This window comes from Camelus dromedarius, chromosome 1 (assembly GCF_036321535.1).
Source record: "Camelus dromedarius isolate mCamDro1 chromosome 1, mCamDro1.pat, whole genome shotgun sequence".
In the NCBI taxonomy this organism is placed as follows: Eukaryota; Metazoa; Chordata; class Mammalia; order Artiodactyla; family Camelidae; genus Camelus; species Camelus dromedarius.
The window spans coordinates 69337495-69481673 of NC_087436.1; the positions used below are offsets into that span (position 1 = coordinate 69337495).

The 144179-nt window shown below is 35.9% G+C and overlaps 3 protein-coding genes across 8 annotated transcripts; all 3 read right to left on the reverse strand.

Annotated features, from left to right (window-relative positions):
* Window positions 1–3627: 3627 nt before the first annotated feature.
* On the reverse strand, window positions 3628–25749 carry LOC116158186 (UDP-glucuronosyltransferase 2C1-like). Its single transcript, XM_064485123.1, has 6 exons — window positions 24954–25749; window positions 18677–18825; window positions 16771–16902; window positions 10827–10914; window positions 9237–9456; window positions 3628–5636 (listed from the first exon to the last, which is right to left on the reverse strand). Exons 1-6 carry the CDS (start codon window positions 25672–25674, stop codon window positions 5357–5359), a joined length of 1590 nt encoding a protein of 529 aa, XP_064341193.1. The 5' UTR covers window positions 25675–25749; the 3' UTR covers window positions 3628–5356.
* Window positions 25750–40869: 15120 nt separating this feature from the next.
* Window positions 40870–58859, reverse strand: LOC105090960 (UDP-glucuronosyltransferase 2C1). 2 transcript variants are annotated; one of them, XM_010982375.3, is made up of 6 exons: window positions 58120–58859; window positions 54406–54554; window positions 52500–52631; window positions 47368–47455; window positions 45803–46022; window positions 40870–42004 (listed from the first exon to the last, which is right to left on the reverse strand). In XM_010982375.3, the coding sequence occupies exons 1-6, from the start codon at window positions 58838–58840 to the stop codon at window positions 41725–41727; spliced, it is 1590 nt and encodes a 529-aa protein (XP_010980677.3). In that variant the 5' UTR covers window positions 58841–58859; the 3' UTR covers window positions 40870–41724. The 2 variants fall into 2 exon arrangements, with proteins under 2 accessions (XP_010980677.3, XP_031325754.2); XM_031469894.2 differs by lacking the exon at window positions 52500–52631.
* A 28757-nt stretch (window positions 58860–87616) lies between these two features.
* Window positions 87617–130785, reverse strand: LOC105090959 (UDP-glucuronosyltransferase 2A1). 5 transcript variants are annotated; one of them, XM_031469974.2, is made up of 7 exons: window positions 130068–130785; window positions 119547–120176; window positions 97018–97166; window positions 94400–94531; window positions 92790–92877; window positions 92117–92336; window positions 87617–88046 (listed from the first exon to the last, which is right to left on the reverse strand). In XM_031469974.2, the coding sequence occupies exons 1-7, from the start codon at window positions 130783–130785 to the stop codon at window positions 87767–87769; spliced, it is 2217 nt and encodes a 738-aa protein (XP_031325834.1). In that variant the 3' UTR covers window positions 87617–87766. The 5 variants fall into 5 exon arrangements, with proteins under 5 accessions (XP_031325834.1, XP_010980675.2, XP_064341210.1 ...); XM_010982373.3 differs by lacking the exon at window positions 119547–120176; XM_064485140.1 differs by lacking the exon at window positions 94400–94531.
* Between the last annotated feature and the right edge of the window lie 13394 nt (window positions 130786–144179).

The window sequence follows — 144179 nt, forward strand, 5'->3', positions numbered from 1 at the left end:
GTACAAAACAGAAACAGACTCATAGACATAGAATACAATCTTGTGGTTGCCAAAGGGGATTGGGGTGGGAAGGGACAGACTGGGATTTTAAAATGCAGAATAGATAAACATGATTATACTGTATACAACAGGGAAATCTATACAAGATCTTGTGGTAGCACATAGTGAACAAAAAAAGTGTGACAAGGAATATATGTATGTTCATGTATAACTGAAAAATTGTGCTCTCCACTAGAATTTGACACAACATTGTAAAATGACTATTGCTCAATAAAAATTAAAAAAATAAAATAAAGGAGTATGAAAGAAGTGATTCCTGCTCTCAAGGATGACGTTGAAGAGTTCAAGAATTCAGTGGAGGAAGAAATTGCAGATGAGGCAGGAACAGCAGGAGAACTAGAATCAGATGTGGAGCCTGACTATGTGACTAAGTTGCTGCAATTTCATGATAGAAGTAACAGGTGAGGAGTTGCTTCTTATGGATGAGCAAAGTGATTCCTTCTGATGGAAGCGACTCCTGGTACAAATGCTGTGAAGATAGTTAAGTAAAAACATAGGATTTAGAGTATGACATAAACTTAGTTGACAAAGTGACAACAGGGTTTGAGAAGACTGACTCCAATTTTGAAAGAAGTTCTTGTGGGCATAAAATAGCATCAAACAGCATTGCATGCTATAGCGATATCATTCGTGAAAGGTAGAGTCAATTGATGTGGCAAACTTCAATGCTGTCTCATTTAAGAAATGGCTACAGCCCCCTTAGTCTTAAGCACCACCACTCTGATCGGTTGCTAGTTATAAACATTGAGGCAAGACTCTCCACCAGCAAAAATTGTGACTCACTGAAGTCTCGTATGATGATTAGCATTTCAGGGCAAAAATTATTTTTTAAACTAGTGGATGCCCATTGTTTTTTGGCAGAAAGCTTCTGCACCCTTAAGAAACTAAAATGGAGTAATTTTATATGCACTGAGAAACCCCGTAAGTTTCTGTGACTCATTTTATTGTGATGTTTGCTTTGTTGTGGTAGTCCAGAACCAAATCTACAATATCTTCAAGGTATGCCTGTAATTAGTTCAGAATACTAAGATAAATTCATAATAATTTAAGATTGGCTCAAAATCCAATGACAGGTGTCCTTCTGAGAAGGAAGATGGAGGAGGATGAGAGATGCACAAAAGGAAATATGACATGAAGACAGGCACAGAGATTGGAGAGAGCTACAGACAAGGAACACAAGCATTGTCAGCAGCCACCAGAAGCTAAGAGAGTGGTATGGAATGAACACTTTCCCAAACACTCAAGGAGGTCTGGACACTGACGACACTTGATTTCAGACCTCTGTCCTCCAGAACTGTGGAAAAATAAATTTCTGTTGTTGTCAGCTATCAGATTTGAAGTAATTCGATACAGCAGCCCTAGAGACCCGATACACAGTGCATCTACTTGGCTTTTCCCACTGTGACAGCCCTCATCCCACAGGCCAGTGATGCAATTAGTGAGTTGTGCCCTCGACAAAGTGAATGTATTCAAGTATACATTTAGGGACTGAGAACATCATCATTGTTTCAAGATGCTGTTGTCATTTTGGGAAGGATTTGAGGGAATCATTAACGTGTACACTTACGGTGATGGTACAAGTTTCTTTCTCTGACAGTCCCACTCCCTTCATTAGTCAGTGGATCAGGACAATCCTCAGGTCCCAAAACTTCTCAAGTGAATATGATTTTAAGGAAACAATCATCCTCTAACTCTGAGACCTATCTTTCAACCCTTCTGATAGTATAGACACAGCAATTCCTTCTTGGTCGTCTGTCTATTCTGTTTCTAGGGCTGCCTGCTCTATCACCATATCCACAGCTCTTCATGGGTTAAGCCTGCCTGGCTGCCACCCCAACCATATTGTTCACCGTGATCACTGTGACCACCTGACTTCTGATTATTGATGGCTCCTACTGGTCTCTGTTACTTTTGTATTTGATTTTAATTAGCATAATGAGCTAAGTTTTATAATTACCAACAATCCTGCCCCTCAGAGAATAACCACCCTGAACATCTTATAGCTTCAGTAAAGACTCCTTTTGTGGATTTTACTGACATAAAAAGCATATCTATCTTTATATGTCTACTACCCTAAGCCTTTGGGTTCCTTCTTCCACTGTTTGCCATGACATTTCCAGCACATCAGTTTTACTTCCTGAGGACCATCATTGTTGCCAAGTTTCTACAGACATCATGGTAGTCTGTTCCCACCATCTCCTGGAGTCTGAATGCAGGTAGTAATTATACTGTGTCCTGAGAGAGTGCTTGAAAATTTTAAAAATGCTCCCTTATACACCTTTATGTTGACTTTCCTCAAGTCTGTCCCTGAGTGTACAATTCCATATATAATCTCCCAGTTCCTGCTAGTAAATTTTGGATGGGTTCTTCAGTTCTTTTGAGTTATACTGTCTTTCCTTCCTTAGTAGGTCCAGCTTATAGCTGACTGTATTGCAGTGTGACTTTACTCTTGTTATTGGCTTGTGTTCAAGAGGGGAGATAAGAGCAGACCCTGAGAAGGACACATGATGTCCTGTGGGGTAGAGGACGCTCTGTCATCCTCCCACAATGGCGAGGTGCTATCATCCCTTCACAGAGAGGAGTGGGACACTTCTGAGGACTCGAAGGGCTCAGGGGCATCTAGGAATTCAAGATTCTCACTAACTGTTTATCAGATGCCTTGCCATTCTGCCCACCACAAGTAGGGTCCTAATCTTGGAAACATTTCAGACTAGGTCTGACTTTAAGTAGAACAGGAAATGTCTTATTTTAAAATAAAAGAAAAAACTTTTTTGGTGAGGAAATTCTGCAAAGGACGAGAATCTCTTTATATGCTGCCAAGCAGGTCTTCTGCCTTTCTTACTCACCACTCACGTAATACGGTGGTTTAAAGGCTTCACTCTATCATTATATTTTTTCAAAGAACTAATTCTCTAGAGCAAAACTTTATCTCCATTTTCCTCATCATTTTTCTGTATAACAAAAAGCTACTGTGTCACAATAACTAGTACCTGTTCTTCCAACACTATAAAGTCCCAGTTCACCATGAGAAATATCATTAGAAATTTCACGGTTACCAGAGTCCTGGGTTTATCTTAATACAGTAGAGTATTAGGTGTTTCATTGTTTTATCTATTCCATTTTTATTTCAGCATTTGTTAAAAAATCTTACTTCTGTGATTGTAAAATATATACGTATGTATGTGTATATTATATGAAATTAAAATTTAAAAAGATTTTATATTTTGTTAAGAGTAGTGAAGAAAGGGAAGTATGATAATTTCCAAATGAAAATATATCAACCACTCTAGAGAGCTTGTACACATAACCTCGACGTTTGTGATGCTCTAGACTTCCCTCCAACTGACACTTATCCACTATATTAATATTCTTCGGCCTTGTTTATTTAAAGTGCTATGTATGCACTTTGTTCTTCATGAATTATAATGCATCTGTTATTGGTGTAAAGCCAACCATCCTGAACCTTACTCCTTTATGTTACCTCATTTTATAATAATGAAAAAGTTAATGGATATCTTGCCTTTGGTATAAAATGAACAAAGATTCAACTATAATTTTAAACAGTCCTTTAGAAGAGCACAGTATTTTATTGCCAGAATAAATGATTTTGCATTGTGGTAAATTACTGCTTTGACTACATGATTTAGATCTGAAAACAAACAACATTAGTGTTTACAGTTTTGAAAAAATTATACATTAAAGCATTATAATTTTTTAATTATTTCAAAACCTCGTAAAATTAAAAAAATCTTTTTTTCCTATATCTTTTCATAGTTAGTTGCCCATCTAAGAACAAGTTTATATTTAACTTGCTCTTAATTGTGCCATTATTACTGTCAAAACCAGAAAATTGTGGAAATGATTTATATTTGTTCTAAGATAGAGCTGTAATTTTGGTTTTCTTAAGTTTAGGTTATAATTCTCACAGTCCATGGCAATTATTTAATGAACTTGGTTACTATGTAATGCCATCACAGTTAGATTGAATAATTTTTTGACCTCAAGGCCAAAACACTGGCAAACATACTAGAAGACAGATTTTTTAGGAAAGAAATTAAGAGACATCTTCATTTGTATTAAAATACAACTTGTGTCTTCATGTTTACCGCAGATCTCTGGCTGATGCTTTTTAACAGAAGTCTAAGTACTTGTGCTTCATAGAGTGGTCACAATTAAGGTTCCTGAGAGAACCAGGAGAAGTGATAGGGCAAAGTAAAAGGAAGAAATGGGCAATGTCCTGAGTCTGTGATTAGATGGAAAAAATCACCCCTTTAGCAAAGAGCAGTTCTGAGAAATGGACTCTCCCCCTCAAAGTATCTGCAGTGCAGCTGTAACTAGTTTGCTTCTTCTTTACAAATATTTATAAGTATAATTAATATATGAATGAATTAAATAAAATTTCTAGTTACTTTATTTTTTTAATGGAGGTAGTGAGGATTGAACTCAGGACCTTGTATGTGCTAAACACACACACTACCACTGCACTTTACAACCTCTCTTTAGTTACTTCTATAAAGTAGGTATTAAATTCCAGTCATTTACTCCACTGTACCATCAATCATGCTAACTTACAAAGTTCAGCTACTTCTCTGAAGCTACGAAAGTGTTACAATCCAAATGAAGAATTAACATTATTAATTTCCAAATGAAGAGCAATCTACAAATCAAAGGCGAAAAAGCGTGTTTTGTAGTGCAAGGGGGACACAGTCTGACGTGTCAGATGAAAATAAATTGATGGTATCAAGTGTGCTTTACTGCAGAGGAGAAACCCTGACAGCCTCCTGATCTCCCTGACCTGAAGGGAATCTGGCTGAGTGTGCTCTGCACTACTCTTGCCTGGTTCCTTTGGAGAACATGCAAGAACTATAACACACTGGGCCCAGGATGACGTTACGTATTTAGAAAGTGTTCAGTGTGATCAATGCTGAAAACGGAATTAACCATTTTGTTCCTAAGGCCTCAGACAACATTACAATTTGTTGAACTGAAAGCTGTGAATAAAGCACTAAGTCTTTATGGTAGCAACTCCATGTGTGTATTTGTTTATTTTCTCTTCTTAAAGAATAGGTTTTTGGGAAAGAATTTGAAACCTTAATTCTAAATCATGTGGCACATTTCGGGGGTGAGTCTTTGATCTTTGATTTGATAAGCTGAGAAATGGACAAGAACCCTGAAGAGTAGGAGAGGAATCAGTTCAAGTCAGTGGATGGATTGATTTGTATGGGCCCCACCATGGTTTCCACCCAACTTGTTAAAAAAAGAAACAAACAAAAAATATCAACAGAAAAACCAAATCCTATTCTCTCTTTTTCTTCTTTGTGGTTTTACCAAACCTCGAGCAACAAAACAGGCAACATTTAGTGACCAAAAATATAATAGTTGCCACACAGGCCAGCAGGAACCCAATCACATCCAAAGAGTGGTGCTGGTACCAGGAGAGGTTGTGGAGGGCTGGGCGCAGGTGCTTGGCTCCTTTGTGGCGCGTGACAAACTCGATCCAGAAGACTGCTCGGTCCAGGGGCTTCACTGGCTGATCGTGGTGGATTCTTGATAACTTCATAGCATTCTCTTTATAGCTGAAGATTGAATATATGGATAACGACTTGAAAAAACCATTAAGGATGTGGTATACCTAAAATTATGTTATATGTTATTAAAAGTATTTTAAATAGTTGTATAATAAATGATGTCATAAATAACATCTCCAAGAGCACCAAAGCATGTGAGTTTGTTTCCTCTTGAAATATTTCTATATAGTGGTCTATCAGCTGGAATTTTTTGGATGCTTCATACTGTAAATAACAATTGGAGTTAGGGGAGAAAAGAACTTCTATTGGAAATAGCGTTTTCAAAGTTCAGATATAGGAATATGAATACAGCATTTTACCCTCATTTGCTGAGGGGGTGGTATTGAGAACATGATAGTGACAGGAAGCAGCACTGAGGGCAGGTCTGTGAGAGAGGAACCCTTCCCCCACCCCTCCACCTTCCCCAGGTTTGATCTGGAGTGAGGGTGTTAACAAGAAGCTAGTGTTCAACAGCATCAGGTAATGGTTTCCCTCCATGATCTTCATGGCCCTGACATTTCAGATGAAAACAGAAAACTTAATGTCACCCAATGGGCAAGAAGTAGGTCCCTAGAGTGAGTAGATGCTGGAATCTTTGCTTCAGGCTACAGAGGGATGCAAGCGCCAGTGGTGAGATGGGAAATGGCAAGAGCCAGAACACAAACCCTCTGCCTTCTGTCAAGGGACAAAAGACCAGGCCAGGGTTTTGTGTTGAGGTTTTGGATGGCAGACCTAGAAGAAGAATTTCCTTGGATATATGAAGGAGGTGTAGGAGACAGGTGATTCTTCCACACTTCAAGTGCCATGATCATTTAACTTATAAATCATTGAACTGCAGAAAATGGAAAACAGCATGTAGAAAGTTCTGAGGAGAATTGTGATCCAAAAAAACAAAAATCTTATAGAAAGCCCTGTTGCCCTTTGGTTTAAGAAAAATAAGGCAGGGCTTTGTTAATACACAAGAATTTAAGGAATAAGTACGTCTGCATATATCTCAGGGATCAAGGAAACAACAGCAACAGAAGCTCCAAAAATAGAAATAAAGTATTTGTCAGATGAAAAATTAGTACGAACAAAACCTGACAGGTACAGAAAGACTGTACTAAAACAAACGGTGCATCATTAAATCCATATAAATACAAAAGTAGGGCTAAAATGTATTGGGAAGTGTGATCATAGACAATGTTGTATGTTGTAAGCCTTGATAATGTTATAATGATTATACATCAAGCAATAATTGAGCTGTGATATAGAAGAGAGAAATGGAAAGTTGAGAAGCGGCTTCCTAGAGAAAAGTCATTCAGTATTGGCCAAAATTGGAAATAGTTTAAAAATAATTATTTTAGTCTCTAATGTCAATATTTATTCATAGATGTCTATGAAATTTTTAGTAAGAATTTATCTGATATTAAAAGAAGTATTTATCCAAAGCCTGGAAAGTATTATTATTTTGATATAGTTTCTTTTTTTCCTCCAAGATTATATTTATTAGATTTATTTGAAATACAATAACAGAAATGTAACCATTCCATATTGAGAATTTATTTATTTTTGATCACAGCTCATCGCCATGTTGTACAAAGTTCCCTAGAACTTGTTCATTTTATTACTGAAAGTTTGACCCTTTGACCAATATTTCTCTACTCCCTGAACCCCTAGTCCCTGGTAAACACCACTCTACTTTCTGTTTCTATGCATTCGCCCCTTTAGATTATACATAAAAGTGACACACAGTATCTGTCTTTCTTTGTCTGACTTGCTTAGCATAATGCCATGTTGTCACAAATGGCAGGATTTCCCTCATTCCTATAGCTGAATGATATTCCTTGATAAACATACACCACATCTTCTTTACGTATTCATCCATAGACAGACAGGCTATTTTCATATCTTAGTTATTGTGAATAAAGCTGCAGTGATCATGTGAGTGCAGATATCTCCTTCATATTCTATTTTCATTTCCTTGAGTCATAATGCCAGTAGTGGGATTGCTGGGTAATGTAGTAGTTCTATTTTTAATGTTTTGGGGAACGTGCATACTGTTTTCCATAGTGTCTGCAGCAATTTCTATTCCCATCAGCAGTGCCCTAGAATTCCCTTTCTTCACAGACGCACCACCCTGGATATACCTAGTGTTTTGATGCTGGCCTATCTGACAGGTGTGAGGTGATGTCTCACTGTGGTTTTGATTTGCTTTTCCTGATGCTTGGTGATGTCAGGCCCCCTTTCATGTACTTGTGGGCCATTTGTATGTCTTTGGGAAAATATCTATTCAGTAACTCTGGTCTTTTGAGAACATTCTTTTGGCTTAGAGTTATATGAGTTTTTTATATTTTGTGTATGAAGTGCTGATCAGATATGACGTTTGAAAATATTTTCTCTCATTTTGTAGGTTGCCTTTCATTTTTTAGAGAATTTTATTTTCTGTGCAGAAGTGGTAAGTGTGATGTAGACTCATTTGTTGATTTCCACTTTTGTTCTTTGTGCTATTGCTGTCATTTCCAAAATATTGTTGCAAAGACCCTTATTCAAGGAGCCTTTTTCTCTGTTTCCTTCTAGGGCTTTTTATGGTTTCAGGTCTTCTGTTTAAGTCTTTAGTTCATTTCCAGTTAATTTTGGTAAGTGATGTCAGATAGGGGCCCAAATTCATTCTCCTTTATGTGATTATCCAGTTTCCCCAGCACCAGTCATCTGTCAATGGACATTTAGGTTGCTTCTATGTCTTGGCTATTGTCAGTAGTGCTGTTATGAACATCAGGGTGCATGTATCTTTTCAAATTAGAGTTTCCTCCAGGTATATACCTAGAAGTGGAATTGCTGGATCATATGGTAAGTCTATTTATAGTGTTTTAAGGAATCTCCATAGAATTTTCCATAGTGACTTCACCAAATGCATTCCCACCAATAGTGTAGAATGGTTCCCTTTTCTTCACACCCTCTCCAACATTTATAAATTGATTAATTATACATAATCAGCAGTACATAGTTAATATCAAATATGATTGTCTTGTACTTAAATTCTATGAAGGAATTTTGTCATGTACTGTCCCTGAGCAGTAGATTGTAACTTCAAAGAAATATTAAACTTATTTAAAGAAATTAAGCTATTGTTACAGAGACACAATCTTTTCTTATTATTGATAGTTTTTTCTTTTCAAAACAGAAAAATATCATATGATATCACTTATATGTGGAATCAAAAAATGGCAAAACTGAACATATTTTCAAAACAGAAAGAAACTCACAGACATAGAAAACAAACTTATGGTTACCAGGGGGATGATGAGAAGGGGACCAATTGGGAATTTGGGATTTGAAGTCACTAATGGCTATAAACAGATAGAGAAACAGCAAGGTTGTACTGTATAGCACAGTGAACTATATTCAATATCTTATAATACCCTATAATAAAAAAGACTATGAAAAGGAATATATATATATGTATACACATAACTGAACCACTATTGTGTACACCAAAAACTAGAAAACATTGTAAACCAACTATACTTAATAGAAAAATTTAAAAAGTAATTAATTGAATTGAATGAAACAGTTCACTCCTATTAAAAAACAGGATGACTCTCAGAAAAGAATATATTGTATACTCACGAAGGGTTGTTAATAACCTCCTTCAAAGCATGAAGCAGATCAGAACTTGTCATTGTGGGCAAGTCTACTTCAACAGCTGCCCCTTTGGCTTTTACACGAGCAACATTATCATGCTGATCACCAAACATGGGAATTCCCACCATAGGCACCCCATGGTAAATAGCTTCATAGACCCCATTGGTTCCACTGTGAGTGATAAAAGCTCTGGTTTGGGGATGGCCTAAAAAGAAAAAAAAAATCATTATTCTGTGTTGTATGTGTTTCAGAAACAAAAAAACATGACCGCTGTATACGTCACCAATTCAATTAGGCAGTATTTCCTATGCAATTCTGTGCCCTGTGGCTTTGTATATATTCCTGTAGGCTCCAAAGAAAGTGGCAGCTAATGATTCCAGGCTGAGCAGCAATGAATGATTCTAGCAATTAAGTCATTCCACAAAACCCTGAAGGTTTGTGCAGAGGGAACTGATGGGGAGCAGTTGCCATGGACAAGTTGTTGGGAAAATACATCAATCAAAAGGAATGAAGGGATTTCAGAAAACAAATGCTTGTGTGGATGGGGAAGAGGAGCTGAGATGTGCAGAGTTTCAATGTGAGAATGTGGGCATAACAGGCTAGAAAGGTAGACTAGGGCAAGATCCTGAGGTACTGTAAGAACATGGGATTTTGCACATGATGTTACATTAGTATGGAACCATAAATAATATCGCAGATGGTGAACGGAATTGTCAGGTTTTTTTTTTTTCACAAATTTATAGTGGGGAGGAGAGAAAAGAGGTGGGAGGGAATGGATAGAGAGATTCAGGAGGCAGCTGAAATACTCTGCAAAATTTCGTGAGAGACTGTTCGAAAGGGACATTCATTGATTCTGAGGAGGGAGGTTGTATCATCAATGGGGAATTATAAATTCCACATTTATGTCAGACCTTGAGAAAAATTCTGTTCACAACCAAACCCTAGTCAGATTTCTCTGAACTCTCTTCCCCACTGGGTCCTGATATGGAGCTTCTTTGTTTATCTCTGCTTTGCCCAGTTTAGTAAGAATCCTACGAAGCCAGTTTAGCTAGACTCCACCATCCTTGATGTCCAGTCACCCTTTATAGCTGTTGCGTCATTCTTCACAATCCCTCAGATGATGTTTGACCACCCTAGCTTGCCATTGGCAAGAATCAGATTAGGTCAGTTTTGCCGGAGCCCCCTTTGTCCCTGATGTCTCCTCTTAGTAACTTTCCACCCAGTGGTACCCAATTTTGCTCTTTGGCTATAAATTTCCCAATTTTCCTGTTTGTATTCAGAGTTGAGTCCAATCTCTCTGTCTCACTGTCAAAGTCCACTGCAGTAGGATGTAAACTTAACATGATGGTTTTGAATAAACTGTGTCTTCCAGTCTTTAACAAGTGTCTGGAAGATTTTTCCTTAACAAGCCCCAGAAGAAAGGTGATGAAGATATTAAGGGTGGTTTTTTGGGGTTTTTTTTTTTTTTTTCGCTTATTTTGAATTCAAATTTGTTGAATTTTTTTTTTTTAACTGAGAAATCATTTAGCTTATCCCTCATTGAACTCTGTGCAAATTTCTCCTCTGTGGTCTTACCAAGAAGATCATTTTGCGGAATCCATTCATACAGCCGGGTATTGGCTCCGAGTGTATCTGGTTTCTTTCCTGTGTATCTCCACAGAACCTGTTAAGATACATGCCTTTACTCAATTAGAAGACTTTTAGAATCACATCCTGTCAGAAGGAGGCAGTTAACTTAGAATTAATCTAGTTCGATGTCACCAGGTTATAGATGAGAAACTGAGGCCCTAAGTGATTAAGTAATGAATGTTTCTAAACCATGGACGCTACAATCATGTTTTCAAATGCTTGCAATAATCCTAATAGATCGGCTATCAACATGAGATGGATTCTAATTTAGTAGAGGAAGGCAATCTGTATCTGAGACAACTACATATTGGTGTCGCTAGGCCATTGTGGTAGAGGAGATTTTTGAAAGAATGTTTTCAGAGGCAAAAGGGAGGGATGTTACCTACCTCACTAAGAAAGTGTTAGTGCTTTGACCTTTGTAATACATTGGCAGTAACACAGAAGCAAGCATTGCCTTTCTATCTTTGTAAGTATTGTAAGTTTAGAATTTGGTGGCGTTCAATAGATCAACAATGTTGTATAACCATTAGCACTATCTATATCCCAAATGTCTTCTTCATCTGAAGCATAAACTCTGCCATTTAGCAATAACGTCCTGTTCCCTGCCCTCCCTAGTCTGGTAACCTCTTTTCTTCCCGTCTCCATGAACTTGACCGCTCTAGGTACCACATATACTGGAAGCATACAGTAATTGTCCTTTTCTGATTTAGCATTATTTCACTTAGCATTGTCTTCAAGGTTCATGCATGTGTAACATATCAAAATCACCTTTCTTTTTTAGGTGGAAAAATATCCCATTGTGTGTATATATAACACTTCCTTTATCCATTCAGTTTTTGATTGTAGATAATGTTGCTGTGACCATCGGTGTACAAGCATCTGTTGAGGCCCTGATTTCAGTCCCTTTGACAGATAGCCAGGATTAGAGTTATTGGGTCATATGAGAGCTCTATGTTTAACTCTGTGGGGGACCACGGACATGTTTTCCAGAGCAGATACCTCACTGTGCACCCTTACCAGCAATGCGTGAGGCCGCACTTCTCCACATTCTCACCAGTACTTGATAGTTTCCATTTTTTGATAATAGCTATTCTAATGAGTGAAGCAGTATCTCTTTGTGCTTTTGATTTGCATGTCCCTAATGATGAATGATGCTGGACATCTTTTTATGTACTTTTTGACCATTTGTATGCCTCCTCTGGAGAAAAGTCTGTTCAAGTACTTTCCCATTTTTCAACTGGTTTTTTTTGTTGTTGTTGTTGTTGAGTTGTAGGAGTTCTTTATAAACTGTGCACATTCATTCTTTATCATAACCACGATTTGCAAATATTTTCTCCCAATCTGTACATTGTATTTCACTTTCTTGATAGTATCTTTTGATGCAAAATTTCTCTTCCTTTGATGTAATTCAATTTATTTATTTTTTTCTTTTCTTACTTGTGCTTTTTTGTGTCATACTTATTGAAATCATAGCAAAATCCAAAGTGATGAAGTTTTCCTTTAGGGATATTTTGTAAAAGTGTTACTGTTTTAATTCTAAAGTTTCACTCTCTGAACTACCTTGAGTTTATTTTTGTATGTGATATAAGATACATGTCGAGTTTCCTTCTTTATCATGTAGATATCAAGATTTTCTTGGCTAGTCTTTCCTTTTTTTTCTCATAAATGGTTTCTCTGTAAATTGTTGCTATTTTGGTGCCTGAGGGAAGAGGTGAGCTGAGGGTCTTCCTTCTGTGCCATCTTGGCAACATTTCTTTCATATCCTCTCAAATCAATCAAACGAGGACACTTCTTCACATCATACACAAAAATAAACTCAAAATGGCTTAATGGCAAATATCAAGTATGATACCAGAAAACTCCCAGAAGAGAACGTAAGCAAAACATTCTCTGACATAAATCATATCAATACTTTCTTAGATCTGTCTTCCAAGGCAATAGAAATAAAAGCAATAATAATCAAATGAGACGTCATCAACTGTGTAAGCATTTGCACAGCAAAGGAAACCATAAGGAAAACAAAAGGACAAACTAGGAGTGGGAGAAACTACTTGCAAATGACATGACCGACAAAGACTTAACTTCCAAAATACACAAGTAGTTCATAAAACTAAAAACAGAAAAACAAACAAACACAAAAAATCTCAAAAAATAGACAGAAGATCTAAATGGACATTCATTCAAAGAAAACATGTACATGGCCAAAAGTCACACTAAAAGATGCTCAAGATCGAGAAATGCAAATCAGAACCACAATGAGGTATCACCTCACATAGATCAAAATGGCCATCATTGGAAAATCTACAAATAATTGCTGGAGAAGGTGTGGGGAAAAGGGAACCCTCCTACGCTGTTGGATGGAATGACAATTAGTGCAGCCATTATACAGAATGGTATAGATGTTCCCTAAAAAACAAAATAGAGTCATCATATGATCTAAAAATTCCACTGTTGGGCATACATCTGTAGAAGACAAAAATTCTATTTCGAAAACACACATGCACCCCGTTGGTCATCGCAGCACTATTTATAGTAGCCAAGACATGGAAGCAACCTAAGAGTCCATTAACAGACGAAAGGATAAAGAAGATATGGTGTGAATATATACACAATAGAATACAACTCAGCCATGAATAGAATGAAATGATTCCATTTGCAGCAGTATGGATGGACCTAGAGATTGTCACAGAGGGTTAAGTAAGTCAGACAGATAAAGGCAAATACTACATATCAATTATATTTGAAAAAATTTTTAAATTATGTAAATGAACTTATTTATAAAACAGAGGTGGACTTATAGATGTAGAAAACAAACTTCTGGTTACCAAATTGGAAGGCGAATGGGAGAGATAAATTGGGAGTGTGGGTTTAACAGATGCAGACTGCCACATGTAAAACAGATGAATAACCAGGATTTACTCTATAGTACAGGGAACCGTGTATTCAATATTTTGCAGTAAAGAAGAATTGGAAAAGATTATAGATATATACATATGTATGTATAACTGAATCACTTTGCTGTATACCTGAAACTAGCACACTATTATAAATCTACTGTAATAAAAATAATTCCCTGTAAGCCCTAGTTTCTCTGCATCTCTTCTTTGGTTTGTATTTGCATTCATTTAAAAATATTTTTGAATGCTCTTGTGATTTATCTTTGGACCGATTTATTGCTAACTTCAAAGTGAACAGAAACTCTGCTCCTGTATATCGCCATTTCCCTTTCTGTTATTGACGTGTACATACTTATACACTGTGTTCCTAGTTACATGAATTAATAATTTTTATGCATCTTCTTTTAAATGACTGAGAAAATTAAAATAAATCAGAATTATAACCAAAATTACAATAATAGTAGCTTTTATGGTTGCTTTTGTTTTTACCTTTACTGCAGATCTTTATTTCATCGTATGATTTTTTATTAATGTCCAGCAGCCTTTCATTTCAACCAGAAAGGGTCTCTTTTGCATTTTTACAGGAAAAGTCTAGTGCTATTCACACCCTTCGTCTTTTGTTCATCAAGCAGTGTCTTCATTTCTACCTCATTGTTGAAGGAAATTTTGCCTGATAAAACTCTCAGTTAACAATTTTGTCTTTAAGACTTTGAATTTATCAACCCACTGCCTTCTGGCCTCCAAGGTTTCTAATGAGAATTGGCTGATTATTTTACTGAAGTTAACTTTCATGTGATGCTTTTCTTCTTTCTGGCTCCTTTCAAGCTTTTCTCATTGTCTTTGTCATTCAGCAGCTTGATTCGAATATGTCTTTGTGTAGCTCTCTTTGAATTTATCCCACCTGTAGTTCACTAAGCTTCTTGGATTTATGTCTTTCATTAAAAGCAGTATATTTTGAGACATTATTGCTTTAAATATCTTTTCTGCCCATTTCTGTCTCTCTGGGACTCCCAGCATGTGTCTGCTCATGCACAGGATGGTGTCCCACAAGTCCCTTAGGCTTTGCTCATTTAGCTGCATTTGTTTCTCTTTCTGTTCTTTGAATTTGCTAATTTCAGTTACTCTGTTTTCATTTTGCTGGTTCTTTTGCTCGCTCTTGTCTGATTTGGAACCCCTGAGGTAAAATTTTCATTTTAATTCTTGAAATTTTTAGCTGTAGAATTTCTTCTTGACTCTTTTAAAAGAATTTATTTCTCTTTATCAATATTTTATATCTTATCTATATCTTTTGTTCTCTTTATAACTGTCTCCCTGTGGTTCTTTGTGAATTTTTAAGACAGTGCTATTAAAATCTTTTTCTGGTAATTCCAAAATCCACGCTCCTTCACTAATTGTTTCTGTCTATTTTGTTCCTTTGATTGGACCATCTTTTCACCTATGTATGCCTTGTGATATTTTTTTTCACCTATGTATGCCTTGTGATATTTGCTGAGAACTGTACATTTGAGGTTTTTATAAAGTTCTAACTCCAGAAATCAGAATTTCCCCTTCTTAATTTTTTTTTTTTTATATTGTTGAAGGGTTTCTCTTTGCCAGGAATCAGTCTGAGGTAAAAGCTTTAGGTTTTCACAAGTCTTTTGTCAGCCTATGGTTTTCCCTGGACATACACATAGCTTTCTAAATTTCACTGTATGTGAAGTTTTAAAAAAATGGCCCCATTGGTGATTGTCTGACTCCCAGAGAAAAAAAGAAAAAAAAAATAGTGCTCATCCTTTAAAATCCCTGGAAACTTCTGCTAATCGAAGTTGAAACAACTGTGGCCAACTTCTGTGCCTACATGCCAGTGAACAAAGCATCAGTCATCAATCAGAATGCAGAACCAAAATCTGGAGATTAAGGTCATTATTTCCCAGCATAGCTCCAGCAAATCACACCAGGAATAAAACATGTTGGCTGTCATGGGACTGGGTGAGGTAGACTTAGAACTTGCTGCTATGCTAAATGGTTGAATTTGTTTTAAAAAATTAACCACAAATTACTAGTCAGTCTCTCCACTGAAAAATTCAAGTGCTCACATAGAGTCCATATTTCCATCATAGTTACTTCAGACAATTTCTTGGTGCTTCTGAATCTACCTTGATGTGACCCTTAAGCACTGTATTTTAATACAGTTGAAAATTTAATATTTTTCTGAAGATGCCATTTAGATGAGATGTTTAAATGGATATTGCTTCCATAAAATGATTTTTGAAAGTAATTTGGCTATGTGCACAAGACTTGTCATGATGTTTTGGAACTTAAAATTGCATATAAAGTTAGCTATTTTATCTAAAGCTACAAGGTAAAAAGTGTCCCTGGCAAATTAGGAACACCATCACTCAGTTATAACCTAGGATGCTATCAATTAAAAAAATGCATAGTTTGTGGGAATGCCATAGAGTGAACTGCCATTAATCTTTTACAGTATTACTAAAATCTTTAACTGTTTACATAGAAGCATCACATTTAGGAGTATTCCTGGAATCTAAGCTGTCAGTTCCAGGTCCCAAACAATTAATTAAAAGGAGATGTACTCCGAGGCAGCCTGTGAATCAATGGTATAATTTTGAGTGTCTCTTCCTGTATTCTCTGACATGTTAGTTGTACCTTGTGTATATGCCACAGATTTAAAAAACAAATAACACAAAAAGAGGTTAGATTTCATGGAAACCTTAAAACCTAGGCAAACAGCTGACCTATTGTTTAAGATCGAGAGTGACTTAGTTTTATCCCATTACATAAAGAAAATACGGCAATATGTTTTCCTGTCAGTAATGCCACATTTAAAGCAAGTAGCATAAAATATCTTCTTGTAACATTTAATATTTTTTCTTTACACTTTAGTTAAATTGATGCTAATATCAGTAGCTTTTCTTACATTTTTAAAGTGCACATTTAAGGAGATCCTCATAGATTTTAAAACAGCTGCTCTTCCAAAAATAACTTTATCTGACCTTCTGTGGAATCTGGGCAAGGGCTGATGCAATCATCTTGGCCTTTTCTTCCGTGAGGTTTCTGATCATTGACCCCAGAGTAAACACCACAACTCCATCTTCTCCAGAGCTTTGGACAAACTCTTCCAAGTCCTGTGAAGAAAACAATCTTTGTAATATGAAAGTTAACACTTACAAGAATAAGATAGTCACACACTTTTCTCAATGTGTCTGAATTATTAGAAAGTTTCTGCTTTTTCATATGTTAACCATTTCAGAGTATGAAACATATGGCCTGAAATCCTTGGTTATTAGGCAAATTAAGAATAATTTAATTGTAAAACATGGGGGGAGATAGTCAATATATGGTAATAACTGCAAATGGAAAGCAACCTTTAAAAATTATATGAGATAAAAGATTTTAAAAATAATTTAAGCTGGAGGCTCCCTACTAGTATGTTCTAGACATTTCTGAGGTGTGTTTGTATCTCTGTTTACAAATCATTGACTACATGTTATCATTTGCCATGTGTTGAGCTCTTTATATGTGTCATTACACTCAGATATATGGTGATCTTAAGATATATGTATACATTTGCAGATGGGAAAGCTACCTCAGAGAGGTAAAATAATTTGTTGAAGGCTATAAAGCAGTAGCTGGCAGAGTCAGGTTTCTATTTAAGCTTGTTGTTTGTAAAGTGAATGACTATATTAGATACTGTCTATTGCCTTCCAACAGCCTCTCCACAAATCTCCAGATGAAGAATATCTGATTTCTGCTTCATGTTAAATAGTCCTGGTGCTTCATTTCATATTTAGCCTTGGGTGATAATAAGATTATCATTCTTTCTTCTGCTGAATCCTGGTCAGAATAATGACATCCTTTTGGTACAATTTACTTTGTTCTGTTTTCTGAATTTCAATTTGTTTTTAATTTGGCCACATTTATACATTAGATAAGTTTCCACAAACACATTTAGGATTGAGGAAGCCATATAATTTCTGACAGGTAATTAATGCAGGAATTCCTCTAATGCATACTTTGCAAATGACAGTAATAGTATAGAAAAATTAGGCTTGGAATCCAAAATAAAAATAGCATATTTAATCTTCCTGAAGTAAAAAGAAATCTTTTCATCCTATGTTTAGTTACTAACTAAGCTAAGTCAACCAAATAAGATAAGGAAAACATGCATGAGGTTTGAAATTGAAGACAGGGAAGAGATTTATTTTAAGCATTTGACTCACATGATTATGGAGGCCAGCAAGTTTAACATCTACAGAATAGGCCTTCAGACTGAAGACTCAAGGAGCAGTCCCTGTTATAGGTCAAGTCTGAAGGCCCTCTTGGCAGAACTCTTTTCCACATGGGAGAGTTCAGTCTTTTCTATTCAGTTCTTCAACTCATTGGATGAGGCTCACCCACAAATGCAGAGCAGTTTACTTTACTCAAGGTCCACATATTTAATGTTAATGTCAGCCAAATACACCCTCACAGAAACTTCCAGAGTGATGTTTGGCTAAATAGCTGGGTCCCAGGCCCAGGGAAGCTGACACATAAAATTAACCATATACTATTCTGATAGATGGATTGATTTAACATGGAAATTTATTTTCAATGACAGCAGAGTATTCTTGAGATACTGGGAAATATTTTAACATTTCTGCAGAATGTACATGTTCATAAAGACTTAATGAAGTATGAAAAAGGAAAGGAAATACGGGGACTACTTCAACCAGATAATAACACATAATACAAAAGGAAGGCTCCTGACCTGCTGATTGCAGTCTACTAGTGTAAGAGAGTCATGGCCGCTAATTCCTGAGCATGTGTTTTCAGCTGGCAGATCAAATACTATCAATAACAAACTGGAAATCATTTCAGCAGATAAGTTCTCAAACAGGCAAAATCAGCACATTCAAGTACCTTCGGTAGGGGCTTCGCAGGCTTGCAGTGCAGTCCTCCAACAAATTCAACATTAGGTAAATACGGTTGAGGAAATTCAAAATCCCAGTAAGTTCGAATCAACCACATTTCAGCTTTCCCCATAGTCTCACATAATGTGGTAGGTTTTCCTGAATAAAAATGAAGGATGATAGAGAGGAAACAAGCTGACATGTTATAAGGGAACTGTTTCACCATCTACTTTTCTAAGAGAAATCTTTGAAGATACTGGCCCTATGTTATCTCTGTGAAATCCATTGACCTTTTCCCCAAGAGTACAAATAGTGAGATTATCAATAACCAAAGACCAATTTAAGCATGGAACAAAGCCAAAAGCCCGCTGCTTCATCTCTGCCAACAGAGTCTTCTGCTTGAGCTAAGCCTGAGCCCCACTCCACGCTCAGCAAGGACACCTGCTCCGAGCCAGGAACAAGAAACTCAGGCAGTGATCCTCAAACTTCTATGGTCGTGTCTCCTCCTCTTCTCGAGAACCCTCTTCTCCAATTTTTTGCATCCTTGTTGCCCCAAGAACCTCTGGTTTCTTAAAAAAAACAACTTTTTACTGTATCCATCTTTTCCCCTAGTGTTTTCCAGTGTGCTGTCACAACTAATTACATCATATCGGGAATGAATTATTAAAAGGAAACTTTTTTAAGTGATTTTCTCCTTTGCCATACAAAATGGAAGTTCCTGTTGGACAAGCCTTTTGTCCTCTTCGGGGAAGATATAGCAGTGTTTATTAAGCTGGTGGTGAAATATTTAGTATTTTGACACATTTAGCTGACTAACAGTAAAAAGGGGGTCTCTTTCAACTGAATGGCAATGAAGTGGCTATTAACAGCTTAAGAACTGAAAGTAGTGACTGAGAAGTAAATCACTTCTCTTTGTTTGGAGTCCGAGCTGCATTTCTGCATTCTATTCAATTACTGTGGTGTAAGGAACCTTATCCAGGGTTTTGGCGTCCTTTTGAAATACATACTCAGTATCACTAATATGAAGACACTGTAGCTTTATGTTGTCCCATCACATGGCTTTTTGAATATTCTCCTTGATGTTCTGAGTGTGCTTAAGTTCTGATTAGCAAATGTGAGGGATTTTGAACTGACCAGGACGATCTATCTGTGTAAGAGATCACAAGCGAATTTCAGTAATTTAAGCATTTGATTCTGATAATGACAACGGTATTCAAAATCCAGTTTCATACTCAGGTCATATCCCATTTCAGCGGCTTATTGGTGTAGCCTTGGGTATAATCTTCTTCCCTTTGTGTGATGCTTCACTCTCACACCATCTTTTTGACAGGTTTATTAAGATAGAATTTACATATTGTATAATTCTTCCTTTTAAATATACAATTGAGTAGTTTTTAGTATATTCATAAGGTTGTGAAACCATCTCCACTACTGTATTTTACAAATTGTTATTACTCCTGAAAGAGAGCCCATATCCATTGGTAGTCATTCTCCCTTTCTTCCTTTTCCCAGCCCCTGACAACCACTGTTCTACTTCTTTCTTCATTTGACTATTCCAAATAATCTCATTTCATTTAATTTAAATGAAAGTATACACTGCGTGGTCTTTTGTGCTGCCTTCTTCCCCTTAGCATAGTGTTTTCAAGGTTCATCCCTGTGGTACTGTGTATCAGTACTTCCTTACCTTTTATTGCTGAGTAATTCTTTTGTTTGGCTATACTTCATTTTGCTTATCCACTCATAATTGATGACCATTTGGGTTGTTTCCATATTTGGATACTGTGGATAATGCTCTACGAGCAATCATGCATATGTTTTGTGTGGACACGTGCTTATTTTCCTTGGTTATAAACCTAGGAGTAGAATTTGAGGAAAACATGGTTGCTTCACTTTTTTTCATATCAATACCATTTTGCTGTTACGTCTGCACTCCTAGATTAGTAATCTGTTGTGTTTAATGGATTGAAATGAAGAGAATATAGTATGAGAAGTAAAAAATAATGCTTGATCTGCATGAAGAGATTATGAGACAATATCTCAAATTAGGAAAAGCATTTCCCAAATTTCCGAAGGTACGTGCCACATTTGATGTTATGTTGGGGCATTTCTTGAGGAATGGATGATTTGAAGATTTCTTACATATTTAGAACATTATGCATATGTATGTCTTTGTCCTTTATTATCGATTTACTGTGGATTTTTGAGTTCACATACTTTGAAGTTGAATGTGAAGTTGTATAATTCTGCCTGGTCGAAATGAGCATCTCCCCAAAATATGTCTTTATTGCACTATAGGATTTTGACTGTTTTGGGGTCTAACCTAGCACTATTACTCTAATATTCCTCTTTCCCTCAAAATGATTGTAAAGAGTTCCTCAAAAAACTTTTTGAAACAGAATTACTGGTTTCCTCCTGAATTATTTCAACATATCTATGACATGGTTCAATTAATAATTGTATAAGTTATGACTTATGTATTTAGAATTTGAAACACACTTAAAATAGATTTTATAATAAAGATCCTAAATTCCGAGTAGTCAAATAACAATCTGTACCTTACAGCATTTTTAAATGTATGATGAGAGTAAAGAAATTATTTTTCTATTTACAAAGTCTTTATTCTTCTTTCTCAGATTGATATACTGCTCCCCTCCAAACATTCTTAGGTAAAAACAGCTAGGAAAGAATCAAAGACTATGATCACTATGTCCTACCAGTAATCCTTCCCTATGAAAGAGGGTCCACCACTGAGCACCAAACTGCTTGAATCAGAAATAAACAAATAACCTTGATTCAGCTGTAGATCAGTCACTGCTTGATCTACAAGTCAGACAATGTCACCAAGAAGGGATTTCAAATTATCTATCTCAGTTTTGCCTTTTGCATCTTGGACTCTGAACATGAGTGACTGGTGATGGATGGGTAGAGCAGCTTCTGTGCACATTTTCTTTAGGGTCAAGTCTAGAGAAATAAGCATGTTCTTCTCTCACAGAATGCCCAGGAAATGTCTGAACGCAATTTGTCCACTTCGATTATGACACATGCTGTTCTGAACATAAGGCATATTCCTGGGCAGCATAGTTCTTTAGAAGCAGTCATAGTGTTTGTGAGTTGTTTAAAAAAAAATTTTGCAGAGAGAATTTAGAACAGATATCTCAAAAAACAAAAAGGGAAATGGCTATATATAACAATAGTTCACAAGTACAAACAAATTTAAAAAATTTTAGGAATAAACACAATTTTTAGGAATGATAGATTATTAGACATATATAGTGTTAAAATTAGTAATAAGGAAAATAATTGAAAATTTCATACGTAACTGCAAAAGACCTCAAATATCCAGTCATCCTGAGACAGAGAAGAAACCTGGAGGCATCACACTTACTGATTTCAAGCAATATTATAAAGTTATACTAATCCAGGTCTTTTTTGTGGTGGGGCTCTATTATTACGTTTATTTATTTATTTACCAGAGGTACTGGGATTGAAGTGGGACCTCGTTCATGCTAAGCATGTACTCTACTACTGAACTATACCTTGGAGCTATACTAATCCAAACCATATGGTACAGGCATTAAAACAGACACATGGAATCACAGAACAGAATCAAGTGCTCAGAAATAAACCTACGCGTATTTGGCCAACTAATACTTCACAAGAAGGCCAAAAATTATTCCATGAAGGAGGACATTTTTTAAAAAAATTCTTGATGAAAAAATTAGATATTCACATCAAAAGAATGAAACTAGACCTTGAACTTACACCACTATAAAAGTACTCTTAAATGAATGAAAGACTTAAATGTAAGATGTACAACCATGAAATTCCTAGCAGAAAACACAGGGGAAATATTTCTTGACATGGGCCTTGACAGAGATTTTTAAAAATATGAAACTTAATGCATAAACAACAAAGTTCAGAATGAAGAAATGGGACTACTTGAAACTAAAAAGCTTCTGCACAGCAAAAGAAATGATCGACATAATGAGAAGGCAACCTATGAAGTGGGAGAGCATATTTGCAAACCCTATGTCTGACTAGGTGTTGCTGCCTAAAGTACATAAGGAACTCACCTAATTCAATAGCACGAAACCAAACAATTCAATAAGAAAAATTATCAAAGAACCTGAATAGACATTTTTCCAAAGAAAATATTCAAATGGCAACAAATACATGAAAAGGTGCTCAACATTACTAGTTATCAAGGAAATGCAAATCGAAATCAAAATGAGGTATCACCTCTCACCTGTTAGAATGGCTATTATCAAAAAAAAAAAAAAAAAAAATGAGAGACCACAAATGGTAGTGAGGATGTAGAGAAAAAGGAGCCGTGTGCTCTGTTAATGGGAAGGTAAATGGTGCAGGACTATGGAAAACAATATGGAAATAAAAGTACCATATGATCCAGCAAATCCACTTCTAGGTATATATCTGAAGGAAAGGATATCCCTGCATCTGCATGTTCACTGCAGCGTTATTTACAATAGCCCAAACTGGAAACAACCTCAGTGTTTATGGATAGGTAAATGAATAAAGAAAATATGGTTATTATACAATGAGCTGTCTCAATATGGACGGAGATTGGGGAAATTATGTTAAGTGAAGTAAGTCAGAAAGAAAAAGGTATCACTTATACATAGAATCTGAAAAGAAAACAAATCAAAAAAGAAAACGAACTCATAGAAACAGAGAACTGATAACTGATCGCTGGATTTTGGGGTTTGAAGCTGGGAGCAACAGGTAGGTGAGGGTGGACAAATTGTACAGATTTCCCATTCTAAAGTAAGTAATGCAGGAGATGTAATGTCCAGCATGGTGACTATAGTTAATCACACTGCACTGTGTATTTGACAGGTACTAACACGGTAGATCTTAAAAGTTCTATCTCAAGATAAAAAATTTTGTAACTCTGTGTGGTGATGTATGTTATCTAACGTTATTGTGGTGATTATTTCACAACAGATACCAAAAAAAGATCATTATGTTGTATACCTGTGTTGAAACAAAATGATTTTAAGGCAGGAGAAGAAAAGGTTTACAAAAAATTTCTCTGCCATTTGAGTTACTTCCCTGTTGTCCCCTTTTACTGTGCACTGTGCATCTGCATTGTACATTAACTAGATCCCCGTGGAAGACACAGGAAAACATACTCACCAAAAAAAGCAATTTTGTACTGATGCTAGCAAGTAATACCTTTAAAGATAATATTACTCCCTTAATCCCTTAGGGGTTATAGTGACCTACTTCATGCCTTTTTGGACTTGTAAACTGTCAATATATTGCTTTGATGTATAAAATCTTTTGTTGTGTAATCCGTTGTCTCAAAAACTTATATAACTGTGCTGTGGTTCTAATGGGCAGAACATTCCTTAGAGCTTCTTGACAGACTCTCCAGAATTATAATCCTCATGTTGACGCCAATAAAATTTTTCATTTATTTTGTAGGATGACTATTGAATAACTTTTTGTCAATATCAAAAGTAATACAATGTTATATAGCTAAGTATATTTAAAAAAATCTAACTAAATAATGTAAGCAGGGAAGCAGGGTACTGCTTCCTCAGAGATAACTAGCCTCTTAGGCAAAAATTCCTCAACAAAATTTTATAATTAAAAAAGTCAATTATGCAAAAGGGAAAAAGAAGAGTAAATAGAGTTGCTAAAATAGAAAAAAATTTTTTTTGCTCAGGGTCAATGCTCGCTAGTTGAACTCTAATGTAATTTTGCATAGAACAACAAGAAAACAATGAGGTAAGTTAAAAATCTAGAAACATGCTCCTTTTGAGAAAAATCTTCCTTTTCTTGCCCTTTCAAAAGCAAGAACATATGAAACCAAGCTACATTCATTTATTTTCTACTTTCATGCTTACCAGATGCCAAGTCTGGCAACCAATCAACCAAGCCTTGATAGGAGGCAAACAGAAGTCTGAGAAACAGCAAGTTAATCAGAAAGAAAACAAGGTGTATAAAAGTAAACAAGAGAGTAGACTGAAGTTATAGAAATAAAAGACATTGTCATATTTGGTTTTTCCAAATACTCCAAAAATCTTAGCATCAAACAAGACCTATGAATATAGAGAATATTGTCTTCTCTGATATGGTGTCAGTACTCAATTATGAAAAAAATACAATAAGAAAATATTACTATTTTTTCCACTCAAAATAGTTTAGGTACAAGAACTAGGGTCCTCCCTAAAAATCCCTTTTGTAAGTTTTCATACAGTCAGACAAATATTTACATTTAATATATGAAATAAGAATCCTTATTACACGCAAATTTCTCTTACCTAAAACATTGCTGTAATATGCATCCCATTCCGGAAATATATAGTAAGAATACAGCATATCAATTAATGTATACAGTAACCAATTCTCCAGCCTCTGTACAAAAGACATGTTGTCTGTCAGTCTTGATGTACTTCCAGGAACGTAGGAAGAAGGCATCGGAAGCCCAGCACACCATCTCTCAATGACATTTCCGTAGGAGCTCCGGAAAGAGTATATAAATGGAATATTGAGGAGCTCAGCCACTAACTCCCCACAAAAGCTTAAAGGGTCAGCCAAGCAGATATCAAACTTAGCTGCCTGTAGTCTGCTGAGTAAATCCTTATCTGTGATAGCACTGTCACATACTCTTTTCATTGTTCTAAAAAAATTGTGCTCTATTTTTGTCAGTTTTATATGCATTTCCCACCAGGAGAGATTTGACAGTTCAAAAGAAGCTGAATAGAGAATTGTATCGAGTTCTTCCCTGAGAGTTTCTTTAGTTACCGGAAGTTGGAGGATCTCCACATTAAAAGGAATCTTGGTATGATCAAGCAGGAGACTTGGTGAAGGTACCAGGACAGTTATCTCGTGCCCACGATGGCGGAGTTCTTCCAGAATCACATTTAAATTAATCCAATGACTGAAATCCATGGGCCATACAAGTACTTTCCCAGTCCTTCCAGAGTCAAAGAAACCCAGATGCAGCATGAAAAGGACACAGAAGCCTTTCACAGTCTTCATGATTAACTCTCGCTGAAAGGAAATCTGAGCTTAAACCAAGTGCGTGACTCACAATACAAAGACATTTACTTGTCCCGCCCAACCAGTTTATACTAGGTTGGGCTGAACTTTGAAGTGTGTACTTTGTATTACGGATTAAAAAGAAATGAAACTACTTTGATGGAAAAAAAAAAAAGGCTGAAAAGTCAATACACTGAGTTTGGAAACAAATGCTCAGAATGAGAATTTCAAAACTTTTTTTGAGGATATGAAAATAAAGAGCAGCACACCTACAGTGAATTAAACTACAGCAAAGGTGGCAAGAATATACATTGGAAAAAAGACAAACTCTTCTAAACGTGGTGTTGAGAAATCTGGGCAGCTGCATGTAAATCGATGAAGCTGGAACATTCCCTCAAGTCGTACACAAAACTAGAGTAAAAAGTTTGTGGGATCAGGAGAAGGCTCACAAGCACAAGCACTTCAGGCTTCTGCTCTAGGGAAAGCAATGGGGGACCCCAACACTCAGATTGTCAATGTGGACTCAAAAGAAGGCATGCAATCTGAGGATATTCCTGGAGGATTTCTTCTGCTCAAGTGAGAAAAAGAAACGTGGAGGAGGTGTATCCACAGAAACACCTGAGGAAGTCTCAGAATGTCTAGTCAGACTGATGGGTGGAAGTATTTGTATCTCAAAGCCAGTCAGTAAAGACTGGGCTTGGTGACACTGATTCCTTAAATGCAAATTCCAACACAAGCCTATGAAGAACATGAGAAATCAGGGAAATACGACACCACCAAGGGAGCACAAGGATTTTCCAGCAAACAGCTACAAAGAAATACAGATGTATAAGTTGCCTGAAAAGAATTTTAAATAATGTTTTTAGGAAGCTGAGGAAGCTATGGGAAAAAAGAGGCAAGGAAATGACGTTTAATGACAACAAGACATCACTACTGACCTGATCAAAATAGGAGATTGAACACAGAAATCAAGTAAAATTAAAAATTAAGTGGAAAAAATAATAAAAAATGATTAGCTTAATTAAGAATAACAACAAGAAGAAAAAGGACACAAAGCTGCCATAAATCCTGGAGCTAAGGAATCTGCTGAATGAAATGAAAAATGAATACAGGGCCTCAGAAACAGACTCAGTCAAGCAGAGTAAAGAATGTGTGAACACAAAGGCAGGTCATTTGAAGTTATCCAGTCAGAGGAAAGAAAGAAAAAAAAAAAAAACAACTAGAAAAGTGTGAAGTGAAAGAAATGTAGAAGAATACTAAAAGATCTCCATAATATTATAACCCATCACAGCATAGGCCTCCTGTGGAGTTCTTTCCTTGTCGGGTCCCACTCAAAGCTGGCAGTCTTTTGAGTTACGTAGCATATTTGTCCTAGAATGGAATATATATATTCTTCCCCCAATTCTTGAAAGACTTAAAAATCAATGTTTCTTTTTTCTTTGTTAAAAAAAAAAAAGACAAAATGCAAAACTCTATTCTCCTTTGGAAGTAATAACCTCAAATACACCTGACCATTAGACCTCAGTTAATTTTATTGAGATCACACTTGAATATTCATAGGGTTATCTTACACTTTGTACAGCATATGTGTCATATTTAGGTTTCCAATATATTAGACACTAATTTTCCTGTCTCATTTGCAAAATGTCATAAATACAGTCAGTCAGCACAATCTTCTGAAGGATACCCAGGTAATTTATATCTTGTGGGTAATAGTTTATGGAAAAAAAAGCGTTTATAGTACAATCCTGATGTCAAAGAGTAAATGTGTACTGTTTCTTCCAAGTGAATAAGAACCGTTTATAAACATCTTTTCTGGTAGGGATGGTGGAGAACACGCCCATCTAAGCAGTGGCCTCACTCCATTCTGGAGATGTCTGAGTCTAGCAGAGATACCACATCTGGCACAGAGGATGAAATTGGAATCATGTCTTGGATGAGTTTGCACAAGTGTACTATCACTTTGAAGAAAATGGGAGACGGAGAGATGGCGGAGTAGAAGGACGCTCGCAGGTCACCCTCTCCCACAAATACACCAAGACCCACATCTACAGACCCACTCAGCCAACCAGAGCACCTGCGGAACTCCGACAGAACATCGCCCTCTTCAAAAGATAAAGACACCAGAAATCTGGTAGGAGAAAAGGAAAAAAGAAAGAACAAAAGGCAAAGCAGCGAGGGACGGGTCCCGCGGGGAGGGAGTGGCAAAGGAGGACTGGCGCTCGCTCGCGGGGTCTCCCCTCTCCAACTGAGAGGCCAGCGGGACGGAGGGGGAGCCTCCGAGGCTCGGATCTGTACAGAGCAGCCCTTGACTGACAGAACTAAGTTAAACGGGCACACAGCGTCCCCCCGGCACCGAGCCTGAGACGCTGGCCGGCAGGCGCGGGCAGGGCCAGGCTGCACAAGCCGGGCGGAGGACGGGGGCGGCTGCACGGAGGGAGCCCCGGGGGAACACAAGGGGCTGCGCGCCGTGGCTGTGGGTGCACAGGGCAGAACAACCTGGGCCCTCCATAAAACAGCACGGTTGATCTGTTCTCGGGGGAAGGGTGCACACCCCCATCTCTGAAAACCCACGGAAAGTTTTCGGGGGAAGAGAGGCGGGGCTCAGGCACAGCCGCTATATCCTCCGGAGCTGAGCACCCAGGCTGGGGCGGGAGCGAAACCTGCATCCGCACTGAAGGGCTTAGCAGCCTCAAAGGCCAGACTGAGACTGGCCTGCAGCCCGGGGCAGATAGGATCCTCCATCCTGGTCCCTCAGAGAACTTGCTCCACAAAGACAAACAAGGAGCTGGGTTCTGGCTCGGAGAAGGGACAGGGCTGTCCCTCGGTCTTCCCCGAGCCCACCCGCGGAGCGCCGACCAGGGCGGAGCGCGCAGTCACACAGAGCAGCGGAGCTACCGGCAGAGCAGCGGAGCTACCGGCAGTGCAGGTAGAGCGAGAGCGGCCCCCCGCCTTTTGGGCAGGAAAACAGCCCCTGACCGAGGTGCTGGGACGGGGCACGACCCGCCCTCCTACCCGGCCAGTCTGCAACATCTGACTGTGGCATCTGGAGGGGCAGCGACCTGCCCGCCCACAGCAGAGGAGAGCTGCACCTGACCCAGTGTTAGGAGGAGGCGCGATCTGCTTGCGGACAGGTGCTGGGAGCAGCACAGAAGAGGGCGCCAACGGAGGGCCTCTGAAAACAGTAAGCTGAGCTTCCAAAACAGGAGACAAGACAGAAAGACTTCACATTAAAAGCACACAGACTCCAGGAGAACACGGACAAACCCACCCCTCCCCTTTTTTTTTTAAAATCTGTTTTTACCTGTTCTATTTTCTATTACTCTCTTAATTTTTACTTCTTAATTCATTTCTATTTCTCTTGGGTTTTGATGTCCTGTTATTGATTAGACACAGGTTTCAAATACATCGATTCATCTCCCCCCCCCTTTTTTTTGTTAAGGTTTTAAAAGGACATCTCAACCCGATTAATACTCTGCTTCAACTCGCTCTTCTATTATTCATTATACACTGTTTTCAAACCCTCTTTCTCCCTTCTTTTAAAATTCTTTCTCTCTCTCTTATTTTTTTTTTCTTTTCCTAAGTTTTATTCCTAAATAGGTATTAGATAGATAAAATCCTTAAGGACCAAAATAAACAACTGATACTTTATAAACCACAGTGCCAGAGAGGTATGAGCAAGATGAAGAAGCAGAAAAACCTTTCCCAATTAAAAGAAGAAGAGAAATCCCCTGAAAGAAAGATCAACGAAATAGACATCGATAGCCTACTAGATCAATATTTCAAAAAAGGAGTGATCGAATTGCTGAAGGAATTAAAAGAGATAGTGTTTAGAGATATAAAATATGTCAAAAATGAAATTGAAGCTATAAAGAAGAGCCAAGTAGAATGGGTAAACTCATTGACAGAGATTAGGAATGATCTAATAGCTGTGCAAAGCCGACTAGATAATGCAGAGGAACGAATTAGTGATCTAGAAGACAGGGCAATAGAAAGCACCCATTCAGAAGAACTACAAGATAAGCAAGTAAAAAATAATGAAAATAGCATAAGGGACCTATGGGATAATATAAAGCGTCCCAATCTTCGGATAATAGGGGTCACAGAAGGAGAAGAAAGATCAAAGGGGATTGAAAAGGTTTTTGAAGAAATCATGACTGAAAACTTCCCAAACTTAAAGAAGGAATCAGATATCCAAGTACAGGAAGCTCAGAGGGTCCCAAACAGGAAGAACCCAAATAGACCCACACCAAGACATATCATAATCAAGATGGCCAGAGTCAAGGATAAAGAAATGATTCTAAAGGCAGCAAGAGAAAAGCAAAGAGTAAGTTACAAGGGAACCCCCATAAGGCTCTCAGCTGATTTCTCTACACAAACACTATAGGCCAGAAGGGAGTGGCAAGATATATTCAAAGCCCTGAATGAAAAAAAGATGCAGCCTAGGATCCTTTATCCAGCAAGGCTATCCTTTAGGATAGAAGGAGAAATAAAGAGTTTCACAGACAAAAAAAAAAGCTGCAGGAGTTTAGCAACACTAAACCCATGCTAAAAGAAATATTGAAAGGGCTATTCTAAATAGAAAAGCAGCAGGATGCTACAGAAATGAGAAACTCACAACTGGAAAGGTGATAACTCATGAATTACAAATAAAGTAAACATGAAATTATAAAAGAAGACATACAAATCACTGAGAGTGGGAGAGGGAGGCAGGGAAATATAGAATATCTTATTCTTTCATTTTTAAATCTTTTTTAACAGTAGGATGGGTTTGAGAGCATGTTACTATCAGTTTAATAAAAACAGTTATAGTAATGGGTTAATAGATTTACAAAAAAGGGTAACCACAAGCCAGAAATTTACAAAGGAGTCACAAAAATTAAATAAAATCCATGATAATACAAAGGAAAATTACCAAAGCACAATAGGAAGAAGAAAGGAACAAAGAGGATATACCAATTCAACTGCAAAGATAAGTTCAAAATGGCAATAAACACACATCTATCATTAATTACTGTAAATGTTAATGGACTAAATGCTCCAGTCAAAAGACATAGAGTGGCAGACTGGATAATAAAGCAAGAACCTTCAATATGCTGCATACAAGAGACCCACTTTAGGGAGAAGGACACATATAGATTGAGAGTGAAAGGATGGAAAAGGATATTCCATGCAAATGGAAAAGCCAAAAAAGCAGGTGTTGCAGTACTGATTTCAGGCAAAATAGACTTTAAAACAAAGGCCATAAAGAAAGATAAAGAAGGACATTTTGTAATGATTAAAGGAGTGATACAAGATGAGGATATTACACTCGTTAATATATATGCACCCAATATAGGAGCACCTAAGTACATACAAGAATTACTAACAGAGATAAAGGGGGATATTGATGGGAATACAATCATAGTTGGAGATTTTAACACTGCATTAACATCACTAGACAGATCTTCCAGACAGAAAATAAACAAGGCAACAGAGAAATTAAATACTACAATAGAAAAACTAGATTTGGTGGATATTTTCAGAGCATTACACCCCCCAAAAATAGGATATACATTCTTTTCAAGTGCACATGGAACATTTTCCAGGATCGAAAATGTACTTGGGCACAAAAGAAACCTCAACAATTTTAAGAAGATAGAAATTATCTCAAGCGTCTTTACGGACCACAATGCCATGAAACTGGAAATCAAGAACAGAGAAACAAAGGAGAAAAAAAGGAAAGCATGGAGATTAAACAATATGTTATTGAAAAAACAATGGATCAATGAGGAAATCAAAGCTGAAATTAAAAAATACCTTGCGACAAATGATAATGAAAGCACAACCACTCAAAACCTATGGGACACAGCAAAGGCAGTGCTAAGAGGGAAGTTTATAGCGATACAGGCCTTCCTCAAAAAAGAAGAACAATCTCAAATAAACAATTTAACCCACCACCTGAATGAATTAGAAAAAGAAGAACAAAAAGCCCCAAAAAGCAGTAGAAGGAAGGAAATAATAAAGATCAGAGGGGAATTAAATACAATAGAGATTAACAAGACCATAGAAAAAATCAACCAAACCAAAAGCTGGTTTTTTGAAAAAGTAAATAAAATCGACAAACCTCTGGCCGAACTCACAAAGAAGAAAAAAGAGAGAGCACAAATCAGCAAAATAAGAAAGGAAAATGGAGAAATTACAACAAACAAAATAGAAATACAGAATATCATACGAGAATATTATGAAAAACTATATGGAACCAAACTGGATAACTTAGAGGAGATGGACAAGTTTCTGGAAACATACTGTCCACCAAAACTGAATCAAGAAGAATCTGAACACTTGAACAATCCGATCACTAGAAAGGAAATAGAAATAGCAATTAAAAACCTCCCTACAAATAAAAGTCCAGGACCGGACGGCTTCACCGGGGAATTCTACCAAACATACACAGAAGAACTCATACCAGTCCTTCTCAAACTCTTCCAGACGATTGAAAAGGAGGGAATACTCCCAAACTCATTCTATGAAGCCACCATCACCCTAATACCAAAACCAGGCAAAGACACTACAAAAAAGAGAATTATAGGCCAATATCACTGATGAACATAGATGCCAAAATCCTCACCAAAATTTTAGTAAATAGAATCCAACAACACATAAAAAAGATTATACATCATGACCAAGTGGGGTTCATCCCAGGGACACAAGGCTGGTTTAACATATGCAAATCAATCAGTGTAATACATCACATCAACAAGAGAAAGGACAAAAACCACACAATCATCTCAATTGATGCAGAAATAGCATTTGATAAAATTCAACACCCATTTATGATAAAAACTCTCGCCAAAGTGGGTATAGAGGGAACATATCTCAACATAATAAAAGCTATATATGACAAACCTACAGCCAGCATAGTACTCAACGGTGAAAAACTCAAAAGCTTCCCACTAAAATCTGGGACAAGACAAGGATGCCCACTTTCACCACTCCTATTCAACATAGTCCTGGAAGTCCTAGCCACAGCAGTCAGGCAAGAGAAAGAAATAAAAGGGATCCAAATTGGAAAAGAAGAGGTAAAAGTGTCATTATATGCTGATGACATGTTACTATATATAGAAAACCCTAAAAGGTCCACACAAAAGCTACTAGAGCTGATTGAAGAATTCAGCAAGGTAGCAGGTTACAAAATTAACGTTCAAAAATCAGTTGCATTTCTTTACACTAACGATAAATCAACAGAAGAAGAAAGTAAAGAAACAATCCCCTTTAAAATAGCACCCAATGTAATAAAATATCCGGGAATAAATCTAACCAAGGAGGTGAAAGAATTATACACAGAAAACTATAAACCATTGATGAAGGAAATTAAAGAAGACTTTAAAAAATGGAAAGATATTCCATGCTCTTGGATTGGAAGAATCAATATTGTTAAAATGGTCACACTCCCCAAGGCAATCTACAGATTTAATGCAATCCCTATCCAATTACCCAGGACATATTTCACAGAATAGAACAAATCATAATAAAATTCATATGGAACCATCAAAGACCTAGAATTGCCAAAGCATTACTGAAGAGAAAGAAAGAGGCTGGAGGAATAACTCTCCCAGACTTCAGACAATACTATAGAGCTACAGTCATCAAGACAGCATGGTATTGGTACCAAAACAGACATATAGACCAATGGAACAGAATAGAGAGCCCAGAAATGAACCCACAAACTTTTGGTCAACTCATCTTTGACAAAGGAGGCAAGAATATACAATGGAATAAAGACAGTCTCTTCAGCAAATAGTGTTGGGAAAACTGGACAGCAGCATGTAAAACAATGAAGCTAGAACACTCCCTTACACCATATACAAAAATCAACTCAAAATGGATTAAAGACTTAAACATAAGACAAGATACAATAAACCTCCTAGAGGAAAACATAGGCAAAACATTATCTGACATACATTTAAAAAATTTTCTCCTAGAAGAAATAAAAGCAAGAATAAACAAATGGGACCTAATGAAACTTACAAGCTTCTGCACAGCAAAGGTAACCAGAAGTAAAACAAGAAGAAAACCTACGGAATGGGAGAAAATTTTTGCAAGTGAAACCGACAAAGGCTTGAGCTCCAGAATATATAAGCAGCTCATACGACTCAATAAGAAAAAAATAAACAACCCAATCCAAAAATGGGCAGAAGACATAAATAAGCAATTCTCCAAGGAAGACATACAAATGATCAAAAAGCACATGAAAAAATGCTCAATATCACTAATTATCAGAGAAATATCAGAGAAATGCAAATCAAAACTACAATGAGGTATCACCTCACACCAGTCAGAATGGCCGTCATTCAAAAATCCACAAATGACAAATGCTGGAGAGGCTGTGGAGAAAGGGGAACCCTTCTACACTGCTGGTGGGAATGCAGTTTGGTGCAGCCACTATGGAAAACAGTGTGGAGATTCCTCAAAAGACTAGGAATAGACTTACCATATGACCCAGGAATCCCACTCCTGGGCTTGTATCCAGAAGGAAATCTACTTCAGGATGACACCTGCACCCCAATGTTCATAGCAGCACTATTTACAATAGCCAAAACATGGAAACAGCCTAAATGTCCATCAACAGAGACTGGATAAAGAAGAAGTGGTATATTTATACAATGGAATACTACTCAGACATAAAAACTGACAACATAATGCCATTTGCAGCAACATGGATTGTCCTCGAGAATGTCATTCTAAGTGAAGTAAGCCAGAAAGAGAAAGAAAAATACCATATGAGATCGCTCATATGTGGAATCTAAAATCAAAAACAAAAACAAACAAACAAAAACAAAGCGTAAATAAGGACAGAAATAGACTCACAGACAGAGAATACAGACTTGTGGTTACCGGGGGGTGGAGGGTGGGAAGGGATAGCCTGGGATTTCAAAATTGTAGAATAGATAAACAAGATTACACTGTATAGCACAGGGAAATATACACAAAATGTTATGATAACTCACAGAGAGAAAAATGTGACAATGAGTGTGTATATGTCCATGAATGACTGAAAAATTGTGCTGAACACTGGAATTTGACACATTGTAAAATGATTATAAATCAATAAAAAAATGTTTAAAAAAACATAGAAAAAAAAATTTGAAGAAAATGTTGCTTTTGCAGTGGCCAGATATATTGGTGTTAATCATTCTGCCTCCTTGAAATATTTACGAACTTTCATTTCCACCGTCCCCAGAAACATGACATGATTTTCTGTTTCTGTTTTGGCTCGGGTCAGGAGGTTGGTGAGAGGAAGCTGTTGCAAGAGTGGATGGGGTTGAATAGTGGACCCCGAAATATGTCTGCGTGCTACCCCCAGATCCTATGACCTTGACCTTAAATGGAGAGACTTTGCAATGTGCACACATACCTTGTTTTATTGTGCTTTGCTTTATTCTGCTTCACAGATACCGCATGTTTTGCAAACTGAAAGTTTGTGGCAACCTGACTAGAGGAAGTCTATCAGCACCACTTTTCAAATACTATTTGTTCACTTTGTGTCTCTGTTACATTTGGGTAATTCTTGAGATATTTCAAGCTTTTTCTTTATTATTATATGTGTTATGGCGATCTGGGATCAGTGATGTTTGACATTACTATTGTAATTATTTGAGGGCACCGCAAAACCTCCGTCATATTAGATGGCTGACAATTGTTAAATATTATGTGTTCTCATTGCTCCATCAAGGGCTATTCCCCTGTTTCTCTCCATTTCATCAGGGCAACCTGTTTCCTGAGAACAAAAATACTGAAATCAGTCCCATTTATAACCATCATTGGCCTGTAAGTTTTCAAGTGATAGGAAGAGTTGCAAGTCTCTCATTTTAAACCAAAACCTAGAAATAATGAAGCTTAGTGAGTAAGGCATGTGGAAAGTTGAAATAGGCCAAAAGCAAGGCTTATTGCGACAAAGAAAGAATTTTTTTTGGAAAGGAGAAATTTTGGAAGGAAAATTAAAGTGCTACTCTAGTGAACATAGGAAGGATAAGAAAACTAAGAACCTTATTGCTGATATGATGAAAGTATTTTGCGGTCTAGATGGAAGGTCAAAACAGCCACAACATTCCATTAAGCCAGAGCCTAGTCCAGAACAAGGCCTTAACTGTTTTCAATTCTATGTAGGCTGAGAGAGGTGAGGAAGCTGCAGAAGTAAATTTTGAGACTAGCAGTGGTTGATTCATGGGGTTGAAAGAATCAAGTGTCTTCACAACATGAAACTTCAAATGAAGCAGAAAGTGCTGGTGGAGAAGCTGCAGCAAGTTATCCAGAAGGTTTAGCGAAGATAATTCATGAAGGTGTCTGTAATCAACAGCAGATTTTCAATGCAGGTGAAACAGCCCTCTGTTGGAAGAAGATGCCATCGGGGATTTTCATAGCTAAAGGGGAGATGTCAATGTCTGGCTCAAAAGTTCAGAGGACAGGCTGACTCTCCTTTAGGGGTTAATGCAGCTGGTGACTTGAAATTGAAGCCAATGCTCATTTCTCAAGGCTCAAATCCTAGAGGCCTTAAGAATTATGCTAAATCTACTCTGTCAGAGCTCTATAAGTGGGACAACAAAACCTAGATGACACAGCAAATCTGCCTACAACATGGATATTGAATATTTTCAGCCCACTGTTGAGACCTGCTGCTCATTAAAAAAAAAAGTTTATTTCAAATATACTGCTTCTAGGTAATGTACGTGGTCACTCAAGAGCTGTAATGGAAAGGTCTAATGAGGTTAATGTTGTTTTCATGTCTGCTACCCCAATACCCATTCCATAGCTCAGGGACCAAAAAGTAATTTCAACTTTCAAGTCTTATCATTTAAGGCATGCTTTTGTATGGCTGTAGCTGCCATAGGTAGTGATTCCTGTGATGGATGTGGGCAAAGTCAGCTGAAACGTTTCTGGACAGGATTCACCATTCTAGATTCCATTAAGATGATTCATGTTTCATGGGAAGAGGTCAAACTATCAACATTAAAAGGAGTATGGAAGAAGTGATTCCTGCTCTCAAGGATGACGTTGAAGAGTTCAAGAATTCAGTGGAGGAAGAAATTGAGGATGAGGCAGGAACAGCAGGTGAACTAGAATCAGATGTGGAGCCTGACTATGTGACTAAGTTGCTGCAATTTCATGATAGAAGTAACAGGTGAGGAGTTGCTTCTTATGGATGAGCAAAGTGATTCCTTCTGATGGAAGCGACTCCTGGTACAAATGCTGTGAAGATAGTTAAGTAAAAACATAGGATTTAGAGTATGACATAAACTTAGTTGACAAAGTGACAACAGGGTTTGAGAAGACTGACTCCAATTTTGAAAGAAGTTCTTGTGGGCATAAAATAGCATCAAACAGCATTGCATGCTATAGCGATATCATTCGTGAAAGGTAGAGTCAATTGATGTGGCAAACTTCAATGCTGTCTCATTTAAGAAATGGCTACAGCCCCCTTAGTCTTAAGCACCACCACTCTGATCGGTTGCTAGTTATAAACATTGAGGCAAGACTCTCCACCAGCAAAAATTGTGACTCACTGAAGTCTCGTATGATGATTAGCATTTCAGGGCAAAAATTATTTTTTAAACTAGTGGATGCCCATTGTTTTTTGGCAGAAAGCTTCTGCACCCTTAAGAAACTAAAATGGAGTAATTTTATATGCACTGAGAAACCCCGTAAGTTTCTGTGACTCATTTTATTGTGATGTTTGCTTTGTTGTGGTAGTCCAGAACCAAATCTACAATATCTTCAAGGTATGCCTGTAATTAGTTCAGAATACTGAGGTAAATTCATACTAAATTTAGGATTGGCTCTAAATCCAATGACAGGTGTCCTTCTGAGAAGGAAGATGGAGGGGGATGAGAGATGCACAAAAGGAAATGTGACATGAAGACAGGCCCAGAGATTGGAGAGAGCTACAGACAAGGAACACAAGCATTGTCAGCAGCCACCAGAAGCTAAGAGAGTGGTATGGAATGAACACTTTCCCAAACACTCAAGGAGATCTGGACACTGACGACACTTGATTTCAGACCTCTGTCCTCCAGAACTGTGGAAAAATAAATTTCTGTTGTTGTCAGCTATCAGATTTGAGGTATTATGATACAGCAGCTCTAAGGACCCCATATGGAGTGCTTCTACTTGGCTTTTCCCACTGTGACAGCCCTCATCCCACAGGCCAGTTGATGCAATTAGCGGGTTGTGCCCTCGACAAAGTGAATGTATTCAAGTATACATTTAGGGACTGAGAACATCATCATTGTTTCAAGATGCTGTTGTCATTTTGGGAAGGATTTGAGGGAATCATTAACGTGTACACTTACGGTGATGGTACAAGTTTCTTTCTCTGACAGTCCCACTCCCTTCATTAGTCAGTGGATCAGGACAATCCTCAGGTCCCAAAACTTCTCAAGTGAATATGATTTTAAGGAAACAATCATCCTCTAACTCTGAGACCTATCTTTCAACCCTTCTGATAGTATAGACACAGCAATTCCTTCTTGGTCGTCTATCTATTCTGTTTCTAGGGCTGCCTGCTCTATCACCATATCCACAGCTCTTCATGGGTTAAGCCTGCCTGGCTGCCACCCCAACCTTATTGTTCACCGTGATCACTGTGACCACCTGACTTCTGATTATTGATGGCTCCTACTGGTCTCTGTTACTTTTGTATTTGATTTTAATTAACATAATGAGCTAAGTTTTATAATTACCAACAATCCTGCCCCTCAGAGGACAACCATCCTGAACATCCTATAGCTTCAATAAAGACTCATTTCCTAGATTTTACTGACATACAAAGCATATCTATCTTTATATGTCTACTACCCTAAGCCTTTGGGTTCCTTCTTCCACTGTTTGCCATGACATTTCCAGCACATCAGTTTTACTTCCTGAGGACCATCATTGTTGCCAAGTTTCTACAGACGTCATGGTAGTCTGTTCCCACCATCTCCTGGAGTCTGAATGCAGGTAGTAATTATACTGTGTCCTGAGAGAGTGCTTGAAAATTTTAAAAATGCTCCCTTATACACCTTTATGTTGACTTTCCTCAAGTCTGTCCCTGAGTGTACAATTCCATATATAATCTCCCAGTTCCTGCTAGTAAATTTTGGATGGGTTCTTCAGTTCTTTTGAGTTATACTGTCTTTCCTTCCTTAGTAGGTCCAGCTTATAGCTGACTGTATTGCAGTGTGACTTTACTCTTGTTATTGGCTTGTGTTCAAGAGGGGAGATAAGAGCAGCTCCTGAGAAGGACACACGATGTCCTGTGGGGTAGAGGACGCTCTGTCATCCTCCCACAATGGCGAGGTGCTATCATCCCTTCACAGAGAGGAGTGGGACACTTCTGAGGACTCAAAGGGCTCAGGGGCATCTAGGAATTCAAGATTCTCACTAACTGTTTATCAGATGCCTTGCCATTCTGCCCACCACAAGTAGGGTCCTAATCTTGGAAACATTTCAGACTAGGTCTGACTTTAAGTAGAACAGGAAATGTCTTATTTTAAAATTAAAAGAAAAACTTTTTTGGTGAGGAAATTCTGCAAAGGACGAGAATCTCTTTATATGCTGCCAAGCAGGTCTTCTGCCTTTCTTACTCACCACTCACGTAATATGGTGGTTTAAAGGCTTCACTCTATCATTATATTTTTTCCAAAGAACTAATTCTGTAGAGCAAAACTTTATCTCCATTTTCCTCATCATTTTTCCATATAACAAAAAGCTACTGTGTCACAATAACTAGTACCTGTTCTTCCAACACTATAAGGTCCCAGTTCACCATGAGTAATATCATTAGAAATTTCACGGTTACCAGAGTCCTGGGTTTATCTTAATACAGTAGAGTATTAGGTGTTTCATTGTTTTATCTATTACATTTTTCTGTCAGCATTTGTTAAAAAAATCTTACTTTTGTGATTGTAGAATATATATGTATGTATGTGTATATTATATGAAATTAAAATTTAAAAAGATTTTATATTTTGTTAAGAGTAGTGAAGAAATGGAAGTATGATAATTTGCAAATCAAAATATACCAACCTCTCTAGAGAGCTTGTACACATAACCTTGACGTTTGTGATGCTCTAGACCTCCCTCCAACTGACACTTATCCACTATATTAATATTCTTCGGCCTTGTTTATTTAAAGTGCTATGTATGCACTTTGTTCTTCATGAATTATAATGCATCTGTTATTGGTGTAAAGCCAACCATCCTGAACCTTACTCCTTTATGTTACCTCATTTTATAATAATGAAAAAGTTAACGCCTCTCTTACCTTTGGTATAAAAGGACCAAAGTTTCAACTATAATTTTAAACAGTACTTTAGAAAAGAACACTATCTTATTGCCAGAATAAATGATTTAGCATTGTGGTAAATTACTGCTTTGATTATGTGATTTAGATCTGAAAACCAACATTAGTGTTTACAGTTTTGAAAAAATTATACATGAAAGCATTATAATTTTTTAATTATTTCAAAACCTCATAAAATTAAAAAAATCTTTTTTTCCTATATCTTTTCATAGTTAGTTGCCCATCTAAGAACAAGTTTATATTTAACTTGCTCTTAATTGTGCCATTATTACTGTCAAAACCAGAAAATTGCAGAAATGATTTATATTTGTTCTAAGATAGAGCTGTAATTTTGGTTTTCTTAAGTTTAGGTTATAATTCTCAAAGTCCATGGCAATTATTTAATGAATTGGTTTACTGTGTAATGCCATCACAGTTAGATTGAATAATTTTTTGACCTCAAGGCCAAAACACTGGCAAACATACTAGAAGACAGATTTTTTAGGAAAGAAATTAAGAGACATCTTCATTTGTATTAAAATACAACTTGTGTCTTCATGTTTACCGCAGATCTCTGGCTGATACTTTTTAACAGAAGTCTAAGTAGTTGTGATTCATACAGTGGTCACAATAAAGTTCTTGAGAGAACCAGGAGAAGTGATAGGGCAAAGTAAAAGGAAGAAATGGGCAATGTCCTGAGTCTATGATTAGATGGAAAAATCACCCCCTTAGCAAAGAGCAGTTCTCAGAAATGGACTCTCCCCCTCAAAGTATCTGCAGTGCGGCTGTAAGTAGTTTGCTTCTACTATACAAATACTTATAAGTAAAATTAACATAAAAAAGAATTAAATAAAATTACTAGTTACTTTATTTTTTAATGGAGGCACTGAGGATTGAACTCAGGACCTTGTATGTGCTAAACACACACACTACCACTGCACTTTACAACCTCTCTTTAGTTACTTCTATAAAGTAGGTATTAAATTCCAGTCATTTACTCCACTGTACCATCAATCATGCTAACTTATGAAGTTCAGCTACTTCTCTGAAGCTACGAAAGTGTTACAATCCAAATGAAGAATTAACATTATTAATTTCCAAATGAAGAGCAATCTACAAATCAAAGGCGAAAAAGCGTGTTTTGTAGTGCAAGGGGGACACAGTCTGACGTGTCAGATGAAAATAAATTGATGGTATCAAGTGTGCTTTACTGCAGAGGAGAAACCCTGACAGCCTCCTGATCTCCCTGACCTGAAGGGAATCTGGCTGAGTGTGCTCTGCACTACTCTTGCCTGGTTCCTTTGGAGAACATGCAAGAACTATAACACACTGGGCCCAGGATGACGTTACGTATTTAGAAAGTGTTCAGTGTGATCAATGCTGAAAACGGAATTAACCATTTTGTTCCTAAGGCCTCAGACAACATCACAATTTGTTGAACTGAAAGCTGTGAATAAAGCACTAAGTCTTTATGGTAGCAACTCCATGTGTGTATTTATTTTCTCTTCTTAAAGAGTAGGTTTTTGGGAAAGAATTTGAAACCTTAATTCTAAATCTTGTGGCACATTTCGGGGGTGAGTCTTTGATCTTTGATTTGATAAGCTGAGAAATGGACAAGAACCCTGAAGAGTAGGAGAGGAATCAGTTCAAGTCAGTGGATGGATTGATTTGTATGGGCCCCACCATGGTTTCCACCCAACTTGTTAAAAAAAGAAACAAACAAAAAATATCAACAGAAAAACCAAATCCTATTCTCTCTTTTTCTTCTTTGTGGTTTTACCAAACCTCGAGCAACAAAACAGGCAACATTTAGTGACCAAAAATATAATAGTTGCCACACAGGCCAGCAGGAACCCAATCACATCCAAAGAGTGGTGCTGGTACCAGGAGAGGTTGTGGAGGGCTGGGCGCAGGTGCTTGGCTCCTTTGTGGCGCATGACAAACTCGATCCAGAAGACTGCTCGGTCCAGGGGCTTCACTGGCTGATCGTGGTGGATTCTTGATAACTTCATAGCATTCTCTTTATAGCTGAAGATTGAATATATGGATAACGACTTGAAAAAACCATTAAGGATGTGGTATACCTAAAATTATGTTATATGTTATTAAAAGTATTTTAAATAGTTGTATAATAAATGATGTCATAAATAACATCTCCAAGAGCACCAAAGCATGTGGGTTTGTTTCCTCTTGAAATATTTCTATATAGTGGTCTATCAGCTGGAATTTTTTGGATGCTTCATATTGTAAATAACAATTGGAGGTAGGGGAGGAAAGAACTATTGGAAATAGCGTTTTCAAAGTTCAGATATAGGAATATGAATACAGCATTTTACCCTCATTTGCTGAGGGGGTGGTATTGAGAACATGATAGTGACAGGAAGCAGCACTGAGGGCAGGTCTGTGAGAGAGGAACCCTTCCCCCACCCCTCCACCTTCCCCAGGTTTGATCTGGAGTGAGGGTGTTAACAAGAAGCTAGTGTTCAACAGCATCAGGTAATGGTTTCCCTCCATGATCTTCATGGCCCTGGCATTTCATATGAAAATATAAGAAAACTTAATGTCACCCAATGGGCAAGAAGTAGGTCCCTAGAGTGAGTAGATGCTGGAATCTTTGCTTCAGGCTACAGAGGGATGCAAGCGCCAGTGGTGCGATGAGAAGTGACAAGAGCTAGAACACAAACCCTCTGCCTTCTGTCAAGGGACAAAAGACCAGGCCAGGGTTTTGTTTTATGTTTTGGATGGCTGACCTAGAAGAAGCATTTTCTCAAATTTTTGAAGAAGGTAAAGGAGGGAGTTCATTCTCCCACACTAAATTGTAGTCATCGTTAAAGGAAAATACGAAACATTTCATTGTCCTAAACTGTGGAACAGCATAGAGAAAGTCTGAGGAGAAATGTCAGCCAAAAAATTATTGTATAAATCCCTGTTGCCCTTTGTTTTGAAAAAAGCAAGGCAGGCCTTTCTTAATACACAATATTTTAAGGAATAAGTATTCGGGATATATTGCAGGCAAACAAGAATGCAACATCAACAAAAGCTCCACAGATCAAAGTAAAGCATTATCAGGTAAAAAATTAGCAAGAACAAAACCCGTCAGTTACAGAAATACCATTATAGAACACAAAGTGCGTCAATAAATCTACATAAATAGAAAACTAAGGCTAAACAGTATTGGAAATTGTAGTCTAGACAACATGTGTATTATATAAGCCTTTATAATGTTATAATGATAATACATCAAACAAAAATTAAGATATGATATTTAAGAGACATAAATGTGAAGTTGAGAAGGGACTTCATATTGGAGAGTCTTTCAATATTGGCCAAAATTGGAAGTATTTTAAAAATAAATATTTTAACCTATAATGTCAATATTTGCTCAAAGATTTATATGGAATTTTTAGTAAGAATTTATTTGATATTAAAGTAATATATAGCCAAACCTTGCAATTTTTAAAATTTTAATATTTTTTCAACAAATATATTTATTTGCTTTATTTGAACTACAATATCATGATAAATGTAATCATTCATGTTGAGAAGTTATGATCACAGCTAATCACTATGTTGTACAAAGTTCAGCAGAAGGTATTCATTTTGTTATATAAAGTCTGACTCTTTGATCAAATCTCTCCACTCCCTGAACTCCTAGGCCCTGGTATATACCACTCTGCTCTCTAGTTCTTTGAGTTTGTCCCTTTAGATTACATATATAAGTGATATTCAGTATCTGTCTTTCTCTTTCAGGCTGATTTCACTTAGCATAGTTGTCACAAATGGCAGAATTTCCTTCTTTCTCATGACTGAAAAATATTCATTTATATGCATATACCACATTTTCTTTATGTATTCATCCACTGACAGACAGTTAGGCTATTTTCCTATCTTGGCTATTTTGAATAAAGCTGCAATGAACATGTCAGTGCAGATATCTCTTTCATATTCTATTTTCATTTCCTTTAGTCATAATCCCAGAGTGAGATTGCTGGTAGTGTAATTCTGTTTTTAATCTTTTGGGGAAACTCCATATTGTTTTCCATAGTGGCTGAGCCTATTTTTATTCCCATCAACAGTGCCCTAGAATTCCCTTTCTTCACAGACTCACCAACACTTAGATATACCCAGTGTTTTGATGCTGGCCTATCTGACAGGTGTGAGGTGATGTCTCACTGTGGTTTTGATTTGCATTTCCTGATGTTTGGTGATGTCAAGCCCCCTTTCATGTACTTGTGGACTATTTGTATGTCTTCTTGAAAAAATATCTATTCAGTAATTGTAGTCATTTAAAAGTTATTTTGCTATTGAGTTATATGAGTTTTTGTATTTTGTGTATTAACCCCTTACTGGATATGTAATTTGAAAATACTTTCTCTCATTTTGTAGACACCTTTCATTTTGTAGATCACTTCTTTTGCTATGCAGAAGTGGTAAGTTTGATCTAGACTCATTTGTTGATTTTTACTTTTGTTCTCATTTGTTTTACTTGTGCTGTTAGTGTCATTTCCAAATATTATTGCAAAGAGTTCAAGGAGCTTTCCCCCTATGTTTTCTTCTAGGACATTTTTATGGTTTCTGGTCTTACGTCTTCAGTACATATCCAGTTAATTTTTGCAAGTAATGTTAGATAGGAGTCCCATTTCATTTTCCTTTATGTGATTATCCAGTTTCTCCAGCACCATTTATTGAAGAGACTACCCCTTTCCTGTTGAGTGAGTATTCCTGGCTGTTTTGTTAAATATATTTAATCTTATATGCGAGAGATTATTTTTGGCCTCTCAATCCTGTCCATTGCTCTCTGTGTCTATTTTTATGCCAATACCATACTGTTAAAATTAGTATTCTTTATAGTGTAGTTTAAATCAGGAAATGGGATGTCTCAGCTTTGTTCTTCTTTCTTAGGACTGCTTTGGCTATTTGGGATCTTTTGTGGCTTCATTCAAATTTAGGATTGTTTTTTCTATTTCTGTGTCCCAGGCTGCTTTAGAGGCTAGTCCACATTTCTTTCCTGGTAAGAAACTCTTTCTACTTGGAAAGATCTCTCCTGGTCATGAGCTACGATGGCTTGGGGATGGGATGATGCAATCAAACGAAACTGTCTTCATTCTGTCCTTAGGTGACTATTCTCAGGTTTTTCTGTTCCACAGTGTTTTTAAAATCTCTTATATGGAGTTTAGAACTCTCCGAGAGCTGTTTTTGTCCATGGATAGCTGTCTAATGTTGATCTTTGCCAGGGGACAGGGAAGCTGGCATCGTCTATGTCTCCATTTGGATCTCTTAGTTTTAATTCACTGTATTAATCATGCTTTAAATTAAAATATACAAATATTGGATATCTTTAATTAAAAAGTAGCATAATCCAATTTTTATACAATTATTTCTGTCTTTTTTTTCCTATTTATAAATTAGCACAAGGAAATATCTGAAGTAAAATTTCTGAACTGGATTTTGGTTATAACTGCATGAGAGGAGTTAATTTTTTATTTTATTTCTGTATGTTTTGTCATATTGCATAAATCCTTTTAGTGATTATATCTACAATTTTAAGAAATGAGTAATAATATCATTAATAAAAAGACTTGTGTCTCTGTAACAGTAGCTTCTTTTTTTTTAAATACGTTTACTAATTTTTTGAGATTGTAATCCATTGCCCAGTAACAGTAGATATGAAAATTTCTTCATAAAAATTAAGAAGTGTAAAACAATCATACTTGATATTATTTATGTCCTGGTGATTGTGTAAAAGTAATCAATTTAAAAACTGAAACAGTTTACTCCTTTTAAAAAACAAGATGATTCTCAGAAAAGGATATATTCTATACTTACAAAGGGTTGTTAATAACCTCCTTCAAAGCATTCAGCAGATCAGAACTTGTCATTGTGTGCAAATCTACTTCAACAGCTGCCCCTTTGACTTTTACGCGAGCAATATTATCATGCTGATCACCAAACAAGGGGATTCCCACCATAGGCACCCCATGGTAAATAGCTTCATAGATCCCATTGGTTCCACTGTGAGTGATAAAAGCTCTGGTTTTGGGATGGCCTAAAAAGAGAAAATATATAAATATCACTATTCTAAGTTGTAAGAATTTCAGAAACAGAAAATCATGACACCTGTATAAATCACTAATTCAGTTAGGCAGCATTTCCCACACAATTCTGTGCCATGAGGCTTTGTATACATTTCTACAGGCTCTAAAGAAAGTGACAATTATTCCAGGCTGAGCAGCAATGAATGATTCTAGCAATTAAGTCATTCCACAAAACCCTGAAGGTTTGTGCAGAGTCAACTGAAGGAGAGTGGTTGCCATGGACAAGTTGCTGGTGCTGCGAATACAACAGTAGAAAGGAATGAAGGGATTTCAGAAAACAAATGCTCGTGTGGATGGGGAAGAGGAGCTGATATGTGTAGAGTTTCAATGTGAGAATGTTGGCATAAGAGGCTAGAAAGTGTAGATTATGGCAAGTTCTTGAGGTACTCTAAGAACATGGGATTTTGCACCTGATGTTATGGTAATATGGAATCGTGAACAATATCATAGATGGTGAAAGGGATTGTCAGAATTTTTTCAAATAGTTATAGTGGGGAAAAGAGAAGAGAGATGGGAGGGAATGGATACAGAGATTCAGGAGGCTCTACAATATTCTATACAAAAGTTAGTGAGAGTCAAGATCTAAAGCATACTGACTCTGATTCTGAGGCGGGAGAAGTTGTATTATAAATGGGAGAATTATAAATTCCTTACTTATGTTGGAACTTGACAAAAATTCTATTAGTAATCAAAACTCTAGTCAGGTTCCTCAGAATGCTCTTCCCAACCAAGCACTGATTTGGGGGCTTATGTGTTTATCTCTATGTTGCCCAATTTTAGCAAGAACCCTATTGAGTCTATTTTGCTAGACTTCCCCATCCCTGATGTCCAGTCACCCTTACAGCTGTTGCCTCATTCTTCATCATCCCCCAAGTGATGTCTGATCACGCTAGCCTGCCGTCAGCAAGAATCAGATTAGGTCAGTTTTGCCAGAGTTCCCTTTGTCTCTCTTATTTCCTCATAGTAAATTTTCATGCAGTGACATAATATTCAGCATTTTGGCTATTAATTTCCAACTTTTCTCTTTTTCATTCCGAGTCAAGTCCAGTTTCTCTGTCTCACTGTCAAAGTCCATTGCAGTAGGACCTAAACATATCATGATGGTCTTAAATAAAGTGTGCCTTACAATCTTTAACCAGAATCATGAATAATTTTTCTTTAACAGGTTTCAGAAGAAATGTGAAAAAGGCACTAAGGGCTTTGGGTTTTTTCCCTTATTTTGAAGACAAATTTCTTGAATTTATTTGTTAATGAGTAAACTCAACTCTGTTTAATTTTTTTTCTCTCTGGTCTTACCAAGAAGATCATTCTGTGGAATCCATTCATATAGCTGGGTATTGGCTCCAAGTGTATCTGGTTTCTTTCCTGTGTATCTCCACAGAACCTGTTAAGATAAATGCCTTTACTCTATTAGAAAACTTTTAGAATAACATCCTGTCAAAAGGAGGCAGTTAACTTAGAATTAATCTAGTTTGATGTCTCCAGGTAATAGATGAGCACACTGAGGCCTGAAGTGATTATGTAATGAATGTTTCTAAACTGTGGATGCTACAACCATGTTTTCAAGTGCTTGCAATAATCCTAATGTATCTAATATAATTAGATTGATTCTAATTTAGTAGATGAAGACAATCTATATCTGAGACAACTACATATTGTTATTAGTAGACTGTTCTTATAAAGGGGATTTTTGAAACAGTTTTCAGAGGCAAATGGAAAGGATATGACCTTTCTCACTAAGAAATTATTAGTTCTTTCACCTTTGCTGAGCTTTGCTATATATTTGGCAGTAACATAGAAGCAAGCATTGCCTTTTTTATTATAGTAAAATGTACATAAAGATATTTAGCATTTTAAAGTATTGTAAGCATAGAATTTAGTGGCATTAAGAACATCCACAATGTTGTGTAACCATAAGAACTATCTATAGCACAAATGTTTTCACCATCCCAAACATAAATGCTGTATCACTAAGCAATTCCCCTATTCCCCCCAATTCCCCAGTCCCTGTTAATCTCTATTCTTCTTTCTATCTCTATGAGCTTGACTACTCTAGGTACCACATATAAGTGGAATCATACAGAATTTGTCCTTTTCTGACTTAGCATTATTTCACTTCATATTATGTCTTCAAGGTTCTTGTATGTCATAACACATTAGCATTTTCTGTCTTTTTAAGGCTGAGTAATATTTCATTGTGTATATATCACATTATCTTTATCCATTCATTTTTCTTTTGTAAATAATGTTGCTGTGACCTTTGGTGTACAAACATCTGTTTGAGTCCCTGATTTCAATTCCTTTGGATATATAGTCAGGATTGGAATTAATGAGTCATGTGATAGCTCTACGTTTAACTTTCCAATGTATCACAAAAATGTTTTCCACAGCAGATGCATCATTTTGCACTCTGACCAGCAATGCGTGAGGTCACATTCCTCCATATTCTTACTAACACTTGTTAATTTCCTTTAAAAAAATAATAGCTATCCTAAGGACTGAAGTGGTATCTCTTTGTGCTTTTGATTTGCATTTCCCTAATGATCAATGATGTGGAGCATTTTTTATGTATTATTAGCTATTTGCATATCTTTGTTAGAGAAATATTCAAGGACTTTCCCATTTTTTCAGTTGGGATTTTATTGTTGGTGTTGAGTTGTAGGAGTTCTTTATAAATTGAGCACATTAATTCTTTATTATATACATGATTTGCAAAGGTTTTCTCCCAATCTATGTATTATATTTCAAAATGTCTTCTGATGCACAAAATTTCTTCAATTGATGTATTTCAATTGATTTATTTTCTTGCTTGTACTTTTTGTGTCATACCTATTGAAATCATAGCAAAATCCAATGTGATGAAATTTTCCTCTAGAATTTTCTTATAGAAGTGTTGCAGTTGTACCTCTAAAGTTTAAGTCTCTGATCTATTTTGAGTTAATTTTTGAATGTAGTGTAAGATACGGGTCTAATTTCATTCCTTATCATGTGGCTCTCAGCTCTTTTCTGCTAGTTCTCTCATTTTTCTCATAAATAGATGCTCTGGAAATTCTTGATATTTTGATGTGCCTGAGGGAAGAGTTGAGATGAAGGTCTTCCTACTCTGCTATCTTGGTCACACTTCCATCATAACCTTTTACAATCCTATGTAAAACCATTCATCCTCTCCCTAAGTTCATTTCTCATTTTAATTGTTTGCATCTACTCTTTTTTTTCCCTCTTTGCAATTTAGCTAAAGTTTTGATGATTTTGCTGACCTTTTCTAAAAACCAGCTTTTGGTTTTATTGATTTTCTCTGTTTTTTTTTTAAACCTTTTTGTTTTGTTTTGTTTATTTTACTCTAATCTGCATTGCTTCCTTCTGCAAGGTTTGGGTTTCGTTTGCCTTCTTTTTATACTTTTTGAGATATAATATTAGGTTATTGATTTTACAATATCGTTCTTCTTTTTCAATGTAGGCACTTACAGCTATAAATTTCCTTCTGAGCAACAGAAGGTGGCAGAGGAGAGGGATGTGGAACTTACCTCTTTCCACAAATATATCAAAAATACATCTACATGTGGAACAATTCTCACAGAATACCTACTGAAAGCTTGCAAAAGATCTCATACAAACAAAGTTATAAGAATGATCCTCATGTTACCAGGTAGGACAAAGGAAAAATGAAGAAGAATCAGGATGGGACTTGCACCCCTGGGAGGGAGCTCTGAAAGAGGAGGGTTCCCTCACCCTAGAAAACTCCTTCACCAGCTAGGAAGTCTGCCAGGACAAATAATGGGCTTCAGAGGCTGGAGAGGCAATTGTGGGAGCTGGCCTGCAGACCTACAGTACAGAGAATGACCAGTACATATGGTCCTTGCCATGCTACTGCAATTCTCAACCCAAGATACTTGCTTGTTTGTGTCTACAAAACTGGGTGCTAAATCTCCCAATGTGTTTACAAAAATAAACAAATGAGATCTAATCTAACTTAAAGCTTTTTCACAGCAATAGAAACCATAAAAAACAAAAAGCCAACCTAGAGAATGGGAGAAAATATTTGTAAACATTGTGATCAACAAAGACTTAATTTGGAAAATACACAAACAGCTCATACAACTCAATAACAAAAAAACCAACTACCCAATCAAAACTGGGCAGAAGACCTAAATAGACATTTCTCCAAAAAGAACATACAGATGGCCAACAGGCACATGAAAAGACTGCTCAAGATCACTAATTATTAGAGAAATGCAAATCAAAACTACAATGTAGTATCACCTCACCAGAGTCAAAATGACCATTATTAAAATATCTACAAATAAATTCTGGAAATAGTGTGGAGAAAAGGGAACTCTCCTGCACTGTTGGAAGGAATGTAAATTAGTGCAGCCATTATGGAAAACAGTATGAAGGTTCCTTAAAAAACTGAAAACTCTTACCATAAGATCCAATAATCCCACTCCTGGGCATACATACATAGAAAACTAATTTGAAAAGATACATGAATCCAATGAATACAATGTTCATAACAGCACTACTTAACAATAGCTGAGACATGGAAACAACCTAAATGTCCATTGACATGACTGGATAAAGAAGATGTGGTATATCTATACACAATGGAATACCACTCAGCCATAGAAATAATGAAATAATGCCCTTTGCAGCAACATGGATGGATCTAGAGACTATCATAGTAAGTGAAGAAAGTGATACACAGAAAGGCACATATTATACGGTATCACTTATATGTTGAATCTAAAAAAAAGTATATGTGAACTTATTTACAAAATGGAAAGAGACTCAGACACAGAAAGAAACTTATGGATATCAAAGTGGAAAGGGAGTGGTAGGGATAAGTTGGGAGCATGGGATTAAGAGATGCCCACTGCCATATACAAACAGATAAACAGCAAAGATTTATTCTGTAGTGCAAGGAACTCTATTCAATATCTTGTAATAGATTGTAATGGAATAGAATCAAAAGAATATGGATATATATATAACCTAATCATTTTGGTGGATGCCTGAAAATAGCACAGTATTGTTAAATCAACAATAGTTTAATTTAAAAAATACCTCTTAGACTTGCTTTCTCTGCATCTCTTTTTTTTTTTGGTTAATGTTTGCATTTATTTTAAAATATTTTCTAATACTCTTGTGATTTATTTTTTGATCTATTAAAGTTAAAGCATACAAAAACTCTGCTTCTTTATAGCTTAGCTTCATCCACCTCTTTCAGTTATTTATGCCATCAATTCCATGTTTATACACTATGTTCCTAATTACATAACTTAATAATTATTTTTGTGTGTTTTCTTTATATTATTGAGAAAGGCATGTTGGCTGCAGTGGGGCTGGGTGATGGAGACTTCGAAGCTACTGCTATTCTAGGGGGCTGAAATTGACAAAAAAAATTAACCACAATCTACTAGTCAGGCTCTCCCCTGCATATTTCAAGTGCTCAGATAGAGTCCATATTTCCAACATAGTTCAGACAGTTTCTGCTAGGACAGTTGTTGTTGAGGTAGACGGTCAGATCTTGGTGCTTTTGACTCTACCTTGATGTCACCCTTAAGCATTGTATTTTAATACAATTGAAATTTTAATATTTTCATGAAGATGCCATTTAGATGAGATGTTTAAATGGGTATTGTTTCCACAAAACATTTTTTGAAAGTAATTTGGTTATGTGCACAAAAATTGTCATGATCTTTTGGAACTTAAAATCACATATAATTTTAGCTATTTTATCTAAAGCTACAAAATAAAATGTGTCCCTGGTAGTTTAAGAACCACATCACTCAGTTATAACCTAGGATGGTATCAATAAAAAAAAAATGCATAGTTTGTGGGAATGCCATAGAGTGAACTGCATAAATGTTTTACAGTATTACTAAAATCTTTAACTGTTTAGATAGAAGAATCATTATTTAGGAGTATTCATGGAATCTAAGCTGTCAGTTCCAAGTTCAGCCAGGGCCTGGTCCAAAACCATTAATTAAAAGAAAATATACTTCCAAGACAGCCCGTGAATCAATGGTATAATTTTGAGTGTCTCTTCCTGTATTCTCTGACATGTTAGTTGTACCTTGTGTATATGCCTCAGATTTAAAAAATAAATAACGCAAAAAGAAGCTTAGGTTACATGGAAGCGTTAAAACCAGCACATAAAGCTGATCAATTGTTTAATAGGAGTGGCTTGATTTAAGCTTTATCCCATTATTTAAAGAAAATACGGCAATATGTTTTCCTATTAGTAGTACCATGTTTAAAGCAAGGTAGCCATAAAATATCCTCTTTTAACATTTAACACTTCTAATTTACAGTTCAGTTCAGTTGACACTAATAACACCAATACCTTTTCCTACACTTTAAAAGTGCACTTTTAAGGAGATCCTCATAGATTTTAAAATAGCTGCCCCTCAAAAATAAAAGCATCTGACCTTCTGTGGAATCTGGGCAAGGGCTGATGCAATCATATTAGCCTTTTCTTCTGTGATGTTTTTGACCATTGACCCCAGACTAAACACCACAACTCCATCTTCTCCAGAGCTTTGGACAAGCTCCTCTAACTCCTGGGAAGAAAACAGTCTTTATAATATGAAAGTTTCCCCTTACAAAAGTAAGTTAGTCACACAGCTTTCTCAGTGTGTCTGAATTATTAGAATAATTTGTCTTTTCATATGTTAACCATTTCAGAGCATGAAACATAGAAACTGAAATCATTAGTTATTAGGCAAATTAACAATGATTTAATTGTACAACATGGGGGGAAAAGCCAATATCTTGTAATAACTATAAATGGAAAGTAATCTTTAAAAGTTGTATAAAATAAATGATTTTCAAAGATATTTAAATTGGAAGCTCCCTTCTACTATGTTCTAGACATTTCTGAGGTGTGTGCTTTTCTGTTTACAAATCATTGACTACATGTTATCTTCTGCCATGTGTTGAGCTCTTTATATGTATCATTTAACTTAGATATATGGTGATCTTAAGATATATGTATACATTTGCAGATGGAAAAGCTACCTCAGAGAGGTTAAATAATTTGTTGAAAGCTATAAAGTAGTAGCTAAATTAAGCTTGTTGTTTATAAAGTGAATGACTATATTCATTACTCTCTATTGCTTTCCAAGAGTCTCTTCAGAATGCTCATCAAATTAGGCATTTGGTTTCCTCCTTTAAGTTAAATAGTTCTGGTGCTTCATTTCTTATTTAGCCTTGGATGATAATAAGATTATCATTCTTTTTTCTGCTGAATCATGGTCAGTATAATGACATCCTTTCGGTATAATTTACTCTATTCTAAATATGAATTTCAATTTTCTTTAATTTGGATATATTTATACATTATATAAGCTTCCACAAACACATTAAGACATGAAGTAGACATATAACTCCTGACCAGGTAAGTAAAGCAGAAATACTTATAATGCACACTTTGGGGATAATAGTAATATTATAGAAAAATTTGGCTTGGAATCCAAGATAAAAATAGCATATTTAATCATACTGAAGAAAAAAGAAGTCTTTTCCTCTTATGTTTAGCTACTAACTAAGCTAAGTCAACCAAATAAGACAAAAAAAAAAAAAAGTGTGAGACACACTGAAGACAGGGAAGAGATTTATTTTAAGTAATTAATTCACCTAATTATAGAGGCCAGCAAATTATAATCCACAGAATAGGCCATCAGACTGAAGACTCAGAGAAGAGCCCCTGTTGTAGGTCAAGTCTGAAAGCCATCTTCTGGCAGAACTCTGTTTTGCATGGGAGAGTTCAGTCTTTTCTATTCAGTTCTTCAACTCATTGGATGAGGCTCACCCACAAATGCAGAGCAATTTACTTTACTCAAGGTCCACATATTTAAATGTTAAGGTCCTCTAAAAACACCCTCACAGAAACTTCCATAGTGATGTTTGGCTAAATAGCTGAGTCCCAGGCCCAGGGTAGTTGACACATAAAATTAACCATTACAATATGTTTATAGATAGATTGACTTAACACGTGAAGTTATCACTCTCTTTAACCTAAGTTTCAATGGGAGCATGGTATTGTTGAGATACTGGGAAATATTTTAACATTTCTGCAGAATGTACATGTTCATAAAGACTTAATGAAGTATGAAAAAGTAAGGAAATACGGGGACTACTTCAACCAGATAATAACACATAATACAAAAGGAAGGCTCCTGACCTGCTGATTGCAGTCTACTAGTGTAAGAGAGTCATGGCCGCTAATTCCTGAGCATGTGTTTTCAGCTGGCAGATCAAATACTATCAATAACAAACTGGAAATCATTTCAGCAGATAAGTTCTCAAACAGGCAAAATCAGCACATTCAAGTACCTTCGGTAGGGGCTTCGCAGGCTTGCAGTGCAGTCCTCCAACAAATTCAACATTAGGTAAGTACGGTTGAGGAAATTCAAAATCCCAGTAAGTTCGAATCAACCACATTTCAGCTTTCCTCATAGTCTCACATAATGTGGTAGGTTTTCCTGAATAAAAATGAAGGATGATAGAGAGGAAACAAGCTGACATGTTATAAGGGAACTGTTTCACCATCTACTTTTCTAAGAGAAATCTTTAAACATATCGGCCCGATGTTACCTCTGTGAAATCCATTGGCCTTTTCCCCAAGAGTACAAATAGTGAGATTATCAATAACCAAAGACCAATTTAAGCATGGAACAAAGCCAAAAGCCCGCCGCTTCATCTCTGCCAACAGAGTCTTTCTGCTTGAGCTAAGCCTGAGCCCCACTCCACGCTCAGCAAGGACACCTGCTCCGAGCCAGGAACAAGAAACTCAGGCAGTGATCCTCAAACTTCTATGGTCGGGTCGCCTCCTCTTCTCGAGGACCCTCTTCAATTTATCGCATCCTTGTTGCTCCAAGAACCTCTGGTTTCTTAAAAAAACAACTTTTTTTACTGTATCCCTCTTTTTCTCTAGTGTTTTCCAGTGTGCTGTCACAACTAATTACATCTTATTGGGAATGAATTATTAAAAGGAAATTTTTTTAAGTGATTTACTCCTTTGCCATACAAAATGGAAGTTCCTGTTGGACAAGCCTTTTGTCCTCTTCGGGGAAGATATAGCAGTGTTTATTAAGCTGGTGGTGAAATATGTAGTATTTTGATACATTTAAATGACTAACTGACTAACAGGAATAAAAGTGTACCTTTGAACTCAATGGCAACGAAGTGACTATTAACAGCAGAAGAACTGAAATTAGTGACTGAGAAGTAAATAATTTCTCTTTGTTTGGAGTCCAAGCTTCATTTCTGCATTCTATTCAATTACTGTGGAGTAAGGAACCTTATCCAGAGTATTGGCGTCCTTTTGACATACATACTCAGTATCACTAATATGAAGACTCTGTAGCTTTATGTTTTCCCATCACATGGCTTTTTGAATATTCTTGATGTTCTGAGTGTGCTTAAGTTCTGATTAGCAAATGTGAGGGATTTTGAACTGACCAGGACGATCTATCTGTGTAAGAGATCACAAGCAAATCTCAGTAATTTAAGCATTTGATTCTGATAATGACAACGGTATTCAAAATCCAGTTTCATACTCAGTGCATATCCCATTTCAGTGGCTTACTGGTGTCAGCTTTGGGTATAGTCTTATTCCCATTGTGTGATGCTTCACTCTCACACCATCTTTTTGACAGGTTTATTAAGATAGAATTTATAAAAACACACAATTCCTTTAAATACACAACTGAGTAGTTTTTAGTATATTTATAGTTGTGAAACCATGTCCACTAGTATATTTTACAAATTTTTATTACTCCTCATAGAGACCCCATATCCATTGGTAGTCATTCTCCATTTCTCCCTCTTCCCAGCCCCTGGCAACCACTAATCTGCTTCTTTCTTTATTTGACTATTCCAAAGTAACCTTATTTCATTTAATGTAAATGAAAGTATACACTGCGTGGTCTTTTGTGCTGCCTTCTTTCCCTTAACATAGTGTTTTCAAGGTTCATCCCTGTGGTACTGTGTATCAGTACTTCCTTACCTTTTATTGCTGAGTAATACTTTTGTTTGGCTATACTTCATTTTGTTTATCTACACATCAGTTAATGACCATTTGGGTTGTTTCCATATTAGGCTACTGTGGATAATGCTCTACGAGCAATCATGTATATTTTTTGTGTGGACACGTGTTCATTTTTCTTGGTTATAAACCTAGGAGTAGAATTTGAGGAACATATGATTGCTTTGCTTTCTTTCATATCAATATCTTTTTGTTGTTAAATCTGCACTCCTAGGTTAGTAATCTGTTGTGTTTAATGGATTGAAATGAAGAGAATTTAGTATGAGAGTTAAAAAAAAATGCTTAATCTGCATGAAGAGATTGTGAGACAATATCTCAAACTTGGGAAAGCATTTCCCAAATTTCTGAAAACATATGCCATTTTAAATACTATGCTTGGGCATTGTTGAGTAATTAATGATTGGAAGATTATTCACATCGTTAGGAAAATGTGCATATGTTTTACTTTGTCATTTAATCATTCTACTGTGGATGTTGAGTTCAGGTACTTTGAATTTGAATGTAGACTTGTACATTTCTGTGCAGTAGAAAGACAATCTCCCAAATTATGACATTATTGCACTATAGGATTTTGATCATTTTGGGGTCTAACCTAGCACTATTACCCTAACATTTCTTTTTTCTCCAAAATGTTTAGAAATAGTTCCTCAAGTAGTTTTTTGAAAGAAATGCTGTCTTACTGGTTTCCTTCTCAATTATTTAAACATATCTATGACATGGTTCAGTTAATAACTGTATAAACTATGAGTTATATTTTAAAAATTTGAAAAGCTTTAAATACATTTTATAATGAAGATCTTACATTCTGAATAGGCAAATAATGATCTATCTTATAGTATTTTTAAATTTATGAGAGTAAAGAAACATGTTTCTTCTATTTATCAAGCCTTTATTCTTCTTTCTCAGATTATTGATTTACAAACCCCTCCAAATATTCTTAGGTAAAAACAGCTAGGAAAGAATCAGAGACCATGATCACTATGTCCTACCAGTAATTCTTCACTATGAAAGAGGTTCCACAACTGAGTACCAAACTGCTGGAATCAGAAACAAACAAACGACCTTGATCCAGCTATAGATCAGTCACTGCTTGATCTACGACTCAGAAAATGTCACCAGGATGAGATTTTAAATTATCTTTTCTCAGTTTTGCCATTTGCATCTTGGACTCTGAACAAGGGTGACTAGTGGGTACAGCAGTTTTTGCAAATAACTTTCTTTAGGGTCAAGTCTAGAGAAAAAAGCACCTTCTTCTCTTACAGAATGCCCAGGAAATGTCTCAATGCAATTTGTCAACCTTGATTATGACAGATGCCATTCAGAACATAAGGCATATTCCTGGGCAGCATAGTTCATTAGAAGCACTCATATTGTTTGTGAGTTTTGAAAAAATAATTTCACAGAGGGATTTAGAACAGATACCTCAAAAAACAAAAAAGGGAAATGGCTATACAGAACAATACATCAGAAGTACAAACACATTTTAAAAATTTTAGGAATAAACACAATTTTTAGGAATGATAGAGTATAAGAGATATATCTTTTAAAATCAGTAACAAGGAAATTAAATTTTAAACTCTATGGAACTGCAAAAGACTCCAGATAGGATGCAAACAGTAAGTCTGAGAAACAGGAAGTAAATAAAAAAGAAAACAGGGTGTATAAAAGAGGAAGTAAATAAGAGAGTAGTCCAAAGTTATGGGAATTAAACACACTGTCAGATTTGGGTTTTCCAGATACCCCCCAAAACTTAGTAGCATCAAGCAGGACTTATGCATTAATATAGAGAATATTCCTTCTCTGAAATATTTTCAGTACTCAATCTTCTAAAACAAAACAAAAAGAAAAAAAGAATTACCATTTTTTTCATTGAAAACTGTTTAGGAGCAAGAGTTTGAATCCACCCTTAAAAATATCTTTTGTACATTTTCATACAGTCAGAGAAGTATTTCATTTAACATATGAAATAAGAATCCTTATTACATGCAAATTTTTCTTACCTAAAACTTTGCTGTAATATGCATCCCATTCTGGAAATATATAATATAAATTGATTATATCACCCATTGTGTACAATAACCAATTCTTCAGCCTCTGTATAAAAGTCATGTTGTCTGTCAGTCTTGATGCAATGCCTGGAACATATGAAGAAGGCATCGGAAGCCCAGCACACAGTCTCTCAATGGTATTCCCAATGGAACAGCGTAAAGAGTATATAAATGGAATACCGAGGATCTCAGCCACCAACTCCCCACAAAAGTTTAAAGAGTCAGCCAAACAGATATCAAACTTAGCTGCCTGTAGTCTGCTGAGTAAATCCTTATTTGAGATAGCACTATCACATAGTCTTTTGGGTATTGCTAAAAGATTGTTCATCATTTCTCTAGATCTTATTAGCATGTCCCACCAGGAGAGTTTTGGTAGTTCAAAAGAAACTGTATAGATATTGGTATCGAGTTCTTCCCTGAGAGTTTCTTTAGTTACCGGAAGTTGGAAGATCTCCACATTAAAGGGAATCTTGGTATGATCAAGCAGGAGACTTGGTGAAGGTACCAGAACAGTTATCTCGTGCCCACGACGGTGGAGTTCTTCCAGAATCACTTTTATATTAATCCAATGACTAAAATCTGCAGGCCATACAAGTACTTTCCCAGTCCTTCCAGAGTCAAAGAAACCCAGATGCAGCATGAAAAGGACACAGAAGCCTTTCACAGTCTTCATGATTAACTCTCGCTGAAACGAAATCTGAGTTTAAAACAAGTGCATGACTCACAATCCAAACACATTTCCTTGTCCCGCCTAACCAATTTATAGTAGGTTGGGCTGAACTTTGAAGTGTGTACTTTGTATTATGGATTAAAACAAAATGCAGGAAGTCCTGTATTGCTATAAACTGCCCTCTTAACACTACCTTTGCTGTGTCCCATAAATTTTGTGTGGTTGTACTTTCATTTTCACTTATCTCAAGATAGTTTTTAATTTCAACTTTGATTTCATCATTGACCCATTGTTTTTTTTAAATAACGTATTGTTTAATCTCCATGCTTTCTTTTTTTTCTCCTTTGTTTCTCTGTTGTTGATTTCTAGTTTTAGGGCATCTTGGTCAGTAAAGATGCTTGAGATAATTTCTATCTTCTTAAAATTGTTGAGGTTTCTTTTGTTCTCAAGTACATGATCAATCCTAGAAAATGTTCCACGTGCACCTGAAAAGATTGTATATCCTATTTTTGGGGGGTGTAATGCTCTGAAAATATCCATCAACTCTAATTTTTCTATTGCATTATTTAATTTCTCTGTTGCCTTATTTATTTTCTGTCTGGAAGATCTGTCTAGTGATGTTAATGTGGTGTTAAAATCTCCAACTATGATTGTATTCCAATCAATATCCCCCTTTATCTCTGTTAGTAATTGTTTTATGTACTTAGGTGCTCCTATAGTGGGTGCATATATATTAACGAGTGTAATATCCTCATCTTGTATCACTCCTTTAATCATTATAAAATGTAAAATGTCCTTTTTTATATTTCTTTATGGCCTTTGTTTTAAAGTCTATTTTGTCTGAAGGAAATTAAAGAAGACTTTAAAAAATTGGAAAGATATCCCATGTTCTTGCATTGGAAGAATCAATATTGTTAAAATGGTCACACTGCCCAAGGCCATCTACAGATTTAATGCAATCCCTATCCAATTACCCAGGACATATTTCACAGAACTAGAACAAATCATAATAAAATTCATATGGAACCATCAAAGACCTAGAATTGCCAAAGCATTACTGAAGAGAAAGAAAGAGGCTGAAGGAATAACTCTCCAAGACTTCAGACAATACTATAGAGCTACAGTCATCAAGACAGCATGGTATTGGTACAAAAACAGACGTATAGACCAATGGAACAGAATAGAGAGCCCAGAAATGAACCCACAAACTTTTGGTCAACTAACCTTTGACAAAGGAGGCAAGAATATACAATGGAATAAAGACAGTCTCTCCAGGAAATGGTGTTGGGAAAACTGGACAGCAGCATGTAAAACAGTGAAGCTAGAACACTCCCTTACACCATACACAAAAATCAACTCAAAATGGATCACAGAATTCAACATAAGACAAGATACAATAAGCCTCCTAGAGGAAAATATAGGCAAAACATTATCTGACATACATCTCAAAAATGTTCTCCTAGAACAGTCTACTCAAGCAATAGAAATAAAAGCAAGAAGAAACAAATGGACCTAATGAAACTTACAAGCTTCTGCACAGCAAAGGAAACCATAAGTAAAACAAAAAACCTATGGAATGGGAAAAAATTTTTGCAAATGAAATCAACAAAGGCTTGATCTCCAGAATTATAAGCAGCTCATATGACTTAATAAGAAAAAAATAAACAGCCCAATCCAAAAGTGGGCAGAAGACCTAAACAAGCAATTCTCCAAGGAAGACATACACATGATCAACAGGCACATGAAAAAATGCTCAATATAACTAATTATCAGAGAAATGCAAATCAAAACTGCAATGAGGTATCACCTCACACCAGCCAGAATGGCCATCAATCAAAAATCCACAAATGACAAATGCTGGAGAGGCTATGGAGAAAAGGGAACCCTCCTTCACTGCTGGTGGGAATGCAGTTTGGTGCAGCCACTGTGGAAAACAGTATGGAGATTCCTTAAAAGACTAGGAATAGACTGACCATATGACCCAGGAATCCCACTCCTGGGCATATATCCAGAAGGAACCCTACTTCAGGATGATACATGCACCCCAATGTTCATAGCAGCATTATTTACAGTAGCCAAGACATGGAAACAGCCTAAATGTCCATCAACAGATAACTGGATAAAGAAGAGGTGGTATATTTATACAGTGGAATACTACTCAGCCATAAAAACTGACAACATAACACCATTTGCAGCAACATGGATGCTCCTGGAGAATGTCATTCTAAGTGAAGTAAGCCAGAAAGAGAAAGAAAAATACCATATGAGACTGCTCATATGTGGAATCTAAAAAACAAACAAAGAAACAAACAAAGCATAAATACAAAACAGAAACAGATTCATAGACATAGAATACAAACTTGTGGTTGCCAAGGGGGGTGGGGGAGTGGGAAGGGATTTCAAAATTGTAGAATAGATAAACAAGATTATGCTGTATAGCACAGGGAAATATATACAAGATCTTATGGTAGCTCACAGAGAAAAAAAATGTGACAATGAATATATATATGTTCATGTATAACTGAAAAATTTGCTCTACACTGGAATTTGACACAACATGGTAAAATGATTATAAATCAATAAAATGTTAAAAAAATAAAATGAAATTCAACTATTTTGATAGGGAGAAAAAAGGTTGAGAATGTCATACACTGAGATAGGAAAAAAATTACTCAGAATAATCATTTCAAAACTTTTTTAGGAGGATATAAAAATAAAGAACCGCACACCTATCATCAGTTAAGCTTCAAAAAAGTGTCATGAATATACAATAGAGAAAAGACAGACTGTTTAGCAAGTGGTGCTGGGAAAGCTGGACTGCCGCATCGTGAGTGGACTTAAGATGAGTTAAGGCCGTGGGACCCAAGGCCACGATCTCGCAGTATGGCAGCTCCTTGCGCATTGTTTTGGTTGGGCCGCTAACCTCCTCAAATCCCACTTCAGCTCCCTTGGCTGACACTTGGCGCTGTGAGCAGGATTGGGTGAGTGCCCCTTCTGAACACCCTGCCCCTGATGGGGATTCTTAGATGGAAACTATGTGGTCCCCTACCTCTCTATGGTACCTGGTGGCAGCCTATTTGCTGACATGGGCTCAGCCTGAGGATTGGGACACAGAGGCGCCCCTCCAGATGAAGTACGGAGGGCGCTGGAATTGTTAGAAAATAATGTCCCACTAGCCCACTGAGAGGCAGCCAGGAGGGTGGCCTGGGTGTTCTTGTAGGTTTTGCAGTGCGCTAGCCAAGACAGGAGAGAATTGCAGGCACAAGTGGAGCAGTTACAGCGCAGGGAAGAGGAACTTGAGCAGAGACTCGGCACAACAGAAAGATGCCTGCATGGTCCTATCTCTGCTGCCTCCGAGAGTGGTAAAGCCTGTGCGTCTCCTGTCCCACCATCTCCAAGAGAGGTAAGCCTGGCCCCTACCCTTGTTCCACTGCATCTATGGCCCATGGTGAGGCAGCAGGTGGAACTGGAGGAGCCCATGGCTCAGGGGGGAGCTCCTGCAGGACCACAGCAAGTGACATGACAAACCACCTATAAGTCTTACACATCAACGGAATTGAGAGACCTGGCAAAGTAGTGCAAACAATGTACGGGTGAGTCAGTCCCCACATGGCTACTGTGCCTTTGGGATGATGGGGCTGACCAGACTGAGCTGTCTCCGAAGGAGATGGGCCAGCTGGCCAGCATAACAACCATCCCCTCATTGCGGCAACAGCTGCAAACTATTCCCCAGTCTAATGCTGATGCTGGCAACCATAACACTGATAAACTGGTTGGTGGCTGCTGCACGCACTGTGTGGGACAATTTGCCTGAACATGTGAGTAAATGGACTTAGCGCAAGTTGTCTGGGAAATGGGCATGTGCCAGATGATGTTTGCTTTGCATTTCCGTAGTCCAGATGATGAGCTCCTTACAGCTTGGATGAAAGATTTGATTTTGGCTAATGGCCCAGTGGGAACGTTTGGGACCATGGTGGCGCTACTAGCACCATATGTAGACCGCCCCATACATGAAGGCTGAGGCTAGTCTGTGGGACGTAGAGGTGCGCCGAAAGGGGATACATGTTGCCAAGACTCAAGGTGAGTCAAAGACCTCCTCTGGTGCAGTGACTCAGAAAGGGAAATTCAGAGGAGGAAAAAAGGGGAATGCTCCAATTTTGGGAGGGCCCCAAAAGCTAGATTGCCAGTAAGATATGGTGTGATTTACTGGCAGCTGGCTTGAACCATATAAAATTAGATGGCCAGCCTTAGGAGGTGCTAATGGCCTTATGGAAGAAATTATGGCCTGAGCAACAATATACTCCATTGCCAACCTCCCATCAGGCCCGAGAGGTGGCCTTTGCTGATTTCCTCCTAGGCTAGGAGGAAGGCTGAGGTGTTCGGGACATGGGACACCCTGACGACCAGAGGCCACATGTTGAACTGACTAGCCACTGAACCCCTGATGGGGAAGCAAGAGGTCCAAGTGCAGACAACATACCCTATTGCAGGATGGGTACAGACATGGGCAAAGCAACCCCAATTGGGAACTGCCCAGATCCCAACTCTGATGAAGTGGGGTGCTTATTTGGAACAGATAGCTCAGTATACCACTAGCCCCTTGGCTGCAGAGTTGCAGCAGGTGTTATGGCCTGTGAGATTTGCTGTGCCTGCTGTACAGATGCTCCCACAACAAGGGGTGGACCCTGTGCCCAGTCCCTTTTGTGAAGGGAAAGGGCCACCCTCAGGAACTGCTTGGTATACAGATGGATCTTGTAGGGGCAGTCCGCCCACTTGGGTTGCAGTAGCACTGTACCGTGCCACTGAAGCCTTCTGGTATGAGACAGGAGAAGGCCAATCCAGCCAATGGGCTGAATTACAGGCAGTATAGATGGTGTTGATGAATGAACCTAGCCCCTTACAGATTTGCATGGATAATTGGGCTGTGTATTGAGGCCTCACTTTGTGGATACCCCAATTGGCCCTGCAAGACTGGATGATTGGGCACTGACCCCCATGGGGACAACAGATGTGGAAACAATTATAGGGTAAAGGCCAAGAAGGTCAGTATACTATTTACCATGTGCTGGGATACTGCCCAGCCTTGGCACCGAGCAATGATGCTACTGATGCGCTAGCCCAACTTCGCCCTGTACAGGCCATGGTTCCAGGACCCGACATAGGTACCTGGCTTCATAAGAAACCTGGTCATGTAGGTTTGTACACAATGAGGCAGGTAGCTGACCAGTAGGGCCTACATCTGAGTCATAGTGAAGCCAAAGATATCGTGCGGCAGTGCCCATGGTGTGCTAAGAAGCACCCGCACCGGCGGCGATGTCCCCAACAGATGGGGAAGATTGCACGGGGAATTCAGCCACTGCTGGTATGGCAAATAGATTAGATAGGCCCCTTTGCTCCTAGTACGGGGTTGTGGTACCTGCTGACAGTGGTGGACACCGCTACTGGCCTAGGTTTTGCCTACCATGTGCCCTGAGCTACACAAGACGCTATTATTACAGCATTGGAAGTTTTACAGGCCTTTTATGGGACTCCCTTAGAAATACAAAGTGATAGAGGGACCCCTTTTACTGCCCAACAGACCCAAGAATGGGCCAAGGAAAATGATATTAACTGGACATTGCATGTGCCTTACCATCCCCAAGCAGCAGGTATGATTGAATGATATAATGGCATATTAAAGGACAAACTGAGGGCTCTCAAACCACAAGGGAGAGGCTGGAATAGTGTCTTGCTGCAGGCGGTACGTCTTTTGAATGAACAACCTTGCTGTACAGGTATGAGCCCACTGGAAAAGTTATTGCAAGGGACCATTCGGAGGCTCAGAGCTGGGCCCATAAAGGATGCCTCTGATGTCTCAATAGTGGGGCATTAATAATATGCAACACTAGGGTGTTGAACTCAGGACAAAAGGACACCTGGACATGGAAGAATCAGGTCCAGATTGAAGGCCCCTGGCTAGCCCTTTTGGAACCATGGGGCAACAGGCTAAAGAAAGCCCTGCAGGTAACCCCCCAAGTGGGGGAATGGCCTTTTGATATACAGGTTACTCTAGGGAAAACAGGAGTGTCCCTACTTAAAGGAGCAGAAGCCCTACAGCTTTGGGCAATTCCACTGATAGCTCCCGAAGCACTCCCAGAGTGTAACCAACCTACCATGGGCGGGTTGGTATGGTACTACCGCCCAGGTTGAACAGCCCTTCCTGCCACTGTACTCTTACAAGATGAGAAAGTGGCTTGCATCCTCCCAGAAGTGAGAGATTTGCCAAGCATGGTGTTCACCTTTGCTCTGTCCTTCCACCCAGTGTAATAGCAAATACCATGTTTTCCTGGGTGCACACATTTTTGCAAGTACACAGTGTCTCTCACTGTTGGGTCTGTACTGAACTTCCCACAGACGCAGGAGATAGACTGCTGAGGCACCTCCACCCTGCGTCCAGAGCTAATGGAGCACCTTGGTTCGATGGAATGCCAACAGGACAGTGAGATCACCCTGGGACTTGCAGCGACAGACTATTTAAAAGACACTCTGACGTGAGTGGGGCAACCCCCCCCCCCACAATTGGAAGGATTGCATGGAATGGGTGGGGATGGACGAATAGTGTTCATGTAAAAGTGAGAAATTTAAGCCCTCTTTGTATTGAGCAGCAGTTTGAACACAAGGCTCCAAACCGCAGAATGGGGTGGTTTCCAGAAGGGCTATGTGCCAACATTACTTATAATGTAAATGCCTCCACCTGGTAGGATGCTATACTCTGTATTGTTGTTGTCTTTGGGCACAAAGCTCCACCCTATGGGCCAGGGTTCCCACGACCTAGGAGGTGAGTATCAGTGGCCTTGAGATGAGTTAAGGCCGTGGGACCCAAGGCCATGATCACAACATGTTTGTAGTATGAAGTAAATAATGATTGTATGCATGCATCAGTTATATAAGATTTAGAACAAAGCAAATAGATGTATGCATACGCTAGAGATATTCTGTAAGCCTCATGAACAAAGAAAATGACACTGCGCATGTGCTGGCAGAAAATAGGTAAAAGCAGGACAGGTGCACCGTAGAGTGAGCACACTACCTTGTGGCAATAGAATAAAGTGCTGTAAACTCCATGTTCGCTCTGGGTGAAGCCTGTCTCATGGTATGGCAGCTCCTCGTACATTTTTTCGGTTGGGCCGCTCACCTCCTAGAATCCCACTTCAACCTCCCTTGGCTGACACACATGTAAATCAATGATGTTTGAACACTCTCTCAAGTCATACACAGAAATAAAGTAAAAAAGGCTTAAATATAAGACATGATACCACAAAATGCCTAGAAGAGAACATAGGCAAAACATTCTTTGACATAAATTGTAGCAATGTTTTCCTAGTTCAGTCTCCCAAGGCAATAGAAATAAAAGTAAAAATAAACAAATGGGACCTAATCTAATTTATAAGCCTTTGCACAGCAAAGGAAACCTTAAAAAAAAAAAACCCAAAAAGACAACCCATGGACTGAGAAAATATTTGCAAATGAAGCAACTGACAAGGGTTTAATTTCTTGATGGATATCATCTAGTCTCTACTATTTTAGGGTTTGATTGCAATTAACATATTGAGCTCAGTTTTGTAACTACCAACTATCCTTCCCTCAGAGGACAACCACATTGAACATCTTAAAGCTTCAATAAAGACTCATTTGGTAGACTTTACCGACTTACATAGCATATCTATCTTAATATGTCCACTACTCTGATCATTTGGATTCTGTCTTCCACTGTTTGCCATGACACTTCCAGAACATCAGTTTCACTTCCTGTGGGCCATCACTTTTTCCAAGTTTCTACAGGTAGTCTGTTCCCACCATCTCCTGGAGTATGAACACAGGTATTAAATCCTGTATCCTGAGGGACTGTTTCAAAAATTTAAAAATGTTTCCTTGTACAACTTTATGTTCTATTTTCTTTAATCCAGTCCCTTAGCATGCAATTCCATATATAACCTCCCACTTCCTACTGGTAAATATTGAGTAGGTCCTTCAGTTCTTTTGAGTTATACTGTGCCCCTTAGTAGGTCCACCTTGTACCTGACTGTATTACAATGTGACTTGACTCTAGTTATTGGCTTGTGGCCAAGAGGGGAGATAAGAGCAGCTCCTGAGAAGGACACACGATGTCCTGTGGGGTAGAGGACGCTCTGTCATCCTCCCACAATGGCGAGGTGCTATCATCCCTTCACAGAGAGGAGTGGGACACTTCTGAGGACTCAAAGGGCTCAGGGGCGTCTAGGAATTCAAGATTTTCACATGCATTAACCATTTCTCTGATTCTGGACATTCTGCTCTTTCTCAAGTAGGGTCTTGATCTTGGGAAAAGATCAAACTAGGATGGAAAATTAAGCAGTACTGGAAATGTCTTATATTAAAATAATACAAAAAATTTAGGGGGGAGGGTGCCTTCTTCAAGAGATGAGCATCTCTTTATATGCTGCCGAAGAGGCTCCTCTTGCTTCCTCACTTAGCCTTTAATTTGATGGTTTAAAATCCTCGCTTTATTATTATATTTTCCAAAGAACGAATTCTACAGAAACAAGCACCTACATTCATTTTCCTCATAATTCCTACTTTTACCATATTCATCAAATGCCTAGTAGGTCACAACTACTAATCACTGTTCTCCCAACATTATATGGACATATATATTTCTTCGCAATTCACCCTGACTGAAAGTAGTAAAAATGTCATTTACCACAGTCCAGGGTGTACCTGTGTCTCATCTTAATACAGTGGAGTATTAGGCATGTCACTTGTTTATTTGTTACATTTTTCGTCCAGCATTTGTCAAGAAACCTCACTTTCTTTGTGTTTGTAGAATATATACGTGTGTATAGTATAAAAATCAAAAATAAAAAAGATTTATATTTGTTAAGAGTTCTGAGTAAATGAAAGCATGATAGCTTTTAAATCAAAATATATCAACCATTATAGAAAGTTTGTACAAGTGACCTAGAAGCCTGTGACAATCTAGACCTCACTCCAATTTGACAATGATCCACTAATATTTTCAGGGCTTGCTTATTTAAAAAGCTACATATGCACTTTGTTACACATAAATCATAATGCCCCTGTTATGTATTGGTGTGAAACGCACCATACTAAAATGTAGGTTTTAAGATAGCAGCCAGATTTTTCCTCACAGCCCTGTGAATCAGCAGTTTGGGCTGAGCTCCGGGAAGTGTTTCTTCGCTGGGACTTGCCTGGGCTTACTCATTAGGCTGCAGTTAGTGATCAGCTTGGGCAAGGCAGAATGATGCAAGAAGGCTTCAGGCAGATTGACAGGTAGCTTTGATTTTCACTTTCAGGTGGCCTCTCCTACAGACAAGCTTGGATTTATTCGGGTGATAGCAGAATTCCAGAACAGCTTATATCAAAGTTCTAGGCCAAGTTTGGAAGTCACACATGTCACTTCTGCCTTCTGTTGGGTTTTAAAAATAAGTCATGGGTCAAGCCCAGATTCCAAGTGTGGAGAAGTAGCCTCCAACACTTGAAAGGAGGAGTTACAAAAACACATACTCATTTTCAATATACTACAATAAGTAACTTCATCAAATATAAAATTAAGTGAAGGGCAGTCATGAGGGAACACATCTTTCAAACATGGTTCTAGTAAAAAAAAAAAATCTAGTTTACGTATAAGAAACTATGAGTACTTTATGTAAACTTTGCTTGCCTTAAAAATTAAATGTTTCTATGAACTCATAATTAAGGTTCCTTTCAACTTTCAGAATCAAAGTCTCCAATATCTTCTAGATTCAAATTTTTATATTATTATATGTGTGCTATTTCTTAGATCTAATATATCTGCTAGGAGGGAAAATTGGTTATTTGTGAGTGACTTGTCTCTGGACATTAGTATTACTCTTTCCTTCTCAATGGATTACAATTCATTAAAACTAAAACTTTGGGGATTAATATTAGAATTATTACTCTCAGTTATGTGTTTTCTGATTCTATATGTACTGCAAATTGATTTGGCAACGAAGTCAGTTTTCCAGTCTAACTTTTCAAATGTTTTATGTCACTTCTTGAACAGGCATCGTCAACAGCTTTGTTAATTTACTCTACAGACAGAAACTGACAAAGGAGGTCTCTTGGCCAAATTATAATATATAAATGAGAGAAATTTTAGGTTTTTTTGCTGGTGAATTTCCCTTACTACCCAATCCTACGTGCTTAGTAATATTTTTCATTTTTTTCAAATTTTTGTATTTTTTTTTTTCTGAAAACCAGAGACACACACTTAGATACGGAAAAGCACTTGATGAATTAAATCATGGGGTAGCTCCTTGTGGACTTCTTTCCAGGCAGTTATCAAGCAGCCTTCACTGTACATTAAATTGAAATAATCAGTACATGCAAGTGTTTCATGTTACCTAGGGGAGAAAAGGACATGAAGATGGAGGTGAAAGACATCATTTCGTTTATGCATCTCATTCATCACACACTTTCCTGATCATGGGTGGCCTAGGAATTTGGTCCCACAATAATCTCTCTTCTGCAAGATACACAAGAGAGTGTGAGTCTTGAAGCTTTGGAAGGGAAAGCTTGTTGATTCCTGGTGAGATCTGCATCATTAAGGAGGGCTCTTAAGACACTGGGGTTTCTCCACTTGCTTTTCCCTGTATACCTAAAGGAAATTCAGTTTCCCAAGGGTAATCTGTTCATTCTTTCATGGCTGGCTGATTGAGAGAAGTGTGAACAATGCAAACTCTTTATGCTGCAGGTTTATATTTAATATAGAAGATCATTATAATCTTCAGAAAACAATTTCTTATTCAATTATTTACATCAACTTTGGGACATTTCTTTATTCTCAGTGAGCAGCAAAGTGGGTTCTGAGCTGGGCACATGTCCCAGGTGAAGCCCTGTCATATGGGTCTTTCTGGGAGGTTGAGGCTCATCAGTTATTCAAGAAAATAAAACATGTTTAAAATGCCATAGAATTAAAGTAAAAAATGTCACAAATATAAAAGAGACACAACCCTAATGCTGATGGAAGAATTAAGATGAAAAATGAAAAGATGGCCAATTAGAATATAATATTTATCATAAACTTAAGTAATTATACAGAAATATTGGCCTAGAAATGTAATGTATCAGTTCTCTTGAATTTGTGATACATAGAAAGTGGAATGGGAATGAATCTAATGGATCTGCCAACTAAAAACTGGCACTTGCCGTGTGCCTCTACAAGGGTTAGAACACGCTGGCACTTGCCATCTACCTCTTCTTGGATTAAATCACAAGCTGCTGCAGCCGCTGACCTCCAGCACACCCTGAAAAGATTTCAGGGTGGAGGTCAGGAATAAGGCACTCTTTGCTCTGAGAAAAATAACAGAACAGGTCTATCTACAGTTAGTTGGATGTTTTCAGGAGAAGATTTTGTCTGCCCAAATTCTTATGTCTCCTCATATCTAGAAAAGCACTAAAATCATTAACAGTGACATCTGCTCCTCGTGACCAGCAGCAAGTCTCTGCCTAAATGTGTGCTTAACTGCACGTATCCCCTTCATTAACATCATGTATCATACTGATGTTCCCCCATGACTCTTCGGAGCAGTTCCTCAGGCCTATCTGAAATGCTGTCTCATGGGCTATAGTCCTTATTTTGCCCCCAATAAAACTTAACCCACAACTCTCACTTTGTGTGATTTTATTTCAGTTGACAAATCTTTGACACTAGAATGGCTGTAGAGGTGAGAATATTTTATTACATATGTAGCCCTCTCACATGCATGGCTTTTTTGCTTTTTTGTTTTGTTTTGTTTTGTTATATGCCAGTTTCAATTTTGTAACTACTTGCATATATCAAAAGTCTTGACCTCCAGAGACCTGAAGCTTTATTGCTATATCTTCTAAGAAAAAGTGTGTATAGGGGCCAATATTCACAAAGTCATGAATTTTCTTTTCATGTTTTCTTTTTCAGGAAAACCCACTACGTAGTGTGAATTGTTGGGGAAAGCTGGAATGTGTTTGATAAGAAGCTATTGGGATTTTGAATTTCCTCACCCACTCTTACCAAATTTTGAATTTTTTGGAGGACTCTGCTACAAACCTACAAATTTCTTGCCTAAGGTAAAACTTTGGTCTCTTGGAAAGAGTTTTCTATCTCCAATTCAGATGTTGTCTTTTTATGATATAAGGCAATACGTGAAGTTTCTTCACACCATTTCCTCATATGTTATGTGTTTCATGTTTCATTATTACCAAAGATTCTTGGCTACATAACAGATGTAAAAGTAATGAGAGAAATTTAAGATCATGTGGATATAGTCACTATAAAACAGTCTTTCACTGTCCAACACAAAATAAGGGACAATTTTCTCAACAAATATGTATCTTGTGCCTAATAGATTCCAGATTCTACACTCTGTACTGAAGAAGGATAGGTGAATAAGATAGACACAGTTGAAATCTTTATAGACTAGTCAGCCAGAAAAACTATAAATATTAATCAAATGCATGTAATTATACACAATAAAGTACTAATAATAAAAGTGAGATTGAAGTGATATGGGAGCTTTTGTATTCTCTTCAAGTAATTTGCAATGAGGTATTTAAAATAATCAAATTCTGATCATATTATATTAAAAGTGGAAATATATGAGCATATTCAAAGGCTCAGGAATCTGGTGATTTACTATATAGTACTATGATACCTAGGAAATATACAAAGACCACAAACATGCCCATAGTACCTTTCCTATAAAATATAGATGTGTAAGAAAAAAGAAGCAACATGGGGGAGAGTGGGGAGGAGGTTTAGTCACCTATCTCATTAGATTGCGTGAGAATAAAATGGTTTAGTACAGCCATTTCTCATTATATACAGATTCTGTATTTTCAAATTTGCCAACTCACTAAAATTTATTTCTAACCCCAAAATCAGTGCTTGCGGTGCTTTCATGGTCATTCATGGACACACACAGAGAACAATAAAAACATACTCACAACAGGCACATTCCCAGGTGAGTCTTGAACAAGGCAACACTCTGCCTTGTTGTAGCAGCTCTCAGACTGTAAACAAGTGTCCCTTTCCAGTCTCATTAATGCTACTCTTTTGTGTGTTTTGTGCCTTTTTGTTGCCGATTTCACTGTTTAGAATGGCCCCCAGGAGGGTGCTGACGTGCTTTCTATTTTTCTTAAGAAGAAGTAAGGAGGCTGGGATGTGCCTTAGGAAGAAAATATGTTCTCTAGATAAATTTCATTCAGTTCCATGAGTTATAGCACAGTTGGCTATGAGTTCAGTGTTAATGAATCAGCAATATAGATCAAATAAGGTGTTTTAAAACAGAAACACACATAAAACAAAGTCATATGTTTATCAGTTGATGAAAATACTGGGACAAGAGGCTTGAGGGAACCTAGGAGCACTGACTCAGTGCTCACTAATGCTGTGATCACAGCAACTTTATAGAACCTATCTACTGAGAATAAAAAGAATAGACCAGATAGATAAAGCCCCTACATAGTGCCAAGAGTATAGCACTGGAGAAAAATTAGCTATGGGATTTCAACTTTTATTAGTGCCCCTTTTGACAAGAGAAATTTGTCTCAGAAACCAAAGTAAGAAGAAGAATAAGAAAGAAATGTTAAAATTCTATTTGAAGCTTTAAGCAGTTTCACAAATATCAAGACTGGAGGGATTCCTTCTGATACACACACACACACACACATATATATATCTGATTATATACTGGCAAACTCATGATATTTTTTTCCAAAAACTTTGAGAATGCACTCCAGCATTTGGTCTGGTCCTACCTGAGATCAAAGAACTTCACCACACAACAGAGATCAGGATTATTGTACCCTGATAGTATTATTTATGAAAATAAGCCTCTCTCAGAAATTAGTTGTAGTGGTGCATTATAAATCATTCAGTAATGCATATATTAGATAAGAGAAATTCTATTCCAATCATTTAAATTGCCTGAAAACACATATAGTAAGATATTAGGGAGGTAACACTTGGTTTAGTATCAACTTACACAACAGGCTTTAATGTTAAAAATGTAAAGGAATATTTTCTATACTTTTATATTATGGACCCCAATTAGTTCATAGATTGATTGATCATATGTTTTACCCACTAACTCATTTACTTCTTTACCTATTTATTTTGGGTGGAAAATTTACCCTATATAAATAGTTTACAGGTAAAATTTGTCATATTCATTATAAATCATAGCTTTAGATCCCTTAAAATATCTGAGTAAGGATTAGAAATAGTATCAAATTTATATTCAAGATTTAAGCATTTGATTTTAAAATAATATTGATGTACAGCAATTTCAGTAGGACTTTGAAAATAGGAAGAAAACAGACTACAGGGGTTTTAAGAAGCTATTTTCTTAATATGAGATGATATCAATATAACATGCTCTATCGCATCAGAGCACGTGCTAGAAGGAAAAAGGATATAAGACCTTGACGAAAAAAACTGTTTTCATAAATCCTTCTCTCAGTTAATTAACGTAGTATCACCAGAAAAGAAAGTTAATATATCAGTCTCACCAGAGGCTTAATTTAGGGAGCCTATCTTTAGTGAGAATTTGAAACACCAGGAAGATATTGTGGTTAGCAAATTGGGAGTTCTTATTAATGTACATAGAGATGATTTAACAAGAGCAGTTTCCTTCTTTTACAAAAGCAATTATATGACACCTCATGGTCAGGTTATATTTTCATGTATAGCTTTCATATTCAGGAAAACCTACGTACCTAAAGAGACTTCCTGAAAACCGCCAAGAAGAAACGTGGATAAATTCACTAGTAAATATATTGGACATAGAGTGATATACAAAGTCAAGAAGCCTACTTACAGTGTCTTTCCACTTTATTCAAGGAATTCTGTTAGGAGGTCAGATCCTTTTAAATTCTTGAGTTATGTGTTAATTCCTCAAAGGAACACTAACCTAAAGCAAACAACAAGGGAAAAAAAATATAGGTTAAGCAAGGCTACAGTCATTTGATTTATTACAGGAAGGGGGAACAGCACTTTGAGCTTGATTGCTGCTTCAGAAGAGGGAAAGTAATTCTAAGATGCTGGGGTGTGGCTGGTGATATGAGGAGACTTTGTAAAGGAAGGAACTGGTTGGGACTGGGCAGAGTTCATGACATAACTTCCGATTGCTGGATAACGTGAGGTAAGGTATGACTCTTACCTTAGAGAGAAAGCTTTGTGTTTTAATAAGCATACTACTTTACTTGGTCACAACTTGTCATCCTGGGACATTTTTTTTTTACTGGGTCTCAGTATTACCTAACACAGGACTAGGAAAAAAATTTCTGGTCCTGGAATTGTTTGACATGTGGATTAGAAGAGAGATTTTTTTTCCATTTTTTAAATTGAAGTATAGTCAGTTTACAATGTTGTGTCAATTTCTGGTGTACAGCATAATGTTTCAGTCATACATACACATACATATATTCCTTTTCATTATATGTTACTGTAAGATATTGAATATAGTTCCCTGTGCTATAAAGTATAAACTTATTGCTTATCTATTTTATATACAGTAGTTAGAATCTGCAAACCTTAAACTCCCGATTTATCCCTTCCAACTCCCTTTTCCCCTCGGTAATGAAAATTTGTTTTCCTTGAGAATAAAGATGTTTTTATCACTCATTTAAGAAAACTGAAACTGTGTTGCTGCAATGTGACAGGTTCTTCCCAAAGACTTTCTCTTTACTGCCATCTCTTGTTGACAACTGATAAATAAATCACCAGCCTTGCTAGTGATGCCTCATCTATAAATGTTCAGTAGCTCTAGACTGGGCTTCTTACCTCCAGGCTTTCCTATAGCAGACTATCTTCCTCACTTCTGCCACTTGCTTTTTTCCTAAGATGATTTAGGAAAACACCATTACTTTTCTCAGGCGTATTATCCATTTTATTGAATTGGGTCCCTTTTTATGGTATTATTTCTTATTTAAAATATCTAGGAATAAATATATTACTATGTTTATTAAAATTTTCAATAGTTGTAAAATCTAAAGGCTCATAATTCTTAGCACCTGCTGAGTTTTTAATGGCAATATTTAATAAATTTTATTGTGACTTGGTGAACTCTGCTTGATTCAACATATTATATCTGTAGTGATTTTGTGACAGGATTACAAATGCTTGGACAATCCTCTCATCATATCTCCTCCCCTTGAACTTTGGAAAAGCTTGCAGCTATCTCAATAAAAAGAATGTATATATCCAGAAGAAAATCTAATTTGAAAAGACACATGCACCCCAATATTCATAGCAGCACTATTTACCATAGCCAAAATATGGAAGCAACATATATATTCATTGGCAGATGACTGGATAAAGAAGTTGTGGTATATGTATACAATGGAATACTACTCAGCCATAAAAAGAATAAAATAATGCCATTTTCAGCAACATGGTTGGACCTGGAGATTGTCATACTAAGTGAAGTAAACCAGAAAGAGAAAGAAAAATACTGTCACTTATATATGGAATCTGGAAAAAAAAAAAAAGGCGCAAATGAACTTATTTACAGAACAGAGTCACAGACATAGAAAACAAATCTATGGTTACCAGGGGGATAACGGGTAGGGAGGGATAAATTGGGAGTTTGGGATTTGCAGATACTAACTACTGTATATAAAATAGATGAACAGCAAGTTTAAACTGTATAGCACAGGGACCTATATTCAACACCTCATAATGGCCTATAATGAAAAAGAATATGAAAAGGATTATATATGTGTATGTATAAATAAAGCACTCTGCTGTACACCAGAAACTAACATAACATTGTGAATCAACTATACTTCGATTAAAAAAAAAAAAAGAATGCAGTGGAAGTGATGCATCTTAGCGTCCAAGCTTAGTTGGAAAAGGCGGTAATTCTGTGTCTCTCTCGCTGATTCTTTCTTCCTCACTCTTTTTCCCTTCCTCTCTCTCTGCTTCTATCCGCTCGCCTGGGGCACACCTGGAGTGCCTGAGACCAAGAGACTGTGTGATGGAGGGATTACATCAATATGTCTAAGAAGTCTCCAGCAGTTAGAGTTGTTTTTTTTTTTTTAAATTAAAGTAGAGTTGATTCACAAGTTTGAGTCTTCTCACATTAATCTGAAGGGTTTTCCCTCACTTGCCCCCTACACACAAAGAAAGCTATGTAAGGTGGTAGATTTTTAATTATATTGATTGTGCTTAATACTTCACAATGTATACACATACCCATCATCACATTTTATACTTTAAATCTACACAGTTTTATTTGTTAATTATACCTCGACAAAGCTAGGGGCAAAATTTTTGTCTATGTCAGTACCCTTACAATTGCTATTTTTCTCTTCTTTAAAAAATTTTTTTTGAATTTATTTTTTTTAATTTTTATTTTTTATTGAAGTCTAGTTGATGTACAATGTTGTATTAATTTCTTTTGTATGGCAAAGTGATTCAGTTACATATATGCATATATAGATTCTTTTTCAGATTCATTTCCATTATAGTTTATTGTAAGATATTGAATATAGCTCTCCATGCTATATAGTAGGTCTTTGTTGCTTATCTATTTTATATATGATAATATGTAACTCTTAATCCCAAGCTCCTTATCTATTCCTCCCTCTGCTTTTCTCCACTGGTAACCAGTTTGTCTTCTATGACCATGAGTCTATTTCTGGTTTGTAAATAAAATTTGATTTTTTAAAAATATTCCACATATAAGTTATATCATATGATAGGTTTTCTCTTTTGGTCTCTATCTCATTCTTCTAATGTCATCTTAAACTTCACCTTCTTAAAACATACTACCTAATATGGTGTTCTAAGTTTCATTGTTATTATTATTTGGCCAATTGTCCTGTATTTGTTTACATACAAACTGCATTTAATGTAATTATGTTGGGTATAGTGCATAACACCTAATAGCAGCAAGACCTTTTGAGGAACTGTATGACTAGATTATATCATGCAAGCATCTACACATTGTTAAAATGTAGAATAAAATACATACACACAAAAAACAACAAAAAAATAAAAAAGCAAAATTCCCCCAAAAAGGGAAGAGACAGAAGAGTACCTTTGCTACATTTCAATAAAGGGGAACTACCAACAAAAAATGTACTTACTGAAATTACTGAACCCAGGTGACTCAGCGCTTAGTCTAACAGCCAATGACAATACGCAGACTGCTGCATTATTAAGGCGGTCGTTGATGTTGTGCACACCAACTCAAAGTACCAGGGTGTTAAACAGTAGCACCCAGAACAGGAAATGCAAACTTTTTCAACAGGGAAGGTTTAAGTCAGTTGTGAGTTTTTTACTGTCAAGAATCGAGAGAAATACTTAATACTCCTTGTTGTTTCTCTAATATTGAGTAAATTACATGGCAAAACCTGCCTCTGTAAGTGCCTTGATCTAATTACTTGTAATTTTTGCGGTAGTCCAGCCCTTTTATAGCTTTATCTTCTGTGCTCTTTAAACTAGCCTTGCAAATTGGCCCCGAAAACAACCAGTCCCCCTTTTTCCTGTATGATATCATTCTTCCCCATTCTTCAAGATTTAGTTAAGGAAATCTGCATTCCTTAATGAGTGCTTAGCCTAAGTTTTTATCCACCACTGGGAAAGAAACTACTTGCTTGCAAGTCTGCTTTAAACTGTTGTTGCCCCCACAAAGAGTGAGGAAACTATCTCTGCAGTTGTGACTCGAATGTGCACTTTTTTACTTAGAGCAGGCCACACTGAGAATAGCGGTAAGATAATAAAACATTTCTAGTGTTTTAGAGACCCACAATTACCTATGATTTATGTAGTAAATTCTATATAAAAAAATGAAATCTTGCCATTTGCAACAACAGAGATGGACCTAGAGGATATTATGCTCAGTGAAATGTCAGAGAAAGGCAACTACTGTTTAATTCTCTTGTATGTAAAATCTAAAAATAAAGCAAACACAAGAAAACAGAAATAGACTCACAGATACAGAAAACAAACAGGTGGTTTCCAGAGGTGATAAGTCTGGGGGAATCAGTGAAATGGATGAGGGAGGCTAAGAGGTACAAACTTCAGTTATAAAATAAATAAATCAAAGGGATGTAGTTACAGCATAGGGAATATAGTCAATAATATTGTAATATTTTTGAATGGTGACAGATTGTAACTAGATTTATATTGATCATTTAGTAATGCATAAAAATATTGAATCATTGTGTTGTATACCTGAAACAAGTATAACTTTGTAATTCACTTATACTTTAGTACAAAATACAATAAAACTTCAACTTGTCCATGGGAACATACTAAAAAGCCAAAAGGAAAAAAGAATTTTTAAAAATCAGAGAAATAGAAATATACAAAATGATCATAAAAGTAAAATATGTCAGTTTCACTAGCATTTATCACTGGGTAAAAGTTCCCAAGTAAAAGATGTAAAACTTACATTGATTATAAAAATTCAGTTATGCACTGGTTAAGAGAGGTACACCTAAATATTAGTACAGTGTGTAACTTTCAGATAATAAAAGAGAAAAACAAAAAAGCACAGCAAAACACTAAGCATCCAGTTCTAAAAACAAAAGAAAGTTGGGGAAATATAATCTAAAATTCAGAAAACTCATGAAAAGATATTGAGAATGAAATATAATAGTTTCCAAATGAATAAAAGTAGATGAAAATTTCGTGTTTAGAAAATATTCATAAACAGTAGATTTTAAAATATCTAGTTATATTCAGGATTAAAAAAATAACATCAAAAATATTAAAGCATACACATTTAAAGTAAATGTATGAAAATATATCACATATATACTTGACAAAAGAATACAGGTATTGTTATATTGATATTAGAAAATAATTTATTCCAACTAAAAAGCATTATCAAAATTAAAAGTTACTGAGAAAAAAAATTTAAAATTTCAGTTCACTGGGAAGCTATAATAATTGTTATGTGAATGCAGCTAATAGCACCACTTTAAACTATAAAGCAAGTAGAAGTACAAAAAAGGTGTAAAATTAAGTGAAGATTCAAGGTGGATAGTTTGATTACATCTACTGTGTTGTGGTAAAGAAAAAGTATTATTGAAATATGTTTTAGATTTACAATACAGCTATACACACAAATTTGGATAAATTATTGTGATATATTGATGTAATGGGATATCACAATGTTGAGGACGAATAAACTACAGTCATATGCAAAAAATGTAAATAATTCAGAGAATATATTAGGTAAACTAAGCTTGTGATATTTTGTGATCAAATTGCTTTATTGCCACAGTTGCAAAACCACACAGATTTTGCCTCAGCTGGAGATACTGAAAGGAGATCAAGGGTCACATCTCTGCTATTTGAGAACTCCAAATGAGTAAGTCTGAAGTAAGATATAAAGACTTCCATTTTATAGTCTCTGATGTAGTGGTATCTGTCCTTTTGTGGACCATGCAAGTATTTCATTTGTTTTTCCAAAAGCTGATGCCTAGGACCAGCCTCTATATCCAAGGAAACAAACAGGACAGATGGCAGTTAGGAAGCTAAACAAAGTGTTAGTGGAAGAGTTTTGAAAGGGTAGTGTTAATTTCTAACAAACGTTCCCAGGAATTATCACTGAATTAGATATGGGATTACATTGACGTTTTAGGGAAATGATGGGAGAGAAATAAGATTATATGAAAAGGACTTACTTTCTTCACTTTGATAGGTGTTTGGTCCTTATCTGTGATGCTGGAAATCATAAATAATTTTTCTGTTTTGTGGGGCCCTTAATCATTTACTACGAGTGGTGACTGCAGTTGGAACAAGTCTTTCCCACCGCTACGTGAGGATGGCTGAATATGGAGAAAGAGAAGTGGGGCCACAGATGGAGACAGAGGAATATGGAGTGGTTCACAAAGCCTGGACACCCTCCCAGTAAAACAGGAGTGGAGGTCTCTCCCTATAGTAGGTAAGGGACACAGAGTTTATCAAGAGCACTGGAAGGTTTTTGAAGTGTTGTTAGGTGTAATTTGATGGCAGATAAGATGAATAGAGTATTTCTTAGTATATGGAAGAACGTAAGTAGTGATTAGCTTGAGTGTTAAACATTTGAGTGCATGTAGAACTTGAAATAAATGTGAAAAAACTTATATTCTGTCTTATCTTTGCATGGGATCAAATTGTTTACTTCCCAACCTGAATACTACAAACTTGCCTACAAGCAAAACTTCCCTTCTTCCTCCTCACCTTTTACATCTATTGAATTACTACCATGAGATTCACTCTTGTCAAGGTCAGTTTTTTCCTGAGGTCCTCACCTTCTGGGCTCATGTGCTTATGGTAAATCTTCCCCCAAACACGACTCAGCAGTATGACATTAAAAATTATTCAATCTATTTGTGCCTCAATTTCCTTATATATAAAATGTACTGAAAGTAATACCCTCTTCCTATAAGGAAAGAAGGAATAGGGTTAATACATTTAGAGCACTTAGAATAATGCCAAGCATGTGACACTAAACAATGTTATATTAGATAGATGGATGGATGGATGGATGGATGGATGGATAGATAGATAGATAGATAGATAGATAGATAGATAGAGATATTGATACAGTATCTTTGTTTCATGTTCTCTTTTTTCCCATTTATAACTAAATTTTATAAAATTTGTCTATACATTTTCTCTCATTTCCTTACCTTCTATCTATCTTATATTTTCTTTTTCTATTATTTCATGGAAATAGCTCATACCAGGATGAGCAGCAAAATTCCTAAATCATATTAAAGAATATAACTTCAGTCATTTTACTTACATGGCCTAGAAGTCAACTCTACTTTATTTCAGTTACTGAAATTCTTATTGTGCTTTCTGATTCACCAACTCTTGAGGTTTTCTCCTGTCTTCTATTCACTCCCAGTCTCTTTTTCTAAAATGGCAGCCTATGTCTGTCAATAAATATGTGTTCTTTATTTATTCAATAAATCAGTTAATATTTATTGTCTACCTGCTATATACCCAGATGACCACTAGGTACTGGAGAATCTGGTAACAAACAAGATAAGGGGCTTTGCCTTCCATTATCTATATTTTATTAATCAATACAAATCTAAGGAAAAAATAAGATAAAAAGAATTGTTTTGGAAGGGAATTATATAGGGTGGGAAAGGACTACTTTCAGTAAAACTAAATTTAAGCTGAACTCTAAAGGATTACACAAGAGCTAGGAAAGGTATTTCTGGAAAAGGGGACAAAATATGAAAAAAACCTCAGTGTGAGCTTTTCTCTGGCTGGTGGGAAAGGAAGTGTCTGTAGTCAGGAGCATGACGTGCTAGAGGAATAGCGGTGGGGCAGGCAGGCAAGGTAGACCAGAGTTTTCTCATTCAGGAGGGCGCTTGAGGGACATGGTATTGAGGCTGACTTTGTGACTTATAATATGGAACTGACCAGTGACAAATTTGATTTAAAGTTTAAAAGATCACTCTGGTTGCTGGCTGAAGAATGGATGGTGAAAAAGAGAAGAAATGTGGAAAAAAGAAGTATAGTTAGGAGACCCTGCAGAGGTCCACTTGAGAGTTAATGGTGGATTCAAAGAATGCCTTTGAAGAGGAACCAAAAGGACTCAAGGCTGGCTGGCACGCAGGTGCAAGTGGGAAGGAACGAATGCAAACAAGGACTAGTGTAAAGTTTTGGTGGCAGCCACTGAGGTGAAGGTGTCGCCTTTTGATATGAGAACCTCAAGGCCTGGAAATATTGACGTGGTTAATACAGAGGGGAGAACAAGGGGTCATATTCTTGTTTCCATTATTGAAGAAGCTAGAAATCTCCAAAAGTGAAATATAAACCCATCTCTTTATGCTTATACTTGTAATCACTGCCTGCTAAGCTTTGTACACACTGGGTAAATGCTACTCATCCTTAAAGATTTTAGTCAAACAGCATGACCCTGGAATGTTCTCCTTGAATTTTCTCTCCCTTTCTTCACCATCAAACCTCTCCATCCTCCCACAGGGAGAAAAGCTTTAGGAGCTTCCATAATATCACTTGCTTTGCTATCTAGTAGTTGGCATTGTCCTTGATATGGGTGAGAAAGATCCTGTGAAATTTAGATTCAGATTTGTGGATTCTAACAGCATTTATTTTATGCTGTTTGATTGAGTATCTTTGAAATAGAAAATTAACACATCCAGACAGAATTTCCTGAAGGACATATTTTTTTTTAATTTAAATCAATTTTACAAGAAAATATCCAAATATATTTTAAGTGTCTTTGTTTCAATAGCTCCAAAGGGAGCTGTTGCAAAAATTAGTTTATCTAAGTATTTTTAGGTTCGAGCCTGTGAGTCAAAGTTCAGCTCAGCTCCTTCTCAGAGATAGCCATTGTATGGCATTATGCTTGTATTGTTTCTTTTCATGTTCAAAATCACATCAATGAAGGCAAAAAGCCTAAATTTGATGAGTGCTGGGCTATTTTGCCTAAATATGCCATTTAATTCAGTATATGCAAAAAGACATTATAAACTTGTTTTAAAGAGATGGATAGGAAATTTCCTCCTCATCATCTTAACACTGGGACTTCTCATATTTTACTCTTTTGTTTGGGATACCTGGATTCTGAGAGACTTAAAGTTCAAGAGTTAATTATAGGACAAATCCCCACAGCTTCATATGGCTTATATTGCTTGAGTGATTTGGTCCTATTAATATTTATTCATTCTGGCTTATTTGAAAGGTTCTACAAATAATAAACTTCTCAACATTAGTTTTCTACTTTCTTAAAATTATGAGTCTTTCCTTTGTCCTTTGTCTGGAATCATGTCTTTCTGCATTTGTCTATTATAACCAGGACTATTGCTATTCATTTATCAGCAATGAAGCTTATGTTATGTGCACTTTAGGAGCTCCTACTAGGTGAAAAACACAGTGTTAATCTTATTAACTATTATATCCCTTATAATAGCACAATGATTCTCCAAAATTTTTCCATATTTTCTCTAAAAATGTTTGTTGAATAAATGAGAGTGAAATAAACATTGAATTAAGTTTTATACTTTTTCTAGTCATTATTCATTGGCATGTATAATTTGAAATGAACATCAAATATATATAGAATTACATGTATACATTTATATAAACACTTATTTTTTAAACTTATGATTATATATATCTCCACAAAATTCCATTAAATGCATATGGCTTTCTTACTAATTTTACTAAAATGTACATGTCTGCATCATGGAGTCATTGTAAGTACTAGAGAAATATATGTTAGTTACCTAACAAAATAGCTAGAAATACTTGTCATACCTGTCAGTATGGCCATTATGAAAGAAACAAAAAATAACAAGTATGGCTAAGGATCTGCAGAAGTTGGAATCTTTGTGCATTGTTGATGAAAAAGTAAAAGGGTGTGTCCACTACTGAAAAAAGTAAGGAGATTCTCCAAATACTAAAAGTTGAGCACTATATGATCAGCAATTCCTCTTCTGGGTACTTATCTAAAATAATTGCCGTCAGTATCTCAAAAAGATATCTGCACTAGCATGTTCATTGCAGCATTACTCACAATAACTAAGCTATAAAGGGAAACTAAAAGCAAATTCACAGATGAATGTAAAAAGAAACTGTGGCATATGCATACAATGGAATATTAAAAAAAAAGAAGGAAATTCTGTCACATGCTACAACATGGAAGAAACGTAGGGACATTATGCTACGTGCAATAGGCCAGTCACAGAAGAAAAAGTACTGCGTGATCCTAGTTATTTGACGTATTTTAAGTAATCAAACTCAATGAAGCAGAAAGTAGAGTGGTGAATGCCAGGGACAGAGGGAGGGCACAATGGGAGTTGCAGTTCAGGAAGTGGAAGTTTCAGCCGTGCAAGCTCGCAGGTCCTAGAGATCAGTTGTACATTGTGCTTATAGTTAACAATCCTGTTCTGTACAGGTGAAAATACGAGAGGGCAGCTCTCATTTTTTTAAACCACAATTTAAAAAGAAGAAAATCCAAGTGTACCTGCTGTGCCTGTAGCAGATAGATGGCAGACAGTTAAATAAACTTTTGATAAACATCAAAAAAATCCTAGGATTTTGGGCATTTCTATGACCTATTTTTCTGACATTTCTTCTCCATTAGAAGAAACAGCCCTTCACTGGTTATCTTGCCCTGTTGAGACTGAATACCTGATCATGGGCACCAAGTGATTATGCTACTTCCAATGACCATTATGTTGTAAAAACATAAAAATAACTGAATATTCAGCAGCAACGTTCTACAATTAAAGAAATACAGCATGTGTGACAGCAGACCAGAGCAGATCCAGAAAAACAAGTAAATGTCTTTGCATGTGGCTAAGAATTTTCTGGAACCTACCAATGTTTTAAAATAAATCTTAGTCAATCTCCATCTTCAGACTTACAGTGGAATTCCCAGCTGAAAGCAGGGAAAACATCCTCAAGGCCAATTTATATATGAGATGCACAGTATTCTTGCAGCAGCAGAAAGTAAGCATTGTTAAAGTCCCATTCAAGGGTGTCTCTGAAAGACGGTGAAACAACTCCTTCACAAAGAGTAGAATGTCAAGCAGTGCATCTGGATAATTCCTCTTTATAGGGAAAAATGTCCTGTTTTACAGATAATCAGATTCATGGGTGGTGTGGTTAATGGATGGATTGACTGATCAAAGACTTGGGAAGAATCAGAGGGAAGATTAAATACAAGGTCTGAGGTAGAATTATGTGGATAAACCTCTTGGAATTTTCATAGAGTATAAAGCTATTCATATCCCATGGGAATTTCCTCCAGAAATCAAGTGCAGCAGACAATGTGTTCTGAATGAGCAGTCCTATGGACGCCAACGTCTTTTTCCAGATGCTCCAGGATTTTATCATGAACCTTTATGAACAGAGGGGCAAAGGAGAATGGGATGGAAACTATACATGGATATACAGTATGGACTTCACCTCACCAAGGCTCATCTGGCTATTCCAGCTGTTACATGTTCAATCTGTTAGTAGAGGATATCTCCCCAACCTTCTCCTTCCCACTATAGCACCAACCCTAGGATTCTAGCCAGTCAGAGGCAGAAGATTGCATTGGTCACTTCCATTCTAGAGGAAAGAAAATTTTCTTTCATAGATGTAGTTATAATTTCCAAATAACGAATTTCCCCCAGCCCCTGCCCACCCCATCTCCCTGTAGTATTTCTGACAGTATCACAAACCGTGGACATAAAATCTTAATAAAAATCATGGTATTGGTATTAACATTGTATATGACCAGGAAATGTATTTACAGCTGAGGAAATGCAGCAAAGTCTAATATTCATGGAATTTGCTTATTTTACCAAGTTTCCCTCTAGGTAATGAAAGCTTTTCAGGGTTTTAGCTGGGAGATAATATCTTATGTATTTCAGGTGTTGACTTAAAGGATGCAGTGTATGCTTTAAAAATGGCCTGATGTAAGACGCCTTCTGTATTTCAGTTTGAATGCATGGGTTAAGATTTCAAGGAATTGAAAGTGGCAATGTGTCCTCTAACAAGTGTGCTTTTTCATTACTACAACTTGGAGTCCAACAGTTTGGAGATTGCATTTCTCAAGAGAACAATGATTCCACTCAGGCATATAGACATAATTTTCTTAGATTGGAAGCTGTCTTGAATATTTTGGGCTCCTCTGCTTCATAATTCAATTAGAGAAAGCATTACTCTCTGAGCTGTGGTAATTTATCCAAAATACCAAAGATGAAATAGGTTGTTGACATATGATAAGTGTAGGCAAAATTATGTCTAGTATCCAGCAGATTACTGGGGCACATCACAATACTCTGATCTCCGATAGTAAAGGTCAATGGAGAGCTATGACAAATCATTCAGACAAGACATATTATCACTTTGATTTGAAGTGGATAAAGATTTGGGTCATCCTACCAGGTAAAGAATCCTCACCAGAGGAGACGCTGCCCAGTATAAGGGCCACACAAAATGTTTATGAACAAAATAAGCAAAAGTATTAAATTCAGCCTCGTGAGCATCTCTAAGGTCTGAGAATGTAAGATCTGTACAAAAATACTCTGGCTGGTGGGATTTGGTTTCTGCCTTGTTAGGGATGAGAGTTTCCTAGAATGAATAGTTTTGTGAATGACTGCTAAGAAAAGACTTTTTTTTTAAATTCAAGTATATACTGCAGTTAATCTAACTAATACAGTTGGTATCACCCAGGCATTTTTTTGCCAGCTGGCTTCTGATGAAATTCAGGCAAAGGAAGAACCCTGTAAATAATCAGAGAGCAGAAAAGGAGAAATCAGGTGAGCAGTGGCTACTGAGCATTTTATATAATGGGGTGTCCAGTCTTAGGACACAAATAGGTGCCTGTACTTAGGTAATGCTCAGCGCCAGGGATGGCAGCCCATCTTTCATTCCATCTTAGCCATTCGCTGCATTCTAATTACAGAACATAAACTAAGCATAGAGGAAACATAAACAGCTCTTCTCAAAACAATAAAATTGTAAAAGTCAAAACACATCAACATGAATCACCTTTTACAAATGTTAACATTTAACAAATACAATTTCAATTTTCACAAAAAATGTGTAGAATTTATTTGCATTTTCAGTAATGTACATATTCAAGAAGAAATACTTGTGTTACCACCATACAATTATTTTCAAATTGGAAAACATTTTCAATATACCATATTGAAATAAATAAGAATTTCAAAAATTTCGGTAAGCCAATGGATGTTATTTATTTCTTCAACTATATCAAGTACTAAAATTAAAACTTTAGTTAGACATGTCATTAAGTTTATAAGGGGTAAAGAAAGTGCAATCTTTAATCTATTTATTAAATTAATCAAAACTGATTTGAGTATGAACATTTGTCTTTAATTAGTGCTTTAATAAAAATATACTATAGCATATGCTTGGTTGAGCAGGTCTACTAACATCTTATGTCCTTGGCATAACAATTAATTGATGAATTTAAATTTGTAGAAGATAGAGACTGAAAAATAATATAAAGATTTTACATTCAAAGTAAATATTTGTTTTTTGACATAAACAAAGCCTTGATTATAAATAATGATTATGGATTTTGAGCATTAATGATATTTAAATATAATGAATTGATATTTAACTTTAAGATTATCAATTGTATTTTTAACATTTCATAAATCTTTAAAACTTTTTTTCTATATTTATTGTTTTCTCTAAAAATGATCTATTCACCTTTAACATTCTGCTGACATTCTCTGTCCCCAAGAAAAACCAAGGACTCAGTCAGTCTCTTTTGTTTGAAGGCAGTGCCCAGACTCTTGCACTCAAGGACACACAAAAATACTTGTTGACTTAAGGCAGGAATGTAGGTGTGATTATGTTTTCAATGAAAATCTGTAGACCTTTCCTGGTGTGATGAACCATCAGTTAGTATCAATTCATGCTCTGACCCCAGGAACACTGGGAAGTCAGAAGGTCTTATTTTTATGACAAATGAAATTATTACCCATCTTATTAACACACTAGCCTCCTATGATGGTCTCCTAATTTATATGTTCTAGGGGAACTTGTAAATTTTAGTCTTCTGTCTTCTCTGAATCTATCAGCTTCAGTTTCTACTTGTATGTTCCCCAGGATTCACCAAATTGTCATTCAGCATATCAGTTAAGGTGAAAAATAGAGAAAAAATGTATAATATGAATAGAATATACATAAAATTACTAGTGTGTCCTTGTCAGGAAAGTTTGAAAAAGAGGGTAAAGCCAGCTGAGAGAAGACAAAGGATGAATAGGACATGCTAACTAATTAATGATATTGTTGAATTAAAAACTTTATCTCTAGTATAAGGAGGTAGAAGAATGAGAATTTTGAAAACAGGTTGGAGATGATATGCTTTCATTAAGGTTACTGTAGCTAGAAAGAACAGAATTGCCCATTGAAGCCTTTAGCACACTTAGAAAGATCTATTCTCTCTTTTCCTTCTTTCCTGTTTTAACAAATTGTCTGTAAGAAAACAAGCAACATTTTGTGACCAAAAATATAGCAATTGCCACACAGGCCAGCAGGAACCCAATCACATCCAGAGAGTGGTACTGGTACCAGGTGAGGTTGTGGGCGGCTGGCCGCAGGTGCTTGGCTCCTTTATGGCGCATGACAAACTCAATCCAGAAGACCGCTCGGTCCAGGGGCTTCACTGGCTGATCATGGTGAATCCTTGATAACCTCATAGCATTCTCTTTATAACTGGTAGGCAAAAACATAGAAATTAGAGAGTTTTGGTTTTCATTAAAGGTAAGTATGGGATGCATGTTGCATGTTATGCAACCCATAGGTATGTAGAGAAAATAATTTAACTCTTGCTGTGGCATGAACTTTGCTGGTTGCATAGCATTTTAAGAGTGGTGAAGGGAGGGTGTGGAGGAAATACATTCCTAACAGAGTGTGGTGAAGTGCAAACATATAAAAAATGTAATAAGCCAATTGTAAATGTATAGGCTCATTTTTCCAAAAAAGAATTTTGATATTGTGTGAAGTATAGTTGCCAGACTGTTTCCAAGACCAAGATTGTGAATAACCCTATACTGAGAGAAAATATCCATTCGAAAGTCCACAAGCATGGTCTTTAATGTCTGGTTAGTTAATGATGACGGACATAGGCGACTGAGAGTCAGTATTAGTGAGCCATTTTTGCAGTGTCTGAGATCTTGGCACTGTGATAATTCCTCCATTGCATGCACTCGTGTCTTTGTGATGGGAAAGACCATGTCCATATTGGCAGTGTCAAGACTGGATGAAGATACTGGAGTAATTTTAGAAATGACAAGGACGCAGATTTTGAGTTTTTAAGGTAAAAAGAAATATCTCACTAGAATTGAAGCCCATAATCAATGTAGCATCACAGCAACAACACCTAACAACTCTAATGGTCTCTCAAGCAACAATAGATGTAGACATGTATTCAGAAAGCTAGTTATGCTTTCACTTGAGATTTCTTGGTGGCTGAGCCAAAATGAGTATGCTTCCCTTTGGTTTTGTGAAATAAAATTCCAACCTGGAGACATGAAGATGACATAAGGTAAGTGATTTGTGAAGAGATGTCCTGGTGCAAGTTGGACGTTGTTGGGATTGGAGAAGAAATGAGATCATCATTCATCAGTGAACATGGTACACAAGGTCCAGCAGAAAGAGGTAATTGACTTGTGCTCTTTTTTGTGTGCAGTGAGAAAGAATAGTCATACTCTCTTTCAATTGGTTTGAAATACTGCAGTATAGGTAGGGCCAAAAGAGTAATTTCACAAGGTTCATCCTAATACATTTTAAGCAAACGACAATGGTGATAAGAGCCTACCTGTCCAAATCACATTTTTGTTCAAGGTTTTCTCTAGATAGAGATTTAAAATTTGAAACAAGCTAACACTTGATAGGTACGTCTGCACATGTGAATCCAAATAAAAATAAAGTATGCTTTCCTACAAATGAGATAGGATAAAAAAGACTATGCTCATATTTAAAATGATGATGTAATATTTTACTATACGCTATTGTTTTATTACTGTTATCTTAAAATATCATGAGTACTTGAAATTACTATGGTTTATGTACTTAGATGTAATATTTGTGTTCCTTAACTCCCATAAAGAATAAGAAAACAAAATATAAGTACATTGTATATATATACTCTACACTAAACACATTTGTTTCCAGATAATTTCAAACTTAGTGTTAGGTTTAGGGTTAACGTTAAGGTATTTTAAAATAAATAATTTTAGGTATTATCTTGGAAAATTCTAAGAGTATAATTTGTTGCATCAATAGTTTTCAAGTTAACAATAAAATTTAGTGAGCATTCTAAAATGAAGTAGAATTTTAAAAATTTACAGAATTTACCTACTCTGACATTTAGTAAAAATGAACCAAATTATCAGCAATTAACAACTTGGTAATAGCCTAATAGGTTAGATATCGACATCATCACTTATGAGAAATGAAAGATTGTAGTAAGCCTTGCTGAAGTTCCTAACCCCTCCTTCCAGCTCAAGATGATATCTATAATATTCTGAAAATTATGATTTGAACTTGCATCTTAAAGACAATCTTTTGATTAGAATGTGGGTGGGAGGAGAAAATGGACCACCAGGGCTGGCTGATTTTTTTAGGATGCATTCAAGGAAAATATTGAGTGTCTTCCCTTTTGGAAATGAATATATTGATCACTTTGTCTAGAAAGCGTTGCTAATAGGGCTTTGAACAGATGGTTTTACACAGACCAGTTCCACTTTAAAAAAGCTCCACAAAATTCCATCTGAGTTTACTTTCTCCCCCAGCACCTGAATATCAGGTTTCAGTAATGCAACTAGAATGTTACAACTATCTTTCAAGTTTTGCATTTGAGCAAAAATAATTGAGTCTGACATAAACTGGAAACAAATTTAACTGTAAGGCATCTATACAAATTCAGAACAGATACTGAAAACAAGATGAAAAACATGCAGTGAAAACAACTTACACAATATTGGGGAGAAAAACATAAAAATGACAGAATGCAGTTAGGCATAATTCATAATTCCAAAGAAGAGGAGAGTTTAAGTACAGTAAGAATGTGAGAGCTATGAATAAGAGATCAAAAATCAGATTATGAAACAAGAAGAGGTAATAAAAGATACAGGTGAGGTGATGAAATAAATTGTTACAATAGCACTTCCAAAGTTTAATTAAGGAAATTACAAACAGCAAGTAATGCTCATTATGAAAAAGTTAATTTACTAATTTATAAACTATTTGAGGAAAATCAGTGAATTGAGAAAAGCAAAAAATCATTAGAACAATTAGAAAATAAAAGAGGAAGGAAACAAACTAAAATAAACACAAAGAACATTTTATCCATGAAGAGATAAAAAATGGAACTAAAATTCTAATAAATAACAAATTAATTTACGAAAAGAAAAATTGAATAATTTTCATCCTAGATTAACAGTGTTGAAAGGATACACTATAATCCCAAGAAAATGTAGAAAATGAAGTATAAGTATATACCATAATTAAGTTTCTGAATTAAAAAAATAATAACTATTTCCAGTTCTTAAAAACCTCTTAAAAAGTAACGCTGATCAGAAAAGTCCTCAAAATCTTACAGCAACAGTTAAAGCTAGTCATATTATACAGTTCTGGAGGAAAGAAAATGAAAACTAAGTATGTTATATTCAGATAGGTGTCATTCTCCTATCAAGGCAATGAGCAAATGTTTCTAACCATGATCTCAGGGAATTCAGTGTCCATGAGACTTTGCTGCAAGAAAATTTCATGTGATATGTTTCAGTTAAGAATGAATCCAAAATAACTTGAAACAAAAAATCTCTGATTCAATTGTGAACATTGATTCCCTTAAAATATAGTTAAAGAATAAGTAGATGTGAGAAACATACTGCCATAAATATTGACAAATTAAATACTTAAGTAATACATATTAGAGATGAGGTTGCTTCCAACTTCAGCTATTAGAGGCTAAAATTAAAATACATAGTTAAAAATAAAGACTATATATACATATATTATTAATTATTAACCTTAAGGAGGGGGCATAACTCAGTGGTGGGTTCAATCCCCCGTACATCCATTAAAAAATAAATAGATAAATAAACCTAATTACCTACCCCCAACATAAATAAATAAATAAATAAATAAATAAATAAATAAATACTTAACCTTGATGAGATCTTTCAGAGAAAAAACTCATAATCATATGTATCTAAGGTTCATATAGTTTATATAGTTTATAAATTTACTTTATAGCTAAATCAGATAAAATTTTAAAATTTGTTTAAAAATCTATATATAGCATCAATGTATATTTATAAAATTATTAACTACTCCAATCTCTCCTCCTTGTATATCTGCATATATTGATTAAAGATAAACACTCAGCATTAACAATTATTATTTCTGAATAATTAATATTGAGTAAATTGCCACATCTATTTCTGTACTTACTGAATGGTCATAATACTTAGCCAAACATAGATATTTTTTATAAAATAAGCAAATTATCCAGAAAAATATCTGAGAATTTATGTGATCATTAACATTATTTATCTTTAAAAAATTAATCAAATATTTGAACTCTTACTGTTTTTTTTCTCAATATTAGCCAATCACTTCAGCAATCTGGGAAGTGAAATAATAAAATGGTTTCTATACGGTCATGTTATGGCTGTTGTTTGAAAATAAACCAATTAGAAATGCGTGAAACATTGGACATTTTTGAGTATGATGGGTAACATAATTAATGCTAAGCCTTTAAAAGCAGTAGTACTTACGAAGGTTCATTAATGACTGTTGTCAAGGCGCTGAGCAAATCTGCACTTGTCATTGTGTTTATGTTCACCTCCACAGCTGCTCCTTTGGCCTTCATGTGAGCAATGTTATCGGGCTGATCAGCAAACATGGGTACCCCCACCATAGGCACCCCGTGGTAGATAGCTTCATAAATCCCATTGGTTCCACCATGAGTGATAAAAGCTCTTGCTTTGGGATGACCTAGATTGAGGATCCAGTGAGAAGTGGGTGAGGATTTCGTTATACATAATATACTAACAGAATTTCAGAGACAGATGGGGATAACTACTGGATAACTTAATGAAGGAGGCAGTATTTTCTACAAAAGCTGAGCACATGGGGTATTGCTATATCAGAAAACTGTGATCCCTGAAAAAGGTGGAATTAACTCCCTCTGCGCTGGCTTTATTGAGGAGATAACATCTGAACTGAGATTGCAACCTGAGGAGTGATGAGACTCTGAAACTGAAGATGCTCTTTCGCAAGCCAGAGGAAGCATGGATCTATACAATTAAGGCAAGTTATTGAATTATATCCGCTTTAAAACTAGAAGTAAGATGTGGAAATTTAAATATTTATTGAATTCATTTGCTGTTAAACAGTTACTTAACCTGTACATCATCCAGCAGTACAGCTTTTTTCCCTCAGTCTTACCAAGAAGATCATTCTGTGGTATCCAATCATAGAGCCGAGTGTTGGCTCCTAATGTGGCTGGTTCCTTTCCTTTGTATCTCCATAAAACCTGTGGAATAATACTTTAGTTTTGTAAATAAAAACACAAAGCTAAGGCATTTTAAGGCTGTTGAGTTATTTAGAAATCACATAGCCCACCCTACTTTATGTAATTGTTGAGAGGAATTCATGAAAGAGGTAGTTTGTGAACATTAAGAGAGAAGGTAGGACTATTTGCCTTTACCTTTTTTGAAAAGGCTTGTACTCATAACCTGTTAAGCATAGTATCACCATTTAAAATCTTTTGGAGGTGAGATTGTAGGTGAAGAAATAAAAAATGAACAGGGCTAGTTTAGACAGCATATGAAGATTAAAAACATTAAAACAAACATGAATACTATGTAAATTTTTCATGAGGCCTTCTTATGCCATATTTCAAATGGAATGTTTTCCAAAAATATAATTAGCTTTAAATTTTTATTGTCTGCTTTTCTGATAATAGATTGTCTTTTCTTCCTCCTCTTCCTTCCTTCTTTCCTTCCTTCTTTCCTTCCTTCCTTCCTTCTTTCTTTCTTTTCTTTCTTTTCTTTCTTTCTTTCTTTCTTTCTTTCTTTCTTTCTTTCTTTCTTTCTTTCTTTCTTTCTTTCTTTCTTTCTTTCTTTCTTTCTTTCTTTCTCTCTCTCTCTCTCTCTCTTTCTTTCCTCCCTCCCTTCCTTCCTTCCTTCCTTCTTTTTAGTTTTTAAGGGAGGATGATATAGAGAGTTGCTTATACTCTATTATATAATGAAGTACCTTGTTAGGATGTTAACCTTTTGTTACATAGTTTATTTTTTTTTCCTTTGGGGGAACTCTGTATGACGAATTTCAGATTAAATACTAATAGGTGGCAAACTCTTTAACAGAAAAGTTTAGAAATAAAAATTCAAAGTTTCAACATGGCTAATTAGTACACTTACTAGAGTTTTATGTACTTTAATATACAAATATAGAGACCTAGGGTATTTCATGAATAGGAGTATATAAGGAGTAGAAATTTAGAACTGTAATGGCAACAAAATTAAAATTAATTAAGTGTCATAAATTAGAAAAATATATTGTTTGACAATAACATTAAGAGCTACTGTTTGATTGTTGAATATTCAATTTAGAGATATTAGTCTTCTACTCCTAAACCAACTACACTTTAATTGCGTCTTAGTAAAACCTAGAGATGTAAAATATATACCTGAGCATGAGTTCCCTCTACTCTATGTATCACCTCTCTTTCCTGGACCTTGGAGCTAACACACTTGAGAATTTTGGGGAATAGTCAATGCAAGTCACAAGATTTCAAATAGTAAAAAGTTATTAGGATCATAACATTTTCATCTCTATTTCACTGAAAATAAATGACTTCATGAAAAGATGCATTTTCATAGAAATATGAAGTCTCAGTAGGCAAATGGTAAAATGTGCCCAAAATACAACATTTTAATGTCTTGAGAAATTTTCACTTAAAGTGGTGCAGCTTTCGTCTGGAAAGAGTACTATTAGCTACAGTCTCTTCCCAGTTGGCAAAAGGGCTGCCCACTTGGACTGGAGTTTGTACTAACCGTCTGTGGAATCTGGGCAAGGGCTGAGGCAATGAGATTGGCTTTTTCTTCCGTGAGATTTTTGACCATTGATCCCAGAGAAAATATCACAATACCATCTTCACCTGAACTTTGGACAAATTCTTCCATTTCCTGAAGAGATAAAATTCTCTCTATTATACAAGTATAAGATCACAGGGGAAACAAAGAGTTCTCCTACCCTTCAAAATAGGCAAACTCAAGAGAAGCATCAGGGACATTGTTAGACTGGTTCTGTCTTCTGCCAAATAGAACTATCTAGTCTCTTTAAGAGTGTATATGTTTCTGAAAACTATGACAAATAAATAAAGAGTGATTACAAATAAATATTTGGAACCAAACCATTATACAAAATGAATAGGTGATAAGAGGCAAATGTTGTGGTATATGGAAATATTACTCCCAAGGCTTAATTTTATGAACCAACAGAGTTGTTTGCAAACTCACAAAAATATTCCTCGGAAGGAAGCTCAAATAAAGGTTCTGCACTAGACCTTTAAAATTTTTAGCTTGCTGTTTATAGCCAGTAAATTATGAATAACTTGAACTAACTTTCTGTTAGGCATTCAGGATATTTTTCTCATGTTTATTTTCTCCCTGATTAATAAGACTAAAAAAAGCAGGGTTTTTTGTTTGTGTTTGTTTTTTGGTTTTTGTTTTTTTTAGAAAAGGAATAAATAAAATCGATTTTTAAAAGATGATAATGCAGTTAAACTCCTGGTATAATCATGATAACATTTATGAGAGAGTGCTTCTCTGCCTACCCATAAGAGTGCAACACTGACTGCATGTCCGTAATTTAAGCCTTAGCATGGAAGTAAAATACACTTTTCTCTACAAATAGAGTTCTCTTGATCATCACTTACAGTGGGCAAGTTGGGCACAGTAAAGTCTGGAATTGGGGTCTTTGACACAATCTATGTAAATACCACTCTCTAGAGATGTGTCATGCGTTATCTTTGTAATCATTTGTGGTCAGATGGCAATCACTGATGTTTCTCAATTAAAGGCTAGTAAAATTACTAGGGGAAGGAAGATGCCATAAATGAAAGTAGACTTCTATTTTTAGTTTAGTTTATGTTAGGAGAGTATCTCTGAAGTCCCAGGAATTGGTTTTATCATTTTGATTCATCTCCCTAAACAGATGGTGATCAAATAAAACACACACACACACACACATGAAGGCACACAGGTATATAAAGACTTACACACCTACCTGTTTGATTTGGATTCTTGATTTAACTCTCATTGCTCTTCTACTCTGTGAATCCAGTGATGGCATAATTCTTTCATCAGGGACATAAGCCATGATTGGTGTTCATATTGCCCAAATGTCTATGTTAATAAGTCAGCTTAGGATGGAATAATTTTCTCTCTTGTAAAGCATGCCTGAGTCATTTTTGTGTAGCTGTCTATATGTGAAAAGTGGAGGTGGAAGGACAAACATAATAGCGTGGCAAGGTATTATCTAGTGAGCCAGGGAATACATGTCTTTTTCCGTACCTTTATTTTAGATACTGGTTTATTATCTCCCACAATAACACTCATTACAGCTTGCTTGCAGCTATAACCTGGTTGGTATGAAAAGCACATTCAGAATCCTGAAGCGAAATTTTAGGCTTAAGATACCCATCTTACCCTTAACATATCAGGGCCTGTCCTGGGAACACCATTTAACCTGCTATCTTCTACAGAGATTATGCTCCTTTACCTACAACCTAAGCAAATGAGGATCTGTCTCTTCACTCCCTATTGATAAAGATTCTTAAATATGATATTCTTACTGTGTTTACCTATTATTCTGTTTTGTTTCTCTATATCGTTTTCTTCCAATATTTCTGGCAGGCCATATTTATTCTTTGAGGACATTGGAATATGGTATACGGTTTTCTTTCTTAAAACATCCTGATATCATGGTCATAAAGAATCAATTCAACATTTGGGGTTCTAGTTTTATGATTTCTACTTTACGTTGACGACTCTCAATTATTTCTAATGCTCTCTGCTGAGACTGAAACCTTGTATTACCCAGATGATTTCTAGAAACCTCCACCTGAAAATCCCTTTAACTTCTGTAAGTAAATTTGAAATTTAACTCATATTGTCATCTCAAAAAAGTTTTTTCCACTAATTGTTTCCTAGCTCAGTAAAGGTCACTGCTATCCAAGAAGCCCCATCTGATTCCATGTCTTCCATAACACTTAACTTCTTACTGACCAAAGTTTGTCAGCAAGAATCTTCCCAAGAGTCCTCAGGAAAGCATCTTTATCATTCAAACAATTGTAGTAAATGTCTCTATTCATAATTCCATCATGCTTTTTAGGACGTCTCTGCAGCAGTCTCCCTAGTGATTTCCAAGACTCACATTTCCTGTCCCTTCATTCTTCTCCTTAAATATCAAAGTCAAGTCCAAAAAAAAAAAAAAAAAAAAAAAAAAGTAATATCACTCCTAGGAGACCCCTGTGATTTTGAAAATAGATTTGGAGTAGCAAACTGAAGATAGCCAGCAGCGTATCTCTGTTATTAATCCTGCAAACTTTAAAGGAAAATCAGGCTTTTATTATAAGGTACAAAAAAGCCCTCCACCATAATAGACCTACCTTAGGTAACGGTTTGGCAGGCTTACAATGCAGTCCTCCTACAAACTCAAAATTAGGTAAGTACGGACGAGGAAATTCAAAATCCCAGTATGTTCGGATTAGCCAAATTTCTGCTTTCCCCATAGTCTCACACAATGTAGTGGGTCTTCCTGGAGAAAATGAAGAAAGTTGGCTGGGGGTTATTAGCGTATATATATGTTTGCTGTGGAAAAATTATACCAGTGATTTTTCCAATGTGCTATTAAGGAAAAAAATAAATCTAGGTTCTGTAGATGACTTATCATACCTAGATGTTAAAAGAAAGGGGAGTTTAAAGTAATAAGGAAGGAAGAAGGAAGAAAAGAAGGAAGATAGAGAATGGGTAGTAAAAGAACAGTAATGTGTAAAATAAAAATAAATTCAATAAAATAAATTCAATAAAATCTAATAAAAATAGTTGTACAAAATAAATTTAATGAAAAATTTAACCACAACTCCAAGTACTGATGAGTTTAATATCAATTGTTTCTTTCCAATTAAATGGCACATGACAGATTAGCCCCATCATATGAATACCAAATCAACTCTCAATATTTTTCTCTTTTCCAGTCAGGACTATATTTCTCCCTTCTAGTTTATTATACATTCTGAATCTCACCAGTATCAGTTTACCTTATCTTCCTGAGTCAAATCCCTTCAATTCAATTGATTTACCATTATTTTCTCAGCAGGAATTCCCTGAATACTTTATACCCAATACAGCCCCCTTTGGAATTTGAAGTATACACGTATGCATTATCAATATCACACACTTATTTTAGTGTTACCTTTAAAAGATGTTTTTTGAAAGGGACGGACTCTAAGTATTCATTTTAGGAGACTGTGGAGAAGAAGTATTACTTGCAAATGACCAAGTCAGTCATTTTTATGCACAGAAAACATGTTTTGCAACTAAGTAAAGAGAAATGCAGATGAGATTTCTCCTTTTTAAGGATTATATTCAAATTGATGATCACATATATCCCAGATTCGATAGCCTTTTTTTTAGAATCATTACTACTTTGTAGTGTTTGAACCTATTAGTCTGAGGTTATGGAGTCAATGCTTTAATGTGATAATAAAGAAGCATTATCCAAGGACACTCACTTGAAATTGCCAGAGATTGGATGAGAACACTAACTCACAGTTTCCCTACCAATATGTCTGTGTTCTTTGGATGTCTTGCTCCATGTATATGACATTCTCCTGCCTTGATTACTGACTCCTTAGGTGGAATTATTTTGCATAACCTGTAGACCACATTTTAAGAAAGACCTAAAGTATTCACTAAAATTATGTGAATGTATCAAGTTATGCACAGTATCAAGTAGAAAGCCAATTAAATGTGAAGAGAATGAAATTGAGCAAAACTATGCAAGTTGTTAAATAATTTTATAAGACATTTCAAATGTTATACTGAAGACTTATAAAACAGAAAATAGGGAATTAAAATTTACCACCAATCTTTTTCCTATAGTTATATCATTACACAAAATGAATCATGAACACAGTGGAGATTATATAAATAACATAAAATGGATAAATGACTATTAAATTTGAATTGCCATGTAAATATTGGTATTGCTTGAATCTATTATTTCAATCCTACATGATGAGTCTACAGAGATACCTTTTAATTTCAAAGAATTCTTAGAGGTAGCCTGAATTTATGGCAAAATGCCTTAATGTAGGTGAGAGCGAATTTCAGTGGAGGACAGTTACCAATCTCCCAGTAGTAAGTCATGCTGGCTTTAGATATCAATCTGTAGATAATTTTTCTAGGCTCCCTAGATTTTTCATTTCTTTTAAAGGCATGTGAGAAAAATAATATATATAATTTCTGTATCACTTTTTAAAAATCAACACTTTACTTTTTTAGAGCAATTTTTGGGTCACAATAAAATTGAGAAGCAAGTGGAGATACTTCTCATATACCCTTGTCTTCACGCATGCATAGACTCTACCATTATCAACACCCCTCAACAGAGTGGTATGTTTGTTACAACTGATGAACGTACCCTGAGACATTATAATCACCCAAAGTCCATAGTTTACATCATAATTAGCTCCTGATGTAAATTCTGTGGGTTTGGACAAATAATAAAGATATGTATCCATCATGATAGAGTAGTTTCACTGCCCGAGAATTCTTCCGTGCTCTGCCTGTTAATCCCCCACTCCTATCTCACCCCTGGCAACCATAGATTTTTTTTGTCTCTATAGTTTTGCCTTTTCCAGAATGTCATATAATTTGAATCATACCTTTTCAAATTGGATTCTTTCACTTAGTAATATGCATTTAAGTTTCCTCCATGGTTCCATGTCTTTTCATAGCTTGATAACTTTTTTGGTGTGTGCTGAATAATATTCTATCGTCTGGATCTACCACAGTTTATCCATTCACCTACTGAAGGGCATCTTGGTTGCTTCCAAGTAGTGGTAATTATGAATAAAGCATCTATAACATCCGTGTACAAGTTTCTGTGTGAACATAAGTTTTTCAGCTCCTTTGGGTAAATTTCAAGAAGTGTGATACTATGGTAAGTTTATGCTTGCTTTTACAAGAAACCATCAAAGTGTCTCCCAAAGTGGCTGTCCCACTATCAATAAGGAGAGTTCCTGTTCCACAACTTGCCACTGTTTGATGTTGCCAGTGGTCTGCATTTTGGCCATTCTAATAGATATGTACTGGTGTCTCACTGCATGCTTTTTTTTTAATTGAAGTACAATTACAATATGTCAGTCTCTGGTGTACAGCACAATGTCCCAGTCATATGTATATATACATATATTTGTTTTCATATTTTTTTCCATTAAAGGTTATTACAAGATATTGAACATAGTTCCCTGTGCTATATGAAACTTTTAAAATCTTTTATATATAGTGGCTAAGATTTGTAAATCTCAAAATTCCAAGTTTATCCCCTCCCACACCCTTTCCCCAGTGACCATAATATTGTTTAGTAAGTCTGCAAGTCTGTTTCTGTTTTGTAGATGAGTTCATTGTGTCCTTTTTGTTTAGATTCCACTTGTGTTTTAATTCGCATTTTCCTCATGACAGATCACGTGGGGCACTTTTTACACGCTTATTTGCTGATTTGCCGACTATGTATCTTCTTTGTGCCATATCTGTTATTGTCTTTGGTCCACTTTCTAATGAGTTTCATGATTTCTTCTCTTTGAGTTTTAAGTGTTTTTAAAAACATTTTGGATGACAGTTGTCTATCAGACACATCTTTTGTAAATATTGTCTCCCAGGTGTGTCTTGTCGTTTCATTCTCTTGACAGTCTTTCACAGAACAGAATACTTTCTGTATATTGTTGGATTCAGTTTTTGAGCATTTCATTGAGAACTTGTACATCTATGTTTTTGAGAAATATTTATCTATAGCTTTCTTCCCTGGTAGTGTCTTTGTCTGGTTTTGGCCTTTGGGTACTATTATCCTCATGGAATGAGTTAGAAATTATTCCCTCTGTTTGTATCCTCTAAAAACAGCTATGAAGTATCAGTATAATTTTCATCTTTGAATTCATTTCTGTTACAGTTTTTTTTAATCTCTTCTTCTTTTTTGATTTTTCTTAGGATTTGCAAATCTCTGCTTCCACAGTCCATCTTTTCTTACATGAGGTCTACTTTATCGATTAGAGCCTTTAGCATATTAATCAGAATTGTCTTAAATCCTTGTCTTGATAATTACAATATTCTTGCTGTCTCTGGCTCTGATGATTGTTCTGTCTATTCAAAATATATTTTTGTCTTTTGGTATGTCTTGTAATTTTTTCTTGATAGCCAGACATGACGTATTGATTAAAAATTATTGTAAATAAGCTTTTTTAATGTGGGGATTAGTTGTTGAGGGGGAGGCACTCTCTAGTCCTAAGATTGGTCTCAGTGTTTTACCGAGTCTGTGCCTCTAGACTGTGAACTTCACAACTATTTCTAATTTTTCCCCCATTTTACATGGGGAAAGAGGGTCTGGAGATGGGTATATTCCTTTCCCCATGTGGTAATCTGGGGGGCCTGGAATTGTATTTTTCTTTCTCCAGATCAGTTAGGCTCTGATAATACCCCAGCACATTATGCTCTGATTAACTGGTTTCCCCTGGCAGCCCACCTTGCTAAGAAGAACAGAATACTCTGGCTTATTTAAAAATGATTCCTTTCCCCCTCCTCTAACTGGAAGCAAAGGATTTTTCTTTGATATTTACTGCACAAAAATTGTTTGAGCTCCTGGAGGTAAATCTTACAATACTGTGGGGACCCCGCTGTGACTGGGTCCCACTGGATTTTTCTAACTTTCAGATTTGTCCACACTGAACCTCCAGTAATTCATCAATTACAGTTCAGATGTTCCTACCCAGACACTGGTTCCTGAGATTATTTCCACTTGAGTCTCTGCTTTTGAGTATCTGTTCAGATAAGCTGAGACTCTCTGTATATTTCCAAAGAATATACAGATATATCAGTAGAATGAATGTGAGAGTTTGATCATTATGATGGATACAAAGGAATATGAAATAGCAACTGCAATTTCTGTGCATGAATAAAAGAAAATATAATTAAAAGTATACTTTGGCTTACAATTTTTGAATAACTGTCAGGCTTGTGTAAACTAGTTATGATTAGAATGATAAAGTCTTATAGAAACTCATTATAGAAAAATAGAGCCATCATGTTCATTGACAGGAAAATCAAAATTTATAAAGGCGCCCATTCTCTCCAGATAAACCTACAGACTCTTTATAATTCCTTTTAAAATATCAAAATCCCAAGTTTCATGAAACAACAATTTTTATAGAATTTTAAATTTAATTTTAAAATCTACACAGAAGAGCAAAGAGCTAAGAATAATCAAGGTACACTAAAAGAGATACAAGGGGAGAGGATATTATCCTTCCAGATACTAAGAACCAGTTTTTGCAAGATAGTCAAAAAACCTATCCCTGATGTATCGCTACCTCAACAACAACGATTCAATATTTGTCCATGGACAATGTGTGTTTGTGCAAGCCTTGGGCTGCAGGTAGGAGACTGTGAAATCTGGGTGCAGTCCAAGACAGAGGAAAGAACTTTTGAGAAGGCAGGCTTGCAACCAGATGAGTGACTTGCAGACTGTGTTTCTAGCTGCAGACTTGGAAAAAACTTCTGTACCCTGAGAACTCAGCTACAGCTCATTTCTCTTTGTTCTGCCACCAACACCATAAGCCAAGGAACCCAGCAGGAGTCATGCTGCCTGCATGTCGAGTAATAAGCATGCAGACCTCAGTCCCAGCTGTGGACCCTGAAGTGGCCCATGAACTTACCCTAGCCCCTGTGGGAGCCCCCAGAGGCAAGCTTGCCAAACTCGGCTCCAGCTCCTCCCAACCACAGTGGGTGAACAATCCTGCTAACATGTGGACCCAGCAGAAGACACTCCAGGCTGTGTCCCCAGAGACCCTGATGGTCTCCCTACTTAGTTCCAACCTCAACACAGTTACAGTCCACTAGCGGACCTGCCTGCCCAGGGTCCCAGCAGAAGACATTCCTGTCTGTGGTGTCAGAGATCCTGAGGGTCCTACACTCAGCTCCAGCCCCTCCCAGCTACAGATCATGGATTGTAATTTTGGATGAATGGGTGAAGAAGATGTGGTATACACATACAAGGGAATATTATTCAGCCATAAGAAAGCAGGAAATCTTGCCATTTGTGACAAAATGAATGAAACTTATGCTATGTGAAATAAGCCAGACAGAGAAAAACAGATACTGTATGAGCTCACTTAAATGTAGAATATTAAAAAAAAAGCCAAACTCATAAAAACAGTGGATTGGTGGTTGCCAGGGACTGGAGGGTGGGGAAATTAGGCTGATGTTGGTCAGAGGTACAAACTGTAGATGACTACGTCATTAGATGAGTAAGTTATGGGTATCTAATATTCAGCATGGTGACTCTGATTGACAATAATGTATTATATACTTGAAGGTTGCTAAGAGTAAATACTAAATGTTCTCACCACAAAAAAAGTAAGCATGTGAGGTGATGGATGTGCTAACATTATTGTAGTAAACATTTCGCTATATATACATGTGTTTTAAGTCATCAACTGTATACTTAAAACTTATGCAAAGTTATATGTCAATTACATCTTAATAAAGCTAAAAATAGAACAAATAAAGAAGAAAGCAAGTAAAATAATGAATAGAAGCAAAACCTTAAGTAATGAAATTTCTGAAAGACCGAGTAAGCATTGCAGATAAGCAGGGAAAAGAAGCCTTGAATAAATAGTAGTGACACAACTCGTTATCCCTGGGCAAGAGTAGGGAGAAAGAGAGGAGAGGAGAGAGGTAGAGACAAGGCAGGGAAGAAGGAAGAAGGGTGAACAGTTAAACAGAAAAGAAACTGAGCCTAAACTACAAAATACACAAAAATAAAATATTTAGTAGATTAAAACCTTCAAAGGAAAAACTGAAACATAGCCTCTTGGAAGACAATGTGAAAGGAAATCTTTATGCTTTCATAGAAAGAAAGGATTTCCTCAAGTGCATAAAGAAAGGAATAGCTAATTAATTTGACTCTATTAAGTTTAAAACCTGAAAGTCTTCATATGATACTTAAGAGAAAGAGATGCACTTCATAAACTGTCAGGAAAATGTCTGAAATACATAAAACTGACAAAGGCTTGTCTAGAATATATATGGAATTTACTGAATCAGTAATGAAAACACAAGCAAACGCATTAGAAAAAAATGGACAGAAGACATGAGCAGGATATTCACTGAAAAATAAATGGAAACAGCCCATAAAATATGAAAAGTTACTCAATCTCGGTAATAATCAAAGAAATCTAAGTAAAACCTAAGATATAACTTCAGATCTGCCAGATTGACGGAACTTAAAAAATCCTTTCTTTGGGGTGTTGTAAAATTACAGCATGGTGATAGTCGCTGGACTTTTAAACATGCCGACTATCACGGTACCCTTAAAATGTGTGAGCTTTACGGTATGCCAATTACATCTCAATACAACTGCTAATAAAAGTCATTCAATGATACGCTAAGTGAGGGTGTGCTACAAAGAAGATTAAAATGCCCTGTTGGTTAAGGTAAAAATTTGTATAATTTTGGTTGGAATATAATTTTTTGAGAAAAGTCTAAAATTACCCAGTAGGGGGAAATATACGTGTGTGTGTGTGTATATGTACACACACACATATACACACAGACTCACACAAACTATATATATATATAGTTTATATCCTATTGATACTATTGGTCTTGTACAACAGAGGACGTATACAAGAAAGTTCATAATAGCAGCATTAAATTAAGAAGTTGTAAACAGCTAGTCGTCCATACACAGAATGTCATAGTGCTGTCACACAACAGAACACTGTCTATAGAGCTTTAGGAAAATAAAAAAGGAAATAAAGAAAGAAAACACTTGATTGCATCCTATAGAGTATCAGGCACAAGTAGCATATCTATGCCTGTATTTGTAGACTATTAAAAAACTAAACAATGAAGTGTTGAGGAAATCATATACAATGGGAGACATAAAATTTTCAAGAAAATGTTCACCAAAGTCAGGGTGGTGGGCTCTACTGGAAGAAGGGTGTTTCTAAGATACTGGCAACAGTCTATTTCTCAACTTGGTTATAGGGCATACAGAAGTTTATTTTATTATTTCTTTCAACTGTATACTTACATTTTATTTGCTTCTTTTTGTTATATTTTCTAAAATCTGAAAGGACATGCATAATATTTTAAAATATATATAAAATATTTTTATGTAGGAATAAATTAGTTTAAAATTCCTAAGTCAACTGATGGGCTTAAAAAGACGTCTGTAATGCATATTATAGGGGAAAAAAAGGCTTTAAATTCCCTAAAATGCCAGGACAGTTGTAGGTCAATAGGATTAACAGCCCAAAAGAAAATGGAATACCTGCTGGTCAACCAAGAAAAGATCTGAGGATAAAAGCTAAATGGTTCAAAACATTTAGGAGGCATTGCGGCAGAGATTTAGGTACAGTAAATTTAGGGCAATTTTTTTTTGTAATACCAGAGCTGGAACAATCCAAGTATACCTTTCAGCACTAGACCGAAGTCCAACGATTTTTTATATCCATTCAATTGAATATTATTAGGTCAATATAAGGAATAATGTAGATCTTAAAATGTTGTGTGGAAAGATATCAAATCTACATTAAGTGATAAAAAAGAAGTAAAGATAAATATTTAGTCATTGTTACTACTGGTAAAAAAGAAAAACTATATATACTTATGTTTAATATTACATAGACAATATTTTGATGTAAAGAAAAGAAAAAGGAATAGTCTTACATAAGAGAAATGTGAAGCCAATTATCATTCACTATATATACTTTTGTTCCATTTGAATTTTTTAGCCATTTGTATTAGTTGTTTTTATTATGACATCAAGAATGAAATTATACTCATAATGCATTCAGAATTGCCCGTTAAAGAACATGAGAGAGTACAGGAATGAAACTCAATGAAAGTATTTACAGTAAAAGAAAAACCTGTTAAATGTAAGAGTTAAAAATTTGCCATAGACCCTGAGACTACATTTGTTTCATAATATGTATACATGCAGAATTTTTTACCTTTCCTCTAATTATGCATAATATGACAAATGTCCTAGAAAGTTATTGATTGGAGTTAGGGAAGCGTCTCTAATTATCAGAGTATATTTCTAATTCTGTATCTTGCATTTATTTCTGAGCGTAGAACTGAGGCCAAGGTCCTGGTCTTTTTAACCTAAAATCCATAGAGTAAGACACTGCCTACACTCAGAAAGTTCTTACTGGTTGTTAAATTATGTATTGTGAAACCAGTGCAGTGTAAATTTAAAACCACGTGTAAAGCTAAGGATTTTTAAAGTGGGTTTTTTGAACATTAGTTCTGTGAAACAATGTATATATTGAAAATCAGTGTTATGGACTGACCTGTGTTCCTCTAACATTAATTGATTAAAGTCTGACTGGATTTGAAGATAGTCCTTTAAAGAGGTAATTAAAGTTAAATGAAGTCATAAGAATGGGCCCTAATCCAGTACAACAGATCTTACAAGAAGAGGAAGAGACACTAGGAATGTACAAGCCAGAGAGATCAACTTCCAGGGAAACTAGCCTTGACAACACCTTGGTTTTGGACTTTCAGCTTCCAGGACAATAAGAAAATTAATTTCTAGTGTTTATGCCCCCTGGTCTGTTAGCTGTAGCAGCCCTGGCAAACTAACGTATTAAGGATGGTAACTGAGTTAATATTTCCAATGAACACCCAATATGATCTTTTGTTTGCTAGTTCATCTTCATGACTCTCAAAAAATACTTGGAGTAAAAGCCCACTTCAGTTGATGGAATCAGATAAGAGCCGGATATGTGAAAAGTGCAAAGCAAAACCATTCTTTATTAGAAACGGCAAGCAACTAAAAATAGAATATACATAACTAGTGAAGCAAAAAATAAACTCTTTTTTAACACCTCAAGCTGGAAATGATTTTAAGTTTTCTATCTGATTTTTTTAGATTTTTGTATAATACTCCCACAAGAAGTCTAAAGCATCCTAAGAAACTTTTCAGGAAGAACAGCTATGATGAAGCAGTTTACGTCCAACTTAATGACGTTTCATCCCAGATTCATGAGCAAGATAGGAATAGAAGGTCCAACAGAAGAATGGTATCAATTTTGAATCTGATTATCCATGATTCTCAAAATTTGTAAAGCAATATTCAGACTAAATCATATACCAGCTTTGTTGTCCCATTGTTAATATAGCTCAAGTTTCAGTTTATTACTGGAATCAGGCAAAAGGATTATCTTTGTCTTTCAACATATGTTACCATCTTTCGACCAGTAAGAAATCAAACATCCTCCACTATAAAAACTCAGCGTACTAGACTTTTTTGTGATATCTTATATCCAACAAAAAAATCCATCTTCCACCGGATTGACATGTATTGGTGTATTTTATATTTCATTTTGTTTTGCTAACAATCTCTTAAGCGCTGAAGTACCCTCCAAAAGAGATGACAGTAGAGAAAGAGTAACCATGGCAACCCTTCCCAATTCGTTACTGAATAACAGTTCATGGCTATCACTCGTAGACTTTTATGTGGAAGTGCAAGTTTTAAAAATATGTTCCTTTCATTGTCCTAGACTTTTCTTCGACCTCCTTAGCTGCTGCTCTTAAGTACTTTAGAGTGAAAAGTAGAGTCTCTTACCCAATGCTTCACTGTAAAACTGGTCCCAAAACCGAATGTCATGATGCTGGAGCCAGAAGTCAAAGACAATGGAAAGCATTACATTTTTTATCCTTTCTGGAAAAGTCATTCTGTCTGTTAGTCCTGCCATGGCAACGGGCACATAGGAGGGTGGAGCCGGGAGTTTCCCACAGTATTTCTCCATCGTGCTACCCATGAAGAGCCTTAGCGTGTACATGAAAGGGACCTCTAGCAACTCAGCAATCAGCTCCCCACAGGGTATCATAGGGTCGATAATCATAACGTTGTAGTTGCTTTCCCGGAGCTTCTTCATGAGTGACTGATTGTAGACTACGCTCTCACACAGAAGTTTATAATCTCCAGTAACTTGAAAAAGAAAATCCTGCAGTTTTTTGGCTGACTGCCAGGCTGACAATGATGGCATGATGTTAACAGATAAGTCTAAAAAGGCATTTAGTGTATTTATAGCGGTCTCTGTGTCCTGGGACATGGGGATCACCTCGAAGTTCAGCTTGGAAGGCTTTTTGGAGTCAATGATGAAATTTTGTGGAGGCACCAACACAGTCACTTCGTGGCCTCTTTCTGTGAGTTCCTCCAGAGTAACCTTTAGATTGAGCCAATGACTCATGTCACAGGGCCACACCAGGACCTTCCCGCAGAATCCACAGCCAGCAAAGCAGAGCTGCAGCAGTAGAATTGCTGAAACCCATTTCTCAGACACCATGACAGCAATCCCCTCACACACTACTCTGCAGAGGTTGACTATGTGCTGGGCACAGAAGCAAAGTGGTACTTCAGATATCTATCAAGTTAAAAATTAACTTCTAGAGTTAGGCAATGACCCTTACACGCAGAGATGTTTGCCAGTGTTTTTAACTGGGCATAGCAATATACAATATTCGATATTTGTTCAGGAGGAGGTATAAAATATTTATGTATCTTGGAGGACATAATTGTAACTTTATTTTAGTTTGTTATTGCACCATTATAGTTTGTTTTAAATATGTTAAAGTATAAAACATATTTTTCATTGACAATTTTAAAATATGATAGAAGAACCCATTTAAGTAAGTCTAGTAAATGATAATAGGTTTAATAATACTGGACTTAATGATTAGTAATTTGGGGAAACAAAAATGTAGGTCCTATAATAAGGTTGGTCACATGTTAGTATGTGGATAAGACACACACGTCACATCATAATAGGGGGACTTTATTCAATATTATACAAAGGTAGAGCATTTCAGGGCCTCAGAAGACGGTGTCACTCCAATGTAAAGAAAATCAGACAAAGCTTCAGAATGGAGGGGACATTTCAGCTAAGTCCAGAAGTAAAGTTTACAAAAGATGGATTCTGAAGGTGAATGGACAAAAAGGAGAAAAAAATCAGTGATACATAAGTTATGGTCACTTAAGTATACAGTTATTAGTCCAGTGTGTATGGAGCAGAGGCTAACACAGAGCAGGGCAGAAAAGGAAAATATTGGTTAAAATAGGACACTTTGGAGAGTTTTGAATCTTATACTCTGGGTTCAGTTTTAATCTTCATGAAAAGGTGTCCATTCAAATTTTTAATTCAGGTTCAGGAAATGATTATTATGTCCTTTAATAAAACTATTTTGGCAACTAAATAGGATTTGAGTTGCAGAGAAAAAAGAATATGTAAGTGTTAAAAATTAAATATTAGGAAAGCAAGATCTGATGAGAGCCGCTGGGAGAATATAATATTGGTTTGTGACTGGAGGGCCCAGAAGGAGAGCCTTATGACTGATGAGAAGTGAGAGGTGACCAGTAGCTAACAAGGAAGTGCTCGGCTTATACTTTGAGCAACCAGAGTGTGACAATGACTCTAGCAAAATCATGAAACACTAAGGGAGAAGTAGCTATGGGAAGATTTTACGACCAGCAGTATGTACATTAATGACTACGTGTGCCTGTGAATCTCAAAGGAGGGGTAAAATTTAGAAGTAGAGGTTTTGTGTCCAATCATCCATCCATCTTTCAATCCAATTACAATTATTCTCCAAATCACTTGCTATGTCATACCTTCAACAAGCTGTTTAGCACTTAGTATAGGCCAGATTCTATATTATACACAGGGCATAAAGAGACTTGTAAGATACAGTTCCAATCCAAAGGGATTTCACAGATTATTACAGAAAATAAACCAGTTAAAAAATACTTATTCCACAAGTATAAGGAAGATGGATCTTAAGAAGGAGAGATGAACTGAAGAGGGGCAAAGCCCATGAAGGAGGTTGCGTGGTAGAGGAAGGGAATGATGAAATTATGAGTTAGCTAAGTCTTTAAGAGTCTTGCAGGTTGAAAATTATCACTTAGAAGTAAAAGAGAAAATTAACATATATGTGTTCTACGAAGTGTAACATAGTTATATCAAGGGGTTTATTCAGTTACAAAATTATATTCATTTCAATAATTTGAAAGAGCCGTATTGAAATTTCAAATCCGTTAAGAGTTTTTCTGTTTTGCTAAAATGAAAACCTAGAGTAGATTTGCTTAAAAGATGACAAGATAAATCCAGGATCAAAGATTGAGAGTGGTACTGTGTTGCATAATTAAGCTTTGCATAAGTTCTTACAGTAATTGGTAAAAAGCAGAGTCCAAAAGAGAGTCAGAAAATAGGAAGATAGGGCAGGAACATGAACCCACTAGAAGAAAACTGAGATAACGTTATAATCTTAGAGGGTGAAAGTTCTTTTATACAGGGTAAATAATCTTGAAGTGATTAAAAAAAAGACTGATAAATTTATTCACTATGCCAAAGTTCATGAAATACCGTAAACAGTTTAAACAAAGCTAAAGAGCGAGCAAAGATATATAATACAGCTCAGAAATTGATTTCGCAATGTATGTGTTATTAGAGAGCTATTTCTAGCTATTTCGTTATGAGAAAACTAAGAGTTCAGGTTATGAGGAAAGATTTATTTGCATAAACTTAAAAGTATGGCATATTTTCACTTATGTCAAACTGAAACATTTAAAATTTTGGATAAAATATAAAATTAGGTCATTTTTTGATTTGGCAAGAAAGTGAAAAATCAGCAGAATCCCTAGACAAAGTCAAAGCAGGGATTCTGATGTTCAAGCTTGCCGTTTCTTTGGGAAATACACAGTAAAGTGGCAGGAGAGGGGAGAAGGAAAGTCTCAAGGCTTGTCTAAGACCCTACACCCACATAACATTCACATAATGCTAGATTTCCAAGATCTGGCCTCACTTCTACAAATGAGTTCCCTTACAGAGAAGTTTATAGCAAGGAAAACTTCTTGGCTTTGTGTGGATAAAAAAAATCTTCCCTTAGAATTCTTAATAAAGTCAACCTTCAAATTTTCTAATTTGATTTTCAGTTCAAATTAGAAAAGCTCTTTGAAGAAACTTTGACCCCAGCTTCAAAGGCTTCCCACAGGTAAAATTCCAGGGTAAATATTTTGCAAAGAAACAAGACCTCATGACTGAGAAACAGCGAAAGCAACAGAAATCAGAAATATTAACATAATGATTAGAAATATTATTACTGTTTGAGACAAAAAGTACAGTTATCTTGTACAATATTTTTAAGGGTATGAAAGAGAAGTCTGAAAATATGAGCAAGGAACAAGGGATTAAAAAGAATAATTGTGAAAATCTGTTAAAAAAGACAAAGAGAATTACTGGAAATTAAGAATTCAATACATGAAACTCAAAATTCGAGGGCTAGATTGAAGAGTAGATTAAGCACAACTGTAGAAATAAACAGTGACGCAAAAGAGAAATCTGAAGATGTTATTTAGAATTACATTCTGAATAAAAAGAAAAAAAACATGGAATAGGAAATATGATAGAATGATGAAGAGACATGGAGAATAGACTAAGATGTCTGATTCTAGCTACTGGTTTTGCCTACTTGATGCCTTTTCTCCAAGTCCTTTTTCACTCTTTAAAGCTTGTGCCTTTTTCATGTAACCCAAACTGCCCAACTAAGCTCTTCATTTATGTTCTTTTAACAAAATTTTCCAATTATCTTAAATCTTTAAATAAATAATAATTTTAGACATAAAAAGTTGCAAATAAGTATAAAGATTTTTGTATACCCTGCAGTAGTTATTACTATGAGTTTGCCTAATGGTGATTTTCTATTTCCATTACTCCTTCTGTAAATATTGTTTTTTACTGTAAAAGATTGCAAAAATATGTGCAAACATGTAATTAATGTATTTCACATAGTCTCATAGTATCTCCTGTCAGGATACTTGTTAATTACAAAGGGTAAAATCAGGAGAATCTTGGCAGACACCATCTTAACTCAGTGATTAAAACATGGTCACTAGTAATACCTTTCTATCTATAATAGGTACCTCTGATACACCACACGGTGAGGGACACAAGATCGCCTCTGCAGTATTCTTATCCACGAAGCCTAATCTCACCTTAATCACCAGAGAACACCAGGAAAAAAAAAAAAAAGGGATATTCTAAAAAGTAACTAGCCAGTACTCTTCATGAATAAAAAACAGAAAGACTATGAAGTATTCTTTGGATAAATACCAGAAGTGGAATGGCTCAATCATGCAGTAATTCTATTCTTAATTTTTTGATGAATCACCATACTGTCCTTGGTGGCTGCACCAATTTACGTTCCTGCTAACAGTTGATGAGGATTCCCTTTTCTCTACATCCTCACCAGCACTTGTTATTTCTTCCCTCTTTGATAACAGCCATTCTAACAGGTGTGGGGTGATATCTCGTGGTTTTGATTTGCATTTGATAGTTAGTAATGTTGAGCATCTTTTCATGTGCCTGTTGGCCATCTGTATGTCTATTCAGCTTCTCTACCCATTTTTTAATTTGGCTGCTTTTTTGTTGTTACTGAGTTACATGAGTTCTTTATATACATTTTGGATATTAACTCTTTATCAGATATATGATTTGCAAATATCTTTTCCCATTATGTAAGTTGTCTTTTCATTTTGTTGGCATTTGCCTTTGCTATACAGAAGCTTTTTAGTTTAATGTAGTCCCACTTGTCTTATTTTTGCTTTTGTTTCCCTTGCCCGAGGAGACATATCCAGAAAAATATTTTTAATACCTATGCCAAAAAAGTATGTCTATGTTTCCTTCTAGGAGTTTTATAGTATGTTTTACATATAAGTCTTTAATCCATTTTGAATTGACTTTTGTGTATGATGTGAGATAGTGTTTTAGTTTTATTTTTTTGCATGTAGTTGTCCAGTATTTTAACACTCTTCATTGAAGAGAGTATCCTTTCTCCATTGAATGTTCTTTGCTCCTTTGTCAGTAATTAATTGTCTATATGTGTGTGGGTTTATTTCTGGCCTCTCACTTCTGTTCCATTGATTTATGTATCTGTTTTTCAGCCAATTCCATGCTGTTTTGATTATTTCAGTTTTGTGATATAATTCAAAATCAGGGTACGTGGTACTTCCAGCTTACTGAATTCTTCAGTGCCAGAATTTCTGTTTGGTTCTTTTTAGAGTTTAAATCTCCCATGTAAAGTATTCTTTCTGTTAATTAATTTAATAATTTAATTCCTGAGCTCACTGAATTGCCTTGCCGAATTTTCTTGTAGCTTGTTGAGGTTTTTAACTGCAGCTGTCAGATCTGTGACTTTAAGTTTGGTTTCTGGAGAATAGTCATTTTCTTAGTGGTACAATGTTACTGTGGCTCTTCATGATGCTTGATGAGTTGTTCCTCTGCTGGCACATTTGAAATAGCAAACACCTTTTTTCTTTAAGCAATTTTTTTTAACTTGATTCTAATGATTTGGCTGGTTAGAAATTAAAGGTCTTTCTACTGTTTTCCAGTAGATGACACTATAGCACAAGTTTTTGGTTTCTCTTACTCTACTATATTTGAGTAGGCATTTTCCACCCTCCACTAACTGTCAGAGCTGTTGCCTGGTGCCCTCCTTGCACTGCTTGTGCCTCTTGGGTTGCTGGAGCCTTGCTGCTGCTGGTGTCACTGGCTTCTCTGCCTGAGGTTCCAGGATGATGGGCACTTCTGCTGCTGTGTCTGGGGTCTCCTATGTCAGAGGGGCTTGGTTTGCACAGAGAGAGGGGGAAGATGGGGTGAAGTGGGGGTTACAGGTGCCTCTGCTATGCCTGGGGTTGCTGGGTTCACAGGCACTGCCACTGAAAGCAGGGGCCGGGGCTGGAGTTGTGGGTTCCTCCATGGCTGGAGGGACAGAGCCACAGGCCCAGCTCCTACTGCCACCCAGTTAGCTGGGGCTGCAAGTGCCTTGCTGCCAGGAGGCAGGAGTCAGTCCTGTGCACTGGCTTCCCTGCTGCTACCATGTTCTCTGCAGCTGAGTTGCTGGGATCACAGGCATCACCTCCACTCTTCCCTTGGTTACACCTCCTCTATGGAGTCCAGTCCGCTCACTTTTAGATGTACAGATGGTACATCTAGGAAGGGCATTAGCTGCAGAATCACTGAATAGAAAACTAGACCAGTGGTGGATGCTTGATGGATCACAAACTGAACATGAGTGACAACAAGATGATGTTACTTTTACAGTTAAAAAACAATTATAGAATGCATTAAGAAACCCGCCAAAAAAAAAGCCAAAGTTCAAAGAAAACAAAAATACTTACTCAAAAAGATACATACTGATGTTCACAGCAGCATTATTTACAATAGCTAAGTTATGGAAGTGACTTAAGTGTCCATCAGCAGATGAATGGATAAAAAAGATGTGGTGTACGTATACAATGAAATATTACTCAAGCATAAAAGAGAATGAAAGTCTGCCACTTGCAAGAACGTGAATGGACCTAGAAGATATTATGCTTCAAGAAATGTCAGACAGAGAAAGGCAAATAAATACTCTAATTTATTACTTATATGTGGAATTTAAAAAAATAAAATGAATGTATCTTCAACAAAACAGGAATAGACTTACAGAGAACAAACTAGTGACTACCAGTGGGGAGGGGGAAGTGGGTAAGATACGGTTAGAGGATTAAGAGATATAACCTACTATGTATAAAATAAATAAGCAATAAGGATACATTGTACAGCACAGGGAAATAAAACCATTATTTTATAACTTTAAATGGGATATCATCTATAAATATTTCGAATCACTGTGTCATAAACCTGAAGCTAATATAATATTATTAATCAACTATATTTCAGTAAGAAAAAGAAAAATGGATGTAAATAAAAGGAATGAAAACTGAGTGGTGAGGTTATTCAGTCTGATAAGTATCTGAAAAGGTCTGGAGAGCAGCTATGTTAGGTAGGGATCCTAGAGGTTGATTGATGTGTTGGTTACAAAGGTGTATACACTTGATAACACAAATCACATTGTGTATGTACCTTTTTAAGAATCTGAAAACATATATATGTATGTAAAATAAGCAAGTACAAATAGTAAAAGTATAAATAGGTAATGAAAAAATGCATGCAAGCTAAAGGTAAAATTTTGAGTGTACTTCTTCAGGCAACTTTTATTATATCTAATCTGATTGTTGTTATAAATGTATATATAATTTACTAATGTGTAAATTGCATATTATTGAAACATTCTACTAGCTCCCTTAGGGGATCAAGGGTGTGTCAGATTATATATCTGACAATACCTGGCAGATTGTCTTACATCACTGAATGTATTGAATTGTATTAAGTTAAATTGAAATGAGCTGAAGCAGAAGCAGAAAGGTACAGAATAAAGGGCACTGAGGTAGCATTTTTAAGAAAATGTAAATTAGCCCTTAGTAAAAAATAATAATGAGATAGCACTGCACATCAATAGCATGGTTACAATAAAAAAAAGAACAAAAAGAAAATACTAACTGGTGATGAGAATGGAGAACAGCTGGAAATGGCTGATGAGATTATTGACTGGCACAAGCCCTTGGAAAACTAGAATTTAGCAGCATCTTCTAAAGCTAAACATATACATGCCCTGCAACTTAGCAATTCCACTCTCATGTATACACCCCCTAGTATGGCACACATATATTCACCAAAAGACGTGTACATGAATGTTCATAGCAGTGTTTATCATAAATAGCCAAAACCAAGATAGTCTGCATGTCCACCAACAGTAGAATGGATAAGTAAAATGTATATTAATACATTAGACTCCGTATAGCTATGAGAATGAACACACTATACCTGCATGCAACAACTTGAACAAATATAAACATCATGACATTAAGCAGAAGGTGCAAAATACAGAAGAGCCATAATGCGTGGTTCATTTACACAGTTTAAATCAGGCAATTTAATCTGTGGTGTCAGAAGTCAAGAAAGTCGATCCATCAGACAGGAGTTGTAGGGACTGGTATGAAGAACAGTAAGGAGTTATGAGTGTAATAATGTTTTGCTTTTTGGTCTGGGTACTGGTTTGCATGGATGGGTTTATATCGCAAAACTGCAATGAGCTGTACAATTTATGATTTACGTTTAATCTCAAGAGAAAGGTTATACAGAATTTTAGAAATCTCACAGCACTGACCGCAGGAAAGTGATATGTAAGGAGGAATTAAAAGCTTACATGAAGACAGATTAACGGAGAGATCCAAGTTTTCTGGGAAAAGGATGAGAGGTTGGCAATTGGGATTAGAATGGGAGTGGGATACAGAAAAAGAAGCAAATAAACAAAATACTAGATCCAGAAAGGTAGCCAGGATCAAATGTAAAAATGTTGAGTAGTGCAGCTCAGTTCCAGGAAATTCGGGGGAAGTTAGGGAAAGGTTTAGTTCTAAGGAATCCATCTACAATTTAGCAGTCGGGAAAGAGGGACCAACATGGAGCCCATGTGGTACTGACAGGTAAGAGTAGGCTACACTTGCACATAAATTAGTACTGGGCTTTCCTTTTCTCATCTGCAGTGTGCTGGGAAAGATGGAGACAAACCAGGAAACCAAAAGACACAGGCAAAATGAGGCCATCCAGTTTCCTTACCGAATTAACTATTTTCACTGCAACTTTCAAGCCCTTGGTCTTCCTGTAGCTGCAGCAAAGGGTGGTCCCAAATCCTGCCCACATGAGAACTATCCTTTTGCTGTATGTACAGCAGATCTCCCTGAGGTTGGGGGAGAGATCCAGCTCAGGGCAATTTGAAGATATCACAGGACAATCAGCCAGGGAAAGATGAATAGAGTCACTCCTGGATATGAGTAACAATGACTGGCATATACCCAGACACGCTTGTTCCGTTAGGAGTTAGATGCATATTTAAAATGGAATTGATCATCATTTTTATCTGCTTCATCCATAAACGATTTTCTCATTGATAAATACAACAGGATTTTTAAACAGTGCAATTAGATATTTCCTTGTTACTTACTTCTGTTTCCTTGAAAACAGATCTGTGTTATTTTTTTCTTTACCACAGTTAAATGTTATTTTTCTAATTTATTTTTCTCACAGAAATGAAGAATAGCTATTGAAAAGGGAACACAGAGATATTTGACATGTTATGAAATCTCTTTTGTTCAAAGATAATATCGAATACAAGGTATCTGCCCTGTTTCAGTATCAGTTTACGGTTAACAGGTGTTGCTAATACTTTAAGAATGTAATTGCAAACAAAAAACAGATTGGATTTTACCAGTTCTTCTTGAAAATGTACTTCAATTTGAAATAGAATATTCAAGGTAGTTATTTGTTGTCTAACTATGTTTAGTAACATGAGGAGTGTAAAGGTTTTAAGTAAATAAGATATTTAATCTCTTAATAAGTGGGATTTCTGAAACTAGATTATTATTCTGTGAAAATGAGAAATCAGGAATATTCTGTTTCACAAAGCCTTTTTCACACATTATATAATTTGTCATGGCTTCCTTTGAGAGAGGAGATTTAGTATATCCCAGAGGTCATTTGTTTTCTATAGATATTTACTGACTACTCTATGTACCAGAGCCCTGTGGTAGTATAATTAGGGCATTGTCACTGCAGAGTTCTCATGTAGTTTGGTGTAAATGACAGTCAACATAAGTATAATCCTTCTCAGTTGCTACAGAATAGCCATACATATACTGTCATATGATCATCCTAGAGAATATAGTGAAATACAAAACAGAAACAGACTCACAGACATAATAAACAATCTATGGTTAAGGGGAAAGGGGGTGGGAAGGGATAAATTTGGGAGTTTGAGATTTGCAAAGGTTAACCACTATATATAAAAAATAGATTAAAAAAAATTATTCTGTACAGCACAGGGAACCATATCCAATATCTTGTAATAACTTTTAATGAAAAAGAATATGAAAACAAATATATGTATATATATATATGCATGACTGGGTCACTATGCTGTACACCAGAAATTGACACATTGTAACTGACTATACTTCAATTAAAAAATAGTAATACAGTGAAATAATTACCCCATTTTAAAGAGAAGGATGTACTGTGACTCGGAGTTTAAGTTATCTGCCTGAGATCACAGAATTAGCAAGTGGAACTTGAATGCAGAATCTCTTGTGCTTTGTGAGAACTTTCACTATTTTACTTTTTGCAGCTCCCTATTTAAGAAATATAGACTGCTATGTCATTCAAACCCGCAGTCGTTAGTGTGTGATACATATATGCTCAGTGATGATTATTATAGCACATATTTCAGATGTCTTGGGGAGTAATCATGTGAATAACATCTACATTTAAAGCTAAGTATGTTTTTGAGGCCTATGTAATTTGAAATCCAGGAAAAAATACAGTTACGTTACATGATAAAAAATACAAAACCACTGAATTTTGCCTTCAAAATTCTACCATATTTTCAAAGATATGTGCAGATTTTAATTAGCTTCTGTATGTTTCATTTATACGTGTGGTATGTTTAGTATCTTCCCTCTAAATCAGTTCTACAAAGATGTTTAAAAGTTTAAGTGATGGAACACTGGTTAAAGAGTATTCCAAAATCAAAAAAAAAAAGAAAAAAAAATTAGCGATCTTACTTGTGGAAGGTTAGATTAAGGTCGAGTTGCAATAAATCTTTATTGTAAATCCTTACATAAATCCTGCTTCTATGGCTTAACACAGGTCTTTGCACTTGTTCTTATCTACACCTGAAATGCTTTTCCTCCAGGGATCCTGTTGGTTCTCACCCTCACTGCCCTCAGGTCTTTGTCTGAATGTCATCCTTTCATTTGGAAACTTCCCTTGCCACTCTATTTAAAGGTGTAACCCTACACTCAGAACTATCTGGTCTTATTTTACCATATAGCATATATCACATGCTTAACACTCTCCCCCTATTATATATTTTATATATTTATTTTATTCATTTGTCTCCTTTTTACTAGAATGTAAGCTCCATGAGGGTAGATAGAGATTTTGATGGATTTGGCTAATGCTTGCATTCCCAGTGCCTAAAAAAGAGGGAGGTATTGGGTTCGTATTTGGTAACTTTCCTACACAAGATGGGAGGAAAATAAGTGAAGGAAGAGAGGGAGGGAGGAAGGAAGGAAAAGAAACAGAGAGAGGGAGGGAAGGAGGGTTGGAGGAAGGCAGAAAGGTGAGCAAAAGAACTGTCATACTACCTTTGTAAGAAAGTAACACTGGCAGCATCAACTACTAACTCCTGTTGTGAATTAACATCTCTGCTACTACGAATAGATCTAGAGAAAAAATATATTCAGGAGAGAAGAAAATAGAAAAATTAACTAAGGACTACTTACGAAAGTGAGAAAGAGAAGCAGTATCAACAACCAACCAGAACTGGCCTTGACAGCTTGCTTTATTTTGTTTGCTCCTCATAAGGAGTCTGCGAGGCAAGGAAACTTGAGGCTTGCCCACGGTCCCTGAGCAATTAAGTTGGAGGCAGTGCTGGCCCAGGCACCTAAGGGAGCCTAAGGATAGAGAGAGAGACTGAGAAGCAGAGGAGGGTATACATTCAAGTTTCCAATGCCCAATCTTAAAGCTTCTTCAGACAAAGAAAGAATGAAGAACAAAGAAGGGAAAGTAAACCAGATATCACTTTAAAATATTTACCAAGATATTTTTTTCTCAGTGTCATAATTTATCCTAGTAAAGGTGCTTTCATTTATATTTGTATATTGATTGCCACATTGAAAAGCTATTACCTAAATAGGCAAGATTATTTGCTTTGAGACAAGAGCATATGTATTAACACCACCAGTCTATTTTTTAAAGAATGTGTCCAAAGATAATTTTCAAGGACGTTTACAGAGATACAGGTATATTTACTTCAACTTGGCATATGCTCTGGTATGGGGGCATTTTGCTGTACTAACAATTAGAATAAATAAGGTATCTGGAATCATTAGTGAGAGACTATTTTCGAGACTTACCTAGAACTTTGCTGTAGTATGAATTCCATTCTCCCCAGTAGGATTGAAATATATAGTCTTGCAGAGGATAAGATATGGTATTTTTAACCCTTTCACTGAAGGTCATCTGGTCAGTGAGCTCGGAAAGGGCTGCCGGTACGTAGGAGGCTGGTGCTGGGATTTTCCCACAGTGTCTCTCCACTGTTGAGGCTGGAGAGAACCTCAACGTGTACATAAATGGAATTCCTAATTTCAGAGCAACCAGGTCTCCACAGATTGTTACCGGGTCAGCCAGCAACACATCAAAACCACCTTTCTGAAGTCTTGCCATTAACTCGGGGTTGTTTAATACTCCATCACAGATTTGGATATTAATTCGAAAAAAAGTCTCTAGGAGTTTTCCTAGTTCTTTGTAGAAAGCCCAGAGTGTGAGAGGAGTTGGTCTGTGACGTATCCACAGCATTATCATATGTTCAATTAAGGAATCGATATTGCTCTTCTTGTAGGAAACAGGTATCACCTCAAAATTCACAGGAGAATCAGGACTGGAGTTGATGAATATGGTAGCTGATGAAGCCAGTACAGTCACATTGTGATTTCTTTGATTCAACTCTTCTAAAATGATCTTAATATTTAACCAATGGCTACCATCTGTTGGCCAAATTAGCACGTTCCCAGTTAGAACAATTTGAGTCAGCATCAAATTAAAAATCAGCAGATGGAAAAACTTCTTAGGCATGGTGATGTCCATTATGGAAACCCTCCTACTGCAGATCTTTTAAAATGAAAAGAAACTTTAGAAGTGTATTTAGGTAGATAATTTTTATTTTATTATAAAATAATATTTAATGTGACAGCTACACTCATTCATAGGTCCATTGGTCTAGAGTTTGAAAGGAAAACAATATAGTTCAAATTCCTAAATGCACTAATATAATTATTTCAGCAAAAGAAATGAAATCTGGCCCTATTTTAAAGAAAAAGTGCAGGCAGGTTATAAGCCTGATATCTGTGTTCTCTGTGATGCTATGACTTACAAAATGTGTATATCCCAAAATTTTGTTAAATGAAAAATAACAGTTCTTACTGTCAAAGCTGCTTTGTCAAAATTTGTGGTACTTTCCAGTTGGTTGCCTTTATTACAAGGCATTTTTACATACATTGTCTAATTCAGTCCTTTTCACAATCTTGTGTGGTGAAAGTGATTCACTCCATTTCACGGACAGTGAAACTAATGTTGAATTGCGCACCCAGAAACATATTTGACAAGTAGAACAACTGGGACTATAATTCTAACCTTATTCCACTCACGGCCAGCTTTTTACAATGCTATGCCTCATCTTTGTAGGTTTTAGGAACTCTGGCTATGCACAATGACCAGCATTATTATCTTTCCCCATGGCTCATATTTATGAAAAAAAATTTTTAAAGTGTCACTTGGAAGAGTTTGCTCAAATACTTCAGGATGTTTTAGATTAATTGGGGTATAGCGTAAATTACTACATATTTGATAGAGAGCCCTTTCCTTCTGTGATAAAGCAGATCGATCATTGTCTCCTTGTTACAGGGAAATTTTCAGTTTCTTTCCCTATGACACCTTTATATACAAATCAAGGAAGTAGGGACCAGCACCCCGGGAACCACATGATTTTTCACTCAGAGTTATTTAATAGCTTAAATTAGGTGGACACCAGAGTTCAAAAGAGCCAGATTCAAAAACTGTCCTTTTACAAGCTTCATGATGGTGAATTATCTATATCTTCTTAGCCTTAGTTTTCTCATGTATAAATGAGAACTAGTGCTAATTTGTTACCTTACCTTGGGGATTAGCAATAATATCTGCAAAGCTGCTTTGCAAACTGCTTAGCTCAGATCAAGAGTTTAGTAATGTTAGCAGTTAAATTACTTTGCCTCAAGTTTGATCAGTAAATCAGCAGGCTAGCTACAGAATGAGTAGCTAGACATAGATATAATGGTATCTATTAGTTGAAGTTCTTAGTGAAGGTCAGTCCAAACGAGGGCAACTGTATAATGATGATATTTTAACAGTTAAAATTATTAGAGGCTGCCATTAAAAAGAGAAAATAAGAACAAATAAAGAGATTAAAAGGATAGAAGCCAGGAACTGAGAATGGAAATTAAGTAGCAGTTTTTCTCTTCTTACTCTGTTGCTCTTGAATTGTGCAATTTCAGGCCCTTGAGTAACAAAAGAACCCGGAAGGCAGAGAAAGGGAAAGAGGGGAGAAAGAAGTGATGCTTTTAGAATGATTGTATTTGTATCCTTCCAAGAGCTAGCCTCAATTTGGTACAGAGGCAGTACCTTTAAAATTAATTAGGTTTTGAAACAAAGCAGTAAACGGACAGTAGGAATCATCTTGACGGCCATTAAAACAGGCCTAGTGAAGAAATATCTTCGTAAAGAAAACTGTTGTCATCATGACCTCCTTATTAAAAGGTGACAAAACACAACATAAAAGGGATAACCAAAGTTTATCTATAAAATACTGGGATCTGTCTAATTATTGAAGTCCTTTTAAAAATAATATAATGATTTAAAAGAAATTACCCACTAGCAATATCTATGTTAGCACTTAAAACTTGTCAATATATATTCCAGAATCAAATGCATGTAGGCAGCCCTAAATTACCCTGAATTAAAAAAAAAAAATCATTCAAGAGTTCAAGGAATCAACTTTCCACTGTTAAGTGATCTCTTCAGGAAAACAACATAATTATCTAATTTAGTAAAGAACAATAGGAGATAATAGAACTAATGAATAGCTGATGTACATGTCTTTTTGTTTTCAAATTATTCTTGGATGTTAAGGTGTTTAATCCCATTGACATCAGTGTAGATGTCCTTTAGATTTATTCTTTGGTTTCCTGAAATGTTTCATAATTGCAAATTCAAAAATTATAAAGAGATAGAAAATAAATATTTGGAGACATATGTAGGTATAAACTTAGATTTAAATTTCTATCAGTGAAAAAATAATAGCTCCTGCCAAATAAGCCCAATTTCAGGACAAAATGAAGTTCACTAATTTAAAAGGATCACATATTTGTTTGCTTTATGAATTCACTAACAGCTATTTTGAATAAGTTTTGCGTAACAGAATTCTGATATTGTTTTCATTCTGGAGACAGTACAAGTCCAGCTTATCCAACTCCATCATTTTGTATGTGAGAAAAAAAGATCAAGAGAGGTTTAAATAATCTGAAAGTCACAATACTAGTAATTCATAAGTATTCTTTCTTCTATATTCCACTTTTTAAATCGAATACTTGAGATACATTTTATAGTAGTAAAAATTAGAAAACATGACATTTCCTATTGTGAACATTTGATAATGGCATCTTAAACATAACCAAAGAGGTCAGAAAATAATTTTAAAAACGCATGCCTGTGAAACATCAATATATAAGTACCATGAGTGAAAAATAGATCAGCCATAGAAAATGTGCACGAATTTGAATATTGTTCTTGTATTTTGAATTGTGAGGGAGGGACAAAACTTTCCCTCTAACTTTTCTAGGTTTTTCCAACTTGTCTAAGAATTAAACTGACATGAGACAGACGAACAGGAGAAAAACTAAATTTAATGATGTACGGGGTTCCATAAGACTATGAGGCCCAAGGACAGGTTGGGCAGTTGAGGCTTATATGCCATCTGAGAGAAGGAGAAGTGAGTAGGGTTGGGGACTTCGAAGGGGAGGAAGGCAATTCGCACAGAGGTGGAGAAACAGTATTTGGTAAACAAGTGTTTTCGGTGCCACACAGAGACAATGGGACCAGGAGTGGACGTTGGCCTCCAGGCCCTGTTGAGTTTCCATTGACAGTAGCCCATGTTCTTTGTAGGTATCTGTGGTGAGAGGGCTCTTCCTGGACCAGGGCTTTTATCTAAAATATTTTAGGCAGTTAAGGGAGGGGTAAAAAGAAAGACTTCCAGAACCTTTTGATTCTAAAAAAACAATCAGCCCCAAATAATCCTCAAGCCAAAGACACAGTTTGAGGTGGCAAGTTTTGTCCCCCTACAGAATCAAGTGATCCTTTCTGTTCTCTGTTTATTTTAAAAGAGAGGGCTCCAAATAGTAATAAAATGGATATAAAGTTCTCAGAATAAAATTTAATAAATTTTTGTATTTAACGCCTGCTAGAGAATGTTTAGTCATCTGTATAAAATTAAATTAGTATTAAAGTTTCTTAAAATACGCATAATGCTATTAGTTTAAATTGAAAAATCCTCAAAACAATATTTTTGTACAGGAGTTTTTCTTATTATACTTTTCCTCTGAAGACACGTCCTGCCTTGAAGGTTTACTCTTCCCGTGCGCTCCGTGAATAATGCGCTGAACGGCTGGGACGGAATTGTGCTGATTCATTTCTTATTGTCTCTCAGGTCTGGACGTGGTTCCAGTGGCGCAAAAGCCTGGAAATCAATCTTCATATTGTTTTAGGAACCTGAGTAATCAAGTCGTTAGTAACCTTATAGTTTTAGCCTTACATTAATGCTTACATTTCATTTGAGTTCTTTGATTGGCATTTATTTAATTCCTTTGAAATTTTAAATTTAGGTGCGCTCTCTTCTTTTTCTCTTTGTTTTACTCTATATAAACTGAGTATCTTCCAAAGCTTTCTTTTTCGCCCCAGGACTGCCATCAAATGCTTCACCATTTCCTTAATTGTAACCTCAGGCAAGTTACTAGCCTCCTGATTACAAAGTGGGGAAGAATGACGATGTGTATTTCCTGTAGTTGTGAGGACAGTGTGAAACAATGCATGTAAATTCTTCCCAACGGCATTTGTGCTCAATGAATGTTAGCTATACATGCTATTGTGGGGAGAGAATCTGACTTTAAAAATGACCAGTTTAAACAGATTTCATCACCTAGTTCCACCTCCTCTCTTCCACCCCTCACACAATGGCTCCCCGGGGGCACCTGAGCTTTGGTGCGGATGTGCCGAAACAGGGACAAGTCCCTCCACGAGCGTCAGTCATGCTCAGTCTCCGGACATATCACAAGCGATCTATTACTAACAATGTATTCAGTACCAAAGTTTACAAGTGATTTAAGAAATAGACAAATATAAAATTCAAGCTTATATGCATAAAGATTGAGCTTCATTCCCTTCCACTGAGAGGGAACAAAGAACCAGTGAAAGCTCTCCCTGGATATTGTGCAGGTCACCCTGCAAATTCCGTCTCGGATGTCATGCCCATGGCTGTTGTCCGGCTCACGGGTAATTGTGGAAAAGGGAATGCTACCGGTGGTGATTTGGAAAATCCTAACCAACCAAGATTAACTTAAATTAAAAAATAGAAACAGAAAGGAAGGAATGAGAGAGGGAAGCAAAGAAAAAGCTAGGAAGAGAAGAGAAAAAAAAAAAAAAAAAAGAAAGAAAGAAAGGAAAAGAAAGATCCAAACAAAAATGTATTGCCCTTCAAAGGAAAGACTCCAATACATTTTTTATCTTCTTTCAAATGAACAGTGAAAATCAAGCACTAATGGAGAGATAGATATACACTCAAATTTGTTTCATTTCTAACACGTTATTTTACATTAATTACTTGTGCTCAGCGAGTACCTAGTTCATGTAAAGAGCTGAATATTATGGTCATTTTTTTTTTCTTTTTTGGAGGTCTGCTGTTTTTCCTACTGAATTTAACATATTTTCAAGATATGTTGTTATAGATGGCATTAGTTTTTAGAAATTAATTTATTAATTTAGAAGTTGTTCACCTAATTATTTGTATATAATAATACATTAGATATTTACATAAATCTAATATATAAAGCTTACTCACAACAAAACCCATTTGTTTTTATAATGGCCACAGGATAAAACTGTCTGGTAGCAATAGATAATATTTATGGTTTATAAATATTTTTATTGGCATTAAAATGCTACATCATTATTTTCTTAAATGTTTCCTCAATTTTGATGGTATTTTTGTTAATATAAACATAAAAATTGAATTTGCCTGGTTCAAATTTAAACAAATATTATTTGAATTCTGCAGAAGCCTTTTCTTATTTTCAGTTGAAGTGAGGCTCTTAGGACCAGAAAGCTATGCTCAGGCAAATCGCCCCAGGCAACAGTCACCTGGAGTCTTACGCCTTAAGGAAGAGGAAACTACCTAGTGATAACATGGCCCAATTAAACACCATTTGGCAAATTAAAATAGGTGAGAAATAGAACAACAGATTTCAAAAACTAAGTACATTGAAAGGAAGAAGAAAAGTACCAAAGAAAGTTTAAACTAAAAATATTCTGAATAACTAATGGATTCACATCTGAAATTTTAAAAGGAGAGAAAAACTGGTCTACATACTAGTTTTCTCTTCACAAGTTCATTGCAAGGATTAAGAGATATATTATATGTGAAGCACTTATGGTGTCCAGTGCAAAAGAGATCAACAAATATTACCTGCTATTACTTAATGATATTCGTGAGTTCAAACCAAATACCCATGACCTGAAATAAAAGAAGTAATTTCCACATCATAATATCCAATTCCTAGAAATTAGCAGAGATTAAGGACTCACTCTGTGGTTCTTATAGCATTCCTTGAAGAAAAATAATCTCCCAGAAAATTGTCCTCTATTTATTTACTCAGGTGTGACAATTTGAGACCTGAGGCGATATTGATTTGTTGCAATGACTTTGATTAGAGCGTTCAAGCTAAAGTGAAATGTAAATTCAAATTACAAGTTGGAAATAAGTTCTTTTTACAAGTCAGGTCCATTCATCACCCTCATTTATCATTTCATTTGTGCAAAGTCTTGCACAAAAATAAATTACTCTGAGTTGTCAGTATTTCTACTTCTTACCTGATCTTTTGAATATGTGTGCTCATATCCCTGGGCATCAATAATATTGTGTTTTAGTAAAACAAACTTAAATAGTCATTCTAAGTCAGAAGATTGTAATTTGATTAGAAACGTGATATTATCAGAATCAGAGTGTAAGAATGTTTTTAGAAATCTTCATTACATTCCCATGAACAAATTGTTAGGAAAGATTATTCTCATGTGTTAAGACTAGGAAAATAGTGTGGTTTTATTACCAGCATTAACTTACAAGTAAAATAGAATGAAATGTGATTCTGAGACTGCCAGCATGGGGAAGGTTTACCTAAGGGTAATTTCACCAATTTAATAAAGAGCATTGTAATCCTGACAATTATTATTCCAAGGTTGAGAACAAGTAGTTGATAAAAATATAAGTGATGAGATAAAAATGTGGACATATATTGTGACCAAGGAAGTCTCCATACACATTCCTCTAGTTTATTAACTTGGATGCTGCGTGTATTCAGATGTCACTTAGTTAACAACGTGCATGAGGAGACTAAAGAGTTTTTGAAGATCTTGACAGCTTCATTGCTTCATAAAGTTGCCATTTCTTTATCTTCTTTATTTTTAAGGTCCAGCTTTAGTCCTCCAATGTTGACTGTTCACTTTTATCTTCATAGGGTAGTTTATAATCATCATAGTAGCTATGCATATTCTCTCTTAATGTCAGAACAGCTGGGCCTTTGTTTACATTCCAGGCGATAAATATCTATTTTTGAATTAGGGGGAAACTATTGAACATATCCAGAGGAGATGATGCACCAACTGTAACTTACATCCCTCTTAACACTCCTCTTTAATAAATCCACTCATAGTGTCAATTGATTTGTAACAAAGGAGCCAAGTAGAAAGTAGAAAAAAGACAGTCTCTTCAATAAATGGTGTTGGGAAAACTGGACACCCACATGGGAAAGAAGGAAACTGAACCACTATCTTATACTTTATAGAAAAATTAACTCAGATTGGATTAAAGACTTTTATTCTCACTGAAGTGAAACTACAAAACTCCTAGAAGAAAATACAGGCAGTAAGTTCCTTGACACAGATCTTGGCAGTGATTTTTTGGATTTGACACCCAAAAGCAAAGGCAACAAAAGCAAAAATAAACAAGTGGGACTACATCAAATTAAAAAGCCTCTGCACAACAAAGGAAACCATCAACAAAATAAAAAGACAGCCTACCAAAAGGGAAAAAAGTATTTACAAATCATATATCTGATAAGGGGCTAATATCCAAAATATATATAAAAATTTATCCAACCTAGTAGAAAAAAAAAAAAAAGGCTAAAAATGGGCAGAGGATCTGAATTGACATTTTTCCAAAGAAAACATACAAATGGCCAACAGATACATGAAAAGATGCTCAACAACACTAACCATCAAGGAAATGCAAATCAAAAACACAATATCAACTCACACAAGTTAGGATGGCTGTTATAAAAAAAACTAAAAGATAAATGTTGGTGAGGCTATGGAGAAAAGGGAATCCTCACACACTGTTGTTGGGAATATAAATTGGTACAGCCACTAAGGAAAACAATATGGAGGCTACTGAAAAAATAAAAAATAGAACTACCATATGATCCAGAAATTCCAATTCTGAATATTTATCCAAAGAAAATGAAAACCAACTTGGAAAGATATCTATACCCCCATGTTCATTGCAGCATTATTTACAATAGTCACATACGGTAGTACATTTTCTTTATTTATCCAACGATGGACGCTTAGATTGTTTCCATGGCTTGTGCGTGCGCACGCAAACACACACACACACACACACACACACACACACACACACACACAATGAAATATTATTTAATGATAACAAAGGAGGAAATCCTATCATTTGGAACAACATGGTTGGAGCTTGAGGACATGCCAAGTAAAATAAGTCAGACAGAAAGACAAATACTATACGATCTCACTTATAAGTGGAACCTTAAAACAAAACAAAACAAAACCTTAACTCGTATATACAAAGAACAGACTGATGGTTGCCAGAGGTGAGGGGTAGAGAATCCGTGAAATGTGTGAAGGTGGTCAAAACGTGCAAACTTGCAGTTATTAAATAAATAAGTCCTGGGGATCTAATGTACAGCATGGTGACTGTAGTTACTGATAAACTGTATTGCATTTTTGAAGGTTGCTAAAAGGGCAGAGCTTTAAATTCTTATTAAAGAAAAGTAAATTGGAACTATGTGTGGTGACAGATGCTACCCAGACTTATTGTGGTCATCATGTAGCAGTATATACAAATACCAAGTCATTGTATTGTACACCCAAAACTAATCAATGTTATTTGTCAGTTATATCACAAAAATAAACCATTTTAATCTCTTCCTCATCCCCCCTTTAACACTCCTCACCAGTTATCAGCTTTTATTAATTTTATCTGATAAACTCTAATTGAATGGTTATTAGCTCCTAGACACTGTCTTAAAATCCTTTTATATGTTAACTAATTTAGTTCTTTCAGTAGTCCTATTAGAGATGGGATAAATAAATGCAGGTGCAAAGAAACTTAATTACACCTCCATGGTCACACACTCATAACTGGGAACCAGTTATCAACAGCCCGCTCTCCTAGTTGTTACTTTGTGGTCTCATCTCATTATTTTTCTCTGTTTATAAGCTACTTCACTAGTATGTGCTCCTATCACATCTTTCCAGGCGTGATACAGTAGCCTACAGTCTAACAACCCTCCACTCTAGGTCCACATCTGTCCAGGTATTTTAAATAAAAGGTGATCCAGTCATAATACATCCCTTTCAACATTCCCCAGTTCCTTATTAGATAAAAACCAAGATGCTTAGCATGACATGCAAGAGACTTTGTGAATACTTATTGAATAAATTCATTCTTGCAATTTTGACATCTCTAGCATTCTTTCCCGTGCCTCCCGACTTTATACTTTGACCTTCCTAAATACTGAGACTGCTATTTTAAGACTCCACAACATGGAACATACTGTTTTCCTCCCCACACTTAGTTTGTAGGAAAATTCATATTCACTGTTTAAAAATTTCCTTGTGTATCACCTTAACTCTTTTAAGTTTTTCGGAATACCACTCTCTCATCTCACGTGCCTGTTTCCTTTATACTACCTCTGTTCTTTATACATATTTCCATTACCCACATTAGTCATACTGTAAATATTCCTTTTCATGTCTGACTTCTCTGCTTGACTGCAAATTTCTTGAAGCCAGGAGCTTTATCTTAGTCTTTGTTGTAACTTCCCTGTTGAAGGGAGTGCCTAGTAAATAGTAGGACATCTATGTGCAATAATCATATCCATAAACATATATGGCTTTAAACACACACAGATGTCTATAATAATAGGCTTGCAGAAAGCTGAATCTCTTCCAGCTTTCCCCACAGCCCACGCACTGAAGTTTCCAGGCAATTTCTATTTTCAATGTAATATCTAAATGGGAATTTAGTCCTATTTTTAAGTTTAGGTATTTGTCACCATATGTTTGTTATCCATAAAAGAATTTAGGTGGTATCTTCAAGTCCATAAAATTAGAAAACAACACACTGTATTTCCAAAGGATAGTGTCTTTTATCATCTTTCCTGCTATCAAATGATATTAATCAACATGTAGGATTGAAGAATAATAGCCATAGGGAAGTAAAGAAGTGTTTGTTCAAATTCAAATAATAAAAAAATGTAACATACCCAAAGCTTTACTGTAGTAGGAATCCCATGATTTCCAAAGAGTATTAAACATGTAGTCCTGTAGATGGTAGGAAATGAAATTTCTTATTCTGTCACTGAAAGACATCTGGTCAGTGAGTTCTGATAAAATAGCAGGAACATAGGAAGGTGGGTATGGTACCTTCCCACAGTGTTTTTCCACTGTTGAGGCTGGAGAAAACCTCAAAGAGTATATGAATGGAATTCCCAGTTTTAAAGCTATTATATCACCACAAGGAAATACTGGATCTGATACCAAGACCTCAAATTTGCTCTTCTTCATCTTTTCCATTAGCTTTTGGTTTTTGAGAACACCGTCACAGATTTCTCTAGACACCATGTGGAAGTCTTTGATGACTGTGGCCATCTTCTGATAGAATCTCCAGATGGTTAACGGAGATGGTCTATTTTCCATCCATGTCAAAACAAAGTCCTTGATCACTCCTTCTATTCTTTCTTTGCCAAAGGGCACATTATATATTTCAAATATCAGAGATGGGTGAGAGGTCGGTGTGATGAAAAGTGCACCAGAAGCAACTAGGACAGTCACATTATGCTCTTTCCTAATCAGCTCATCTATAATTATCTTAACATTTAGCCAATGACTACCTTCCATTGGCCAAATCAGGACATTCCCACCAAGAGTGGTTCCTAGAAGACTTATCTGAAGAGACAACAGTAGAATGTTCTTGTTCAACATGATGTGGCTTGACGTAGAAGATTAGATTAGATGACAAAAATGAATTTCTCTGCTTTTTAAGCAAAAAAGAAAAACAAATTAGTTCTCAGTTTTGATTAAAATGACTGATACTCTTAAAAGCCTTCTCTCTACCAAATGATATTGGTCACGGTAGCTCCATGATGATAATTTTGTGATAATTACAGATTTAGGGGTAAAGTGTCTGACCTCTCAACCTTTGCTTTAGTTTTGGTTGTTATTCTTGCTCTCTGATCTTTTTCTTGAACTTGATCCTTCAACCCTTTCATTGCATCTTATAATTGTTAAGTTATTACTATTTAACTGCTTAAAGCCACTGTTTAGCTCAAATCTACACTCAGGCCTGGGTACCAAAACCTCAGATAGGGCCAGAAATTACACAGAAATATAGAGATGCTAATGCTATAGGTTTTCCAATATTTAATATATTTTACAAAGGTCATTAACAACAATTAATTTTTATAGTTCCTAGTTATTAATAGATTCGATTATTGCAAAGAGAACACTTACAAAAATACAAAGTACAAACAAATATAAGTGTAATGTTTGTTGCTACTTTAATAATATGTTTAAGAAATATTTTATGTTAATGAATCACTGAGGAAAAAAATAACAAGTAAATAAACAAACTGTGTACAATTAATATATCCAAGAGATGATGGGTAATGTTACTAGTGAATAAGAGCTATCTGAAAGGAATTGCTTCTATCAAAAGTGCTGCTCAAAAGCTAGCCAGGCTATGTGAATAACAACTGCTCTACATCTGGACTCAGCTTTTTAAAATTGCAAGTATTTAAGTCCTCACTCTTTGTCAAACATCTTGCAAAGTGTTTTATATATGTTAATATCATTTATTTCTCACTTAAAAAAGAAAGATCCAACGAGGTAAGTCCTATAATTATTCCCACATCAAAGAAGGAACAATTGCTCAGAGGAATTGAGTAACTTGCCAAGTTCTTACAGCAAAATAAAGAAGGAACTGGTGTTAGCAGCCTTAAGGCTCTTTGCCTCCCAGTGTCTGTTGTATTAACCACTAGGATAGTTATCCCATCAGAGTGTATCATGTCCTCGTGTCAGCACCAAGTCACCTACCTATATGAACCACAGACTGCCCCAAACATGCTGACACAGTATAAACTGCACAATATAAATTTGTGTGACCGGCACCGAAAAATGTAGGAGCAAGTCATCCCAGTAAAATAATCTCTATGAAAACTGCATACGTATGCATGTGTCTGTGAATAAGCAGAGATGATTCTTTTTGCTTTAATAAGTCTATTGAAATTAGAAATCCTATTTGTTTTTATTGATGTCCCTTTTGAGATCTTAATTACTAAAGATAATCTGTGTGAGGCATTAACTACTTCTTTAAAACAGTTACTTTCACAAAATACCACTCGAAGCTTAGCAGAGTAATCATACCGTTCATGGGGTAGATTTCAATTCAAGGCTCTGAGCAATAGGATTCTATGGTATGCACAAACTTTCTGCCTGGTTCTGTCAACCTGGTCCAAAATTACCTGCCAGGAGACTTATTAAAATAGTTGATCCACTAGGATAAACAATTTGTCACAGGGTACTGCTATTTCACTTGCTTTATTTACTAGCAGGGAGTCAGATCCAGTTTTAGACAAGTAAAATGTAGTCATTTATTCAGATTATATGTGTTTATTGGGTACCTACTAGACACTGAATTCCCTACAAGGCAAAAGATGAATCAAAGAGATACTTCTCCTATCTATTTTACAATCTATCAGGGGATAAGAAAATTTCATACATAACCAGCACAAAAATCAGCATAGTATATTAAATTCAGCTGGACATTATGAAAAGAATTTAGTTGTTAGAATTAATTAGGCCAAAAAATCTTGGCCTAACATTATGCTTCTTAAGATTTATGAGACTCAGTTTTTCATCTGGAAAATGAAAATTAAAAACAATTTAGGATTTTTTTGTGACTATAAAATAATATAACAAAATAAATAATAAAATATTTATTAATACATAATGAATAACTACATAATAAATACTATACAGTACATAATTATATGTACAATATATAAGATAAATGAATATTTAAATGTGGGTTCTGACCAGCAGAAGTCCCAATGAGATGGAATGAATTACTTGAGACTCTGTGGAAAGTCAAGAGGTCAAGAGGGAGTCCAGGACTGACTCCAGGAGCTTCTCAAGTGCTCCCACATTTATTGTGTACAATCAAAGGAAAACTCACTAACAGCTGTGTGATGGAATGCAGGAATTTAGGGAAAGACAGGATGGGATAGAGATTGTAGAAACCACAATGAGTACAAAGGCTTAGTTTATCTTTAAGGAAGTCACAGGGAGACGGTAACAAGATACGTTCTTTCGATATGTTAATTACGAAGCAGACCACCAGACCAGCCAGTTCCTTGTCTTGCGGATAATAGACCATCTAAACAGCAGGCACGCCCAGCGTGGGTCTGGGTCGTTGCTTTGCAAAGAGCTGAGTGCTAGCTAAAACCTCAACTATGCAAGAAAGGCATTGTCTCTGCTTTTTACCGCAAGCAGACCGGAGTGTGGACGCATAGGCGCCTGCTAGCAAAGCAGTTACTAAGTACATTTGTTCTTCTTAAAGCTGACAGGCCACTGGGGTCTGTTACAATTTATTAACCCAATCATGGGCTCCTACATTAATTAAATAAAATAATATTGATTAAGCAACAAGCATAGTGCCTGGAGTAAAGGACATGCTTAAAATCTATCATCTTTCTCTCCTTCCTTCTCCTTATCTTAATTAGAGAAAGTGCTAAGTGACTTCAGATGAAATAACACAGGCAAAATAAACGTTCAGAGCTTTATGAAGCAGAGGTTGTTTTCAGTTTTTTGGGGTTGGGGCAGGGGTAAGAATAGGAAAGTCTTCATCAGAGACATAGTGTATGACACTCATTTTGGAGTTTGAGGTATCTGGATGCTAGTGACAAGTAACATGAACGGAGAAAACCAATGTCATGTCATAAACTTTTTGATTTAAAAAAAAATCTTAGTAATGTGACAACTATTAAGAAATTTGTTAAACTATTGAGGTTAATTTTTAGATTTGTTTGTGTTTAAAAATTTAATAGAAAACTGAAAGAAAAAATTATATTGACCAAAGAGATTTAAAGAGGTTGTCAAAAAAGTTTTTTCCAATTGTCAAAAAAGTTTTTTCCAAAAATGAGGGTCTGAAACTGTGACTTTAATTATTCTGACCTTAAGATGACTGAAAAGCTAAAAGTTACTTTGCAGAAAGTTTTTGAGAGACTACAGCTAAAAATATGATTTTTATATGTATATATAGATATATATATGCAAAACCAGTTGCATTCAATGAAAAAGCTAACATATTCGAAAAGAAGCTAGAATATATAAATATTTTTATCATAGATAATGATAATAAAAAAGTACTTTACCTAATTGCACAAAAAGGAGCAAACATAGTATTTACATTACCAAAATTGGTTATTGTTTTTACAACAGGATTTTCTTCAGAGAAACTTTAAATTTTCTTTTTTAATAAATAAATTTGACTTTACATAAAACTTATTTGGATATGTAGTATATGTGTGTGTGTATTTATTTATTTATTTAAAATAAATTGATATAAAAAATCTAGTGCAGAGTATTAAGAAAATAAAATACCCACCAAAGGATGGCATCTCCATTTTTATATGTGCTCTATGTTAAAGACCATAGTGGTCACTTGTGAAAATTAATTTTGCCTTCACCATACATCAGTATAAATCTTATTTGTTACTATATATGTCAGAACTGAGCCTTTCAAGAGGCCAATGGGCTCACATTTAGATAAAACTTTCAATTTACTTTTCTATAAAATAATTCCTTCAATATTTATAAAATTATTGTGAAGTGTAACACTGGGGCGGGGAGTGGTGGTAGAAAACCAAGGTATTTAAAAATAAAAATCAAGGTATTAAGAAAAAAAAAAAAGGCTGAAAACTATTTCAAAGGATAGTGAAACAACCCAAAGTTAATCCACAACCTTCACAACCTTGTACTGATTGATACTTCTTTTAGAAGAAAATATAAAGTAATCCAAATGTATAGTACACATTGCTTATGTATTTCTTATCAGGAGATTGTAAAATTTCTTACCTGCAGTTTCCAGCCAGACCTTTAATAGTGCTTATTTGCCATTAGGAAGAAGTTGAACTTAGGCAGATACTAGTTGAGTAAGTATTTATGATGAGAAATATGATCTTAATTGGAGAAAAGTTTATACAGATCATTTCACTCTTTTCATTCCCCACCCATTACGTCAAAAGCAGATTAACACTTTTGTTAAAAGTGTACCCTTCTGTTAATTCCCTGGAAACTATTTGATGTGAGTATTGCCTTTGCTGTCATGGTCTCTGCTGCTCCCCCTACCCCCATACCAACCAAGTATGTCTGGATGTATCTGAAATAATTACTGGTAATGATTAATAATCTTGGGTTAGTATTAAGAAGTAAGTAAGTTAGTATCTCTCAAACTTAGGCAACATAAAATCATTACTATCTTTATTAATTATAAAAAGAAAATTTTAAAAATTTGAAGTGTCTTTTTTTTTTTTTTTTTTTTGCCGAGTCCTATAATGGTGATAGTAGTTTCTGTTAATTCAAATGTAAGAACTACGGCAGAACTGAATTGCTTTGTATAATGAAGAAACATCTTTGGAAAATTGTGGTGGTTTTATTGCATTTATATGTTTAATAAAGATATTAATTCAGATCATTAAAGAAGTATTTTAAAGCTGCACATTTTCATTATCTAACATTCTTGGGAATGAAAATTACAATAACATTTCTTTGTGCAATCATTTTGAAGGGGAAAATAATAACTTTTGTCTTTTTTTCATAGTGTCCCAAAAGTCATATTTGGTAATTAAGTACTGGAACAGAACATGACAATTTATTGTTGTAATTGATACACAGATGTGGTGATAAATTCCATACTGATTATAAAAAGGGATTAGTCCCACAGAGATTCATTTGGCGTGATGACAATGGAGAGGAAACAAGAACATTGGAGGCACCAAGCAGCTCTTCAAGTTTAATTCTCTTAGACTGCCTCCTTGTGACTATCGATAGTCTTTCTCAATTCACGAGCTCAGGTTCAAGCTAGATAAAAGAGAAACAGTTCATGTTTTATAGAAACTTTCTCCATCTTTGAATTGCTAATATAATTTACCTATCAGCTAGAGTAAGTCTAAGCAAATATTTCAAGGCAAGCCTACAAGTAAAAATGTCTTCTGAATTCTTGTACATCTAGTAATATATTTTTCACCTTCACACCTGGATGGCAGCATCAGTGATAACTGGCTTCTTTGATCCCCACAATTTTCACAAACTATCTATTAGATCATATTCTACTGTCTTTTTCTAATTCTTGTGACAAAAGGCAACAATGGAACCAACAACTTTTTTTCTGCCCAAAGCCAATGTGTGTGCAGTGGTTAGTGTGTGTGTGTATGTATTTATGTTTGATTTACATTATTCTTATGAATTATTTTGTCATAATTTGTGTAGGTAATGTTGATGGAAATAATCAATGAACAATCCAAAATAGAAATAGAGAAGAGTTTCATTTGAGTCAAACTGAGAACTATAGCCCAAGAGACACAGATGCAAGAGGCACTTGAATTGTGTTCCACCTGTCTACAAAATGGGGAAGGTTTATAAAGGCAAGAACTGCAAAATTACATAAGTTGTTGTCAAGAATTATAACTGAAGTTGGCAAGAAGGGTACTTGTTAGGCAAGATTTGGTTGGTGTCTGAAATGGTTGCATTTAAAAGGGAGACCTTGAGACTAGAGGGCTGAAGTTGGCAGCTGCTAGCAGATATTGTTTTGAGGAAGAATTGTGATGTCCTTGAGTCTGATAATGTTTATAAAATTCATGTTCTCAGTGATGCAGGAATGTGTCTGAAACCATTTCTACAATGGCCAGTCAGTTCTACTTCAAATGCCTGAACCATACTTACAACATTTTGATTTTTAAAATGCATTCTTTTTTTTTTTAACATTTTTTATTGATTTATAATCATTTTACAATGTTGTGTCAAATTCCAGTGTTCAGCACAATTTTTCAGTCATACATGGACATATACACACTCATTGTCACATTTTTTTCTCTGTGAGCTACCATAAAATTTTGGGTATATTTCCCTGTGCTATACAGTATAATCTTGTTTATCTATTCTACAATTTTGAAATCCCAGTCTATCCCTTCCCACCCTCCACCCCCCTGGTAACCACAAGTCTGTATTCTCTGTCTGTGAGTCTATTTCTGTCCTGTATTTATGCTTTGTTCTTATTTGTTTGTTTGTTTTGTTTTTGTTTTTTAGATTCCACATAAGAGCGATCTCATATGGTATTTTTCTTTCTCTTTCTGGCTTACTTCACTTAGAATGACATTCTCCAGGACCATCCATGTTGCTGCAAAAAGCATTATGTTGTTGGTTTTTATGGCTGAGTAATATTCCATTGTATAAATATACCACTTCTTCTTTATCCAGTCACCTGTTGATGGACATTTAGGCTGTTTCCATGTTTTGGCTATTGTAAATAGTGCTGCTATGAACATTGGGGTGCAGGTGTCATCCTGAAGTAGGGTTCCTTCTGGATACAAGACAGGAGTGGGATTCCTGGGTCATATGGTAAGTCTATTCCTAGTCTTTTGAGGAATCTCCACACTGTTTTCCATAGTGGCTGCACAAAACTACATTCCCACCAGCAGTGTAGGAGGGTTCCCCTTTCTCCACAGCCTCTCCAGCATTTGTCATTTGTGGATTTTTGAATGACGGCCATTCTGACTGGTGTGAGGTGATACCTCATTGTAGTTTTGATTTGCATTTCTCTGATAATTAGTATATTGAGCATTTTTTCATGTGCCTTTTGATCATTTGTATGTCTTCCTTGGAGAATTGCTTGTTTAGGTCTTCTGCCCATTTTTGGATTGGGTTGTTTATTTTTTTCTTATTGAGTCGTATGAGCTGCTTATATATTCTGGAGATCAAGCCTTTGTCAGTTTCATTTGCAAAAATTTTCTCCCATTCCGTAGGTTGTCTTCTTGTTTTACTTCTGGTTTCCTTTGCTGTGCAGAAGCTTGTAAGTTTCATTAGGTCCCATTTGTTTATTCTTGCTTTTATTTCTTCTAGGAGAAAATTTTTTAAATGTATGTCAGATAATGTTTTGCCTATGTTTTCCTCTAGGAGGTTTATTGTGTCTTGTCTTATGTTTAAGTCTTTGACCCATTTTGAGTTGATTTTTGTGTATGGTGTAAGGGAGTGTTCTAGCTTCATTGTTTAACATGCTGCTGTCCAGTTTTCCCCACACCATTTGCTGAAGAGACTGTCTTTATTCCATTGTATATACTTGCCTCCTTTGTCGAAGATGAGTTGACCAAAAGTTTGTGGGTTCATTTCTGGGCTCTCTATTCTGTTCCATTGGTCTATATGTCTGTTTTTGTACCACCCAAAGTAATAAAATATCTGGGAATAAATCTAACCAAGGAGGTGAAAGAATTATACACAGAAAACTATAAACCTTTGATGAAGGAAATTAAAGAAGACTTTAAAAAATGGAAAGATATCCCATGCTCTTGGATTGGAAGAATCAATATTGTTAAAATGGTCACACTGCCCAAGGCAATCTACAGATTTAATGCAATCCCTATCAAATTACCCAGGACATATTTCACAGAACTAGAACAAATCATAATAAAATTTATATGGGACCATCAAAGACCTAGAATTGCCAAAGCATTACTGAAGAGAAAGAAAGAGGCCGGAGGAATAACTCTCCCAGACTTCAGACAATACTATAGAGCTACAGTCATCAAGACAGCATGGTATTGGTATAAAATGCATTCTTTTTAATGTTTAAAGCAGATGTACAATGTATGCTTAATGAGGCACAAACAGGCTGGTTTTTCTTGAAGTATAAGTGTTTCACAATATTATATGTTACAGGTGTCCAATATAGTGATTCATAATTTTTAAAAGTTATACTCCATTTGTAGTTATTATAAAATGTTGGCTATATTCCCCATGTTGTAGAATATATCCCTGTAGCCTATTTTATACCTAACAGTTTGTACCTCTTACTCCCCTACCCCTCTATTGCCCTTCTCCCTTTCCCTCTCCCTGCTGGTAACCACTAGTTTCTTCTGTGTATCTGTGAGTCTTCTTCTTTTTTTTTTTTTTTATTATATTCACTATTTTGTTGTATTTTTTAGATTTCATATGTAAGTGGTATCATACAGTATTTTGCCTTTCTCTATGTGACTTATTTCATTTAGCATAATGGCCTCCCAAGTCCATCCATCTTGCTGGAACACATTTCATTCTTTTTTTTATGGTTGAGTAGAATTGTTGAGAATTATCCATACTGTTTTCCACAGTGGCTGCATCATTAGATTCCCAACAGTGTAAGAGGGTTCCCTTTTCTTCATATCCTCGTCAGTGTTTGTTATTTGTGTTCTTTTGGATGATAACCATTCTGACAGATGTAAGGTGATATCTCATTGTGGTTTTGATTTGCATTCCTCTGATGATTATTGATACTGAACATCTTTTCATTTGCCTGTTGACCATCTGCACTTCCTCTTTGGAAAATGTCTATTAGATTCTTCTGCCCATTTTTTAATCAGGTTACAAAAACAGGTTGTTTTGTTTAGCCTAAAGTTCAAGTTAAATCATATATAAGCCATAATGACTTCTCCCCAAATTCACACGGCATAAAAAGATGACACTTTTTAAAAATTACCCTTTAATCAGATTATGGTTAAACATTTGATCAGTTTCTGTACTCAGATAGCCTACATTCTACATTTAAATTCTGGCTCTGTCATTAAATCTATATAGATAGATGTATATTTCTATCTATCTATCTATAGAGAGAGAGAGAGAGAGAAAGAGAGAGAGAAATAGAACAATTTATTTTAAGGACTAGCTCATGCAAATGTGGTAGCCTGGTAGGTACATAATATTTTGAGTAGGACAGCAGGCTGGAGACCCGGATAGAATTGCAGTTCAAGTCCAAAAGCAGTCTGCTGGCAGAATTCTGTCTTACTTAGGCAAGGTCAGTCTTTGTTCTATTAAGGCTTTCAACTAATTGGATGAGGCTCATGCATATTATGGAGGGTTATCTGCTTTACTCAAAGTCCACAAATTTAAATGTTGATCTCATCCAAAATACACAACATGTTTACAGAAACATCTGGAATTTTTGATCAAATATGTGGCCACTGTGGCCTAGTTAAGTTGACACATAAAATTAACTATCACAAAGAGAATCTCAAAGTCTTTAACAGAATGAGGGATATCTAATGAAATCAGCAGAACTGCTTAGCCCAGCACAAACTACTAACCCACAAAACTGATAGAAAACAAAATGATTGTTATTTACTAAATTTTGGAGTAAAGTTTTTCACAGCAATACATGTGATACTCATGGGAAAAAATAACTCAGATAAGAAAATATTTGATATGAATTTTACATTACTAAGACCTAACCAAAACAAAAAAGCATTTTCTAAAAATCAAGTTTATTAAAGAAAAAATTGACTTAAAAAGGATATACATATATTGAATGACTTCACCACTGATGGAAGAAATTTTCACATATTAAAGTATGGGGAAGTCATTCTGGCTTATATATGATTTAACTTGAACTTTAGGCTAAACAAAACAACCCGTTTGTAACTTGATTTAAAAAATGGGCAGAAGAATCAAATAGACCTTTTTCCAAAGAGGAAATGCAGTCTTTAAATTTGTATTTCTTCAGTGATGGGATTAAATTTACCCTAAAGTAAAGTATGCTCTGAATGATTTAATTAACTTAATAGCAAGCTTCTAATGCATCAAGTTGAAAAATTATCACTACCAGAATAAAAAAGCCGTTTACCTAAAGGAATACAGAAAAATCCAGCACTTGACAGGAAAAGTTGTGAGATATTTAATAAACCACAAATATGTGACTTTTAACATGATATACGACATCTCTTTCAATAGACAAACTCACAATAATGATACAGATTATAGAACTAGTTGACAAGGACTTTATAACAGCTATTATAAATAGCTTACCATCAAAGAGATGGTGGTAAGCATAAGTATGTGAGGAGAGAAATAAGAGATCTAAAAAGAGATCCACATCAAACTTCCCGAGATGAAGATTACAATACCTAGAACTAAAAATGCATTGTATGGATTTAACAGAAGATAAGGCACAGTATGGAAAAAGGAATGAATGAACTTGAAGACATATATTGATTTTTTATATCTATTTATTTATGTTATATATTTGTAAATACAAGAAGGTGGTTAACATACACAGGTACATCTAAATGATTTTTATTTTTATCCTGTCAACAAATCCTAATAATTTAGACTCATCATACCTAGTCAGTGTTATCAGCTACCATCCTCATGGGGGCAGCATATCTTAAGGCCAGATAAACTACATGGGAAGAAGCCATGCCTGAGATCTGCTTTAACCTAAGATTAACTTTCACATCTGTCAAGTGATACACATTTGTCTGTTATGGTTTTGAAAGTGTTTTTACAAATAGCTTGTTGTTAAATCCTCACAAAAGTTCTGTGACCTTCATTTTATAAAGAAATGAAGGTCAGAGTGTTGCTGATCCAGGTCTGTCCACCCCTTGCACAGCAAGCTAAATGCTGAGACCCGGAGGTTTGCGGCAGAGAAGGGGTTTATACGTAGATAGCCAATCCAGAAGGTGGGTGAACAAGTCTCAAATAAGTCTCCCCAAAGTCAAGGAACTGAGGATTTTTATGGGCTAGAGAAGCAGGGTGGTTGGAGGTGAAAGGGAAGGTGACTGGAGGCAGGGAAAGGTGAGGTAATCGCTGCTCTGCACAGACTTAGATCTGAGTTACAAGCATCCTCTTGGGACTCGTGTTCAGAATACCAGGGCATTAACATTATCTGAAGGTGGAAGTCCTGGCCCTTTGAAATCAAAAGGTCATCCATCAGACACTGACCCAGGTCAGTTTAATGGTCAGTGGTGTCATGTGGTTTGAACTGAGCAAGACTATGTTCCAGAAAAACACCTTAAGGGGCAGTTACTATAGTAACTCATACGTCAGAGGTGTTAACTACAGGGAGCGCTAAAGGAATCTTGTGATATATTATCTAAGGTATGTGAAACTCGCAGGGTATGCAATTTTTAAGAACAAAGCAAACTTGGTCAATGAAGGCAAGTTACAACACATTATTTATTAAGCAAGTTATAGTTTAAGAGATCTAACTGATGACTACCTTCGGTTTCAAAAGAAGTTGAAAATTTCCTGACAGCTGGAAGCCGGAATGACATCTCACTTGCAATAATTACATGTTTCTGATTTCACTACATTTTGGCTACAAAATAATACTGATAAAATTATGGTTGAAACTTCTGTATATTTTTCTCAACTTCACTGTCATTAATTAGAGATGTCACCTATACAGAAAGCAGTTTTCAGGGGAAAATGAAATTTAGAAAACATTATTTAAAAAAAAATTCTTGCTGAAGAAATGCCAAGGCATCGTTAGTCTTTTTTTCCCTCTAGCTGTTTCTTATGCACAAGAAAGTCTGAAAACCGCTAGGCTAGGTAATCACACACGTTGCAAATAATTAGAAAAAGAAATAACACTTTATAGAATTTAATGAATAAAGAATTGATGCCTTATTCCTAAAATTCAGAAAACCTACTTTATAATAAGAAACATAGCAACCATAAATTGTCCACTCTTAACTTGGAGAACAAGTATTGATTGGAATGCGAGCTAATACACATGCAATTTATGTTTCTCCAATTTATAACCTGCTATGAGAAACTGTTAGAAATGAATTCTCTGATCTCTATTTTTTCTTTCATCTCGAAAAATTGTGTCTTCCTATTTATGGAAGGGCAAGAAAAGAAGTTAAAGAAAGAGAATACTGAGATACAGGAAAAGAATATAATAAATATTTTGCCTGAATATAAAATCATATTTGTTTAAGCACAGCACACAGTTTTATTTCATGCAACTCTAATGATTAATATCAAAATTATTTAACTATGCTTATAGAAAAATATTGAAAATGAGTAGTAAAATTTTTCAAACTGAATTGCTTATAAAAATACATAACTATTGTGAAAGAACAAATAAAATTTTAAAAGAAATTAGTTTTTTAAAAATTTCCTTTAATCAGCTTGGAAAGGCTTGCTTTTTTCTCGTAACTTTGGCAAGTCAGTTCCTTATTTTTTCCAAGATGGTGGTATAAACATGACTTTATATATGGATTGAAATATAAGATGTCCTTGATACATTTTGGAATAACTAGAAGTTTAGCCACCAAGCTCTGTTGTATGGCTATTTTCCAGTTAACAGTAAAGTTCTTGTCAGTGACTTTATGATCACTGGTTACTGGTCATGAGAGAATGTACAGGAAATGATCTAGAGAAAAATACATCTACTTTGCTTTCAAGGCCAGGAGTTAAGTCCTTACTATAGTTGCCTATGTATCCTGAAGTGATAAATCTCCAGCTGCAGTTCCCAAAAACACAATAGTGTGGCAAAAACATGAGAACAGAAAATTCTCACTGTGTTTGATTCATCAGGACTAAGGCCAATTTATTTTTTCCTCTCTTTTTTTTTTTTTTTTTGCATTCTTTTTACAATTTGGACTTCTGTAATTTAAAAGAAATAACAAAGCTTATAGGAACTAAAGGCTAATATTATGTTAAATTTGTAAAAATAGAGATTAGTGTAGTACTCTGGGAATTTGTGTTTTGATGACTAGTAAAATTGTTGTGAATAGTATGTCATTATTTTTGTTTTTTTGTTCATGAATATGTATGTATAATTGTGATTGTTGAATCATCTTAACATTTTAAGTAGCCCTCACAGAAACTTTATTTTTTCTATTTATTTGAATTATTTGTGGGGAAAACAAGTTGCTATTATTTTTTAAAGTCTAAGATATATTAAAATCTACAGAGATGTCAGAATTAATGCAATTTATTGCATTAACTTGTTTTCTTCCTCCACCGTGCAAATTGTTATTTTTGTTTCCATTTCTATTTCTTTCTAACTAATCTTGAAAATTTTCCTTTGCATTGAGAATCTTTTCTTTTTGTGATTGTGGCAAGGAATGTAGAGTAACCATTTTCATCCTGTCTTTGTGTTAAGATTCATATAGTCCTCACACACCAAAACCATGGGGTTATGTGCTCAGTGTTATTGAACCTGATTTTATAAACAGGAATATTAATAAAACTTAATAGCAGAATGTTTAGAACTGTAAGGGGACTTTGAAATAATCTAGTTGATTGCCCTTTGTGGTATAATTTAAAAATACATATTTGGACTT

Bases quoted from the DNA above. Each gene is read 5' to 3' on its own strand.
- LOC116158186 (XM_064485123.1), bottom strand. From the start codon at position 25,674: ATGAAGACTGTGAAAGGCTTCTGTGTCCTTTTCATGCTGCATCTGGGT. The intron at 16,903-18,676 runs GTACTTGAATGT...TTTTCTTCACAG, and splicing joins CTGCGAAGCCCCTACCGAAG to GACTTGGAAGAGTTTGTCCA. The intron at 5,637-9,236 runs GTGAGTATACAA...TTCAATCTTCAG, and splicing joins GAGGTTATTAACAACCCTTC to CTATAAAGAGAATGCTATGA.
- LOC105090960 (XM_010982375.3), bottom strand. From the start codon at position 58,840: ATGAAGACTGTGAAAGGCTTCTGTGTCCTTTTCATGCTGCATCTGGGT. The intron at 52,632-54,405 runs GTACTTGAATGT...TTTTCTTCCCAG, and splicing joins CTGCGAAGCCCCTACCGAAG to GAGTTAGAGGAGCTTGTCCA. The intron at 47,456-52,499 runs GTCAGATGCTTT...TTATCTTAACAG, and splicing joins TTGCCCAGATTCCACAGAAG to GTTCTGTGGAGATACACAGG.
- LOC105090959 (XM_031469974.2), bottom strand. From the start codon at position 130,785: ATGTTGAACAAGAACATTCTACTGTTGTCTCTTCAGATAAGTCTTCTA. The intron at 92,878-94,399 runs GTTAGTACAAAC...ATTATTCCACAG, and splicing joins TTGCCCAGATTCCACAGACG to GTTTTATGGAGATACAAAGG. The intron at 92,337-92,789 runs GTAAGACTGAGG...TCCTCAATCTAG, and splicing joins ACCACAGAATGATCTTCTTG to GTCATCCCAAAGCAAGAGCT.